The following is a 142,298-nucleotide window of genomic DNA, read 5'->3' on the forward strand; positions in this document are numbered from 1 at the left end:
TAGAACTACACAGTGCCAGCTTACCTATAGCTACATAGCGAGACTCTGTCTCAAGAAGCCAAACAGTAAGGAGTGGCTAACGACTGAGGTGGCAGTGCCTTTGAAGCAGACCATGCCTGCTACATAACACCAAGCACGCGATGTTGATTATATTTGCTGCATGGATAAGGATGAGGGACCAGGAAGAGAAGCCAGAGCTCCAAAGCTGGACCTTATCCTGCCCCGACTCAGTTGTCTCTGAGATGTGACCCCTCTTACCTCAGGCTCCAATTTTGGCATGTACACCCTGAAAGTGGGTGACCCAAACTGGCACCTTGGGGTACCACACCATCATATATGCTCTAGAGGACCGAGCCAAGTCAGTGTGGTTCTTGTTTGCCACTTTCTACCTGCAGAGATGCCGGAAGGGCCATCTGTGAGGAGGTTTCACCGCCTTGTCTCCCCTTTTGTGGGCCAGAAGGTAGTCAAGACAGGAGGCAGCAGTAAGAAGCTGAACCCTGCCTCCTTCCAGTCTTTGTGGTTCCAGGATGTCCAGGTGAGTTTTGCTTTCCCCAGATCTCAAATGTGCTGGCTTACCCCACCTCCCCTGGAGGCATTTAGCCGAAATGTTTTATGACTCCTTTCAGCAGTGGACAGCAATGCTAGGACTGCGTGTGGCCCTGCAGTGTGATGTTTCCTGTCACAGTGGACTGGGGTCTGTAAAGAACATACAGAAAGGACCTGAAGACCCCATGCATAACCTGGAGAACTTTTCTCCTTGTCTTACCTATGTCTCTGTGTGGTGCCGCTGGCCCCCCGCAGGCCAGCCGTGAAGGAAGGAATGCGCATGTTGAAGATCAGGATTCACACCTTCTCATCCTGAATGGGAGTCAGAGTTCCTTCAGGGGCCTCAGGGACTCCATCTGCACTGACCCTCCCTACCCCTCCTGTCTCTCCGGCCTTTCACCCAGCCCCAAGTCATTCTTTGTGTGTGCTAGCTCAGTTAGTTCTTGCCCACAGTGTAGACATGTTTTCCCCTGCTTGGGCACATCCTCCTTTTTTTTTTTTTTCTCAACCGTTTCCATTCCTGCCTCTTCAGTTTACCATGGTAATGTTAGCCTCTCTTCAGATTCCACTTGACCACGCTATCCTGTCTGCTTTGCGTTGGCTGAGAGATGACTCCTCTGTACTTCTGCGATACCCTCGCCTTCCTCCTGGTGCATCCCTCTTGCCACACCTGTCCTTTGTGGTTATGTACAGAGACAGAAACAGGGCAAGGCTGTGCTCTTGTCAAACTTCTTCTTGCTTAGCTACGAGCATCTGCACGTAGGAAGTATGGGGTGAGTTTTGTCCAGTAGCAGTTGGTCCCTGCTGCTCCTGCCAAGCTGGGTGATCAGAAGCAAGTTCTCATTGTCTTTGTTCTCAATTCTTCAATTGTTATATGGGGCGTAAAACCCTTTGTGGTGGTTTGATTGAGAATGGTCCCCATAGGCTCAGATATTTAAATACTTGGTCATCAGAGACTAGAACTCTTGGACTGGAGGCCTTGTTGGAGATGTGGGCTTTGAGATTTCAAAAGCCCATGTCAGGCCCAGTCTCTCTCTCTCTCTCTCTCCTCTCTCTCTCTCTCTCTCTCTCTCTCTCTCTCTCTCTCTCTCTCTCTCTCTTTCTCTCTCTCTCTCTGCCTGCTGCCTCTGCATCAGAGTGTAAAGCTCCCCTATACTGCACCATGCTTGTCTGCTCTCTGCCATGATGATCATGGGCTAACCCTCTAAAACTGAAGCAAGCTATCAGTTCAATGTGTTCTTTTATAAGAGTTGCCTTGGTCAATGTGTCTCTTCACAGTAATAGAACGCAGACTAAGACACACTTGTTTGTTAAAACCCTTGTAAGAATAGACTTTACAGCCCACACAAAATACGTATGTCCCTGCTAGATTGCAAGTTCTCCTCTTCACTTTATATACGTGCACGCACAGGTGTACACACACTCCTCATAGGCTACGGGCTCATCCTTTGAGTGGAAGGTGTCTCATAGCCCCTCCCCTATAGCTCATCACTGGAAACTGAGACTCTGAATTGTCCAGGTTTAAGAGTTCAGGTCCTCCAGGCTTCAGGCTCTTTGTAGAGACTGTCTCATGTTTGGGTCCCATGGCTTTGGTTCTCCAGCACTTATAATGAGAGTTGTCACAGAGCTGGCACTTACATATCACTGAATAGATTTGGAAACAGATAAATATATGGTAGGTGATCTGGAGATACAATGGATCCTGTTTTATAGGAAACAGAGGAGACATTCATGCTGTAGAAACCCTAGGGAGACCTGAGCTTGGGACTGCCAGATGGTGCTTCTAGGGATTTTTCATCCAAGGAATGTAGATTTAGGTAAGGATGGAAGGACCTGTATTTTAATAAGAAAACTGCCCAACAAGACTAAATGGAGAGAATCATAGCTGTAATTAAGGCCCAGTAATGCCTTGATGTGAAGGGGTCCTTCTGTCCCTGAAGGAGATGGGACTTGGGATGGATTAGAGGATGTAAATACACTTCAGGGGAGAAGACTGTGTGAGTGTGTGTGCACAAGTGTGTGTATGCATGTGTGTGAGTGTGTAGAATATAACGTGTACGAGGATGCATGCATGAGTATACCTGTACATGTGGAAGTTATCAGTTGCTGTTGGGGTTTCCCCACAAGAGTTCTCACATTATCTTCTTAAACAGCATCTCTCACTGAGTGTGGCGTGCACCACTTGGCTAGACTAACTGACCAGTGAGTGCCAGGGATTCTCCTGGCTGCACCTCCTAGTGCTGGCATTACAGGCTCAACCTGCTGTACTTAGCCACCAGCCTCAAGCTCTTCTCCCTCAGCCAAGTTCTTGAGGCCTCCCACCCTCGGGCTTGTCTAGGGTCAGAGTGGGTGGGATTCAACAGGGTAGGTCCTATCCCATCACTAACCCAGCTCCTCCAGTTACCTTCAGGCATTTGGAAAGCCATTCACCTCTCTTGACACCACTGGGGCAGGAGAGCAAAGGACAGAGAAATCCTCTGTGCTGGAGCAAGCTTTGGGTGAGGAGAAGGATCCAGACTGTTGGCAGCTATCTGTTTGTGAAGCGTTGGTGCCTGTGTAGGGCTCTAAGGACCAAGACATGTTCACTTTTTTTTATTATTGTTTTGTTTTGATAGGTGCATGGAAAAAGATTATTCCTTCGGTTTGATCCAGAGGAGGAGATGGAGCTACCCAGCAACAGCCCACAGCCTGTACAAGGAGTGTGGCAGAAAGAGGCCCGGGGCCCAGAGCTGATCTTGGGGCCCCATGCTCAGGAAACTTCTGCAGGCCCCTCTGGATCTGGGGAGCCTTTGCCTAGTGGATCCGATGACCCCTGTGGTCCTGGGGGGCACAACCTGTTAGCAGTTGCCCAGAGGTGGCTGGAGGTCAGATTTGGTTTGTTTGGCAGCATCTGGGTGAATGACTTCTCCAGAGCAAAGAAAGCTAACAAGAGAGGTGACTGGAGAGACCCTGTGCCTAGGTAATGATGTGACGTGGACAGGGCTTCTAATAGGGTCTGCAGTGTTCATACGGTCCCCTCTGTGGCAAGGCAGTGGCTGAACAGTCGTACTTGGGGACGGCCAGACCTTGCTATCCAGGAAGCAGAGTGTGTAGGTGGAGTTTTTCTGTCCCACCCACCCGCTCCCACAATAATCTCTCAGCCTTATTATTAATTATAATTAATTGACCAATATCTCAGACTCATTACTAACTAGCTCTTACAACTTAAATTAACTTATTTCTATTCCTCTTTGTGCTACCCCAAGATTCATGGCATTTACCTCTCTGGCATGTCCTGCTTATTCTCTGTCTGACTGGTGACTCCTTTGCCTCTGCCTTTCTTCATCCCAGCTTCCTTAGTTTGGTTGTCCTGTCTATGCTTCCTGCCCGACTATGGCCAGTCAGCTTTTTATTAAACCCATTCAAGTGACAATTTTTTTTACAGTATATGAAAAAGGATTCTTCCATGGCAAGAAAGAGGTATATATTCACCCTTAAGAACTGGGACTGTGGTCTGCACTCCAAAAGATTCTAACTGCCTGGGTCACTGAGAGAACAGAGTGGGTTTCCAGCCAACGTGACACTTGAGGGTGAACTGACTCAGAAGAAAAGTGTGTCTAGACTCTTGATGGGGCATGGTTTTCCCTCTTACTCGGTTTGTGAACACTGAGAACTGTGTTTGTGTATAAAGCTTATGTGTAGGATTATTTCCTTAGAGTCAGTTCCCAGTTGCTTCCGGAAGGGAATGAGCATTCTCTTGGCTGGATTTGCTCAATCAAGCCTTACTGGCATTGGGCTACTTGTATGCATGCTAGCAATAAAAAGTATCTCTTTCATTATTATTGCCTGAGTATGTGTGTACACCCCAGTGTGAAGGTCAGAAGACAGCTTCCAGGAGCTGATTCTCTCCTTTCACTGTGGGTCCTGGAAATCGAACGCAGGTTCAGGTTTCATAGCAAGCCTGCTAGGTCAACCCAGCATCCTCGTGCTGAAATTCTTTAAACTCTAAGATACTAAGTCTGGTAGCCTGTGTTGTCAGGATTGTTTCCAGGCCAGTGTGCAGCCTTTGAGTGCGTTTATAAAGCATCTCAGCGTTCAGGGTTTTTAAGTTTTTATGGTCAATGGTCATGTGTAACTTTGTCTCTTAGCAAAAGATTCCACTTCCAGCGAGTCACACAGGTACTCTAGTTTATGTTTGATGGGTTGTTTTGTGACACTGTGCATTGTTGCTAAGCAAGTCTGCTGAGCCTCACCTCCAATCCTTGAAAGAGTATTTTTTATTATACTTATTCAGTGTGTGTGTGTGTGTGTGTGTGTAAGCGTAAGCGTATGCATACGCCATATTGTGTTGAGATCAGAGGACAACTTGCAGCAGCTGGTTCTGTGGGTGGGTTCTGGAGCATGTGGTCCTGTGGTCCTGGAGATCAAGCTCAAGTCATCAGGGCTGATGGCAAACACCTTTCCCCTCTGAGCCAACTTGTTGGCTCTGACCATTGAAAACAAGAAAGCAAGAAATATTGGCTGGGTTGTTCTATGACAAGAGTCTTCCTATATTGTCTAGGCTAGTCTCGAGTTCATAATCGTCCTGTCTCAGCCTCTCCGAGTGCTGGGATGACAGGCATTACCGCAGTGTCCGCCTCCTAGCTTTCTGAAGTTTCCCCTGCCCCTTCCCAAGAACACTAACTAGGTCAGACGTGGACTCAGGTTCTCCTTCTTCCAGTGTGGAGACGGATCTTTTGGATTAACTGTCCCTACGAAGTATCCCATTATTTCCTTACCAAAGTGTGTGAGGTGTCTTTTCTGTCCTTAACATTCAAAAGGCTCAGGGTGTGTAGGAGACACACACACATACCTAGGTTAAGCCAGGCTGAAACTGGGAGTGGTGCCCTCTTTGCCACCATTTCTTCATCTGGCTCCCTAATGCATCTACCCACCTCAGTTCAGTTTACCACTAACCTGGATTCAGACTTACAGCTTTTCATGTTTCTGTCTGTCAAACACATATTTCTACAACATAATTAGAAAACAATGTATATGCATGTTTTACTTCATCCCATTTGGCCCTGAGATGTTTATGATTCTGACCATGGAGCCTTAACTTTCCAGTTTGATCCAGAATAGTCTAGAAACTCAATGTACAGTCTACCTGACTGCTGTCGAGTAGAAATTGTGTGTATGTGTGATCTGTCCCATGGTAACTGTGTATAAATGTGACCTACATAGTGGTCATTGTACGCACATGTGACATAATTATGCAGGGGTAACTATATAATGATGTACATTAATAGTTGCATGTGTGAGATGGTTATATTATAACTATACATACATGTGAACTGACTCCATAGGGGTCTGTTTATGTATCATGAACTAGCTGTACATTGGTGGTTGTACATTGTAAGTAAGAACACTGTATGTATGATCCCTTCTGTCTTCTCAGGTTGGTACTCCATTTTAATGGCGGTGGCTTCCTGGCATTTTATAGTTGCCAGATGTCGTGGAGTCCTCCCCCAGAGGTTGAGCCCACCTGCGACATCTTGTCTGATAAGTTCCATCGAGGACAAGCCTTGGAAGCTCTGAGACAGGCTCAGCCTGTGTGCTATACGCTATTGGACCAGAGATACTTTTCAGGATTAGGTATGACTCGTGCGATGGGGAGGAACCCCCACAGAGTTGATTAATGGGAAAGTCACACATCTGTAGGGCAGTCAAGACTTGAGGACTCCTATCCCAGTTGTACTGACACTCCTGGTTTTCAGGTTGGCTCAGCATCCCTTGATTTTAGACTCAGAGGTTGGATTAGGTGGCCCTCACTTCTCTGTCTGGCCCAGCACCCACGTGATAGAATTTACTGCTCTAGAGGCAGTGGGACCTGGGTAAATGGAGCCGGTGAATAAGACAGACCAAAGTTTCATGCAATAGCCAAATTTATTCAGAGCATCAGACAGCTTGACTCTAAGGGCTAAGAGGTCACCCGAGTGACGTTCTAATGAGTTCAAGCTGTATACAATCACAAGGACAAGACACAGAGCGTAAAAACATGGTTTTCCACAGAGGCCTAAAAAAATCACAATAGCCGCTTGTAATGAACAATGAAGTAAACACTCCTATCCCCTATACCTGAGGGGAGCACAAACACCATTCCAAGAACTCTGTTTTAAAGAAACTGAGGCCACAAGACTTGTATTTTGTGGGTTTTTTTTTGAGTTTTCTCACAAGTCCTCAGAATTCTCCTCACGTGACTCCATTCTTGAACTGTGCTCTGACCTCTGATGTGACAGGACTGTCAGTTGTGAGTCTCCTGATGGTGTATTAGTATCACCTAACATGGTGATAATGTCTTATACCTGGCTTCCTCTAAAGCCTGGTGACCTACGGAGCATATAGAAGATTCAGGGTCGGGGCTGGAGAGATGGCTCAGAGGTTAAGAGCATTGCCTGCTCTTCCAAAGGTCCTGAGTTCGATTCCCAGCAACCACATGGTGGCTCACAACCATCTCTAATGGGGTCTGGTGCCCTCTTCTGGCGTGCAGGCATACACACAGACAGAATATTGTATACGCAATAAATAAATAAATAAATAATAAATAAATATTTAAAAAAAAGAAGATTCAGGGTCATGACATGCCGTGAATTGTTGTCCTTAAGGCCATCAGAAGAGAGGAAGGTTCCTCTTTTCTACACCTCTTGTTCCTACACCTCTTGGGTGATGGAGCTTCCTGCTGTCAAACCAGAGGCAAACATGAGGTCAGCTCCCAGCACTTAGAAGGCACAAGAAAGAAGCAGGTCTCTGCTCTGCAGAACTGAGTGGTAAAACTGAGCAATTTCCAGTCAAGACAAGGAATGTGCTGTGCTTAGGTCCAGGGAGAGCAGCTTTCTTACTGCCCGCAGGAGAGCAAGCAGTAAGTGCTGCACAGCTGGCTGTTCCAGCAGTTGCTGTTAGCAGAACTACGCCCTTCTACAAAATGTGACTTTGCCTGCCAGGGGTGCGGCTCACTGTAGGAAGGTGGGAAAGCCTTGTGCTTTCATGGGAGAACCAGTTTCTATACCAGAGGAGCAGCAAGGCTTCTAGAAGCAGCTTTTGGAGGTATACGGAGAGCTGACAGCACAACGATACCGGTGACGGCCAGCGTGATTCACGTGACTCCAGCGACCCAGGCTCACGGTCCTGGCCTCGTGCTACTCCATGAGATAACCGCTTGTTAGCTTTCTCCTTTATCCAGATGAGGAAACTGAAGCAAAGGGCACCTTTCTGGTGAGAGGCGGCACAGCTGAGCTGAGTCCAGGGAGCCTGCCACTCAAGTCTGCAGAGAATCTGTAACTAGAAGTGCAGTTGTGAAACTCTTGGGGGGTGGGGTGGGGAGGAACCACAACTGTTACATCCGTTGGCACCACGTGGCATCGGGCTCACTCTCCTCTCCTTAGCAAGGTCATTGCTCGGTGGCTCAGTAAGCTGGCCTCCACTCATCGTAACTTACTTTGCGAGCTAGTGTGCCGGCACGCATCTTTAACTCAACACTCGGAAGATGGAGGAGGCAGGAGGATCAGGAGTTTAGCCTAGGCTCCATAGTGAGTTTGAGATTCTGTAGACAAAGAGTGTTTCCTAACCCCATGTCTCTCTTTGTTTCCAGGGAACATTATAAAGAACGAAGCCTTGTACAGAGCAGGGATACATCCCCTCTCTCTCGGTTCGCTGCTGAGTTCTTCCTCTCTAGAGGCCCTCATGAATCATGTGGTGGAGTTCAGTTCAGATTGGCTTCGGGACAAACTCCAGGGCAAGGAACGGCACACACAGATCTACAATAAGGAACAGTGTCCTTCTGGTCACCAGGTTATGAAGGAGAGCTTTGGGCCTCCTGGTAGACTCCAGAGGCTCACCTGGTGGTGCCCTCAGTGCCAGCCCCGGCTGCCATCAGAGGAGCCGAAGAATCTGCTGTCCTCGTAAAACACTTGGCCGTCTTCATGGAACTTGTAGCCTTGAAGATCCAGATACCATGTGTCCTGAGAGAAAGGTGTAGGCAGGACTCATATGACAGGTTGGAGATGGGGTCCGGAGGGTCAGTAATGTTGACACTCATCTCATTGGATTATGCATCAGCCACAACTTTCAGGGGGATAGATGTTTTCCTTTTCTAGTTAATTCTATATAATCCCACCATGTTGTCAAAATCCTGACAGAGGGATGGAGAAAATGCCTGGAGCAGCAGTGATCCGAAAAAGAATGACTGGGGAACAGCTGGGGACTGGGAACAGCTGGGGTGGGGAACAGCTGGGGACTGGGAACAGCTGGGGACTGGGAACAGCTGGGGACTGGGAACAGCTGGGGACTGGGAACAGCTGGGGGGTGGGAACATCTGGGGGTGGAAATGCCTAGGGGTGATATGGGCAGCTGGGGGTCTGGGGGACTGGGAACAACTGGGGGGGAGTGGGAACAGCTGGGGATGGGAACATCTGGATGGTGGAAACAGCTGGAGCGTGGGGGCAGCTAGGGACTTGGAACAACTGGGGTATGGGGCAGCAGGGGGACTGGGAACAGCTGGAGCATGGGGACAGCTAGGGGGTGGGAACAGCTGGGGACTGGGAACACCTTGGGGTAGAGGGGTACTGGTGAGGACAGCTAGGGGATACTATGCTCCCAGGCCACCTTGCTAATGTTATGTTGTGCTTTAGGAACTGGTTGATTTTGAGTCCCTCCATTTTCTTTCTTCTTTCCCCTGGAGGGGCCAGGGATGAGGGCACAGCTGCGGGCAGGTACTGCTGGTCAGCCTGCCTGGTGCCTTCCCAGTGACCGTAGACCCAGGGTGGATAGGGAGGTGTGCCCAGGGACTGTGAGAAAAACTACTGGTTTAAGATGGGCATTTGTGACAATTCAGGTGCCCAGGGATATAGAGAAACAACCCAACAGGTTGTTAGCGGCAAATTCGTGGAACTGGGGTAGCAATTGAAAATAAAACGGTGTGATGTTTTCTATATTGTCTTCATTAGGCAGAAGTGGTTTTTGTTGTTGGTTTTGTTTTTTGCTTTGCTTTGTTTTGTGGTGCTGAGATGAAACCTGGGGCTTCACTTGTGTCAAGCAATGGCTGTACCACTGAGCTATGTCCAGCTCTCACCCTTCGTGAAGGGGGCTGCCCAGGCTTGTAGGGTTGGCTTGATGCATCCCCTTAGGAGTAGGATGGGAGGGAAGTACACATCTGCCCTTTGCCTTGGAGAACTAGATGGACCTTGGCTTCTGTTGACCTCTGGAGGGTGTGCGTGCATGTGTACTTGTGTGTGTGTGTGTGTGTGTGTGTGTGTAGTATGTGTACATGAATGCAGTGTCCTGGGAAGCCAGAAGGCAGTGTTGGAATCTCCTGGAGCTGGATTCACAGGCAGTTGTGACCTGCTCTGTGTTGGTGCTGGGAATTGTACTTGAGTCCTCTGGAAGAACGAGTATTCCTAGTCACAAAGCTGCATCTCCAGTGCCCAGCACACCCTGTATGCTTACCCACACCAGGCACCCGCCACTTAGGCCTTGTTCAGATCCTTCAGGATGAGCCATGGAGATGGACACTTTGTCATTTAAAAATGCTTTATTTTCTATTCCTTTTAAAGGTTTCATGTTAATGTGTGTCTTGTGTGGGGTTATCTGCACAATACTGCAGGTACCCGAGGAGGTCAGAGCCCCTGAAGCTAGAGTTACAGGGGTTATGAGCCACCTGACTGGGTGCTGGGAACTTGGGTCTTCTAGGAGAACAGTGTGTACTCTTGATCAGTGAGCCACTTCCTCAGTTCTGAGCACTTACTCTTTACTGTCCTTACTTTATGGATGAGTCAACAAAGTCTGGGGAGGTTATGGAATTTAAGACCACACAGTTAAGCTGAGGTGGTGCTGTAATCAGGAGGCTGAGGCAGTAGCACCCAGTGTGTAGGCCAACCTGGTTTTGCCGAGACTCCGCCTCAGAGAGAAAACAAACAATTAACAAGGTCCAAAGCCACTGTCATATGCCTTAGCAAAATACCAGCTCTGCCATCTGTGCCAGAGCTGTCCTAGCTGTGTCCCCAGGATGACTGATGGGAGACAGTCACGAGGGTGGTAACAGAGGCCTCTGACATCAAGTTTTGGGGGACTTGGAGCGCTGGCTATGTGCAGATCAGTGATAGTAACCTGCAGGATTGCACCCCAGCAAAGAAACCCGACAGGCACTGGTGCAGGATGCCTGGTGTTGTGCCAAGTGCTTCTGCAAAGCTCACACCACCCCTTACTGTGGAGCATCTCAGTATAGCCTAGCAATGCACACGTTCATGACTGTGCATCATCAAGCATGCCTTTGACATCCTCCACCTGCTCACTAATGAGTACTCTCTGCGGGGCTTGGTTGTCATTATCAACAGTGGCCTCCCAGAGGACTTAGCATACACTGGGAGAGTGCCACAGTAAGGTGGCAAGCTGTGGGTGTGGCCCCACTACACCCTCTGGCTGCTGCTGGATGTGGGTGCCTGTGAGGCTGCCCCCTAGAACAGTAAGGCCACAGGCAGGTAAGCTCCTAAGTGTTACCAAGGGCTCTTCCAATTCTTGGATGACCTGAAGTGTGGGACCAAGTCTAACTAACTTCCCAGCTGTTTCTAATAAACTGATGTTTTAAATAGAAATTTAAAAAATAAAATCAAAGACTGAGTGATTGGGTAATTTCTCACTTCTCATGAATCTACAAGACGAAAGTCCTAAGATCAAGGCAGATTCAGTTACCTGATGAGATTCCCTCTTCTGGATTACAGATGGCACTTTCTAGAACACTGACCTCACTGTGTGTGTGTGTGTGTGTGTGTGTGTGTGTGTGTGTAGGGGGGGGGCTCTTCTGATATTTTTTTCCTTGCAGAAAAGACACCAATACCATGGGAATCATCTTAAAATCTACCATATGACTTTGGTTATATACTGTTCCTCCCAAACTTCCATCTCTAAAAGTTCCCCCTTCTAGACTAAGGCTTCAACATGGGAGTTTTGGAGGGACACAAGCATTCAGAACCAAATACTTTAGAGTAAGTGTTTTTATTAACATGTTCACCATACATAGTAATGGGCTGCATTAGGACATTTTTATACATGTATATAAAGTATTTTGAGCATATTCACCCCCTACCATTTTCGCTTGCCCCCTTCCATGATCTTCCTCTTTGAAATTGTAGTTTTTCTTCTTGATCACTTAATAGGTTTATTTAGGGGTATTGCATGGGTAACTTACTAGTGGTCATACTAAAGAAAACCTGTCCCGGACTGGAGGGATGGCTCAGGGGTCAAGAGCATTAACTGCTCTTCCACAGGCCCCGAGTTCAATTCCCAGCAACCACATAGTGACTCATAACCATCTGTAATGAGAACTGGTGCCCTCTTCTGACCTGTTGGCATACAGGCAGGCAGAACATTGTATACATAATAAATAAAACAATTTTACTGTATAATTGTACTAAAAAAAAAAAGAAAGAAAGAAAACCTGTCCCTCATTAGGTCACACAAAGGCACCACCAGACCTGATGGCCTGAATTCTATTCCCAGGACTCACATGGAGGAAGAGAGAACTGATCTCCATACCTGGCAATGTGCATGATGACACTTACACTCACATCAAAATATAATAAAAGGATGTAAGTATAAGCGGGTCTATTTGAGAGAATAAAAGGATTGGCAAGTGTGGGAGTTGTATGAGGGTTAAAGGGGAATACGATCAAAAACCATATACATGTGAAGAGTTCATAATAAAACTCGTGTGTCGTTTAGGCTAATAGCTTTTTTAAAAAAGTTATTCCACTAGCAACCATTAACCACCTATAGATCTTCAGGGAGGGAGCCCTTCCCTGACCCTTGCAACCCTTAACTAGAGGGTTGGTTGGCTGTTCCTCCCACGCCAGATGGGGCCCAATCTTGTGCAGATTTTGCAGGCACCACATAAATCCTGTTGCACATTAATCAGAACATGAGAGGTATGTCCATCAAGAGCCCAGTTCTCTTTGTTTTAGTAGCTTTGAAAATACGATCCAAGAATCATCTGCGTGTTGTCTCACAGATGAGGGATGGGGACGTCTGAGAAATACTGTAGGCTGTCCCACTAGAAGCTTCATGGGGATCAGGAAAGCCGCAGGAAACTCCCCTCGGAGGAAAGCGAGACTCTGTTTGCCCTGTTTTCTTTCAAATCACGAAACCTACTTTCTCTTGGAAACCTAAATTCCTTAGGACAAGGTGTAGAGCCCGAGTGACAGGCAGCTCCGGTTACCGTGATCCTCCACGGCGATCTACAAGCGGCCAATCACATTTCCAGTCCCTGCTCTCCTCCCAGTCTGACGCCGCTTTGCTATCGCATCCCTCAGGCGTCTCAAGAGGTAAATGCTAACTAGGGGAGGAGGCGCGCAAGAGCAAGCGAACCTCTCCTCCAGGCACCTGGGAACGCGTGGATCTCCGCACTCCCGAACATCTACCCACGCGCGCTGCTCGCCGCCCACCTCAGACACGCAGCTCGCAAACAAGACCCTCTTCTGGGAACCAATCGCGTTCGCTGGCCTCTTTCTAGCCCTCCAATCAGATTCTAGGGTGTGGTCATCGCGCCAGGCACCTCTGGCCTCCGATTGGCCGGCGTCTTCCTGGTGCGAGAGGCTCTGACCAATCAGCGCCCGTCAGTCCACCGCACTCGCCCTAGGCTGGCGGCGCGAGCGGCGGGGCCGGTTGAGGAGGGCGGGAGGTGGGCGGGGCGTCCGGCGCTGGCCCCGCCTCCTCGTCCTGGCCGATTGCGAGTATCTAGACACCGTTGGGGACTGAGATCCAGACAGGTGAGCCTCGCCTCTAGCAGTCGCCAAGGATGGAGTTCGTGAAGTGTCTCGGCCACCCGGAGGAGTTCTACAACCTGCTGCGATTCCGCATGGGAGGCCAGCGGAAGTTCATACCAAAGATGGACCAGGTAGGCCGAGCATCGCTGTACCCTCGCGGGTCTGTGGCCGCTTCACGCACCGGAGATAACGGAGAATGGCCACGAGCGCCCCGGTCTCCTTGGAAGGGGGGGGGGGGAGTTCCCGGCCTGGGTCCCACACCCCAACTGGACTCTATCCTCTTGACAAGTCCCGCCCTACCCCCTACCTGTTTTTGAATGTTTCTGCTTGTTCAAGCCATACTTTTCCTGCGCACTTTCCCCCCCCCCCCCCCCAAACTTGAAGGTTTATTTTTCACTCCAACGGCTGCGTTCCAAGATTGAGATTAGAGAGAACAGGCTTGAGAAAATTTAACTCCACACCCACCACTCCTTCCAGCTTTCAGACACATCACCTTCCTCATAAGCTCCCTCTCCTTCCTGCATCCCCTATTTCCTTCCCGGGTGCTTCCTATGTTTTCTTGTGTACATAATCTCCAAGTTCTTACCAGCTGTTGGCTGCTGGAAGGCCAGAGCTTGGTTTTTGTTTCTATTTCATCGCATTGTACCCTTTGTTAAATGCATGCGTTTATGAGGATGTTCACTCTTGTAATAAGAGTATGTAACCGTTGCATGAATGCGCATCCAGTTGAATTAATGGTTTACATCAGAAGCCTTAAAATTCTCTGGAAACATCACAGACACTGTATTTTATTTAAAGAGATTCTTCATTGAATCACTTTATTTTGTTCATAATGCAGAATCCTCATTAGCTCTGACAAGTGCCACCTCTCTGCCCTTCAGATGATGCCTATTTACGGGACACCTACAATGTGATAGATAGGTGCTGTTTTGGTTAAGCCATGGATGGCTGTGTAGCATTCACAGATAGGACCCCCAAAGAAATAAATGCAAAGTACGTACGTGTCAGGGGAGAAGCGTGCACAGTTGTCAGGTTCTTACAGGGAGAAATGACCAAAAGCAAAGAATCTCTGCTTTATAATGCAAGTCACTTGGTCTTGTGACCACTCCAGTGACAGGTAGTTCACTTCTGGGGAGGCCAGTTTACTGCCTTCTCCGGTCACTGCTGATTCCATCTTGTCAGGACCCTTCTAAAGTGTCTCCAGAATGTTTTGTAGAAATCTGAGGAAGGCCTTCTGACCTGTGAGGTTCGCTTACCTGCTTTCTCTAGTACTGTTGAACTTCAGAGACCCCGTAGTCTGGTAGTCAGCTCCCAGGCTGACTACCAGGTGTAAGATTCTCTATCACAGGCTTGTTCTGATTTAAAAGTCTCTATTTGATTCTACAGGGTCTTACTGTGGAGCCCTGGCTGCCTCGGAGCTTACTTTCCAGATGAGATCCACTTGCCTCTGGTCGTGCTTGTCTGTGCCTCCTGAGTGCTGGGATTAAATTGCCACCACCCACACCTGGCAATTCTGGATTTTAAGATACTAGAAAATAAGGTTATTTTCTTCACAAGTGTGTCTTTTTGGCTTTCTCTAAAGTAGCTTGTCAACATGTGTGAAGATGAAGTAGAGAACGAAGCTGCCTTGGAGAAGCTTCTAGACTTTTACATCTGGTGCCCTTTCCCGAGTGTGGCGGGATAGTGAAGGTCATAAGGAAATTGACAGGAGGGGAAAAATCAGTTCTTGTTAGGATGTGAGTTTAATCTTTTCAGGGTTACTGAGAGGAAGGAAGAGCTTTCAAATGGTCTGTGACTTTTGTGAGCGAGTATTCATTTGGCTCAGTATTAGTAGTACTCTGAGCGCTGACGTGATGCCATCAGTGCCCGCTGTCACACCTGACTTCACACGTGCAGGTGACAAATCATCTTGAAAATGAAAACACTCTAATGTGTTGAGTGTTGTAAAAAGTTACCTATCAGCTGTGTGCGTGAGAGGCCCAGGTGAAGCATGGAAGGATTGCCAGTTTGGACTTGGGCACCGTTACTGAGATTACATATTCACGGTGCACATTTACAAACCTTCAGAAACCCAAATGCTTCCAGAAGTTATTGCTCAGTTGAGCTCTTAGAGGGGGGAAGCCGCCCCTGTTTGTCAGCTTCTTGCAGTGATCCGGGAGCCTAAGCTTATAGTTCAGGTCCCCTGACGGCTCTGGTGATGGTAGTTCCCCCACTGGGGAGACGTGCTTACTGCCTTCCCTCCTTCCAGGAAGTTCAGGTTTTAGAAAGTCTTGGACTGAACTTCAACCCTTTGTTCTGCTGCTTTTAGAGCCAGTTTTGGAATACAGACCCTGAGGTATTAAAACTCTCATATTCTCTTAAGAATACAGATTCACAGCCGGGTGTGGCGGCACACACGCCTTTAAGCCTACCAAGAGAAGGAGATGGAGGTGAATTTCTAGGAGTTCATGGTCAGGCTGCTCTACAGACTGAGTTCCGTGGCTAGTTGTGAACACATACTGAGACCTTGTTTCGAACAACAGACCAAGAAAGTATTATTGCCACAAAGCTGTGTCCTTTAGTTATTTGCTGTACGACACTTTCCAGACCACGTCCCTGCTCCTCCTTTTCCTTTAAAGTTCAATGTCCATGGTTATATGGTAATTGGGCAATTCTCATCTGGCTACTTCAGAACCTATAACACTCTGGGCGTTATTTTTTGAGACAGGGTATAAGCTTATCTGAAACTCAGGCTGGCTTTGAACTCTGAACCTCCTGAGTGCTGGGATTGCAGGTGTGAGCTTCCAAGCCCAATTAAAAATACATTTTCATTACAAGATATTTCATGCAAGAAAATACCAAAAGTAATACAACAAGCCACTGTACCTGAGGTTAAGCATGTATTCTTTTGGTCACACTTAATTCATTCTCCTCATATATCTTTACTAAGATAAGAGATTAACTATTCAGAAAGCACTAAAGCAGTCGACTGTCCAGATCTACCTCAGAGCCAAACACACTTGTTGCTGGCACGCAGTGGACAGTACTTGCAGGCGAGGCTCTTCTGTGCCATATCTTGACCTGTTTGCCCCTTGCCATTGTTCATCTGCTTTTTCAGGCAGTCTCTTCAGGCTTAGCACTGTGGACATCCCTGATCTGTAAGGACACCTGTGTAGGACTTTTCCTCCATTGTTGTACCTTGCTGAAAGGCTTTTGAAACGGAAGCGTGTGCCCTTTAGAGAGTGCCATGACAGTTAGCTAATGCCTATTAGCTCTTGGTCTGTGCCAAACACTGTTTTACAGAACCTCCCATCTGCCACCCTTTGAGGATCTACTGGTTTTGTGTTTTATAGAAGAGGCTTGGAGAAGTTAGTAAGTTATCTAAGGTCCTTGTAGCTATGGAGTGGAAGCTGAGTTTTGACTTTCAGTCTGAGTAGAGATTGTTCAGTCTCTGTTTTAAAAAAGATTCACTGTTAATGTTGTAATTGTGTGTGTGTGTGTGTGTGTGTGAGTGTCTATTGTGTGGGTTTGTGGAGGTGAGTACAGTACCTGTAAGGTCAGCAGAGGACATCAGATCCTGCCCTGGAGCTAGAGTTAGGGGTGGTCGTGAGCTGTCTGATACCAGTTCTGGGAACTGAACTCTAGTCTTCTGCAAGAGCAGTGCTTGCTCTTAACCACTGAGTCGTCTCTCCAACCCCTCCAGAGCTCTCTCTCACAATACACTGTTCATCCTTAGGATAATGGACCACAGAGGTACATTAAGCAGCCTGCTCAAAGCCTGCTAAGAGGTGGACACACCGGCTTGATGCACACAACTGCCTATCTTAAGTGGTTCGGAGGTTTTGAAAAGTTAAGGTAACTTAGGAACTATCACATAGCCTGATGGGCAAGGTGGCACAGCAGATAAAGGCATCCACCATCAAGACTAACAACGTGAGTTCAATTCCCAGGACCCACATGGTAGAAGTGGAGCACAATTCTGGCGAGTTGTTCTTATGTCCACATACCTGCTGTGGCCCTGGCTGTCCTCCACAAAAATAAACAGTAATAATGTTTTTCTTTTCTTTCTTGTGTTTTGTTTTTTGTTTGTTTGTTTTTGTTTGTTTTTTGGGGGGCATAGTGGCACATGCCTTTAATCTCAGTGCTTGGGAGACAGAGGCAGGTGGATTTCTGTGCGTTCTAGACCAGCCTAGCGTTAGTTTGTGAGTCCCAGGGCAGAAGATGTTGTCTTATAGCCATTTATTATCTAAGCATATTACTTAGATTTTTTAAATTAATTTTTAATCTTTTTAAAGATTTAATTAGTGTACATTGGGATTTTACTTGTATATATGTATGTCTGTGTAAATGTGTAACCAGAGTTACAGGTAGTTACGAGCCACCCTGTGGGTGCTGGGAATTGAACCCAGGTTCTTTGGACGAGCAGGCAGTGCTGCTCTTCACCACTGAGCCATCTCTCCAGCCCCAAAATTAGATTTTTAAGAACGTATTTTTGTGTGTGTGTTTACACGTACACATACACCACTGCACACATGTGGCAGTCATGGGACAACTTTGTGGCATTTATTCTCGCCACCATCTGCCTTTACACGGGTACTAAGAATTGAACTCAGGTCACCAGTCCTGTTCAGCAAGCATCCTAATACTCTGAGACATCTTGCCAGCTTCTCATTTAGCTTTTACTGAGGACAAATCATCCCAAACCTGAGGGCTGGGGTTGGGGAAACGTGTGCTGCTTCCTGAGAGGAGGCAAGGTGGTCAGATCATGCTGTGCGTGTTTATCCTAAGCTTAGGGAACAAAACACAATGGTGTAAGTAACAGCTGCTGCTTAGTTCCCAGTTGTCTGGGACAGCTGGGGCTTCTGGTCCCGGACAGCTGGGTCCATTTCTTCATGGCATGCTCAGCTGACAGGCAAGCTTGTGGCTGGATGAAGGGGTGGTTACAGCCAGTTTAGGGGAGGCACACATCAGCCTGCAGGCTTGTCTTGGGACTCATGGACACTGGAAGGGACCAGACCCCAATACACACACACTTCGGAATTCTGCATGTGTCACATCATTACTGTGCACTTGGACCCAAATGTCACTGGGGAACCAGGTGCGACAGAAGAAAGACTCCTTCATGATGGGAAGAGTCAAGTTAACAGTTTAGTGCACTTCGTCACTCTTAGTAATAGGAAAGAAACAAGTCCTGTTGTTGATGCCACTTTGCAGATTACAGGTGTAGATTACAGATAGTTTGCCCTCACAGGCAAGTGTGCCTCGGGGAGGGCCAGCCAGGCGGGGCCGCACAGGCACCTCTGCTGCTTTCTACCTCGGAGACTGTTCAGCCTCAAACCCTCAGGTGTTGCCAGAACCCAGCTAGCAGGCAAGAACTGGCCTGTGTAATTAAATTACACACACACACACACACACACTAGGCAAAGACCTGGCTTTTATCAAACATGTCCTATTGGGAGATAGAGGTAAGACAAGTACCCAGAGTTTCAGGCAGAACTAATTACCAGAAGCATAGTCGCAGGAGGTCAGAGTGGCAAGGCCAAGGGATGGCAGATCTTAGGGTTGTGATCTACAGCAGGGGACTGTTTTCCTCTTCCTCTATAAAATGAGACTCTTGGAGACTGTGGGTGGCCATAGCAAAGGGCAGAGGAAGTGAGGCTCTGCTGGGGCTGTCCCTTTTTCCTGGAGGGTTTTGATGGCCAGTGTGTTTACTGAGCACTTTGTGAGCTCCTGTAAGACCGCCCCCCCCCCCCCCAGTGTTGGAAGTTGACCCCAAGGCCTCATGCATGCTAACCAGGTCCTACCACTGAGGTACATGGTGTGGTGCATGCTCCTCCAGAAGTTTCAGACCACCCTAAATGCCATGGTAATAGCTCAGGTTGATAAATAAATAAATAGCAATAGTTGAATATACCTTTTACTAGGGGAAACAAACAGGAAAACGAATTTCCCTTCATTTAACATTTCTTTCTTAAGTAACAATAATAAGAAAACACTGAGGGAAATGTACCCTGAACAATATTGAGGGCTGATTATTTCTGTAACAAAGAACAAATGTGGTTCAGGCCAGGAGTAGTGGTGCATGCTTTTAATCTTTGAACGGGCAGGCATTTTGTCATTAACTGGGCATATCAGCACATCTAAATGCATTCCCCCATACGCAAGTTTTGTGACATTACTCAGAGGCCACAAAATAGAAGCGAACCTTTTCTAAAGAGATTTGGCTTTTGTCAAGTGTAACTCTTACTATTTAGACATTCATGTTCTCGTTAGTAATTTAATCTCCATGTTTCTTTATCGTCAGTAAGATAGCAGTACACAGAGGTACAGTGCCTTAGCAACAGCCTGCTTGTTCCACGCTGGGAATGAAAGGGGTTTTGTTTCATTTTTTTATTTGTTATTTTCCTTTATGCCAAGAGGTCTTGGGGTATAGCCCAGATGGCGTCTCCACCCTTCACCTCAGCCTCCTGAGTAATAAGTCACAGCTGTGCTCACCCTGCCTGGGTAACTGAAAGGTTTTTTTCTTAAGACTCAACATTATTGACTGTGCTATGGTTTGTTGTCTAAAACACTAAAAAGTATGACCTCTGCTACCTGTGTGGCATGGATTGTAGCCTGTTACACCTTCCTTGAGCATTTAGGAGGGGTTCAAGGTAATGTTTGTCTTGTGTTTGACATGTAGTGGGTGCCTAATAAGTGGCAATTGTTAATCCTGCTGTTAAATCTGAGGTTAGGTCTGAGGTTCATGGGTTTTTAAGATTTAGATTTTCTTGTCCTAAGCAAACCTGTCTTATTAAAAATGAGGGAAGACAGCCAGGCAGTGCTGGCGCAAGCCTTTAATCCTAGCACTTGGGAGGCAGAGGCAGGAAAATCTCTTGAGTTTGAGGCCAGCCTGGTCTACAGAGTGAGTTCAAGGACAGTCAGGACTGCACAGAGAAACCCTGCCTGAAAAAGGCAAAGGGGGGGGGGTGCTATGGCAGAGGGGAAGTAGGAGTGGTGCTGGTAGCTGTCAGCTGAAGCCTAAGTCTTGGGAATTCAGCCCTCTGTATTCTTCTGTACCCTTGTCCTAAATGCCCTTGAGTCCTGTTTTCCCTGCATTGGAGAGTTCTGGGTATGTACTTAGCCTCAAGCAGCAGTGAAAAAACGTGGGCAACTCCTAAGGACAGTAGTTGTGACATACATACAGGAAGTTCACATATGAAATCTTGCCAACATTCCAAGAACAGTGCAGTTCTTGGTAGTTTATTCTTAGTTGTTTTGGGGGCCTGCTCTTCAGGGTGACATGCTGCAACCAGAAACAAGTGATGTGGAGGGCACAGAGGAAGCGAGTCCCATAGCTTGTCTCCTCGGGGTGATGGGGTGGGGGCTGCTCCCTAAGACTGCTCTCCAAACCCAGTGCCACTGTCCCCTTGCATTTATTGCTTCCCTGTGAGAGCAGCCCCTAGACCATTGTCACTGTAGATGATACTCACGGGGCATGAGTCAGTGAACTGTCAGAGTTGCTCACCCTGGGTGTGGATCACAGCTGTAATTTGAGCAGTGAAGAGATTGAGGCAGAGGGATTTCCATGAGTTCCATGTCTGCCTGGGCTACAAGAGTAACACAGTATCCCAAAAGAGAAGTTACTCAGTTTTTTTTCCTGTGAACTCTTACCTTTCTACGTTCTGAAAGAGTGTATTTTAAAATCCTCCATGAATGTATTGCTTTATTCACTGAAACACTGTGGGTTGTTTTCATGTGCTTGATTGTGAATTTTACTTAAATATGCTGATCAGTAAATATTGGTTTTAACTAGTATATCTTATTGAAAATGACAACAAAATGAAACTTAGGATTATATATCCTTTTTTTAAAAGAAAGCCTTACTCTTTGGACAAAACGATGTGTATTCATATTAGGAAATGTAGGAAATACAAATAAAAAAGGACATAGCTCCCAGGACCCACCAGGGTCCAAGGTTCCCTGCCATTCCAGTGCAGCTGTGGATTGCCTACTTGCAGATATGCTGTATCTCAAAAACGACTCCCCCAGTAGATAATTGTTTCCCTTTTCCTAGAATGAGTGGAAAGATTGTATGCAAGGGGCACGTGGAAATGCTATACCTTCGGCTCAGTTTTCTTGCTCATAAAACGTTCATATAAAACGCACACACAGCATAAAACGGCAGGTTTGTTTTGGCATTTGTAGTAAGACGCCTTCCAAACCTCCAGTTCCTTGCAAAGTGTATTTAGTCCTTCCTTGTTTTCCTACGCGAAGACCAGCTCACTGCACATCGTTGATACCTCTGCTAAGAGCAGTGATTTTAAGGTTTCTGGCAGTCTTAAGCAGGGCTGGGGCCAGCCACGCAGTGCAGCAGTTGTTGAAGCCAGATTCTCTTTAGAAGAAAAAAATCGCAGTGGGGGTAAAGAAGCTTCAGAGTAGAAATGGACTCTGTCCCAATTATTAAGGGAAACTTGAGAGGGTAAGGGGTTATTGTTTAGATGGGACAGTGTGGTCACGTGTTTAGGTTGGGCAATTTCAACTAAAATTGAGCAGTGCAAAGACAGACACGTTGTTGGGTGTGGTGATCCATATGCGTAATCTCAGCACTCCACTCGGCGGAGGTAGAGGTAGAAGAGGGTGCAGGATCAAGTCCGAGGCCACCCTGGTCTACATTCCGATTTCCGAGCCAGCCAGAGCTCGGTAGTAAAACTGACCACAAACACAAACACAGAGCACTTCAGTTTACCAAAGACCAGCCTAGTTGAGAAAGGAGCCTGCATAGTTTCGAGCCAGCTTTTCCTAGCTGCGTCAGTCCGCGTCCCGCTCACCCCTACCATTTGTGGTGGCCGGAGAAAGCGCAGCAGAAGGGTGGGCAAGGGGTTCTTGCTGGTGGGGGCGTGGCCAGAAGCGACAGGGGGCGTGGTCCGGACCTGCACGTGTTGGTGAGTGAGGCTTGCTCCCTCTGCTCTGGCCAGCGCTAGCCCTGTCCGATCTCCGCCCTGAGGTGGGCGCCTATGGAGGAAGGGCTCCAGGCTGCACTCCCCATGGCAGCCGCCAGCAGCACCAAGGCCATGGCCTTGGTTAAGCGCACTTTGGTGCTTAGCCCGGTCGCTGCACCCAGGACTCCTGGCTCGCCCCCACGGTGCTGCGCCTGGCCCCCCACCGCCTGGCCTTGCAAGGATTGGTCCCGGGCTCGGAGCCCAACTGCCAGCTGCCTGCCCCAGCCCCATTCCTGCTCCACGTCTGCCACGGCGGTGTGTCTTCTCTGCCCACAGGACTCGCTCAGCAGCAGCTTGAAGACTTGCTACAAGTATCTGAATCAGACCAGTCGCAGCTTCGCCGCTGTCATCCAGGCGCTGGATGGGGAAATGCGGTTAGTAGAGAGCCCTGACTCGGGGAGGACCGCTTTTCCAGGGGACTTTGAGTCACTGCAGCCACGTTGACTCACCACTTAGAATTATGGGCTCCTTAAAAAAAAAAAAAAGGAATATGGGCTCCTTGTTGTGGCTTAGGCAGGACTAACCCTCCCCCCCCCCTCCACACACACACTGCACCCACGTGTTTACTTGCAAATGCCCTTCCAGACACCTGGCCATCTACCAATGTCTGTCCTCAGGCCAGTCCTTTCAGAGAAGGGGGTGGGGCAGCCATGTTTATTACCTTCTTTTAGGCCTGGCATCCGCACCTGTCAGTGAGCAGGCCTGGCGTTTTTTCTTAGCTCGTTTGTCACCTTACATTTTAAGCATACTGAGTCTTCAGAATGTTCATATTGCACACAAGTTTGCAGTGGTTACCACAACAGCATTCATGCCGAAAAGTTTTGCATCTGCAAAATCCTGGTTCCCTCTAAACATGGGTCTAACCTGTTGGTCCCTGACATGCATTGGTTACTTGTAAAGCATCCTGGGAGTTACGGTGTGGCACCTACCTACTTAGGTTATCACTTCACTTTTTACAAAACTATAGAGTTTATAACTCCCATTAAGACAGGATAACAAATTTAAGATTGATAGTCTTTAATATCACTTCTTAGCTCTGTAGAGTTACTGGGAAGACCACTTAGAAAATGGCCCGGCACAAGGGAAATGACAGTTATTGAAGGAGGGTCTCACTCTGTAGCCCCGTTGTCCTGAACTCCAGATCCTCCTCCTCCTCAGCCTCCCCAAAGCTAAGATTACAGGCATGAAGCACTATTCTGCTTTAAATGTGACTTAAAAATAAATATTTTCAAAAAGAGGCTAATGAAATAGTTTAGCAGGTGAAGATACTTGCTGCCAAGTCTGACGACCTGAGTTCTGTCCCCAGAACCCACGTGGGACAAAGGGAGGACTGATTCCCAGTTGTCCTCTGACCTCTCACATGAGCTGGGGTACAATCATGCTCGCTCACACACACACACACACCTATAACATCAATACACACACAAAATGAATAAATAATTTAATGCTGAAAGGTGCATGCTCCTTGCCATGTTAATAAATAGCCTTTCCTTTTTCACAGCCACGCAGTGTGTGTGTTTTATCTGGTTCTCCGCGCTCTGGACACCGTGGAAGATGACATGACCATCAGTGTGGAGAAGAAGATCCCGATGCTGCGCAACTTTCACACTTTCCTCTATGAACCAGAGTGGCGCTTCATGGAGAGCAAGGAGAAGCACCGCCAAGTGCTGGAGGACTTCCCCACGGTAGTGGACTCTCTTCTGGGTACATATGTTGCTAATTGGCAGTGCTGTTGTCAGTCAGCCCCGGAGCTGAGAGAGCGGTGACAGGAACAGTTTGAGGGCAGCCGGAGACGTGGAGACGAGATGGCTGACAACTCTGGCAGCTCAGAGTCCAGCACCAGATGTCTCTGCTTAGGATCCCAGCTTACTAATCGGTAATGAGGTAGAGACCCCTCCCTACCTCAGTTTCTGACTGTGGTAGAGACGATAACAGCTCCCTGATTCTAGTGTTGTTAATTCTCTCTCTACAGGGCGTTGTTGAGACGTCCTGGTCTGTTTGTACAGAAAGACTTCTGTATGTCGCACAGTTCAGGCTTCTAAAAGATACTCTCCCCCACCCCAATTTTTTTTTTTAAAGTGGATGTCTAGACTGGCTCTCCCAGGACTGTTGACTATAGTGTAGCCTTCAGTGAGGCTGGCTGGCTGGGATTGCTGCTCAGCATGGGTGGAGCTACAAGAGTTGGGTAGTTTCTTAGGTACAAAGTTCTTAGTTCAGTGCCTGGTGCTTACTAAGTGTTGTGTAGGTATTAGCTCTTGAGGTGGATTATAGTTAAAGCCCCAAGCTTTAGGGGGTCCTAAACCTCTTGTACATGGACCTCACTTCATCCTTTTCTAGAATTTGCATGTTTAGCAAAGTCACGTGGTCCCTGATACCCTAAAGAGGGCCTCTGTTTTGTGTGTAGTTTGCTAGCGTTTTGGAGACTAGTCCTCATATGACGTTTACTATGAAGGAATCTTATCTATCCCACATCTGAGTGGGAGGGAGTCAGGTGAACAGAAGGGGAGTACAGCCAGGTTTGAGAAAGACTCCTTTAGGACAAGGGCTGTTTCCACTTGCTGAGATCATGTTTTCAGGGCCAAAGCCCAAAATCTAGTGTACTGTGTTATGGCTCCCAGAAAGTCTGGAGAAATGCCTGAGCTGTTAGAGCTCTGAGCTAGGGGAGAAACTGGTGCATTGGTGTCTTCGAGGTATCTGATGGCCCGTGCAGGTTACCTCTGAAACTCAGCGCTGAGCCTCTGAGCCCTGCCAGTGTCGATGACATGCTGTGAGCCCCCTGGTGTGCCTTTTTAGAAACACATGGATTTTGCTTTTCTCCTCAGTCACTAGGTACTCTTATTTATTATTACTATTCTATATCCTCAGCCTGCCTTTTTCTCAAAGGCTGACCATGAACCCACTTTGTGCTTAAAGCTGTTCTTGAACTTGTAACCCTCCTACCCCAGCCTCCTAAAGAACACCAGACTTGCCTCCCAAAGTCCACTTTGCTGTATGTTTTTGAAGCAGGATTTCAGTATGTTGCCTTGGCTGGCCTGGAGCTGGATGATTTGGAACTCACAGAGATCTACCTGCCTCTGTTTCCCGGGTGCTGGGATGAAAGGTGTATGCTATCACATCTGGCCCAAGCTACTTTTCATACAGGGACATTACAGTCGTTAAATTCTTTCTGGTTGTGGGATAATTTTCTTACATGGATCATAAAAATTTAAGGTAACCTCCAGGCAGTGGTGGCGAATCCCTTTAATCCTAGTACTTAAGAGACAGAGGTAGGTGGATCTCTGTGAGTTCAAGGCCAGCCTGATCTACAGAGTGAGTTCCAGGACAGCTAGGGATGTTACACAGAAAAATCATGTCTCAAAGAACCAAAACAATTAAGTTAGCCCATCTGCCCAACAGAAGGAATATAAAACTGTGAGAATGTTAAAGTAATTTGGGGGAGATAGGTAACTTTCAGATCCACGTCAAATATGTTGGTAAAGCCAGTGTCTTCCTTGATACATGTGGCAGTCCAATGGAAGAGAATGTTTGGCTTTGGAGGGCTTCAAAGCAATAAATCGATCTTTTCCTGTTTGCGCAAGAAGGTTAGGAAACAGCGAACTGTCCTAGCTAGAGAAAAAGGGAACTAAAAATATAGGCCAAAAAAAGAAGCCACTTGTTATTGTTTGCCATTTATTTTCTGATGGAGGTGAAGCATTGAGAAGTCATTTTTTTTTTTTTTTATGAATGGGAGACCCTCTCATTTCTGGGAATCAGCTTAAAAGAGGGAGACATGGAAAAGATGTGTTCAGAAAGCTTGTAGAGGAAGTCTGGCCCTGGGACACCTTTCTTCAGGAGTAAAGGACAGAGCTGCAGCAGGAAGGGAAGGGAGCAGAGGTGTTTGGTTTGAAAAACCTGAACGGTATAGGCGTTTTAACTTCAAACCTAAAAGGTTCAGGTTCTTACACAATATACTTTGGCTTTTTTTTGTTTTTTTTTTTTTTTGTTTGTTTGTTTTCAAGACAGGGTTTCTCTGTGTAGTCCTGGCTGTCCTGGAACTCACTCTATAGACCAGGCTGACCTAAATAACTCAGAGAGATCCGCCAGCCTCTATCTTCCCAGTGCTATGACCTAAAGCGTGTGATCGGGTTTGCCGCAGCCTTTGTAATGTCCCACCACCCCTGGCTTTTACTTACGCCATCTGCAGTGTATCTGTACTTTCTACATTTTTGCATATGAGGGAGCTGAGGTATAGAGAAATTAAAGTCCCTTGCCCAAATGGGGAGTCAGGATTGGAACCCAGGGTGCCGGCCCCAGCAACATGGTGCTTATTTGTGCATCTCTTTTGCTGCCTTTTTATAGCTGGATGAGGTAGGAGGATTTGGAGCTCAAGGCTAGCCTCAGCTACATAGTGAGTTTGAGGACAGGATTTAGGTAAACTTGTCTGAAAAGCAACAAAAAAGCCCAAAGGACAAGAAAAGGTTAAAACATCCAGACACGTCAGCACACATCAGTAAGTCCAGAGAAGCGAAGGCAGGAGGACCAAGAGTTTAAGTCAGTTCTGAATATCACGGTAAGAGCCTGCCTCAGAAGGAGGGTGGGGACTTAGAACAACAGATCAGCCAGTATTTTAATCATAATCTGTCCAAGGCCTTCTATAAGGGGAAAGAGTTTGCCTTTGAAAGTTAATGAAAGTGCCTTGAGCCTCTTGCCCTGTTTGGGATTTGGCCTTTATTGTCTCAGGAGATTTATCACTATAATGTGCCTTCATGTCCTTGGATTGGCCAGCAAGAGATGTAGGGACCTGGGAGTGTGCCATGGTTGTGGCTCAGTCCCCCAAGGGTGGGAGAAGCCCTCCTGGCTTGTGTTCAGTAGCAGAGCTTGAAGAAGAATACAGATCTTTCCTCCAGGTTCCAGGAAGACAGAATTCCTTGTTTTACTAGATTTTTTATTTTCATTTGCTTGAATTAAAGACACTAGCTTTAAGAAGGGAGTACTTGGGGACCCTGACTGAGGAAGGGAAGTGGCTTGTCTGATCGGGGTTGTGCACTTCTGCTTGTAATCTTGTGTTTTGTTTTGTTTGCTCTCCATTTTAGATCTCCTTGGAGTTTAGAAATTTGGCGGAGAAATATCAAACAGTGATTGCTGACATCTGCCAGAAAATGGGATGTGGGATGGCAGAATTTGTGGACAAGCATGTGACTTCCAAACAGGACTGGGACAAGGTCAGTGTCTCTGTAAGCAGGGTCTACATCTGCTAAGTTAGACAGCCAGCTGTCACTGTGGTAAAACTCAGAGCAAGGGCAGCGTAGCCTCCAGATCTGGGTTTTCTGGTTTAACCAACATCTGTTGAAGTTGACTGTGTCCTTAAACCCACTTAGCTTAATGTTGTCAGTGGTAGTCCGTACCCTAGAGGGCTTGCTGCTGCCAAAGTGAGTTTAAGAGTATCCTGAGCTGCAGTGAAATTTCAGGTAAATGGCCAAATCATTTCCTGTAATGCAGAAATGACAGTGCTTTTCAGATTTTAAGAACAATGCTTGTTGTTACTGTTATTATCTTTTCTGTTACGGAATGCTGTTCGTGTGCACGTATTAGTGTGTGAGTCATCAGATGGGTTGTTTCTCTCTTTGCTTTTAGAGTAGCTCAGTGGTAATGAATAATTAGGTGTCTCCAAGTTTTTTTTAATTTTTTTAAATTTTTTTTATTTATTATGTATACAATATTCTGTCTACATGTATGTCTGCAGGTCAGAAGAGGGCACCAGATCTCATTACAGATGGTTGTGAGCCACCATGTGGTTGTTGGGAATTGAACTCAGGACCTTTGGAAGAGCAAGCGGTGCTCTTAACCACTGAGCCATCTCTCCAGCCCTGTCTCCAAGCTTTTCATGCCTTCTTTCTCAAATGTCTGTGGAGTTAAGCCACATCTAGAGAGGACCTTCTTACGGTTTTCACTGTAACGTGTCCGGAGCGATGGCGAGCGCACGAGAGCCAGAGATGGGAGTCCCAGCCTGAAGCTCATTTATAACTTGCACTAATCCACTTAGGCTGGAGCCTTCATGGCCTCCATCTCCCACGAGGCATCTCCACCTCGGCACCGTTGCTCGGGAGACTTGTGCTTTTAGAGAAACTGAATCCATAGCAACCGCTGACGAGTGGAGAGCTGAGCTATCCCTGTGGGCATGGTGCATCTTCCTGAGGAGAGTCAGGAGAGTGGGGATGAAGCAGACACAGTAATAGCTTGTCTGGCTAGACAGAGCTTCCTCCTCACCAGTAGTGTGGACTACAGGTCAGGCTAGGAGTTGGTAGGCTATGATAGATTGCTCATCTGGACAAAGGGAGACTTGACAATGTGTGTGGCTTGTTCACTTATTTGTTGACCTCTCAAATACCTAAAGAGTTTATGTGATTTCTATTTCCAGCAGAGCTTAGGTTCAGATCACAAAATGGACTGACATGCTCATTGAGGTCTTGTGGAGGTTCGTGGATTGAATGCTTGCAGAGTGCTCACATGGTGCCAGGAACACGATGTAGTTACATTTTGATTGTATTCTTTTCATGTGCTTGTGTTTTAATCAGAAGGACAGCTCAGACATTCTGCTCTAGACTCCCTATTTTGTAGCTAAGATGCCTGGCAAGACTTTTCTATGTCATTATTAAAGCACTTTGCACAATAATCTTTTGCAGTATTGTCACTACGTTGCTGGGCTGGTAGGAATTGGCCTTTCTCGTCTGTTCTCGGCCTCAGAGTTTGAAGACCCCTTAGTTGGTGAAGACACAGAATGTGCCAACTCAATGGGTCTGTTCCTGCAGAAAACAAATATCATTCGTGATTACCTGGAAGACCAACAAGAAGGAAGAGAGTTTTGGCCTCGAGAGGTAACTGACATGGGATACTTGTGGGGCAAACAGTATTAGACTCTGAAAAATGAGTCAATTTAACCCAGTGGTAGCAAGTGACTAAATCAAACTACCCTAGGCACCATCAGAAGGTACATCATGCGTTAGTCATTTGCTTTGGCTAGACCGGCTGTGTCCTGGGATTCAGGCTCTGTGCACGGCTTGGGCAGACTTCCTCCAAGTCACAGATAAATCCCAGGCAAACCAACTTAAACTCTGAGAGCTGGGGCTTTTCCCTGAATGTATTCCTGTAGCCACAGCCTGAGTCCTCTGACTGCAGACCTTCATGAGGAGTGCCAACACAGTGGGATGGACTGAATCAGGGCAGTCTCTGACAGTGAGGGACGAAGGTGCCGTAGATGTGGCTCATGACATTGTGCGTGCTAAGGATGTACAAGGATGTGGGTAGAAAAAAAGTACAGAATGGTCAAGACCTGATTTAATTATCAACACTGAACAGAAGCTTGAAAACTGACTGTTGAGATCTCGTCTGGATTTTCTTCCTGCTTTTCATAATATGTTCACCTTAAGCCAAGAGCTTTTGGAATAAAGATAAAAGGATAAGTCGCAAGGTGAGGAAAATGCATTTGCAATGCATGTAACAGTTGTAAAATTCATATTTAATATAAAAGGAACTGTTTTGTTAAAAATCTCAAATTTTAAAGTTTAAGCATTTGCCCGGGCTAGCTTTGAACTCAGGGTTTTCCAGCCCAGCCTTGAAGGTGCTAAAATTCCAACAAAGAGACCAGCCATCTTCCAGAAAAATGAGCACATAGGGTGTTTACACTTCCAGGTGTCTGGGGAGACAGAAGTGAGAAAGGCTTCTACCTGGCTCTCTGCTTTGGCGATGCCTCAAAACCTCAAAAGTCCAGGGATTCAGCTTTAATAGCTGACTAAGTAGAAGTGTTGGAAGGGTGGCACACTAGAGAGGGCAGGGATGCACCCTTCTCCCGCAGCTCATTCTGCATCTTTCGCCTGTCGTCTGCATACTTTATGATGAGCACTCAACAGGTGCCAACTTACTTCTTGGAATAGACATTGGAGCTGAGGAGCATTCTTAGAAGCCTGAACCCCTCAACCTGTTGGATCTGATGCCCTAAGTCAACTTCCTTTTGGAAATCAGACTGTATGAATAAAACAGTAAATCCAGCCCTACTTTAAAATAATCCATGAGTAGGGTGTAGATTGAACAGGTTTGTCTATAATTGTTGAAGCAGGTGGATACATGCATTTATTCCGCACGTTTCCCCCACCCCCAGGGTCTGCAAAACAACCTAGTACCTTCTGTCTAGGCAGATTTGGGTGCATATTAAGAATGGATAACATGGCACTGAAGCAAAGTCTGAACAGTTAAGGTACCTGCTGCTCTCTCACGGGACCTGAGTTTGGTTCCTAGTACCCACACATGTGGTATATACACACATAGATACATAAATTATACATATATATTATATTTATATATTATGTGTGTGTGTGGAGAGAGAGAGAGAGATCTTTAGTAGTCATGCTTAGTGATTTTAAATTAAAAAAAAAATCTTGAAACTAGGCAGGCCAGGTAGGGTGACTACAAACTTACCATCTTGGCATTCCAGAGATTGGGACTGGAGAAAGGGACTTTGAGGTTACTGAGATTTTGCTTCCAAAGAAACAATAACAAACAAAACCACCCACTAAACTCACAGTTTGGAAGTGAGGGGCCGGAGAGTACTACTCTTAAGTTCAAGTTACTGCAGTCTGGGAGGGAGTGGCACTGTGATGCACACCTTACTTCCCTCCATGTTCTGGCTCGGCAACATTCTTAGCAGGATTGGCCATCTTGGGTTTTGGACAGTTTGCTTGTGATGCTGGAGATGATTTGTCTGCACTGGGGGTGTTCAGTAATAGACTCACATCCCTCTGGCTAGCAGGAAGCCTCTGTAGGCTGAGGTCATTATGACATTGGTTGGTGCATGTTACATTAATTATTTACAAGGGCATCTTCCCATATGCCACCCTGCCTCCTTTGTCATCATTGGACCTTGACTAGTTGCTATAAATGGCTGTTACCTGAAGCCTAAGACAGATGGATCTCAGTGAGCAGTCAAGTGATTTCACTGTAAATAGCGCAGCTCTCGTATGGTGCTGAGGATGGAACCCAGCTACATGCTACATGGTCTACACTGAGCCCCCTCCAACCCCTGAAGAAACCTTACAATACACGTAAATTTTCCTCCTATGCACCTGTTGACTATTCTGTACTTTCTTGGCTGCCAGGTGTGGGGCAGATATGTTAAGAAGCTGGAAGACTTTGCTAAGCCAGAAAACATAGATGTGGCCGTGCAGTGCTTGAATGAACTCATAACCAACACCCTCCACCATATCCCTGACGTCATCACCTACCTGTCAAGGCTCCGGAACCAAAGTGTGTTTAACTTCTGTGCTATTCCGCAGGTATGGAATGTCGTGCTTGGGCTGGGTGGAACAGTTTCTGCCTCGCTCTGCCGTGTTCAGGACCGTGGTGTATTAGGAAAGTGGCTCTGGTGTGTTTTCCTTTGCTCAGGAGTAACTAGTGAGCTACAGCATGGTCCTTGTGTCACTTTCAGGAACAAGGTCAACTTTTCCAGAACCTTCCTTCTGGATTTACCCTTTTCCCATCATCCATTCTAAACTAGCTAGATCATTATGCTAATAATTAAAGTGTGGCCTCAGCCTAGATAGCCAGCATGCTGATTAAAACCAATAAGGCTATTACCATGAGGCATCTTGGTAGGTCATGGCTTCTACTAGGTAACCACCTGAGTTAAGATTTCTGGTATCTCACATTGCAAACATATATGAAATGAATAAATATAACATCTTCACTAAATACCTGATTTTTATCCTTTTCTGTACTCAATAGGAATGTAGACCTAGCCTCTATATATATTTTTTAATTTATGTTTTATGTGTGTTGATGTTTTGCCTGTATATATGTATGTGTGAAGGCGCCAAATCCCCTGGAGTTACAGATAGTTGTGAGCTGCCATGTGGGTACTGGGAATATTGAACCCGGGGCCTCTGGAAGAGCACCCAGTGCTCTTAACTGCTGAGCCATCTCTCTAGCCCTGCCTCTATATTCTCACACTTAATTTCCTTTACCAGTTAGTTCTGTAATTAACTCCCTCAGAAGCTTGGTTTTACGGTGTACTGACAGCCCTGAATGGTGCTCAGCTAAATCTGGATACCTAGCTGAAGTTTCCATCCGGGTAATAATCACTTAGTTTTTTTTTAAAAAAAAATATTTATTTATTTATTTATTTATTTATTTATTATGTATACAACATTCTGTCTGTGTGTGTGCCTGCAGGCCAGAAGAGGGCACCAGACCCCATTATAGATGGTTGTGAGCCACCGTGTGGTTGCTGGGAATTGAACTCAAGACCTTTGGAAGAGCAAGCAATGCTCTTAACCTCTGAGCCATCTCTCCAGCCCCATAATCACTTAGTTTTAAGCACGGGTACCCCCTTCCCTTGTTTTCATCTCACACAATTTTTAATGTGTAATAATTATGTTCATAATAGGATAAACTAGAAAATCTTTCCTAGATACTATTTTGAAATATATTTGTTATAATAACTTACCAATCGTGTGGAAAAGTTGGATTTACTTGTGTTTGTAAGTAAGTTGGGATTTTTTACTAAATGGCAGAATAATTTAGCCCTGTTGTTGAGAAAGAAGGGGAGCTGGAAAGGTGTAGACCCTGACTGGCCTACCCTGGGTGGTACTGCTTGGCTGCTACACATTGGCTCTTTAACACTTGGTATTCCACAAAAGACTTGGCTCCCGGGAGTGCGTGCAGTGCTGTGTGTTACATCTTCATGAACTGAGGTTCCTCCTGTTACCTGTAGGTAATGGCCATCGCTACACTGGCGGCCTGTTACAACAACCAGCAGGTTTTCAGAGGGGTAGTGAAGATTCGGAAGGGGCAAGCAGTTACCCTCATGATGGACGCCACCAACATGCCAGCCGTCAAAGCTATCATACAACAGTATATAGAAGAGGTGGGTTTTCAGTTAATATACTGGGTAATTTGTAGCTGTTTTTATGCATGAAGTCATGTCACTGTTTAACCAGACCACGTTTGGATAGTAGTTAGTCCTCACTCCTTAGTGTTATAGCCTAAAGAGAGTGGTTGGTATCTCTTATTAGAAAATACACACACTGGCCGGGCGGTGGCGGCACACGCCTTTAATCCCAGCACTCGGGAGGCAGAGGCAGGCAGATCTCTGTGAGTTTGAGGCCAGCCTGGTCTACAAGAGATAGTTCCAGGACAGGCTCCAAAGCTACAGAGAAACCCTGTCTCGAAAAGAAAAAAAAAAGAAAAAAGAAAAGAAAAGAAAATACACTGAAGGGGAGGGGAGTGGCAGGAAGGGGAGCAGAGAAAAATGTAGAGCTCAATAAAAATCAATAGAAAAAAAGAAGAAAATACACATACACAGAGCCCTGTTGTAGGACCCATGGCGACACAAAAGAAGCAAGGCCATAGACAGAGCCCCCAGGAAGAATCATGTCTCCTGAAGTGTGAGATGAGAGACTGACTTAGCTTCTTTGATGGGTAAAGGATATGAAGTGGAGGCTTTGGGAGCTAAAGCATGGCTGAGTGAATCTCGTGTCCTGACACTCAGTGTGGTGTGTTCTAGCATGTCACAGACCTCAGTTGAAAACTCCAGGAGGGAAAGTAGACAAAGTAAGGCTGTTAAGTCCTGGTCTGTTTGTTTCTGCAACTCATCTCAAATGCCAAAACCACCTTAGAAAGCCAAGCACACCTCCCCCTGCTGGGTGAGCATGCATAGCAAGCAGGTATCTGCTTAGGCTGGCCTTTGAACTCACTGGAATCCTCCCCCCTTGGCTCCCCAAGTGCTGGGACTACAGGCATGATTTGGGGATTACCTGGTTTACTGATCACTAATTTTTGAAAACCTTCATGGGCACAAAAGTTCATTTTTTAATCTTAGTTGTGTGCTTCTTGACTGCTAGAATGAAGTACTGCTGGTGGGTTGAGTCTGAGGCCAAAGGTGGCATGTTGCTTTTGTGAATGCCACTGCTGTAACCCAGCCACTGTGTTACAGCCTTCTTGTCTGACTGCTTGTGCAACTTCAGGGCAGAGTTGAGTAGTTACAACAGAGGAGGCCAGAGAGCTAAAAATAGCTTTGGGTCCTTAAAGAGAACGTGTGCCGACCTCTGACCCAGCGTTTCTAGTTTTCTTTGAGTTACTGCAGTGAAATGCAGAGTAAAGGATATATTAATATTAGGTTGATTCGATGCAGAAAAAATGGAATTACAAAGTTCGGGCAATAAAATCAGAGTTCAATGTCAGCTTTATGGAAGATTTCTCAGTATTGTTTTTATAATGAAGGCTTGCAGCCTGGAAGTATAACTCAGCAGGTAATATTCACCTACGATGCACAAAGTCCTGGGTTTGATTCCCCAGCCCCCATCATATAAACCAGCCATGGTGGAACATGGCTGAAATCCCGATACTGGGGAGGTGGAGGCAGGAGGATCAGGAGTTCAAGGTCATCCTCACCAGCACAGCAGGCTTGAGGCCAGCCTGAGCTACAGAGGCTATCTCACAATGAGTCAAGACTTATATGAGGTCTCCAGGTAGGCTGACCTGCTGGTGTCTAGATGCCAGCTGGAGCCGATCCTGTTCCTCCTCATGGATCACTTCTGCCATTGCAAGAAAAGCGGACATGTCCCTTGTGAAGTCTGTCTACTCAGTTGTACTGAGAATGTACCAGGGAAAGGCTTTCCAGAGGCCACTAATGCCTACAGGGAGGTGCAGTGAAGGCCCCGGTCCTCCTGAGCCGTGGGCAGATTGCTCCACAGTAGCTGGAGAAGCCTAGCTCAGAGCAGCCTGTGAACCTGTCAGCCAGGGAACTCTTCCTGTTATTTTGGGATAGAAGTAATATGTGGGCAAATACCTGGAAATGTCCATCCTCTGCTCTGCCAACTGAAAGCCTTGGCAGGGGCCATTGTTTTCATGTTCCTGTGCCTCCATGTGGCTGGGCTTTGCCAGGCTCTTGGGCCTTTTTAACTGTACAGATTACCACTTGGGTGTATATAACCCAGAAGAGGAAGAAATGTGATGGCCTTTGATGATAAACCCCCAAACCAGTTTGTTTTAAATCACCCCTCCCCCCAAGTCATCTGACGCAGACTCCTTCTCCTTGGAGCCCTTTGCTGCTTTCCTGTCTTCAGCGATGCTTGTCTCCTGCTTATCCTCTCCTCTTCCTGCTCCCGACCTTTCTGCCTCTTCTGCTTAGTCTTTAGATGTTGGGTTGCTTTGCATTCTCTCTTGATTTCATTTCTTTTCCTCTCATGTAGATGTTTCATGGCTGTTACCCAGTTACAGCCTTGGGCATGAACTCTAGTTGTTAATGACATTGCCATCTACCTTAATCATGGAATCCCTGGAACATCCTAGAGCCCTTGCATGGCCAGAGATCCACCACCCTCTTCCCCGGTCTCCATAGGCACTACACACACACGGTACACAGACATGTCTACCAATGCGGTGTCAATAGAAAACGCTACAACCTGCATTCGACCTTCACATGATCTGGCTTCTGTAGAATAAAGTCTTGTATTACCAGGAACTCTGGAACTGGAGTTTCAGATGATTGTGAGCTTCCTCAGGGCTGATGTGAACACATCTCTTAACTACTGAGCCATCTCTCCAGCCCTGGGTCCTGTTTATTTTTAAATGATCTCACTGTATAGCTCAGGCTGTGCTCAACTCACCATCCTCCTTAGTGCTTAATTGATAAACTGTACATACACCATGTGCTTGGCTAAAAGTCTGTAAAATGCTGGCTCTATCCTCTCCACTCATGCTCCAGTTCTGGCTCAGACTGTCATCACTTCCTGCCAGTAACCTGTCAGTTTGATTTATTGGAGATTTGAGGGGTAGGCAGGAGTCTGGTGAAGGTATGGAGACATGCAGTGTGGAAGGTGTAGTGAGAGAGAGAAAGAAGTGGCAATAGCATTGCTTGTATGAAGAGAGGTACCCAGTGGCTTGTGCATTTGGAGAGGGTATGGCCCAAGTCACCTCATGTGCACAGTAAGGAGCTCAGATAGATAGTGTGCAGGTAATGGGGGAGGGCTCAGGGGTTACTGAGAACAGGTTGTCCATCTCATTGACCATGTGAACAGGTGAGTGGATTTGGGGCTCAGATGCGAGTCACTAAGGGCATGGCTCAGGCAGGGTGTTGGCATGGATGTGGAAGGAGAGGTTCCTATAAGGAGCAGCGCTGAGGAGCTCTTGGCAGGACTGCATGGTACTCTCTGCTGTTCCCGCTATTGCAGTCTTCCCCATCCAACACATGCCTTTGGTCAGTCTAACTGCATCATGCCAACATTCACTGGGCACCTGCTCTGTGCCTGCCCCCTGTGAGGTATCTGCAGTGGTGGTACGTTGGCAGCTCTCCAGGTACTTAGTGGCTCCCTGGTGGGATGTGCGCTGCTCTGTGCGTCCTCATCAGCAGGACGTGCCTAGAAGCTACTTCAGCTTTCTGAGTAGCAAGTCACTCTTGTTTTCAGAACTTGAGTTTTCTCTTTGGTGACCAAATCATGGAAGATATAAGTGGCATACTCGACAGTGCTTAGTAGCTGTTCTTTTTCCTTAACAGATTTATCACCGGATCCCCAACTCAGACCCATCTTCCAGCGAAACCAAGCAGGTCATCTCCACCATCAGGACACAGAGCCTTCCCAACTGTCAGCTCATCTCCCGAAGCCACTACTCCCCCATTTACCTGTCGTTTGTCATGCTCTTGGCTGCCCTGAGCTGGCAGTACCTGAGCACCCTGTCCCAGGTCACAGAAGACTATATGCAAACAGGAGAACACTGATATTTTTATTTGGCTGGAAGCTGAAGTTCACATGAAAAGGGTTAAACCTTCCTCTGGTGGATTTTGACTTCCCTTTCGCTTTCCCTACTTTAATCCCTCGGAGAACTATGTGTGGGACCTTTAGAAATGGCGGAGGAAAGGACACCTTGCCCCCAGCAGCCTGGTGCTTGTTGGGTTGTGGTCTGCCTCTTGTAGCCATTGGCAGCATGCTCACTGCTGCACTTTAGATGGGGTGGCCACATGTGACGGTCACAAGACCCTAGTGAACCTGGCTAGAGTAATAATTGAATTTATTTAATTTGAGACAGCCTTTGAATACCTATCATAATAGAAAATGAAGTGACTTTTCCTTCCGTCTTGTTCCTGTTTTTCTCACCAGTTTGACAGTGGAAGGCATTAATCATCATCATTCTAGGTGAGGCTGCCAAGCTTCCCAAGAGTGCAGGTGTGTCTTTCGCACTCAAAGGGCGCTTAAGTGTTCATCGGTGCCATTGGTCACTTGTCAGAAGCGTGGCCTCCAGTAAAAGCTTTTGATCTTGAGATTTTTATAATAGCATGTCAGGGCTGGAATATAACTCAGATGGTAGAACAGTTGCCTAATAATGCACAAGGCTTGTATCAGTTAGGGCTTCTGTTGCTGTGAAGAGAGACCATGACCACGGCAACTCTTAGCATTTAATTGAGGTGGCGGTTTACAGTTCAGGGGTTCAGTCCATTATCATGGCAAGGAATATGGCAGCATGGAGGTAGACATAGTGCTGGCTACATCTTGATCAGAAGGCAACAGGAAGTCGACTGACACATTGGGTGGTATCCTGAGCATATGAAACCTTAAAGCCTGCCCCCCACACTTCCTCCAGCAAGGCCACTCCTAATAGTGCCACTCCCTTTGGGATTAAGGGGCCAATTACATTCAAACTACCACAAGGCCCTACATTTGATCCCCAGCACCACAAAGTAACAAATTAAAAATCCCTTGTAGTGACTGAGTTTGTCAAGTACAGGTTACCTGAAAGACCAGACAGATGATAGTGATCTTAAGGCCCAGTCATCTGTCGCCGCAACAGAGCTAGTAAGGACTGGCAAGGGCTTGATGGCTACCTGGCGTTACTGGTGGAGGAGCAGGAGTAGATCACCTTGCTGCGCCAGCCTGCCACTGTCATCTGCCCTACCAGCCTCCTCCATAGACCTGTGTTTCAGTTTTCCCTCCCATGTTTTTATACTGAAATCTCAAGATAAACGACGGCAGACAGGAAGATACTGCCTATATAAACTCCTATATAAGGTAGTTTTGTTTTGAATTCTAACCTGGTCTGCTCCATTGTATGATGGCTCCTGGCTACCTGTGTATCTGAAAGCCAGTGATACAGGCATTACAGCAGATAGAATCTAGGCAACATGCTAACCTGTTTCCCATTATAACAACCCCCCCCCCCCAGGCCAGCTGCTTTACCAAGAAAAGAGGTTTATTTCCTTTACAGCCTAGGAGGATGAAGATCCAAGATGAGGATAATAGCACCACATTGGTGGGAAGACATGCAGGAGAGGGCACAGGAAGCAAGAGACAGTCAAAGCCCAGGCATGTTGACAGTCTTAAACTAGCTCAGGTTGACCTGGAAATCTGTGTAGCCTTGAGCTTAATGGTGATCCCCTGACTTAGTTTTCTGAATGTAAGGGTTCCAGACATGAGCCATCCCATTCTTAGTCTCAGAACTAACTCTGGAAGACAAGTGTTGACCCCTTTGAGGGCAGTACCTCCAAAACCTAATCACCTTGCACTGTGCCTCAGCCGTCTCACTGCCACGCTGTGGACCCAGCTTCCAGCATATGACCCTTTGGGGGAACCCTCAAACCACACTGAGACGTGTATAGCACACTCTGCTCCCCTGTTCAGCCTACTGGGTATGCTGACTTCACCATTGAGGTACCTCAGCCAGTTTGGTGTAAACACAGATTTCCTTACTGTGAATGGGGCATGGAGACTTTATTTATAAATAGGTTGTTTGCAGTTCAACCTTGGACCAGTATCACACTGTTGAAACTAGTCAAAGTAATGTGTTACATGATTCTTTAACTTCTCTTCAAAAGAAACACAAACAGAAAAGCTCATCCTTTCTTACAGTAATCCCAGTACCCGGGAGGCAGAGGCAGAAGGATTGGGAGTTCAAGGTCATTCTCAGTTGTGGAAGTCAGCCTGGGCTATATAAGACTCCATCTCTAACACAAAACTCAGACTTTTCCCGTGGCAATAAAGCACAGGATGCCACACTCCCCTTGGATTCCAAATAGTTTTGTTTATATCCAGATATTTAGCATAGAACATTTCTATAAAGCCATTTATCTGAAACACATAATAGGTTACATCTGACACACCTTCCTTGCCCCCCCCACCCCAATTTGTTATTTTGTTGTTGCTAGACACTGAACCAAGGGTCACTGAACCAATGAGACAGCCCCAGTCTGCTTTTGACTCTCAATGGAATTTACAGCATCTCCAGCGTAGCCACTTGGTTTCTTACACATTGGAGTGTGTGGTCTTCCTCAGAAGCCCACCCGTGCCCAGCCATTATGGCAGCTGGAAGGGCCTGATCTGCCTTTCAGGAGCCTCTGGTTATCTCCAAATCGTGCCTGGGGCAGCCCCTTAGAGGCTTTCCCCTGCTGAGTCATTTTCTGGGATCTCTGGTACTCTAAGGTTCAGTGTGTATGGGATTGCTCTGGAACCAGACCTAGTCAGGCAGCAAATGACTGACCCTGGCTCAGTTTGAGGATCGCATGCAACGTAGAAAGGGAAGGATGTGTAAAACCTGAGCCATCAAAGGCCCTGTGGGCAGACTGAAAAGGAAATGCTCTTTACCTACTTTTTATCTTTTGAAATAGGGCCTCATTGTAGACCAGGTTGGCCTCAACTCCCAGAGATTCTCCTCCTCTGCTTCCTGAGTGCCCATTTGTCACTTAGTACCCAAGGAACACTGCTACTGACTTGGGCACAGGAGACAACACACAGATACTCTGTTATGGAAGCCATCCAGAGCCGTCCCCAAGCATATAACAGGTTTCTCTTCCGGGCTCCTCTTGGCCCGTCTCCACTGTCTCTAGGGTAGGAGTGGAGCTGCCGGTGGGCATGTGATGAGCCAAGACAGGCAGCAGAGGAGGAACTATTTGATGTAGTTTAGGGACAAGAACTGTCTTGCAGTACTGAAGCGCCAGCACCCAAATCAGGTTAACCTGACTCCCATCTCCAGCACTCAGCAGGCTTTAAGAGCTCAATACAGTTCTGATTCCCAACTTAGGGGAAGGCAAACTTCCTCAGCTTCTGGAAAGAACCAGCCCCTCCCACTTAGCAGGAAAGTAACAGGTCAACAGGATAATAAAGTGAATGCTGATTAGGGGGAAGCCTCCTGTTCTCTATGAACTAAGCTGTGATTTTATAAATGAATTCCTTGACCAGCCATGTAATTCAGTGACCAAGAAAACTTAAAACATGGTGCACAAGCTTTGGCTCCACCCCAAGGAGATGGTGCCCTCTAGGAAGGTAACAGTCTGCTCTCACGTGAAATATACACACCATGCCAGGCATGCCATACATGGTCAATGTGCAGCTCGCCTACCTCTGAGCAGGAAGACTCTCCAAGGCTGAGCACAGCCCTGGGGATGGCTTAGAGAAGGGATTCGGAGGGTGACAGGAAACTAAGGAGAGAGGTACAAACAGCTTGAAAACGCAGCCCAGGACTGCTCACCCTGCCTCCAGGAGGCCATGAAGCAGACATGAGGTAGAGGGAGAACTGGTTTATTGGCACAGTCAATAAACTTGTTAAACTGACAGGGTGAAGTGGTGACTCTACAACATAAAAGAGGGTTCTTGCCAGACTAGCGTCATTGTGGTGTCTGAGGTCAGTAGGTCACCCAGCAAATCAGGACCCCTTGTTTTAAGCCATACAATTAGGAGAGAATCTGTAAAACCAGTACAGCTCTTCAACTAACTAACCTGTTTGTTTCACATACTCAGTTGAGGTGCACAAAAAAAAAAAACAAAAACAAAAACAAAAACTCCTATTGAAAAAGCATTGGCTGAGGCCAAGACCAGGGAGGGCTCACCACATTGCCAATGTGGCGATGGGCACAGGTGTCCTGGAAAAGGTAGCTGACTGACTTAGGAAGTGACTGGCTTCAAGGTGCGGCCGAGAGGTGGCATTTGTCCTCATCATCAAGATGGTGTTCCATTCTTTTGGAAAACTTGCAACCAAAGCCTATCCTGCTCTGGAGAAACTGGGGTGGGGGTGACAGGGGTGGCAGGCAGAGCCACAGCAGTAAGCAGTACAAACAGCACTAGTCTAGGGGGAGGCTAGGATGCAGGCTGTGTCACTGCTGTGGAACAGGCTGGGAGGGAGCCAGCTAAGGACAGAATGAAGAGCTGACAGCTCTGATGGCAGGCCGCTCTGGTCCAGTTGCTCAAGCCTCGATGGAAGCTTTGTGAATCGTAGGTGAATTCAAAGAATCAAAGACTGCCCCGTCTGCCTCATTCCCAGCCTGGGCAGCTAAATTTAGGGGAAATTCCCTAAGGACTGGCCAACCGGGTCACAGCACATTAGAATCTTCCCCAGTACTGGTCAGTGCGAGGGATCCCAGCCACAATTTCTGATTCAATTCCACAGTGGTCTTCTCCTCTGAGGATTTTAAAGAGGCCTGGGGAGGAAAAAAAAAATAATAACGTGCTTTCAAAGTATGCTCTGGGTTTGGTCTAACCCTTGCTTTTAGATGGTGTCCCACTCTGTAACCCAGGCTGGCCGCAAACTCCATCCTTCAGCCTCAGCATCCTTAGTGTTTGCTACAGGAGTGCAGGGATTACAGCCACCATGTCAGGCGGCCTTGGGTCTTGACCCTTGTTGGTATGCTCAGATTCATCCAGACCGAGGGGTGAGTCATGCGGCCCCCAGCATCATCTGAGAGACATCCCTTGGTTCCCTCCACATGCTGCCTGTGCAGTGGAAACTGGATACAGAACCACGAGGAACTGGGGCTCAGAGATGGTTCAAGACCAAAGTATCAGCCGGGCGGTGGTGGCGCACGCATTTAATCCCAGCACTCGGGAGGCAGAGGCAGGCGGATCTCTGTGAGTTCGAGACCAGCCTGGTCTACAAGAGCTAGTTCCAGGACAGGCTCCAAAGCCGCAGAGAAACCCTGTCTCGAAAAACCAAAAAAAAAAAAAAAGACCAAAGTATCTATACACTTAGGTGGTCAGGGCCACGCCACCCTCAGGCCACAGTGGAGCAAAGGGGCTCATTACGTAGTTGGAGGAAGGGGACTGCTACTCACCATTATCACCCCAGTCGACGTTCCAAGAGTTGGCTACCAGCCAGTAGGGGACTCCATTCTCTACTCCCCAGCCCAGGATGCGGATGGCATGGCCGCCCATCATGTCACCGGCCTCGTGCTTGTAAACCCCTGAGGAAGGAAAGGAAAAGGCAGTCCTGACTGCACGCAGGCTACTGCCTGCCCCGAGTCCCCACAGACAACTGGCCACCCAGTCAGAAGCAACAGGCTGACAGGAACCAACTATTCCCCTACACAGAAATCTCTAGAAGACTGGAGAGGGGCTCAGGAAGACCAGTTAGCTTGGCAAGGCCATGGAATCCCAGGGAATGGCACCATCTGAAGGAATTAGAAGGATAAGGGATGTGGTTGTGGTCTTGTGCGTCAGTGGGGGTGGGTGTTGAGGTTTCGAAAGCCAGGCCTAGTTGTCTCTATCCTGTCCCATACTCTCTCCCCACCCCGTCTGCCTGTGGACTAAGATGCAGCTCTCACTGTCCCAGCAAGCGTGTCAGCATGCTCCCTGCCATGATGAGAATGGACTAAGCCTCTAGAGCTGTAAGCCAGTTCCCATTAAATGTTTTCTTTCACAAGGGTTACCTCGCCCATGGTGTCTCATCATAGCAATAGAACGGTGACTATGACAAGGGCTATCCACAGTATTAGGAGATTATAACTGTACACATATGTATGTGCATATATGTATAGAAGGTGTGTGTGTATATGTTTGAGAAAGGGTCTAAGAGGCCCAAGTTGGTCTCAAACTCATACTCCTGCCTCTGCTTCCTGAATGCTGGGATTACACATGGCTGCCAGTATACCTGACTAAGTGTGTGTGTATATTTTGAGAAAGGGTCTTATTAAATAGCCTTAGCTGACTTGAAACTCACTGTGTACACCAAGCTAATCTCAAACTCAGAGGTCTGCCTGCCTCTGCCTTTTGAGTGCTGGAATTATATCCACCATGCCTGGCACTGTAGAAATATTTTGGGAAGCCCAACACACTTAAGTATGCAAATTAATATTAAAATGGGATCCCACAAAAATTATCACTTGGTTGGCTTTAAAATAAAGGTTCTGATAAACTCTTAAGTTATGCAGTAAACTTAAAGCCTGAGATTGTATGTCAGGGTTCATCTGTCAAACTTTACAGGGCTTGCGGAGGTTTCAAGCTGCTCTGGGGTCCCCTAGAGAGGTAAGGGGGAGGTGGACAGCTGCCACTGTTGGCTGATGGCAGGTGTCCAGAGAGCCGGTCAACCAGGCCTTGCACTTGTGTGACTCACTTTTCAAACTGAAATACATCTTTAAGTAAATGGGAACAGGTGCTGAGATGCCTATTCTTGGTTGTCAACTTGACTACATCTAAAACCCAAATGGCTGGGCACACCTATGAGGAATATTTTCTTAATTAAATCATTGGAAGTGGGAAGATACGCCTCTAATTCAGATCTTTTGAGGTTGGAAGATCCACCTTTAAACTGGGTCTGATGTACTGCCAACCTATAGGAAGGACATGGAAGAAGGAATTCTCTCTCTCTCTCTCTCTCTCTCTCTGCTTGTTCTCACTAGCAAGTCCATTCCTTCATGTATTAGACTTCTTTGGGATTCCAGTGTATATTTAAGACCAACTTAGACATCCAGCCTCATGGACTGAACAACTACTGGATTCTTAGACCTTCCATTTATAGGCAGCCATTGTTAGACTATCTGGACCATAGCCTATAAGTCATTCTAATAAATCCTCTTTAGATAGATAGATGGGGGGGAAGAGAGGGAAGGAGACAGAGAGAGGATAGATAAGATAGATACATTCATTCATTCATTCGTTCATTCATTCATTCATTCTGTAAGTTCTGTTCCTCAACCTTCCCAATGCTGCAGCCCTTTAATACAATTCCTCATGTTGTGGTGACCCTCTAACCATACAATTATTTTTTTTGTTTCTACTTCATAACTGTAATTTTGCTACTGTTACAAATCATAATGTAAGAATCTGATTTGCAGGATGTATTTTCATTGTTACAAATTGACCCAAAGGAGTTGGCCGGTTAGCTCAGTTCGTTAGAATGGTGCTAACAAACTGACCCACAGGTTGAGAACCACTGCTCTAGACGACCCTGACTATACAGACGCTATGAGCTGCTAATCACAAGTCACATTTGTGATCCCAGCTACGTGGAAGGCTGAGGTGACCTAGGCCTTGGTAAAGATAAAGAATGACAATGTCAAATGTGGATGAGCCACAAGGACAGGAGTGGCTGCTATGGAAGGACAATCATCCGCAGAGCAGGGGGCTGAGCTGGGTTGCAGGGGTGGAAAGGAGCCCTAGAGAGACCCTGTGGAGACCACGCTCGGAGGGAGCCAGTGAGCACAGCAGTGGGAAACAGTGACCGTCATCAGACAAACACCACAGGCTGACTGACTATCTGCCTGGAAGAGTGGGGAGGGGGGTTGAGTCCCAGTGCTCTGCTCTCCCAAAGCCTCTGCCTACCTCCAGTGAGACCTGCTGGCTCATGTGGACCCTGGGCCCTTGGGCTCTGACCTTCCAACCCTGGCTGCCATTGGAGTTAATAGATACCTGATTTGTAAGTCAAGAAATCTGAGAACACAGTGAAGGCGCCCTCCACTGGGCCATTTTTGTAGATTTCCGCCATGATCTCCTTCTCACTGTTAGACACGCTGTAGGAAGTGTACCCTGCAGAAGGAACAAAGCAGAGTGAGAAGGTGCCTCCAAGAAGACCCTACGGTTTAAAACCAGGTTCTAACCCTTGTGAAACAATGGTCTGCCTAGTCCCCTAGAGCTCAAGTGGGCGGAGGCAGGCAGAGTGTGGACCGGAGTGCCCAGGAACCAGGTGTGAATTACCCGACTTCCCTTCTTCCTGATGCCCCTGGGGTTTCTCTGTGTAGCCTGCTGTCCTGGTACTCTCTCTGTAGACCAGGCTGGCCCTGGACTCAGAAATCTGCCTGCCTGTCTCCCAAGTGCTGGGATTAAAAGCATACATCCCCCACCACCCCCGGTGCTAGATTCTTAACACTCAATGGCATTGGCCTCCCCCCTGACCCCCAGCAGGCCCCGGCTTACCGTAGTGCTTATCTTCTTTGTAGGATGGGGAATAGCCAGCCTCACAACTCTTGGTACACCTGGGAGTGTCTCCTTCTCCAGTGCACTGGGGCCGGGTGCCATTGACATGGTGCTCACAGGGAGGTATGGTATATGGTAAGCAGCCTGAGGGAGGGAGGGGACAAGATGACATCAGCCTACAACCCACAATGCAAGGGTTCCTTCCCCAGGCCAGGTAGAGCTGGGATGCAGTCAGACCATGTCTACTTCCCGTGGGGGCTGCTCCTGTATTGAAGGTGGTCTGGCTAACTATCAATCAGCTGGCCCTCTACCGCTGACCCTCCCTTTACAACAGGAAAGGAAGCCACCAACACCTGCCCATGAAACCCACCTGAGAGACACGGGTTGTAGGCACACACTCACCTACATGGGAATTGTAGAGTCCACCAGAAACCAGGCCTTTTTTGATCCAGAAGTTCCATGCTCCAGAGGGATAGCCACCATTACAGCTGGAAAAGAGCGTCTATCAATGTTGAGCTAGTTCCAGCTTTTCCCACACATCACAGCGAATATCAAGGTCGTCCCTGGGAATACATGGTCCTCACAAGTCTCCTCTCACAGCCTGATATCCCGATTTATCCTCTTGCCACTGTCATTCCACCAGGGACTTGATTCAGCTCCACCTCTGTCCACGGGGACTCTCCAGGACACAGGGACTCCCTTTTTCCCATGTCCATATCAAACTGACCTTCAAAGCTCCCCTTTCTGGAACAGTGGTTCTCAAAACTGCACAAGATGTTGTAAGTCCCTGAGCACAGCAGCCCCCTTCCCCCCCTCTCTCTGAGACAGAATCTCTCTATGAAGTCCTGGCTCTCCTGGCACTTACTCCCAAGTGCTGAGACTAAAGGCACGTCCCACTACACCTGGACAGTTTGATTTCTGAGGTTTTAGTTATATCTTCAACTAAGGCCCAAACATATTAAGTGTAAAATTCCAGAATTTCTCAGTTTTAATTTGTACACTGTTCTGAGTAGCATGATAAAAATCTCACACTCCCTGGTCCATTCAGCATAGAACATCAATCATCTTTGTCTGGAGTATCCATGCTGATAAGCTATTATCTCTAGTCAACTGGAAGCTATCTTGGTTATCAAATCCATAGCTGTGTGTTGTGGAATATTAGTTAAAGATGTATTGCATTCATTTGTGCGTGGAATATTTAATGATGCAAAGATGTGTTGCATTCTTTTGTTACATTTGTTTAACTCTGTAAAGCTTTGTTACTTTGTCTAAAATACCTGTTACTTTGTCTAAAATACCTGACTGGTCTAACAAAGAGCTGAACCGTCAACAGCTAGGCAGAAGAGAAACGATAGGTAGGGCTGCCAGGCAGAGAAAATGATTAGGAGGAGCTAGAAAAGGAGAAGGAGAGGAGGATGCCAGGGGCCAGCCACCTGGCAACACAGCCAGCTATGGAGTAAGAAGGAAAGAAAGAATTAGAATAGAGAAAGGTAAATGCCTAGAGGCAAAAGGTAAATGGGATAATTTAAGTTAGCAAAGCTTACTAGAAACAAGCCAAGCTAAGGCCAGGCATCCGGAAGTAAGAATAAGTCTCCATATATTTATTTGGGAGCTGAGTGGTGGCCCCCAAAGAGCGAAGTGTAAAAAGCCAACAACAGCTCTAAGGCTGTGGTGTGGGTTCAAGTAATCCTTGATGGCCAATTCTAAGAGCGGTGATACTGGCAGCTCAGGCATACCACCCGGAAGCTGTAAATGACTTCTTCATGTGAAAAGGCCCAAGTTCTGAACTTAATGAGGAAAAGTACATCATAAACTGAGGTTGCTAAGATCTACGGTAAGAATGACACTCCTATGCCTTACATCATGAAGAAACAGGGATTCATGTTGGCTTTATTGCCACCCGTTGGGCTCTAAAGAGTTATGGCCGCTGGGTGGTGGTGGTGCACACCTTTAATCCCAGTACTCGGGAGGCAGAAGCAGGCGGATCTCTGTGAGTTTGAGGTCAGCCTGGTCTACAAGAGCTAGTTCCAGGACAGGCGCTAAAGCTACAGGGCAAAAAGAGTTATGGCCACAATAAACATATGTTCAGCTAAAATGGAAACAGGGCAGTAAGGGGAATAGGCAGCAGGCAGATACAGGATTATGCCCCTGGTTTAAGGCATCTACTTGGGGCTGGGGCAGGGGCGGCTAGACCATTTGCAAAAGGAGGTCTGGTGTCCTTTGCAGCTCCAACGCATTAGGCAGAATATGGAAGAACGGGGCTCTGCCTGGGGAGAGGTGGAACTACCTTGCTCCTTCCTGCTGCTCCCACACTATTGGCGTGAGGCCCACACACATTCCTTTTGTAACTTTCAGGAACGTCTAACCTGCACCACTGCTACAAGCTAAGGGCCAGGGGACCCTGGTGAGCACTTGAGTTACAGACTGAGTTTAGTGTGACCCCACTCCCCAACTGGGATCTGTCATCCTTATCGAGTAGACTAGTATACTTCTCTGAGTTGGGGGGTAAGGGAAGTGATGGGGGACAAGTGGGGCAAGAGCCAGACAGGGAACAGAAAGTAAGCAAAACTTTTGGAGATCATATTCTGCCAGGACTCTTTGTCCGGAGAAGCTCAACAGCAGCAGCTATAATAAGTCTGCCTGCAGACTCCCATGTCTCTCCTCTGTCCCTGCCACAAAAACAGCTTTCCCCTCCCCAGGGAGCCCTGAGTTATTTAGTACAAAGGAGGAAGGGGCTAAGGGTCTCCAGGAAGAGGTGCCAATAATTACCCGTCCCCACACTGGATACCACAGCAGGTAAGCAGGTCCTGAGCAGACACCTCCACGTTGACATGGCCATTGGTGTGGATGCAGAGTCGGTCAGACATGGCTTCCACCGCCCCAAATGCCTGTAGGAATAGGAAGTCCCACCTGGTGAGGAGCCCATCTTAACTGAAGGAAGGAGGGTCCTGGGCATGCTCCACCTTCTCCCCTAACTCTCCCTTCCAGCTTGTGCTGGCTGATTCCAGTTTGTTCCAAACCCACTCTCAGCCTCCACTTGGCAGGAGTCTGAATTAAAACAAGCTTCCTTCCACCCTCAGAAACATCCATCCATAAGCCTGGTCAACAGGAATTCCACACTGAGGGTCCCAAGATTGTCACCTGAAGTATATGGAGCCTTCTGAATGGTGAGACCCTTTCGATGTCAGGTGAGGCTTCTGGGCTCACACTTAGCATTAAAGAGACCAACCTAAGCCTGGCTGAGGACTTGGCTCACAAGGAGCAAATTCCAACAGAGAGCAGATGGGAGCCACCATAGGCACAGGAGGGTGACAGGGAGTCATTTGGGGCAGATGAAAGGACCGTGTGTATGGGCAGCAGAGATGGCCACCCAACACTGGGAGCATATTTAATGCCACTGGACTCTATACTTAGTTAAGAGGGTGGCATTTTCTGTCATTCATATTTTGCCACAGTTCAAAAACCACAGAATAGCTCACTGACGGAACACCCATGAAGCTGTGTTGCGTCAGAGCGGCTGTGTTTACTGAGGAACACGGCTCCACAGCCTGTTCCTGGACCTCGATCTCAGGACCCCACTGTATGTCCATCATCCACTTCATCCCTGCAGCAATTCCCAACCACAAGGATCAGAAACCGTAGCGATGGAAAGAAACTGACTCCAACATCTCCTCACTTGCCTCGTCCCAGCTGGTCCCTCCCTAGATACCCCATCACATCCCAACCAGACTGCAGGAAGCCGGCCCCACAACAGCAGGGTCTTACCCAGCAAGAGCCGCAGGAGCCCTGGTCTCTGATCTGTTTGATAGTTGGGCAGTTGGGCCACTGTTCCCGTGCATCGAAGTTTTCAGGTAGATCCATGTCCTCAGCAAACCCAACTCTGGGACAAAGAAGGACTCTGTTACAAAGCACAATTTCCTCCCCTATCCCTGAGAGGACAGGTAAAGCACGGCGGTCCCTGGATGGACTGTCCATCCTAGAGAGGTGGTGAGACACAGGCAGGTGTCCTTTGCCACTTTACCCTGTCCAGCGAGACCCAGCACTGTGTACACACCCCCCTCCTACGCTTATTTAATGGGTGTTTTTCAAACATTCTACCTGTGGGATACAGGTTGCGCTCTCTCTCTCTCCCTCTCCCTCTCAGACAGGGTCTGACTATGTAGCCCAGGCTAGCCTGAAGTCCTTAGTGAATGTTGGAGTTACAAGCATACCCCCCATCATGTCTCATTCAAACCACTTCAGCAACACTAAATCCGTCAGGTTTATTTAGGCTGGTGAACTGGAGGTGCAGGTCCACCTGTGCCTTCGTCTTTTAGATTTATCTATTTAGTGTATGAGTGGTTTGCCTGTATGGATGTCTGTGCACTCCATGTGTGCCTGGTGCCCTCGGGTCAGAAGGTACCAGATCCTCCAGAACTGCAGCCTACGGATGTGTCTGAGCCACCATGTAGGTGCTAGGAACCGAACCCAGGTCCTGTGCAAGAGCAACAAAGTATTCTTAAGCGCCGAGTCACCTCTCCAGCCCTGGGATTCATTTTATTTTATTTTCTTTGTACGCGCATTTAGCAATGCACGAGGGTGTTATGTGCCTACCCTAGATGGTACAGCTGTCTACAGAAACCATTCCAATTTTCTCACTACGTCTGCAGATGCAGCTCAACGGCTGAGTGCCTGTCAAGTCAAGCATGTGTAAGTCCTCAGTTTGATGTCCAGGACTGGGATCGGGGCTGGATGTAGAGGTGCATTGTATGGCAGGAAGATTATAAGTTCAAGGCCATAGCAAGACCCCTCAGGGCACAGTGTATCTGTGGGGCTATAATCAGAAGAGAGAGCCAAGCAAAGTTCTACAGTATGGGCAAATATTGCCCTGATTCTAAATGCTTCTAATCTCTTCCTTTCTAATTTGGAATTTTAAAATATTAAAGTGTGCCTTGCCTACAGCCTGACCTGAGTTAGATAACATCATCACTGTCATGTACCAACACTTGATTACCTCATCCTTGACAGACATCCTAATCCTTGTTAAGAATTCTACATGAGTATGCCCACAAGGTAGTAAATCCAGATTTTGAGGCAGTCTCTGCAGCCCAGAGGGCTTCCTCTACCTCTGCCTACATCCCAACACTAGCACTACTGCTCACAAGCCAGTATGCAGGGGCAGTGTCTACTCTGGGGGTGTCACTCACCTTTCAGGCAGCTTGGGTCCACCCAGGATGGTACCACACAGCTTCTTCAGGTAGCTTATGTCAACATTGTAGAAGTTTCGTCCAGCCTGAAAGAGAGTCATCACACCAAGACAGTCACCCATTGGGGGGGGGGGAGGGGGGGGCGTTTCCCAGGATGGTAGGACAAGGGTCTTGCCCAATCCTGGGAGCTAGGGGAACAGGCAGAGTGATTCAGGGTCAGCACTGTTCTCAGACCATAGTGTCTTCTCTGCTCTGCTGTAGGTTGTTAACAGGAGAACCTGCCCAGACCTGGAGGAAATGATGGTTTGAAGTACAAGGAACCGCCTCACCTTCCATGGTAGTTTTCCTAGGGTCAACCCGATTTTGGAGCTCACTATCCCTCCACACACCTCCATGTACAAGTGTTCACACATGTGCGTACTCCCATGCACACAATGTGGAGCTCAGAGAGGAAGCTTCAACTTCCAGAAAACAATGTCCTATGCCAGTTAGTTAGTCACCTCAGAGGCAGTGTGCACAAGGTGACTCAAAGCAGGACCCCACAGAAACGGACGGGAAATAGCCACAATGCCCACCTGCCATGTCGTATTTCGTTTGTTGATATAGTTGATCAGGTCATCCGACAGTGGGTGGAAGGAAGGCTTGTTGTTGGCACTCGCCAGTGCCAGCAGGCAAGAGAGAGAGACCAGGGACCACCACATTCTGGAAGCTGGATCTGCACCCACCTAAAAAAAATAAAGACATAGGTAGCATCAAAACGATTTCTATACAAGGACACTGCTCAGGCCTCCTGGCTGCCTTTATGGCCCCAATACGAATCCGGGTTTGATGGGATCCTGTAACATAACACATGACAGTATGTATGTCCCCTCCTGGCTATTTTAAAACTGTCTGGACCTGATCAACAACTAAGCTTAAGAGAGTCTTCCAGTGCTGTAGGACAGCTATCCTGGAGCTGGATGTGATGTAAACCCTACACTGAGGAAGTCAGGGGTATGAGAGTTCAGCCTGGGCTATGTAGCTACAACCTGCCTCAAAACAAACAACGAAAACCAGTCAGTCTGTGTGGGTTTGTCCTAAGGGGAACCAATGGGTAAGGAAACTAAAAGAAGTCATGTTCATAGCCTCACTTAAAAACATTTGAAATGATTTTGTTGCCTGTATGTGCGACCGTGTGCAGGTCTGAGGACATGAGGTTCTGGGAACCAGCTCTTTCCTTCTACTTCAGGCCTGAGTCATCTCCCCAGTTCTGCGAGCTCCACTCCTGGCACATTTCAAGCCAACAGAAGCTGGGCTGGTGTTCGTTGCTGAGAACTAAGGACCCATACTGAATACGCCAGGGGCACCAGGCTCTCAGGAGCCCCTCTGGTTTACCCTGTCAACCAAGGGCTTTGCTTCCGGCTCCTGAGAAGGAAAACTTATTACATCAATACCTTGGCCTCTGGACCTTGTGAACTGGTTTCAGAGTCAGGAGACCAGCCATTTCCTGCTCAAACCATGAGTCACCCTCTTGAGCAAGTAGCTTATAAAGGCCAGGTCTTTCCTGGGTATTGACAGCTGGGGCTGGGCCTAGAGGGAGCAACAGCAGGTGTGGGTGGGGCTGGGACCCTGTCTCAACTGTAGGACTCACAGAAGCAAGTGCACTAAGTCAGGGTCACGTGTTGTAAGGACACTGGAACACAGACACTTAAGAGAACTTTTGGTGAGTGGGAAGTTAAGACAGGATCTCACTTAGTCCAGGCTGGTCTCCAACTCCTCCTGCCTCTGCTTTCTGAGTGCTGGATCACAGGCATAAAAGCATACTGAAGGAAAACTAAAAACTCTTATTTAAGTTCAAGCAACAGAGTTGGGTCCTCAATGTGTTAGAATGACGGTAAGTCTGGTGTGTGTGTGTGGGGGGGGGGGTGTTGAGCAACAACTCAGCCATAAGAACAATGTGTATGGACAGAAAGACTATTCTGAAAAAGCTCCCATGAAGGCCCCCTGGACATCATGATATATTATAAAATGCCTGGCGATACTAGCTCAGAAAAGTTCCATTAAAAAAAAAAGTCAGACCATCCAAAACTCATCTTGGGTATGGGGAAAAAGCGTGTGTGGGCCAGGGAGAGAGGAAGTGACAACACACTCCTGCAGATGTGCTTGCACAGCTGGCTGCCCATCCCGGGAAAACAAGGAGAGCCAACCCTGCACACCTGGCTACCCCACGCAAAAGTGTTTCATGGAAGGGAGACATCAAAACATGCAAGCCTGAGCAGGTTTGTGAGGCATGCTTGTAACCCTAGGGCTCCGGAGGCTGAGACATGAGGCGCAAGGATTCAAGGCTAGCCTGGGCTACACTAGTAAGATACACAAAACTAAACAAGCGAAAAGCCCAAACAAAACTAACTCCCTGGAAAGCCTTAAACTAGCATAAAACAAAACCTTGTTAGGCGGCACATTAAAATTAAAAGTCTTATGCTGGTGGGATGGCTCTGCAGGTAAAGGGACTTGCAGCCAAGCCCAGGGACTTGAGTTTAAGTTCCTGCTTGATGAAGGAGAGATCTGACTCTTACAAGCTGTCCTCTGACCCCCACGTGCACACGCACAACAAATAAACAAGTCTTCATAATAAAAACAGCAACCAAGATATATGGGAAAAGCAGTGCTCCCATTAAAGGCTTTGTGTCCTCCATAAAACAAGACTTGAACGTCAGAGGACTTGGGGCTGAAATGCAGCCGAGCAGAACATGGGCTTAGCGTAGATGAGACTCCGGATTCCAACCCCAGCACCACACACTCTCATGTCAGAAACACGGGATAGGAAAATGGATGTAGCAAGTACAGAAAAAGTGCAAATGGCCAAGGCAGATATAAACGTGTTCAGCCTCAGGGAGGCATAGGTGAAATTGAGAAGCTGTCAGTCTCAGAGGCCAAAGCAGGTTGCTTCTTCTCCTGGGGGAAGCAATAAGAGAAGCCAGCCTAGACCCGTCAACTGGAACCTAGACACATGGCGTCTGCATATGGACACTAGACATTTACCCACTACACAGTAACCCCAACACACACCGACACAGGCACACCAATGTCCACTGAACACTTGAACACAAGCCCGTGAGACAAAAGTCCAATAGCATAGTAACTGGGAAATCACTGCACAGAGTTCAAACAGCCACCCAGAATGAGCTAGCTAAGGGAAACCACACTGCAGAAATGAAGTAAAACCACCCCAGCGCCACAGTTAGGTGAGAAAGAAGCAGCAGATGACTGGGGGACACAGGGGCTGTGTCTGCTAGTGGGCAGGTCAGGTGCAGAGACATAGTGTTGTCCTAAGGAAAGCACACACAGGCAGTGACTGCATCCTGAGGGCTCCTTTTCCGTCCTGTATGGCTATGATGCACGAGTGCCTCAAATGTGCAAAAGTTCGTGTGCACAGCCCTTGGTTCTCAGTTAAAATAGGTGGGCTTAAAAGGCTGGGCTTGGTGGGAGGTCTTGGTGTGACCCCCACCTCATTTCTGTTTTCCCTTCTAGCTATGTAGGGGCTCCCGGACACAGGCATTCCTGCCACGGCACTGGCACTATGGTGTGCACCAAAGTAAGGGGCCCTGGACAGATGCCCAACCTGTGAGCTTCAACTTTCAGTCCCCCCGAGCTATATAAACCCCCTTTCTTTACATGCCCGGCTTTGAGTATCTCTATAATAGTGAGAAATGGATTGCCACATGTATATATGTACAACTTACCCAACACTTACTGCCCCCACCTCCAGTGACTCATGGGAAGCCTGTCTCACATGGCCATGTGTCAGCCATCACATGACCTCCAAACCACCCTCTGACTTGTACTTGGCATCTTATCCTTTTTGTGTTTCTGTGTGCATGCATGTTCAAGCATGTGCAAGTATAACATATGTGCATGCCTCTGGAGACCAGGACATTCACGGTGTTGTTGCTCAGAGGCCATCCAGGTTATTTCTAAACAGGGTCTCTCAATGCCTGGACCTTACTAAAGTGGGGCTGGCTGTCCAGTAAGATGATTTCTGCCTTCCCAGTGTTCACACGGGTTGGGGGCATTACTCACTCCTGGGGAATCAAACTCAGACCCTTGTGCAAACTCTTTACCAGCTAAGTCATTTCCAAAGCCCAGCATCTGAACCTTTCTTCCACGACGGGAGGCCTGATAGAAACACTAGCGTATCCACTCCCTAGGGTGGGAGTCTGGACTAATGAAGGAGCTGGTTAAGTATGTCAGACTCTCCTATGTTGAACTGACACCCATGGGTTCTCACCATACTGTGTGTGGCGAGTAACAGTGTCCCGAGATACCCTCTGAGGATGTGGCATCTGTTGAGCTGTTAAATATAAGCCGAGTAGAGAGGCACATTTCCATGGTAACTTGAATGTTACAAAAGATGTCTTTGGTTTCTGTGGTGGCAGGCACTCTCATGCCCCCAAGGACACTTTCTGGAAACTCATTTTCCATTGGTTCTGCAGCCCACCTCTGACTAACAGACTTTATTCTCTCCACCGTCAGGGCTCTGCCCGGTTGCAAACTTACGTACCGGGGCTTCAGTGGCTCAGCTGTCCCCACTCAATGTCTAACCCCACTCACACCAGAATAAACCCCAGGAAAAAGACTTCACCTCCCAAACCGAGATTCTCTGCTCCTCACTTGGCCTCCAGCTGCTGAGGAGGCCAGGTTCTGCTGGAGACTGGACACCAGGGTCTAGATCTTGGTTCTGCCGCTGTCACCCTTGAACGCTGCCTTTCGCTGAGGCTCAGATTCTACACCTCCAAGGTGGGAATAAGCACCACGTTTCCATGAGGAGCAGAGGAGGTGACGAGATCCTGAGTCAGTGCACATGCCCCACCCTCTCCCCACACCTCTCCCTTCCAGCTTGTGCTGGCTGATTCCAGTTTGTTCCAAACCCACTCCTCCACTTGGCAGGAGTCCGAATTAAAACAAGCTTCCATCCTTAGGAAAACCCACAAGCCTAGTCAACAGGAATTCCACACCGAGGGTCCCAACACTGTTGCTTGAAGTATATGTAGCCTTTTGTCCCCACCTAGCACACTGATTCCCCAAGAATGCCAGTCTTCCTAGATATCACACACATAGGACAGGAACTTCGGTGATGCAGCCAGCAGTGACAATAAGCTAAGCTGTCCGTAAACCTGTCACGGGTTCCGTGTCTTTGTCTGAAATAGCCCCGGTTTTCACTTCCCCCTACTTTAGCAAGCACTTCCCTTTATTTCCCAATTCTGTGATTTTTTTTTTAAACAGAAAGTCTTTATTTCACAAAAGAAAGGGGCTGGAACAGACAAGCACATTTACCGCTAACCAGACTCCTCTTCCAGGTGTACAGACGGAGGGCAGTTGTGGGCAGAATTTACTTCTAGCTCAGGTCAGCTGCTCCTGGGTTCCACCCTCTCTCCTTTCTAAATTATACAGCAATCGATGTCTCAATGTCCTGTTATTGCTGTCTGTCTACACGACACAGTCACATGCACAGAATGGCTGGGGAACTGGCGATGCTGTCAACAGCAAAACAATTTCCCAAACTAGCTAAATGCCCTTCCTCGGACAAATATAGCCCCTGGGACTCAAAAAAAAAAAAAAAAAAATGGAAGCTAGTTCCAGGACAGGCTCTAGAAACTACAGAGAAACCCTGTCTAGAAAAACCAAAAAAAAAAAAAAAAGGAATAAATATCCACAGAGAAACAGATGCCATGGTGAAGGAAGCATCATGTAATGGTATCCTAAAAAAGAAAACTGGGGGAAGGGGGCACAAGCTCGACAAAGAAAGCTTTCTTTGACAGGCACAGAGTCTCAGGCTGACTAGAGTCTACATCATATTCTAAAGGCTGTAAGGAGACAGAATATGTAGATCTCAAAGACCCACAGGACACCTGCCGTGTCCTGGCACGGGATCTTCTGCTCTCCCTGACCTCTCCACACCAGCTCTAAACTATCAGAAGCATGAAATGTCTTCATTTGCCAATAGCCACACACTGTGACCATCCGTCACAGATGTGCAGGAAGGTGGGAAAACTGGACGGGGAGACCTGCTGGGACCTCAACAATGCATTTTACGAGTTTCTCTTCCATAAAAGCAAACTTGTCTCAGCTTGGGCACCTGCTCCTCAAGTTCTGACCACTTCAGTCCACCCACAGAACAAGACCATGCAAGCTTCGTTTCCTTTTGACTGGTTTGCTCAGTCGCTCCCCATGCTGGGAACAGACATCCTAATCTCAAAGGTGTGCAGGGCAGACCTGAAGGAGGTCAGAGACTCCCCCTTTTGAGGAGTCTGAATCACAGCCTCGATGTGGACTTGCAGATTTCACATCTTTGCTCCTAGTAGGGAAGTGTGATTGGTTCATGGCTGACCCTTGAGAACAAAAGCCAGGCTGGGGCTATCCACAGCCCAGCTACCTTCTACCCAAGGCACATCTGGAAGGGGACTCTACCGACCTAATTCAGAGGCAGACTGCTTACCAGTTCAATTGAGAAAATGCCCCCATAATAAGATCAGACTGTGGGCAGACCTATAGGGCATTTTCTTAATTAGCGATTGATGGGGGAGGTTCTATGAGAAAGCAGGCTGAGCAAGCCACGAGGAGCAAGCCAGTAAGCAGTTCCCCTCCATGGCCTCCGCATCAGCTCCTGCCTGAGTTCCTGTCCTGATCTCCTTTAATGGAGACTACGATGTGGAAGTGGAAGCCAAGCAAACCCTGTCCTCCCCAGCTTGCTTTCAGTCATGGTGTCTCACCACAGCAATAGCGACCCTGACTAGGCCAGGCCCTCGGAGGAAAAACATGTCATTGTTGGTAGAAAATAAGACAATTTGGACAGTCAACATCCCCAGAAGCTTTTCTTCTCCAGCTCTGTTCAAAACCTGCAAAAACACTCTGCATGGGGGAGTGTGTTCCCCAAGCCTGCGCCTAAAAAAACACACAGTACAAGGCTTTTTAAAGATCTTGAGATGTAAATGAGAATCGTGTTCTATGCTTCTCAGCTTGATCTCTAATTCAACTGCAGGGTAAATTAAGTTCCAGGCTGGTCGCGCGGAGGCCCAAGCGGATGTGTAAACAAGCAACGGAAATGCTCTATCTGTGAGCTGGGTATCGTCTCCTTTCTTGGGGCCCCAGGAAGAAAGAATTCCTCTCCAGGCTAACAGAAGTGATAGACAGAGGTACTCTTTTGGACAGTGTCTCCCTGTACCAGGCTTGGGGCAGCCACCAGCAGGCAGAGCCATCAGGTGCAACATCAGGTCTCTGCTAACTGGCTACATAACTCTATGTATGCAGCAGTCAATGCTCACTGTCCCGGGATAATTATCATCTTAAAAAGAATACAGTTTAAGACCAGGGAAAAGCTCAAGCTGGCAGAGTGCTTGCCTCACTAGCTAGCATCCTGGGTTCAGTCCCCAGCATCACATTAAACCAGAGGTAATGGCATATGCCTAGAACAGCAGCTCAAAGAGGCAGGATATGGCTACACCGTGAACTACACCATGAACTGAGGCCAGCCTCGAATATGAGGCTGTCTCTCAACACCTCTCCTCCCTACCAGGTCTCCTGATTGGGGTAAAAAAGTTATGACCATCATACAATTTGTAATAAAGTCTTCTATGCTAATGTATAGTCTACTATTTGATTATTAAAACAAAGTATAGCCCCAAACCCAGAGGGGAGCAGTAAATTGAGAACAAGTGGCAGGCTGCTTGAATCCTCAAACGCTTTTTCACTGGCACAAGCTGGCCAGCACCACCTGCCTTAGGCAAGCAGGAAGGACATGTGACTCCCGTGGATGAGCACCTCCTGCCTGGGCCAGATCAGCAGGTCAGAGGGTCAGAGAGCAGCCAACTCTGCTGTGAGAGCAGATTGTCTAAGCGTTCTCTATGTTCTGCGGACATTAACTTGGCACCTAGCAGCCCCATTCTCTTCCTCCCTGCCTGCCGGAAAGCTGTATTATCTTGGCTAGACTATAGAGTTACTGGCCCAGTAAAAAACAGGTTACAGTGGAGATTACAGACCACAAGTCCTTCCCAGCCTTCAGCTTTTACAAAACAGTTCTGGAAAGAGCCCTCCAGTCTTGTAGAAGGCTCCTATTTCAGAGGTGAGGGAAACTAAGGCATGAGACGAGACCATGGGCAAGTCCCAAATGGCTATACCTGAGTAGGTATGAATAACCTTCTGGAGATCAAATTCCAGGTCACTTTCCACCATCGTTCACCAAGTGACTCTAACAATGTGACAGACTTGCAGGTGACTTCGCTTATCTGCAAAGTCCCCCAACCTCACATACCTCCTGGATTTTAAAACCTAGGCCGTGGAAGATGGTTCAGCGGGGAAAGTACTGTTGTGCAGTCATGAGGAGCTGGGCTTGACTCCATAATGCCCACGAAAACGCTGAGGACCTGGTGGCCTGCATTTGAAATCCCAGCACTTGGGAGTCAGAGAAAAAGGATCCTTGCGGTAATCTGGCTAGCAAGACTAGCCAAATCAGTGAGCTCTGGGGTACAAGTAGCCCTGCCCCATGAAGTGGAGTGTCAATGCCTGTCCCCTGCTACCCACATACAAACATACATACACACAGACCTCTACCTACATACAAACATACATACACACAGACCTATTTAGAAAACTACAACTAATTGCAGCTAAGCTCAGCTACCCAGGTTTATGACCAAAAGAACTCGGACAAAAAAAAAAAGAACTCGGACAATTGTAGATGGTGGCATCCGTGTGTTAGGCTTAAAATGTGAAAGGCACAGGCAGAAATAAACTTGAGTTCATGGTCATACTTGGCTACATATCAATTTTGAAGCTAACCTGGGCTATATAAGATCCTGCCTCAAAAACAAAAAACAAACAAACAAACAAAACCCAAACTTTTTTTAAATTTTTTGAGACAGGGTCACTATGTAGCCCTGACTGACCTAGAACTTGATACATAGATACAGGTTGGCCTTGAACTCTCAGAGTGTTGGGGTTAAAATAGTGCACTATCACATTGAGTTAAAACCCCAATATTTAAAAACAACAACAACAAAATGAACATTAGCACAAGCGCTACTTGTGACCAACCAAAACACAAGGGAGAGCTTCACTAATCAAGACTTTGACAGCAATGAAGGCACACACTGACAATGAGGGCCTGGTAAGAGCTAACTGGGACATGGGAACGGGAACTCCTGAACTGCAAGGTGGCAGAGCCACAGAAGGGAGGGGATATCATCACTATTCAGCAGAACAAATGTGTGCAGGTCCTCCATCCAGCAATTTATCCAATTTTGCTTTGCCCAAGAGAATTTACTGTGCCACTAGGAACGAGAGTGAAAAGGTAGGAGGAAAAGAAATAGAAGTAGGAAATTTTAACTGTCCTTCAGGTTAACACATTCGAGATCAGGTGTGGTGGCGCACACCTTTAATCCCAGCAGCACTCAGGAGGCAGAGGCCGGTAGATCTCTGTGAGTTCAAGGCCAGCCTGGCTTACAGGACAGTCAGGACTACACAGAAAGACCTCGTCTCAAACAAACAAACAAACAAAAAAATGACTAACAAACTGAATTTCCTGGGCATGACAGGTGGTGTACACCTGGGATCTCAACACGTGGAGGTAGGTAGGAGGAACAATAGGGCGTGGTGGCGCTTGCCTTTAATCCCAGCACGTGGGAGACAGAGGCAGGTGGATCTCTGTGAGTTCAAGGCCAGCCTGGTCTACAGAATGAGTAAAAAACTCCATACTAATCTTCACCTACATACTGAGTCTGAGCTGGGCTACTGCATGAGACCTTTGTCACACTGCCACCCCCTCCCCAACAAATTAAACTAAACATTAAATCTGCAGGCATCAACATTGGCAAATCTCATAAACTGGGTGAAAAAGACACATAGTACAATTAAATTACATAGAACAACTGTGTACATTGTTCGGTACAGACTGGATACATTGTATTTCAAGCACAGAAGCAGAAAAGAATGATAAGAAAAATAACAGCTACCAAAGTCTAGCTTTGAAACAGCTATGAAAGACAAAGCAAGCCTAGGAGCCAAACTGATCACAATGAAACATGTCCCCTCAGAGGGGAGCACCCCACCTCTACCCCAAACCTGAGTCTGGGAGAATCAGGTCTCCAGAAAGGGGAGTTCAGACTTGAAGCTAAAAATGAAGGGCCTTCTAGGAACGGTGGCTTATTCCTTTAATCCCAGCACTGGTGAGAGAGAGACAGGTTTATCACTGAGTTTGTGCACTCGTCGTGCTTGGGCCATCCTGATCTACAAGTCAGTTTCAAGCTAGCCAAGGCTACACAGTGAGTGATAAGATCCATTCTCAAAAAAAAAAAAAAAAAAAAAAAAAAAAAAAAAAAAGACTAAACCAGGAGTGGCATCTCACCGTCTATTACCTAGCATGTGGGAGGGTGAGGCAGGACTGTCCAGTTCAAGGCCTGCTTGAACTACAGGGTAAGACCTGCTTCAAAAAGCTGGGAGGGATGGGGGAGGAGGCCAGCTAAAGCTAGCTAGGTATGGTATAGACCAGGGGCAGAGTGCAGGATGAGCACACAGAAAGCCCTGGGTTGGATTTCAGCACCTCAGACAAACCAGACAGTTCCAGCATGCAGCCAAACTTCCACCACCTCGCTCAATGTAAGGCCGAATACAAACTACAGCCACAAAAGGACTCCAGATGGATCCCCCCACCGTTTCTTAGGCAGCTCCCAGTGAGTACTGAGATGATGGGACCAGGGATTCGGACTGGGAGCTAAGCAAAGACTTCAGACTTTTATATACCTCACCTTTGTCAGCTGGCCCCACCACTGAAGTCCCTGGTTTCCTTTTTGACGTTCAAAAAGTCCCATTGCATACAGTTCAACCTCACGCATACCTAGTATTTTCCTTACAACAGACCATCAAAAGTCAGTTGGCCAACCCGAGACTCTGACACCTAAAGGTTTCCACCCATACATACCACAAAGGGCCTCAGCCTAGACTGCTGAACCAGCTCCTCCATGGGGCAGTTCCAAGAGCCTGACTAGTCTGAAATAGTTAACATCGAGAGAGGTACCGGAAGCCTCCGAGCCCCCCCCCCCCCCCCCCCGGGCTGGTGAAGCACAAACGTGAGCCCACCTTTCGCCTCCAGCCCCCAGCAGTCCCTGCAGGCCCAGGACGCATGCTTTTTAAAGGAGCACAGGTCATTTCCTCCAGGGTGCCTTTTTAAAAACGCGTCCTTCTTTGGGAGGAAGGGGGATTGGGAGGTGATATAGTCTCACTCTGTAGTCAGACAGCCTTGGGATTCATTTTGTAGCCCAGGCTAGACTCCAGTGCACAGCGATCCTCCTGTCTCAGTCTTCCAAGCGTTGTGATCGCCTGGCTCTGGTATGCCTCTGGGAGCTCTGGAGCTTTGGGCCACTATGGCCAGAACCTATGAGGAGCAATTCTCCCACGAGGGCAGCGCAGGACGGTGGGAGCATCTTCGGCAACGTTCTCTACACGCTACCCTTCTGAATCTGTATAGAACTCCTCGGCCCACCCAGAGGAGGCACCTGGGGATCAGTCTTTCTCAGACACCAAGTGTTAAGCGGGCCCCTAGGGGACTAACTCCAATTCACCTATAGCCTGGTCTGCATGCCCAACACCATGCCGGTGCAGACCTACCCCACGCCGCTTCCGGACCAGCAGGGTCCTGACTGATAAAGATTGTCCTGCATGTTCCTGTACCCCTCCACATTCCTATCATCTTGGCCATTCCCCTCCAGAGAAAGGGAGTGCAGCCCCAAGCACCCCTATCCTTTATTCCACTCCGCTTCTCTTCCTATTTCTCGGTTTAACACTTCGTGCAGGTTCCACCCAGCCACCCACCAGGTTCCTGTTCTCCATAGGACCGGTCTTTTAGGGTGCCAGGCACTGCGTGGGCTTGTGTGTAGTAAGTTGCTGGGGCAGATTCTTTAGAAGAAGCCACAAACCTGGACTAGATGCAGGTCAATACCCGCCCCGAGCACCCCTGAGACCCGGAGCCCGCGGGTCTGCAGGAGGGCCAGGGCCGAACCCTTCCCTGCAGGCTCCTCCCTCAGAGCTCCCTGAAGTCCCCAGCTCCGCCCTTGGAGTGCGCCAAGGCCACAGGAGGTACGCCGACCAGCGCGGGGTCACCAGGCCCGGCCCTAAGGGCGTACAGGCCACCAGTGCAGCTGGCCTACAGTGCCCAAATTCGGAATCCTCTCCCCGCCGAGCAAGACCATTCTCGGTGCGCAGCACCCAGGGCCGCGGAGGAACCGCGCCTGCGCCCTGGGCAAACGAGGGCCGTGTCCCAGCCGCCCGCACGCCGCCCGCCCTTCGGCTCCAGCTAAGGTGACTTCTGTCGCGGAGCCACTGCGCCCCGAGCATACTCACCGAGCGCAGCGCTACAGCCCCGGCCTGCAGCCGCCAAGCCGAACCGAGCCGCACCTGGCCTCTCGGGCACCCCACTAAGTACCCGGGCAGCTCCGCCTGCCGCTGGGCTGATTCACCACGTGACCCGTCGGCCGCGTCCCCACCCCCACGCCGTCACCGGCTCCGCCCCTTCGTCCCGGGACTCCAAACTGCTAATCCTAGATCCGCAAGGCGCAGCTGGGGTGATCCCGGAAGAAGCCGACGGACTATCTGATCTCTCCGGGGACCCCTGCGGGAGCTCTGCACCTGGAAGAAGTGACCTCTCCTACTGCATTCATCGGAAAGGCCCGGCGGGATCAGGGACCTGGAAATGACTGGCGTCCCAGTGGAGCCTCCTGGCCTCATATTCTGAAGCTTGGAGCATCCTGGCTTAGCGCTTGGAATACTCAGACCAAGGAAGGTAATTAAAACTAGAACTGGGCTGGCGCAGTAGCCTAGTGGTAGAGCTCTTTCCTACCTAGCGCAGGCTCTAGGTTCAATACCAAGTTTAAAAAACCAACCAAACAAACAAACAAACAAAAAAACACGTGTTATGAAATTCCAAACTCCTGCCAGGCCACTTGTCCCATATAGGAAACCCTCCCCCATCTCCCTGTGTGGTAGGCTAGCCAATAAAGAAAGTGGCCTATTTGGTCTGACAAGTCATAGCATCGCCCCACCCCCACCCCAGAAACGCCTTCAAGCACCCTCAGATCTCTCCAGTCCTTAGATCTACCTTGTAACATGGGAATGGCCCCCATGACATCATGGTGTTTTATAGCCAGGCTGTGTCTATAAGAAAGCTACAGATCTCGTAGATTCCAAGGCTCTGCTGGTGGGCTCCAAGTGAAGGGCAGAAGTGGAAGTATAGTTACTGAACCCCAGTTAGTGGAATGTTCGAGGAATTCAGGAAACTTGCAGGAAAGGCAGGTCCAAGGTAAGCTGTCCCAGCTACTGATAACAGGTGAAAACTGGCTAGGCAGTTTAGTTTTGGTAAAAAGCCCAAATGAGAAGTCTCTTACTTGGCTGAATGCCAAAAAAATGTCCTTGGGCATGCCCAGAGCCTTGTACTTGCCTGAGGCTAGAGATGCTTAAAGTGTCTAAACCAGAGGTGTCCCTGGTTTTACCACAGCCAAAAGCTGGAGATGCCAAGAAGGGGCCCTATGTCTTTTTAGCATACCCCTTTCCTGACCCAAAGAGCAAAGACCTCTGACACCTGGACTGACCAGCTCATCCCCCTCCCTCCCTCCATCCACGAAACCCCCACTAACTCCCAGGCAGTGGTGTTCAACACAATCCCACTTTCTCCCTCGGCCCCCTGCTGCCCAGGAGCTGGTCCCACTCCCTCCCTCCGGCCCTCTGCTGCCCAGAAGCTGGTTTTTTTTTCTCCCTCAGCTCCCTACTGCATCTACCTCTCCTATAAAACTCACTTTCTGTGGTCCATGAATCTCATTCTTCAAAACTGAGAGACAAGAACCCGAAAGCCTCTGGCTTGGGTAACCTTGATAGAGCCGGAAAAGGCTCCATCGAAGCCAGAACGTTAAGATATTCCCATATTATTGCCTACTCTCGTGGAACTGTCCTGAGAGCTGAGGATGCCAGACTGCAAGCCGATGTTTTGATATGTCATCCTCCACGTGGGCACAAATGGGAGGACACAGAGTAAACCCTTCCTCTGTAATAGTACCTCAGATTTGCCGAGGGCTGTACATGCGTTATCACAGTGTGTTAGTAGAGAAGTTACTTTTGAAGCAAAACAATGATAAATGGTCAAATATGGTGTGAGCGTGTAGGTCCAGTACTTGGGAAGTTGGGAGACTGGCCTGAGCTACCTGAGACCCTGTCTCAAATGACCAATATCTCAGGTGGTAGAGTGTTTGACTAATATGTGTGAAGTCCTGGGCTCCATCCCTGGCCCCACACAAATCTGACATAGTGGCCCACACACTCCTGAGGTGGAAGCAGAAAGATCAGAAGTTGAAGGCCACAGCACCAGTTAGCCGGCTGAGATGGTAAAAGTGCTGGTGACCTTTGTTTGACCCCTGGAACCTACCTACAGAAGGAGAGAACACATTCCAAAAAGTTGTCCTCTGACCTCCACAGTCATGCCATCACACACCACATAGTTTAATAATAATAATAATTTCACAAGTTCGAAGCTGCTGGGCAGTGGTGGTAAATCCCTTTAATCCCAGCAATGGGGGGGGGGGGGAAGAGGCAAACAGATCTCTGTGAGTTTGAGGCTAGCCTGGTCTATAAGAGCTAGTTTCCAAGACAGGCTCCAAAAGCTACAGAGAAGCTCTGTCTCAAAAAAAAAAAAAAAAAAAAAAAAAAAAAAAAAAAAAAAAAAAAAAAAAAAAAGGAGGAGGAGGAGGAGGGGAGAGAGGTTGTTCAAAGCTATACTGAGCTCCATAATGATTTGTAGTCAGAATGGGTTGCAAGAGACCCTGTGTTTCAAACAAATAACCAAATAAATAAATGAATACCAGAGTAGAGTTTAGCCTTTCTTGGGAAGCTGTGGGAAGCTTCAGGGAGGAAGTTATACCAGCATATTTAATTCCTTATTGCCCACATTGAATCTTCAGCCTTCAAATGATGAGAATGTTCTGTGTTGTTCCCTGTTATTTACAACACAGTGCCTGAAAACAGGTAGAGAACACATACATAGACAATGAGTGTTCACAACAATGAAGTAATGAAGTAGACCAGTCGATGGTGACGCACACCTTTAATCCCGGGACTCAGGAGGCAGAAGTAGGCAGATCTCTGTGAGTATGAGGCCAGCCTGGTCTACAGAGCTGGTTCCAAGACAGGCTCTAAAGCAGAGGCAGATGGATCTCTGTGAATTTGAAGCTAGCCTCGTGTACATAGTAAGTTCCAGGCAGGCCACTGCTACATAGTAAGATCCTGTCTTAAAATAAAGTTTGTTTTGTCTCGAAAAACAAAAACAAACAAAAAAAATTGAAGTGGGCCTTAAAGGCAGAGTACAGTTTATAGTTTCAGTGTCTCTGTTTTGTTCCCTGAATGTTCAGAGGGATCTTGGCCTGAGTGTGTAGAAGTATCTTCCTGCTGAACATGCGGACAGAAAACTGGGCACACACCCTGGAGAAATGAAAACAGAGGTGCTCATAGAGATGTCACCAAACATGCACAGCAGCGTTGCTCACAGGAGCCTAGAGGTGGAAGCAACTCCTGGCCATCAACTGAGGCCTGGATAAACAAATGGTGTGTAATGGCAAAGCAGGGTGTTACTCAGCCGTAAAAAATGAAGTGTTACTACATCCACTGCGGATAAACCAACCTTCAGAAGTCTCTGCGAAGTGAGGGCAGGACCACATGTCGTATGTTGTACTTACAGCAAGTGGCCAGAGAAAGCCAATATTAGCTGTAATGCCTCAGCCTTGGGAGAAGAAACCTATAGGGTGTGCCGTTAGATGAATTCTGAGACCCCAGGAGGGCTGCGCAGCCTTGTGAAAGTGCTGGGAACTATAGACTCATACACTTCATTTTATTTCTAGAATTTTGGGGATTTTTTTTCGTGGGGGGGAGCGTTGGGGGAGGTTGTTTGTTTTCTGAGACAAGGCTCTCTATGTAGTCCCGGCTATCCCAGAACTCACTGTGTACGTAGACCAGGTTAGCCTTCACAGAGATCCACCTGCTCCTACCTCCCCAGTGCTGGGATTAAAGGCATGTGCCAGCACACCCAACTGAACTGTGCGCATGCCTTCAGTGCCAGCACCTGGGAAGCAGAGGCAGATGGATCTCTGTGTATTTGAAGCTAGCCTAGTGTACATAGTAAGTTCCAGACAGGCCACTGCTACATAGTAAGATCCTGTCTTAAAACAAACAAAAGCAAACAAAAAGGATATTCCGTGGGTTGACAGTGGCATCTGATGGCTTTAGTTTTGGCCAGTTCTGTCTCACAGGGATAAACTCCACAGAGTGATTCCTTATGATAAGAGGAATCCCAGCACCCAGGAGACTGAGGCAGGAGGATCTCCGACTTGGGGCCAGCATGATCGCAACAGAAAAAATAGCTAGTTGCAGTGGTATGTGCTTGTAATCTCAGCACTGAGGAGTCTGAGGCAGAAATTCAGGGCCAGCCTCGGTTACATAGTGAATTCAAAGCCAGCCTGGACTAATATGAGACCCTGCCTCTATTTAAAGAAGAGGGAGGAGGAGGAGGGAAGGAAGAGGCAGCTCCAAGCATAAGGTTATAGATCTTTGAAGGAACATTTGCCCAGTCTGTATGAGGTCCTGGGTTCGACCCCCAACACAACAACACATAATAATCACAATAGCAATAATCATTTCTCTGCCTTTTACCAAGGATCAGGTGTAATGGTGAAGATAATATATATGATAATATATATGATCATAATGGTGAGATGACAGCAACAGGACAGGTGACAGGGAAACACTATCACCATTCCCCAAGAGATGACAGCATTAGCACAACAGAACAAGTCAGCTTGCTTTTACACAACCTACTTGGCCCAAGGCAGGAGGGAAAGAAAAGCACAAAGAATCTTTCTTGGTCATCTCCTCTGTAAGACATTATGGCTTCCCCACCCCTCAATGCTGGGTTGAGCCCATCGTCTCATTCTCTGTGTAGCCCTGGCTGTCCTGGAAGTCACTCTGTGTAGATCTGGCTAGACTGGAACTCAGAGGCCTATCTGCTTCTGCTTCCCAAATGCTGGGATTAAAAGTGTACGCTCTCACCAGCTCCAACACCCCAGCCGCAGATACATCCTTAAAGAAGCTTCTCCCCTATCCTGTGTAAGAAAGACTCTTCACTGTTCCGCAAAGGAGAGAGAAGGCGCCCAGTGAAACCCTGAGTCCCCACTGAGCATTCATCGGTAGGGAAACCGAGGCCTTGTAGCCCTCCTGTCCCTGTCCTAATCATCTCTTCTGTCTTCCCTCATTCTGTAGATGTCCGGGCTCAGGCAAACAGAGAACTCAGAACAGACCAACTGCCTCTTGTGTGGGATGGTCCATTTTACAGTGTGGAGTACTCGTGTATCTTTATAACACAGAATCTGAAGTGACCCCTCTCTGTCCCTCCTGCGCTAAAGAGAGAAGTCAAGGCCAGCCTGAGACATAGTGGAACCCAACCGCAAAATAAAAAGTAAATTGAGGGGTGGAAATACGGCTTAGTAGTGAAGAATGTCTCAGCTTGCCTGAGGTTCTGGGTTGATCCGCAGTACCACAAGAAAACGGATGAACAACTGTTGTGGGATATCCACAGAGAAGACTGCTTAGACATGGGTTTAAGCCAATAGAAAGTCTTTGTTAACTGGTTGGTGACTACACTGGGTGTTTAGGATCCCAGTATAACACCAAGCCTTTCTCAGGACGATTTTTTTTGAGCCAATAACTCATGATCTAAGCTGACATACTTCAGTCAACAAGAACAGTGAGCCAGAAGCAGAACAACAGAAGTCAAAAAGGCAAGGTTAGTCCATTAGAGACTTTCCCAGAACCACAGACTTTGATGGATTAGGTCTCTGTTTTCATTCTGGCAGGTGATGCTGTCTACATGCTGATTTTTATGGTCTGACTGGTATTTCCACCATGGAGTCGGTTGTGCTAGGGTCTGGGGGCCTATACAGAAAAATGCAAGCAAATAGCCTAGGAAATAGCATAGGGTCCCACTGTCACACTCCTGCTAAGAATTTATTTGTCCCTTTGCTTGGGGCTCTTTTGTTCTGTGTCCTCTTCAGGCGCTCTGCCCTAGGACAGCTTCAAAGATTCCAACCAGACCCATGGATGTCCACATCCCGCCTTAGAAGAGGTCTGTGGTGTAAAGCGACCTCTTCTTTACACTATTGAAACTATAGCTGTGTCTGGATTCTCATAGGACAGTACCCTGTGAGATGAAAAGTTCTGAGTTCCAGGCTCCAGGTAACCCCATAGTCCTGGGTCAGTTTTTCCCATCATGAGCCAGTAATGCTTAGAGCCCTGGCTGGCCTGGAACTCACTGTGTATACTGGGCTGGCCTCGAACTTCCAGGGATCTGCCTCCTGCTACCACCAAGCCTGACCCTTCACACGTCTTCCTTTTATTGTTTGGCCTTGAACTTTTGATCCTCCTGACTCGACTTCCAAGTGCTGGGATTATAGGCACTCACTTGGTTTATGTGATGCTGGAGACTGAACCCAGGATTTCCTGACTACTAGGCAGGCACTCTGCCAACCGAGCTAGCACCAGGCTTTTTTATTTCTTATGCTGCATTGGTCCTCATGTTAGGACGAAAGCAATGGATGCTCCACTCACCGTTCCTTCTCCATATCCCAAACCATGGCAGCACTGAGTATAATCTCCTAAACAGAGGCTGGTGCTCATGGAGGAACAACAGCCCATCTGGGGACATGATTGAGGCTACCAGAACTGTAATGGCAATGAGTGTGACCAGCACACTAGCTCTGGAAGTGACTGTCCTTGGAAGCTTAGGCAGAAGGATGACCTGAGACTGCCATCAGAGGACAGAGTATGTCCTAGACAATGGGTCTCTGCCTCCTGATATGTTACAAGCTACCTCACCATCCTATTGCTGTAGCTTCCCAACCATGATTGCCTATAAGTTCAAACTGTGAGCTGAAATAAATCTGCTATTTCTAAAACAAAACAAAACCAAAAACCAAAAACCTGGAGAGATGGGTGTGGTAACATATCCCTATGATACCAGTACTTGGGAGGTGGAAGCAGTAGGATCCATAAGTCAAGGTGATCTTCATCCATGTAGTGAGTTCAAGTCTAGTCTGGGCTAGAAAAGACTGCCTTAGAAGAACACGAAAAAAAAGAAAGGAAAATTATAGGAAGATCCGGGTCTGGTGTGTACACCTGTAATCCCAGGATTCCTGAGACTGAAGCAAGAGGATCGCTATTATACCAAGGAAAGTCATGTCTTGTAAAAAAAAAAAAAAAAAAAAAAAAAAAAAAAAAGAGGAAGATGAGAAAGGAAGGAAAAAAAGAAGGAAGGAAGGGTGAGCAAAACTGGCAGGACAGGGGAAGTCACTGTTTTGAACCAAACTCCAGAACTAGGTACCAATAGAAAGGCTAAAAATCAAAACAGAGTCAATCACATTGTATCAGGCCCCAGAGCTTAGCACAGCTGACTCCATGATGGAAGTACCATTCAGGTCATAAAACTCGGGAGGTAGTCAGCACCCCCTGCCAAAGTGAAAATAGAGACCTAATCCATCAAAGCTCAGAGTTCTGCACAAGTCTCTGAATGTATTAACCTCACCTTCTGACTTCTGTAGTTCTGCTTCTGGTTCTCTGTTCCTGTTGACTGCTCACTGTTCTTGTTGACCAAGTGTGCCAACCCAGGACATGACTTTGTGCTTTAAAGCCCACTTACCCTGAGAAAAGCTCAGAGCTACCCTGGAATCCCAAACACCCAGGGTAGTCACCGGCCGGCTAATGAAGACTTCTTATTGGTTTAAACCCATGCCTGAGCAGCCTTCTCTAGTGGATACCCCACAACAAAACTAATGTTCCATATCACCAAGCTGAAACAAAGCTGATGAACTGACCCGAGACGTTTCTCAAAGGGTCAGTTTAATTGACCTAATAATGAGTTGACCCTGCCTTAACCCTTCCACAGAAAGGTGACCCGAACTGGCCAGCTCCCAACCCACCAGTGTTGACCTGTTGTTCAATTTTCCTGATGGTCTTATCAGGAGTCACCTTTTTTGGTTTCTGCCCAGTTTATTGGAATGGACTCCATTTTGTGAGATGAAGGGCTGCCCCATTGTAGAATTATAGAATAATGTCAATTAAGATATCCTCTGCCTGTAATCTCAACCAGAGACTGAGGCAGGAAGATCAGCTGTTCGAGGCTTGCTTGGACGACAAAGAGACACCCTGTCCCAAAACAAAACAACCAAACAAAGGCAAAGACAGAAAAATAAATACATTTTAAAAGTTCCAATATTTTTGGTCTGTGACTTTTTTTTCTGTTTTTCTTTCTTATCTTTGGCAGGCCTTTACCTCATCTCATAACTCATTCAAACCCACTGCCAAAAACTCCAGCTCTTGTATGAATCACCATCTCCATAGCCCTGCTCTCTGAGGACCATTCTGCACCACTCCCTCACGCAGGGGTCTCCCTTCCCAATATTCTTCAAATTGGGTAGGAGGGAAAAATCCTCACAGCAATCGACCACCCCAAAAAAGCATGGAGCCAGAAAAACTGACTTTGAATCCTACATCTGCAGTTACTCCTCCCAGCATCTGAACAGGGCATGTAAGGAAAACCCTCGAACAGACAGCTAATGGCAGGCATGAAGCAGAACCCCACACGAAGAAGAGCAAAGCCCCTCTGGGTTTCTAAGGCCCAGAGACAGAGGCACCGGGAGTTCTGGCCAAGGCACCAGGAGTTCTGGAGAGAGACTGATGGTTAAGAGCACCTGATGCTCTTGAAGAGGCCAGGGGTTCAGTTCTCAGCACTCGGGTCTGGTGGGTCATAACTGCTTGTAACTCTAGCTCCAGAGGATCTGACACCTCTCCTGGCCTCCAAGGGTGCTCACACATGTGTTTACACATACATGCAGACACATATGTACATACAAATAAAGACTAGTGGTTGGCCAAGATGGGGAGCAACGAGGGCTCATGCAGATTGTTGTTGGGACAGTCACTGTGACCTAAGAAACAGCATCCTTAGCTGGGGGGGCCTATTGGCTGCTGGTGGACAGCCAATGGAAGGAGGGTCACTTTGGGAGTGTGTGGCTGCTGGTAGGTTTTCCAGGCCCCAGTAGATAGAGCGACCTCATCCACACATGGTCAGCTTTAACTAAACTCCAAATCCTATTAACAACATTGACAACAAGAGAATATGAGTGGGGAGGGAGGGAGTTGGTAGGTTTTGAGTAGAGTTGGAGGTTGTGAGGACAGATGGATAAGTCAAAATACACAGTACACATGCACACACTTCCTAAGAATAAATACAAGTGTTGTTTTTAAGAAGATGACATAGGCATGTCTCCTTCCCTCAGAGACACCATAATCTAATAATGAAAATTAGTCTCTTTTCTAAGAACTATTGTTAAAAAAAAAAAAGGAAAGAAATACTCTGCCAAGCCAGGCAGTGGTGACACACACCACCCAGCACTCAGGAGGCAGAGGCAGGCAGCCAACCTGGTCTACAAGAGCTAGTTCCAGGACAGGCTTCAAAGCTACAGAGAAACCCTGTCTTGAAAAACCATAAATTTAGAACACACACACACACACACACACACACACACCTGCCCACACACACCCGCAAGCATGCATGCACACACGCACTATTGCTGAGTTACTCTAGACCCAGAAATTCTGCTTTTATCTACTTAGGCAAGAAAAGGAAAGTAGAGAACAGTCACAAAGTGACCTGTGAGAGAATGCTCTGCAGTTTTCTTCAAAATAGCTACAAATTGATACAATACCAATGGTCAGAAGGCTGAGGTAAGAGGCCCATGATTCAAGGCCAGCCTGGACTACATAGTGAGATCTTGACAGAAAACAACAACAAGAACAACAACAACAAAACTACAGCCCAAATTTCCAAAGATCAGGTGTTCTTCCATAGGAGACCCGATCAACAGGAGATGGTACCTTCTTATCACTTCCCAGTTACAGAAATGGGTCACTTTTTGACTGTCAGACACACTGGGGAGATGGGTTTCCAAGCAAGGCATTATGCTGAGTGAGAGACTATTGGGGAACATTGTTTTAACTAGGCAAAGGCGTGTTACTTTTATTTATGCTGCAGAATTTTACTTTAGCTATGTTAGGGTGTGTTACATTTGTTTCTACCACCTTTGTTTAATTATGTAAAGATGGGTTTCATTTGTTTCACCTTGCCTGCCTAAGTCACCTAATTGGTCTAATAAAGAGCAGAATGGCTAACAGCTAGGCAGAAGAAGGATAGGGAGGGCTGGCATGCAGAGAGAATAAACAGAAGGAGAAATCTAGGCTCGAGAAGGAGAGGAGAAAAGAGGAATGAAGAGACCTCCTCTAAAGGAGTGCACATTGGGCCTGTAGGTGTTTGTCTCAGCAGATAAAGCCACTTGCCATCAAGCCTGACAACGGAGTTCAATATCTAGGTCCACACACTAACTCCCATAAGTTGTCCTCTGATCTCCATATGCACTCTATGGCATGAGTCCACATACAACCCACATATACAAATATATTAAAGCAAAGCAAAGCAACAACAACATTTAAAAAAACACAGATACTTATTGGGCTGACAAAATAGTAAAAAGCACTTGCCGCCAAGCATATAACCTGAGCTCAATCCCAGGAGAATTGACTCACGCAAGCTGTCCTCTGCTCTTCTTATATGTGTGCGTGTGCACATGCGCGCGCATGCGCCTGGGCCCCCCCCCCCCCACACACACACACACTTTTTAAACTTTTTTAAAACTTTTTAAAATACAAATGGGGAGGGGAAGAAGGAGAGAAAAAGTGCGATATAATTCCTTTCAAATGAATTTCCAGAACAGGCAGCACTCACTGAGGGTGCAGCAGGTATCCTAGCCCTGATACTTCTGAGGAGGGTGCTAAGAATGGACAAATGGCAGCAGACTCGAGAGAGATTCCCAGCACGATGCTTGTGTGCCGAATCTCAATAGGGTTTGGCTTCTGTGAGGGTTGTCTTGGTAGGTGTTTTCTTTTTTTTCTCAGTCGTGTGTTTTACAGCATTTCTGTTGCGGTTCAAGCTGGTCTCAAACTCATGACCTTCCTGCCTCAGCCTTCCAAGTGCTGAGCGAACAGGTGTGTACTACACCTGGCCCGAGGTGTACACGTGTACATGTGGAATACATACTTGTCACAGATGCATCAGGTCAGCTAATGTGGAGCACCCAGCAAGAGCAAAAGAAGTGAGACTCTGCCTCAGCAAGGTGGAAGGAGAGAACTGACTCATGGGAGTTGCCCTCTGAGTTCCCCAGGAACGCTGTGGCACCTGCATGCTCACACTCACACACACAACACACCACACCACATCACCACACACACACCATAATAACACCAAAAGATGTGTCTGGTGCTAGGGAGATGAAGCAGTGGGCGTGTGCCAGCACAAACCCCTGAGTTTGAATCCCTAGCCTCCACATAAGAAGCTGGGCTTGGCTGCAAGGTTGCACGGAATCACTGCTCTGCAGGGGGTGGAGACAGGAGGATTGCTGAGGCCTGCTGGACCCCAGCCTGACGCCAGGTTTAGTTAGAGATTCTGTCTCAGGAGATTAAGGAGAAGATTAGGAGAAAAAGAGAGAACCAACCTCCTCCTCTGACTTCTACATGGGTACACACCACACACACACACACACACAGACACACACACACACACACACACAGACACACACACACACACACACTACACACTTGTGTCTGGGCTGAACACATACAGAACAGTTTCATGTCAGTGTTCTGATACCAATGCAATATGACAAATGAGCACATAGCATTACATCATTAGGTTCAGTTCAGAGATGATTTATCACATACAGGAGGAAGTATGAAGGCTCTAAGAAAATACTACATTGTTTGTTTCACGTGAGGGACTTGCACATTGGAGGATTCATGTATCCTTGGGGAGGATAGTATCTTGGAACCAACTTTACATGAACACAGAGGGACATTATTGGAAGACTTGCATAATAACATATCGAAACAATGGTCTCATCTTACAAGCATGTAACACAAAAACACGATCTAAAATAAAACCTGGGTGTGGATGTGGCTCAGCTGATAGAGTGCTTGCTTAGCATGCATGAGACCCCGGGATTGACCCCCAGCACCACATAAATAAGACATGGCGGCGTGCATGTAATCCCAGCATCTGGGAGATAGAGGCAGGAGGATCAGGACAAGGCCATTTTGGGCTATATAATGAGTTCCAGTCCTACAGAAGATCCTGTTTAAAAAACAACAAAAAAGTAATAAAATACTCATGGAACCCCCCTGCCTCAGCCTTCCAAATACTGGGGTCATGGACATGAACGACTGTTATTTGGCATGTTTGTTTTTTCCATCTATTGGTGCCCCACCCCCACACTTTCTCCCCTCGTTACATGGCTGGAAATTGAACTCAGAGCCCGCTATGTATGTACGTGTGTTACTACAAAGACTACTCCTGAGAGGTGGGCTTCAATTTCTCTTTTTCCAAAAACATGACCTGTCGAGTTATCTAATAGAAAATAGTTATTCCTGCCCCTGCACTTCCAATGAACTAGTCTTCCAATTACTCAGTGACAGGCACTTGTTAGGGACCTGTGACATGTTTGTCATCTAGACTGTCATGATTACTAGGATTTATTACATCCTCCGTCCTGTTCCTCTTTACCCTATAAGACGTTTGAGAGCAGGGCCCTTCCTCCTCAGTGCCTCCTCCCAGGGTGCGGTTCTCATTTCTGTGGCAGAGCGGCAACCCTGTCATTTGTAGATAAGCCATAGCAGCACAAAGTGGTTCTTCTCGTGTAAGCATGGACCCACTGCTGGCAAGGCCCAGTACCTTGCCTTTCCTCCCGCTGGGGCATGGTCACTTCCTGTTTCCATTTGCCTGTATGGCTATATTTCTATATTATTTACTATATTTAAGGCTATATTTCTGCCTTATAAAATGTGCTTGCTCTCCACCATGTTCTTTGAACTAGCTGCAATGCTTTCCGGTTTTCCCATGAATAATTTTGGGGAGGATGAGACAGGGTATTGTGTAGTCCATTCTTAAATTCACTATAGGTCTTTCAAAGGATGATTTCAAACTCCGGATCCTCCTGCCTCAGCTTCCCAAGCCCTGGGATTACACATATACACTGCTGTGCGTGGCTTTAAAAATTTCTATTTTTGAGACCGTTATCTAGACTGGTCTTAGCCTTCTGGACTCAAGAAACCCTCCTGCTTCAGCAGCCCCAGTACTGGGACTACAGGCAAATGCTGCCACGCCCATCTTACACACTGATGGATTAAAACATTTCATACTTGCACATGAGAAATAAGATTTTTTTTGACAGATTCTCAATATTCAACCCAGGATGACCCAAAACTTGTCATGTACACTAGCCTGAAACTCCTGGCCGCCTTCTCACCTCTGCCTCTCAAATGGTGAGACTATAGACCCAAACTGCTATGCAGGTATTATCTTTTTTTTCCTTCAAAGATCTGTTGATTTCCTGCTCCCCCACTTGTCCTCTCCCCTATAGCACTGGATATTGAACACAGGGTCTCTGCATGCCAGGCATGTATGTGACAAAGGAGGTGTGTTGTGGAATATTAGTTGAAGATGTGGTACATTCATGTACACTGTGGAATGTTTGTTTAATGATGCAAAGCTGTGTTGTATTCTTTTATGCTGTATTCATCTAATTTTGTGAAGCTGTGTTACTTTGCCTGCCTAAAACACCTGATTGGTCTAATTAAGATCTGAATGGCCAATAAATAGTTAGGCAGGAGAGGGCTAGGCGGGGCTGGCAGGAAGAGAGAATAAATAGGAGAAAGAGAAAAGAGAGGGAACAAAAAAGGAGGAGAGGATGCTAGGGGACAGCCACCTGGCAATGCAGCTAGCCATGGAGTAAAAAGGAAAAAACAGATATATAGAAATAGAAAAGGGTAAAAACCCAGAGGCAAAAGGTAGATGGGGGGGTGGGGATTTAGCTCAGTGGTAGAGCACTTGCCTAGCAAGCACAAGGCCCTGGGTTCGGTCCTCAGCTTCAGGAAAAAAAAAAGGTAGATAGGATAATTTAAGAAAAACTAGCTAGAAATAAGCCAAACTAAGGCTAGGCATTTATAAGTAATAATAAGTCTCTGTGTGTTTATTTGGGAGCTGGATGGCAGGCCCCCAAAAAGTGTAAAGGAATGAAGAATCAGCTACAGATGTGACTCTATGAACTCCCTTTCTCTGTGAAAGATTATATTTGAACATACTATCCAGACTTAACCATAATATTTAACTAATTTGAGTATTTACTTTTATTTTACGTGTATGAGTGTTTTGTCTGCATGTATGTCTGTATACCACAGACGGCTGGAACTGGAGTTATAGATGCTTTAGAACTCTCATGGGAGCTTTGAGAACCAAACCATTGCTCCCTCCTGGGTGTGGTATGTGTATGAGAGCCTTTACTTCTTGAATACCTTCAATAGGACAATAGGTACACAGGACCACACCCAGCCTGGTCTACACAGGAAGCTCCAGGCTAACCAGGGCTCCCTAAGGAGACTCCGTGCTAAACAAACAGGACAAGACAATAAGAAACAGCACATCTTTGGGTGACTCGGGAGATCTGCTGACTTTTACAATTTTCTAGCTTGTAAGTGAGATTATGTAGTTCTGAAGTCACAAGTTTAGGCTTCTGATTGGACAGGAGGTCACCCAAGGCCTCTGAACTGAACACAGAGGAGGCTGCTCTTGAAGGGTTAGCCACCAGCCCTCTCCACTGAGAAGACAGGCTGTGGTGATATGTGGTGTACATCTTAAAGTCCACCCAGCCCCAGAGTCAGCTCCCTGTGATCCTGAGTGTCCTCAATCTGATGAGTCCATCTCTGGGGAGCTCTTTCCAGAGGCTATGAACTGGCCCAATAAAGGATACGCTAAACACAGAAAAGCAGAGTAAGGATCGAGCCATCAGGGGAAGGCTTGGGGCCTCTGGCTTTGTTTTTTTTTTGTTTTTGTTTTTTTTTGGTTTTTCGAGACAGGGTTTCTCTGTGGCTTTCGAGCCTGTCCTGGAACTAGCTCTTGTAGTCCAGGCTGGTCTCGAACTCACAGAGATCCGCCTGCCTCTGCCTCCCGAGTGCTGGGATTAAAGGCGTGCGCCACCATCGCCCGGCTCTGGCTTTGTTTTTAAAGGATGGGCACATCACTCTGGCAAGTCCATTACCCTGGATGACTGGCTGCCATTTCAGCAGTGGCAATAGGACGGTCACTGAAGAACACCAAATGACCAATGAGAGCCATGTCATCAGTTGAGATGCGGTCTGCTGGAGCAACGAGGGACAGGGTTTCCAAATCTCTTCTTGTTGAACCTATTAAAACCAGATACTGCCCTGAAGTTGGCCTGGAGCACAAGCTTGTAATTCCAGATACTTTGGAGGCTGAGGTAGGAGGATCACAAGTTCAAGACCTGCTTGGGTTGCATCATAAGTTCAGGACCAGTCTAAGCAACTTAGCGAAACTGTCTCAAAATGAAGTAAAAAGTGGGCCGGCATGAAGCTTCGCTGGTAGAGCACTTGTCCAGCATGCCCAGCAGGCCCCAGGTTCAGTCACCAGCACTGCAGAAAAGGGGGGGCAGCTATAAAGACAGCAAGTGGGTAAAGTGCTTGCTCTATAAGCATTTGGATCCCCAAAACTCACATCAAGGCTGGGTGTGGTGGTATACACTTGTAACTCCAGCACCAGGTGGTGGAGACAGGTGCATGTCAGGACTCACTAGCCAGTCAATCTGACTGAAACAGCAAGTTTCTGGGTCAGTGAAAAGATCCTGTCAAAGAGATAGATGGGGAGACAGACAGAAAGAGAGAGAGAGAGAGAGAGAGAGAGAGAGAGAGAGAGAGAGAAGAGAGGAGCGATAGAAAGAAGAAGAAGAAGAAATAAGAAGACGCAGGAACGAAGAATGAAGAAGAAGAAGAAGAAGAAGACGAATACATAAGAGCATGGATACTTGATAAGGGTAGGAATGGAGAGAGGGAGGGAAGGAGGGAGGGAGGGAGGGAGAGAGAGAGAGAGAGAGGGAGAGAGGGAGGGAAGACATTCCAATATCAACCTCCGGCCTCCAAGCCCCCTTCCCTCCCCTTAGCACTGAGGAGCACACACACAAGCACACATGTGCATAACATGCACTCCCACGCACCTACCCATCCACGCCAAGGATGCATGCACGCATGCTGTGTTGTGTTTTGCTATCTCAGCATCTCAGCTCTTTTCTCTACAAACTGGAGTCAGTGGCATACTTCTCCTGGCTAGTCACAGCATAAGCAATCATGCAGCCAAGATTCTTGGGGCTCTGGGTGAGTCTTCCTTCCACACTCAGGTTCTTTGGGGACAGTTTAAGTTTGGAAAGATACTTCCCTAGGAAGCATCAAGGGGACATAGTTGCTCATGAGGGCTTGCAGAGGGTCAACTGGACCCCCAGGTAAGCTGCGAAGCAAGTCTGCCTGTGTTAGTCCGCTGGGGCTGTCACAGCAAGATAGCATACACTGCAGTGAAGAAACAACCAAATTCATTTTGTCAAAATTCAGAAGGCCAGAAGGACCAGAATTAGGTCCTGGGAGTGGTAACATCTCCCAAGGGAGACCTCTCCCCTTGCTTGTGGTGGGGCCTTTTCTACTTGTGGATCTCTAGGGTGTCATAACATCTGGTTGCTTCCCCACTTCTTCTATGGTTACTGGGTTAAAACCTAGGGTTTTGTACATGCTAAGCAAGCCTTCTACCTAGGCTGGCCTTGAATTTGTTCTGCAGACCAGACAGCCATTGTATTTGCTGTCTTCTTGCCTCAGGATCTGGAGGAGCTAATATTATAGATTAGTGCCACCAGGCCTAGCTTGAATTTCCTCTCTGTATTAAGACAGCAGCCAGGGGCTGGGGATCCAGCTCAGTTGGTAGAATGCTTGCCTCGCATGCACAAAGCCATGTAAACTGGGCATGGTGGTTCCCATTTGTAATCCTTGCACCCGAAAGACAAATGCAAGAGGATCAGAAATTCAAGCTCATTCTCAGATACACAAGAAGTCTGAGGCTGAACTGGGCTAAGCGAGACATTGTCTCAAAATAGTAAAATAAAATAAGATAAAATAGGAGAAAGGACGGCTGTCACATCAGATCGGAGCCCACTGGACTGACCTCATTTCAATTTAATCACCGCTTCAGAGCTCCCATCTTCAAGTAAAGTCACATTCTGGGGTGCTAGAGGCTGGGCTTTGACATTTGAATTTGACAGGAGTCATAGTTGAGTCTATAACACCGACCTAGAAAAATTGGCTGCCTCAGACTTTGGAGAGCCCAGAGAGAAAACGACGTAGGGGGTGCTCCTGGCTGTAAAAGTCTTACTACGATAGGGAGCGGAACAAATGGGGCAAAGGCCTGCCGCTATGCCTTCAACAAATATTTACTGAGCGTCCACCATGTGACACTCGATACCCTGGGCACCGGCAGTCAGGAGAGAACTTTGCTACAGCTCACACGTGATTAGGTGTTAGACATCAAGGGCCAGACTCCTGGAAGAAAACAGCGATCGCCAGTGATCTTTCCCGCATTCACTACAGATACAGCTAAATTGTTTCTGGGTTTATAATTAGAGACCGTGAGCAGGTTTTTAGAGCAAGAATACTTTTTTGGCTCCCTGCTTGATGCTGACGTCTACAGATGACTTTATACTCCTGAGACACCTCAGTACGTGATGCCCGTGAGACACCCCAGAACGTAATGCCCATGAGACACCCCAATACGTGATGCCTGTGGCTCTTGTCAAGAGAGGGCTCAATACTCCCTGTTAAGGGTGATGAGCATTTGTAACAAACCAGCCCAACAGAGTGTGCGTGCTGTGTGTGCATGTGTGCATGTGTATGTGCATGCATGTGTGTGTGTTTGTGTGTGTGTGTGTGTGTGTGTGTCTGGAATATAAACTCAGGGCCATTTACACACAAGGCAAATTCTCTACCACTGAGATACCTTGTAAGTCTCTCCCGCCTCTCTCTCCTGTCTCTCTGTCTCTGTCTGTCCTGGAGTCAGGACCTTGCACGTCCTAGTCAAGCTCTCTAACACTGACCCATATCCTTAGCTGCTTCTTCTCTCATTTTCACTTTTTCTTTGGAGACAGGGTCTCACTAAGTTTCCTGGGCTGGCCTTGAACTTGTGATCCTTCTGCAATAACCTTTCTAGCAGCTGCGATGACAGGCCAGCTCCCTCCCTCTCTCTTCCTTCCTTCCTTCCTTCCTTCTCTGCTGTCTCCGCTACAGACAAACTCTAGTGCCTCTCACCCGCAGGGTAAGTCCTGCCATGCCACTGTGCCACGTCCTCAACATCACAACAGCTAATTACTCGTTCACCTGAAGACCTATTAGCCGTAGAAGCTCTGCTGTGCTGTGTCAGTGAGGGACTCGGGCTGCTTTCCCAGTTCTTGCCGTACGTCCGGCTACACAATCTAAGCCAGTTGCAGAGGGTGGCTAGGATAACATCCTGCCCTATAATTGGCTCCTGGCTGCAGGTGGAGTTGCAAAGCCTCTACTACATTCCACTGATGAAATCTGTTTAGATGTTACAGGGCAGGGAAGCATGGCTTAGATGCAGGCCTAGGAAAAGGACAGGACTTCAGGATCCCTAACTGACCTGTCCCTCAGGCTTAGGATCCGGATCACACCACTTTCCAGTAGATGCCTTAGACAATCGTGAAATCCAGGCCCATGCTTTTCATTGGCAGCATGATAATGGTGATGGGGCTAGCCTCTTAGGGGTGTCGTCAGCTTTTTTTCCCTTAAAATTTTGAGATTTATTTACTTACTTACTTATGACGTGTTTTGCTCACATGTATGTTTGTGCACCACAGGGTACACAGTGCCTGAAAAGGCCAGACAAGGGCCTTGGGTCCCCTGAAACTGGTGTTACAGACAGTTGTGAACTGCCATGTGGGTGCTGAGAATTGAACTCTGGTCCTTTGGAAGAGCAGCCTGTGGTCTTCACCCCCCCCACACACACCTTTTTTTTCTGTTCTTGAGACAGGGTCTCCTACAGCCCACAACTAGCCAGGAACTAATTAATTACCTCTCCCCCCCCCCCCCCCCCCCCCCGTGACTCTCAAGGCTGCAGTCACAAGCGTGTACTACGAAGATCAATGGGGCATTGTTGGTTTAGAGGAAGTTTTGGGGTTGCACAGAGAGACTTGCGAATGCGGTCAAACACTCAAGCACCAAGTTACAGTCTAGACTCAGGACTGGATGCCCATAAAGCACTTGGTGCCTCTGTCTGGCACAGCCCGAGCACAGCCACTGTGAGCCTCCTCCCTTGTTTTTCCATAACAGGAACTGAACTCGGGGGGCTTGTGGTTGGAAGGCAAATGCTCTGTCACTGAGACATGTCCCCAGCTCCTTCCAGAGACTTTCAACCATCTCTAGATTACTGAAGTGCTCTGTACATGGTATCAGTAATCACTATTCTGTATTGTCCAGGGATAGACCTGGGTTTATGTGATTTTCCTCCTTCCTTCCTTCCTTCCTTCCTTCCTTCCTTCCTTCCTTCCTTCCTTCGTTTGTTTCTTTTTTCCGTCCTTCCTTCCTTTCTCCTTTTCCTCCTTCTCCCCTTCCTTCTCTCCCTTCTTTTCTTTTTTTGGTCCCATAGCTGAGGCTAGCCTTGAACGATCTCACTGTCTCCACCTCCCAAGTGCTGGGATCATAGGTGTATACTGCAGTGCTTGACTTACAGTATATACCTCCCGCCCTATCCCTCTTCTCCTTTCTTCTCTCCCTCCCTCCTTCCTTCTTTCTTTTAAAGACAGGACCATAGGAAGTCTAGGCTGGCCTTGAACATGAGATCCTACTGTTCTAGCTTGCAAGTGTTGAGGCACACACACTCCACTTTTTAAAATGTTTCCATCTGTGGTGAGTGGAATCTGCAGATTTGGAGCCTGTGGGTACCGAGGGCTGCCCATCCTGACAGCTCCATGAGAGAATGTTTACATTCAGGTGACTCCGTGATGTTTACAACACATTGTCATCCACAGGATCAGTTTAATTTGCACTCCTTAGCGGCCCCGAGGGGTGGGCCCTTTACAGATGAGAAAACCTCAGAGAGGCCAAGAGGCTGCCAAAGTCATGAGGCCCTTAGCAATCAGGCCTGCTGATTCAGCCTGGTTGTTCTGCCTTCTGCTGAGGTCACCGTCAGCACCTTAGCATGATGTACTCTTTGGATGCTCTCCAGGCCCTCGGAGAAGCTGGCAGGGAAGTTCTGAGTTACAGGAATTGAGCTGGTTTCTTTGGTCTTCTTTCTGGCTTTTATAGAATGTTCCAGAGTGTTTTTGTCCTGGGTTGTAATTTCCCCTGGGGACAGATCTATTGACTTAGCTCTCTGAAAAACAGCTTTGTACTTTCAATTTCTGTGACCAGAGAGGGGACTACCCACTGTAATTTCTCTGTCATTTCGACCCAGCTCACAGGCTGGATAAGGGAGAGGTTTCTGGGTTGTGGGCCAGCAGAAAGAGTTTGACTGAGGTTCACCTTGTTAAGGGAAGATGAGACATTCACTGTCCCGTTTCAAAACCTGGCTATGGCGGTGTACCCAGACAGTGCCAGCATTGGGGAGGTGGAGGCAGGAGGATTAGAAGTTCAAGATCATAGTCAACTACTTGGCAAGTTTGAGACCAGCCAAGGATACATGAGATCTCAAAACAAAACTGAAACAATAAAAAAAAAGTAGTCCCCACTTTATTATGTAGAATTTCTTCTGACTCACGCTGGCACCTGCACCGTTGGCCTCGAAGAATGCACTCAGTACTATACCCATTTTAGAAGCACAGGCAGGCATGCCGAAGATGGCCAATAAATACTTTTAAATAATTTATTGGTTTTAGGGAAATGGGTTTGCAGACCATCGGTAAAGCTCTTGCCCCGAGTTCTATTCCCAGGACAACAAGAGCAAAAACCAAATTATTTTACTGGTCCTTTATTATTCATGAACTGTGGCATTCGGATATCTTTGGATTTTAAAAGTCCATGTCAAGACATGAAATCATTTGTTTCGCCAGCTGTTTGCCTGCTGGGGGCTTTCCATCCTTGTTTGTTTATTTAAGGCGCTGTGTGGGCAAGATGATTTCCGCTAATTGCGATGTCTGTGACTGCATATAAAGTATTTTTCTGTTGTGAACCATCTCGCTCGTGTCTTTGTAGGGCGTAGTGGATCAGTCATTGGGACACGTCAGAAACTGGTGGATTTCACAACAGGAGCTGGGCGGGGCTTGGCCGGCAGACAGGTGCAGGGACTGTCCTTCACTTCCTGTTCCGTTCTACTTGTCAGTCACCTAGGAGTGCTCTCCGGAGCCCACAAGAGTACATGGAAGGTTGGCAGGGGTTGCAAGCGAGTACATCCTTCAAAGATGTCTCCGATAACGGGGGCAAGGTGCTCTGGAAAGGGAAGGTTCCTGCGTGCCTCGGTGTGGAGTCCCAGTTAGTGGAGCTGGACTGTAGGGTTGGAAGTCGAGGCAGGAGGCTGACTGGGCAGGTACACACACCCTTGGTACTCGGCTAAAGACAAGGCCTTCTTCTAGGTGCTTTGGGGAAGGTTCAAGCCCCCTTCCCCAACTCTATCTAGGCTGAGCAAGGTATCCATCTAAAGGGAATAGGTTCCCAAAACGCCAGTACAAGCAGTAGGGATAAATCCTGGAGCCACTATCAGTGGCCCTGCAGGCTGCTCCAGCCATACAACTATCACCCACATTTGGAGGGACTAGTTTGGACCTATGCTGTTTCCTTCCCTGTCCAGCTGGAGTTGGTGAGCTCCCATTAGCTCAGATAAATTGTCTCAGTGGGTGAACCCATCATGGTCTTGACCTCTTTGCTCATATTCTCACTCCTCCCACTCTTCAGCTGGACTTTGGGAGCTCAGTCCAGTGCTCTGATGCAGGTCTCTGCCTCTGCTTCCATCAGTTGCTGGATGAAGGTTCTATGGTGATATTTAAGATATTCATCAATCTGACTACAGGGGAAGGCCAGTTTAGGCACTCTCTCCTCTATTGCTTAGGGTCTTAGCTGGAGTCATCCTTGTGGATTCCCGGCAATTTCTCTAGTGCCAGGTTTCTTGCTAGCCCCATAATGGCTCCCTCAATCAAAATATCTCTTTCCTTGTTCTCATCTCTGTCCTTCCTCTATCTCAACTATCTCCTTCCCTCAAGTTCTCCTCCCTGATTTTCTTCTCCTCTCATCTTCCCCTTCCGCCCTCCCTACTCCCTTCACCCCCATGCTCCCAGTTTTGTCAGACGATCTTGCCTATTTCCCCTTTCCAGGTGGATCTATGTATGTTTTTCTTAGGGTTCACTTTGTTTCTTAGCTTCGCTAGGATCATGGACTATAGGCTCAATATCTTTGCTTTACATCTAATATCCACTTAATGAGTGAGTCCATACCATGTTAATCTTTCTGGATCTGGGTTACCTCGCTCAGGATTGTTTTTTCTAGCTCCATCCATTTGCATGCAAATTTCAAGATGTCATTGTTTTTTACTGCCAAGTAGTACTCTAATGTGTAGATGTGCATGTGTGTGTGTGTATGCGTGTATGTATGTGTATGTGTGTGTATTTGTGTTCGAGTACATGCATGCAATGTTTGGATGGGTGCCCTCTGAGGCCAGAAGAGGGCCACAGATCCCCTGGAGTTGGAGTTACAGGTAGTTATAAGCCAGCTCATGTGGGTGGGAGCTAAACTTTGAAGGAGCATGAAATGCTTTTAACTGCTGAGCCATTTCTCTAGACCATTTTTATTATTTAAAATCATCATCGTCACCCTCACCATTAACAAAGTCTTATATACCCCAGGCTAGCCTTGAATTTTCTTTATTATCTATGGATTATCGGGTATACACCACTACACTCATCTTGCCTTTGATTTCTTTCTTTTTTTTTTTTTTTTTTTTTTTTTTGGTTTTTCGAGACAGGGTTTCCCTGTAGTTTCTAGAGCCTGTCCTGGAACTAGGTCTTGTAGACCAGGCTGGCCTCGAACTCAGAGATCCGCCTGCCTCTGCCTCCCGAGTGCTGGGATTAAAGGTGTGTGCCACCACCGCCCGGCCTGCCTTTGATTTCTTAATTTAAGTTTTAAAGGCCATGCTTTATGTACAGCAGTACAATCTACATATTAAAAAAGACTATGACAGAATGTTTTGATACAGTTTTAGACAGAGAGAAAGAGGAAACATTTCAGGTTATAGAGCCCTCCCCCTCAGAAACCCTAATTGCCTTCTTAATCCCATTTCCAAAGTGGCTCAATGGGACAGATGTGAGCAGTGACTGCCACAGCTGGTTCCCATTGCTCCAGTGCGCACTGGAATTCAGAAGAAAGCCTGTCTGTCACAGCAGCGAACGCAAAAGGAAGGATGCAGCATTGCTCTTGCTACTTCAGTGCTCAGATGTTGACTTCCCAGATCCACCACACACAAACCATGATGGAGCCAAAACTAGGAAAAATGAGCTTTACATCCTCCTTCATGGGGCTGAAGAGGTGGCCTAGCAGGCAAAGGTGCCAACCCTGAGGGCAATCAACAGGTGGAAAGAGGGAACTGGCTCCTGAAAGCTGTTCTCTGACCTCTACATGTGCACTGGGACAGGAGTTCACACACACACACACACACACACACACAAACATGCTCACACGCAAAATCAATTAAAATTAATTTTAAAAGTTGTAAAGATAGGAATCATGAAAGAGGAAAGAAAGCTATTTTTCTAGCAATCTGTCTGCCTATCTGTCTGCCTGTCTGTCTGTCTGCCTATCTATCTATCTATCTATCTATCTATCTATCTATCTATCTATCTATCTATCTATCTATCTATCATCTTCCTATATATCTGTTTGTCTGCTTATCTATCTATCTGTCTATCTATTTATCTATCTATCTTTCTACCTATCTAGTAATTTTAGTTTTCTAGAGATAGTCTCACATAGCCTAAGCTGGTCTTAATTCTTGGTCTTCCACATTGGTCGGATGGAGCAAGCCGTGGGTGTCTTTGAGCTATCTATGAACTCTGGCTTCTGAGCTTTGGTCACACTTTAATCCATAAGACGTGACTCCCTGCTTCTTGATTTCCACACACAGCTGAATCATGGCAAGCTAAGTAAACTGTGGAGTTTGTAGGTAGAAATGTCCATGTAATGGAGCAGAAATAAATATATCCATAACATAGGTCTCTATCTCTCTCTAGCTGTCTCTCTGAGAGGTTCTCACTCTGGAGCCCAGGTTGGCCTTGAGCTCATGGCAATTCCCCTGCCTCAGCTTCCTAAGCACGGGTTGCAGGTGTGCACCGCCACCCCCAGGTCCACCTGGGTTTTACTAAACCCTGATCCCTCCGTGTTTTTATCTTCCCATGTTCACAGATCTCCCTTTCTGTTCCACACAGTTATTCCTTCCCTGTCCCTGCACCAGGTAGACCCCTCATTCTCTGAAGGTTGCCTGTCGGGGACCAGCCTTGACAAAAATACCTCTTGCCAGAGTAGAGGTGTGGAGATTTAGAAATATAGTAAAGAGTATAAACACAGGAATGAAATTAATAAAATGGAGAAACATATAGGATAGTATTGGGAGGGAATTCCAGTGAGCACTGAAATTTGCCTGTAGTTAATTCCCAATTGCTTTAATTCCTGACCCCGAGAGGTAGGAGTAAGACAAAAAAAACTGCTTTAACATGGCACAAGGAAATGAACAGACCAATTGAAGGTCTCAGGCTATGTCCACAGTTAAACATTCTGTTGCTAGACCAAAACATTCTGTGGGCAAACCACTCTCGGGGTGGAACCCAAAGTTATCTCCATAAAGGAACTGAAGCCTTAGTTAGATCCTTGGAGTTTTGTTTGAGGTTGAAACATACCTACTTCTGTATTCCTGAAATATATGTCTGGCTATTAACCAAACCACACCAGTTGACAATAACCTTGAGACAATTCTCTGACCTAAGCCTAGGTGGAACCTTTGTTTGAGGTGCTGGGCGGTGGAGCTTAATCTCAGCACTCAGGAGGCAGAGGCAGGTGGATCTCTGTGAGTTTGAGGTCAGCCTGGTCTACAGAGCTAGTTCCAGGACAGGCTCCAAAGCTACAGAAAAACCCTGTCTCGAAAAACTAAAATTAATTAATTAATTAAAAAATAAAAAAAGAAACACAATAACCTTGAAGCACTAGAGGTAAGTTCCAACTCTCTGATCTTTGGTCAACCTAGAAATAGGCTCATGTTTTCAGGCCACCACGCTCGCCCTGCAAGACCCTAAGGCACAAGACATCCTATCCTAAGATCACGTTCTCAGTACAAAGGAGATTTATTTGTATCAGAGAGACAAAAGGAATGGAATAAGAGATAAAAACAGAGACAGGAAGAGGGAGAAGGGAAAGGAACAAGGGAGGGGGCAGGGGTATTTGTTCTGGAGGGACAAGGGGTGGCCTCTGGATAGAGGGAGACAGACATGGCCCATGGTAAAATGGCAGTTTAAAAGGGGAAAAGGGAAAACCCCATGTTAGGACGAATTGGTTAATTCTGATTAGGTATGTTAATTAGGCGGGTGAATCAAAGGGGGCTTTTAATTGCTGGACTTCAATACTTTGATAACTTGAACCTTGTGGTCAGCCTTAGGAGGAAGAAGTAGCCAAATAAGGGAATAGACTTTAGAGGCTAGTTTTAAGAATGTAATCAAATGTTTTGTTTTTGTTTTAAGCAAGGAAGGGGGTGTAGGGGAAGGGCAAGGCCTGTCAGAGCCATGATTGCCTTGCTTGGGCCTACTAGAGTTCCTTCACAGACCTTTTGGACTTTAACCCACAACCGCCGGTTCATCTACCCCAACCTAGTCTGTCTGGTTAAACAGAGTTCCCTTACACGAGAGTTCTAGGGTCAGTAGGACTCATTATTTTCACTTACTTGGTTCAACTAAGGAGGTCAGATAGGATGGGGCATGGGGTTGTCTGTGCTAGAGAATTGAGCTGTGTCCCTGCTCACCAAGCCTCGCAGCTGGTAAGGGACAGGCAGGATATTCCAGCTACCCAGCCACCATCCGAGGGCAGCCGTATCCAAAAGAAGCATCTACCTGAAGAGCACACTTGCCGGGCAGATTTCATCTTAAAAATCGTAAGGTAGAAGAGGGCATGAGGTAATGGGGGGGGGGGGGAACCAGAGGGAGAAGTCTGGGGAAAGTGGAGGGAGAGATTCTGCCTATGTACGGTTAAGAAACATTGTGTACAAGTATGAGGTTCTCAAAGGAAAAAAAAATAAACACATCCTTAAACAAGTACAACTTAAACACTGGGATGTGGCTTGGAACAGTGCCTGCCTGGTAGGCATAAAGCCCTGGGTTCAGCGTTACATAAGCAGCTCCTGGGTCAAATTAAAGGTGCACACCTTTAATTCCAGCACTCAGGAGACAGAAGGCTGGTTCAAGGCCAGCCAGGACTGTGTAGAAAGACAATGACATTCTTGAGTTCTCTAGGCTTGCAATGTTTATGTCTTCCTCTGGTCTGTTCCTTGCCAGGCACCATTCTGGGCAGTGGGGGACTGAGTGGCAAGTCTGTCCGAATTGGAATCTAGGGTCTAGTGGGAAGGCAGATTCTCATCCAATGGGCAATGGCCAAGTCAACCATGGTGGCTTTAAACATTTTTATTATTGTTGAGTTATGTGTATCTTTATGGGTACGTATGTGCACATGAGTATGGGTGCCTGTAAAGGAGGGCATCCCTTAGAGCTGGAATTATAAGAGTTTGTGAGTGCCTGCTGTGGGTGCTAGGACTGAACTTGGGTCCTCTACAAGAGCAGTACACACTCTTGCTGGCTGAGCCACCTCTCCAGTCTTTTTATTTATTTTTAAATATAATCTAGTGAGACAATATTAATGGCTGTCAGCCAAGGTTAAAGAATATTCTGGGATTAAAACCTACCGCAGGACTGACAGGAAGGGGTAATTAGTGTTCCTTTCTCTCTTTCATGCCCTCAGCCATATGCCAGTGAAGAAGGCATTGAGTCAACTTGTGGTCCATGCTAGACCAGCCTTCAGAAATGGCTGTGGTGTAGTACAGCACACACACAGTGAGCTGAACCTTGGCTTGGTCTCTACGGGGTTCCACAGTGGGAAGCTGGTGATTAACACCAGCCTTGAAGCTAGCAGGACACTAGTCCACAAACCAAGTATTGTGCTTGGATACGATGGTGGCAGCAGCAGCAATGACTTCGTTGGGAACCCCATCACCAAGGTACGGGTAGGCAGCAAGCTGTGTCTTTACTACGGTGAGGGTCATATTTCACCCAGGCTGACCAGCTCAAAGGAGTCATTGGTACCTCTGCTACAGAGAGATGCTCATAGCAAACTGTAGTGAATCATTTTTTTTTTCCTGACAATGTCTCTTAGCTTCAAAGAGACTGAGTCTTTGCTGGACCTTGGGGCTAAGTTAATAATATGCCTTGAGACCATTTAAGATTGTATTCTCAACGTGATGTCCTACCTTGTGCTCAGCCTGTTGTCCTACTGTGTACTCAGCCTGTTTAAGTTTAACTTGCCTTTAAGAGAACAATGAAACCAGCCTTACCATGCCCTGGATTTCCCATGCAATCAACTTTACAACCTAAGCTAAACCCATACAGCTTTAATCTTAAACTATGTACTCTTCCAGCTCCTGACCCAGAATTATGTAATGTGTACATTGTAATCATTTGCGGGAAGCATTCAACAAGTTGAGAGCAACCTTAAACAAGACAAATAGCCCATAAAGGTTGGAAGTAACATGTGGATACAGGTTGCTAATGTCTGTTTGCGGTTTTGAGTGCTACTGTGGGTCAGTTGGAGTCAGTAGGGTAACTTTCTCCCCTTGTAAAACTTTGTTAAAGATTTCTGTAAAAAAAAAAAAAAATTCCCTGTTGCTTCCCCATTTCCCTGTAATGTGCTGTTCAGTAAACACATAACAGAGCCCTTTGTCGGGGACAGGCACAACACAACAGACAACAAGGACAGCTCTCAGACACACACAGTAGACAGACTACGGACAGGCCAGTATTCATAGACTACAGATGGAAAACACACAAAAGGAAGTGGTGAGTTCAAATGTGGGCCTTTCTTTGGTCAAACACACCAGTGAAGTTTCTGTTTCCATTCCTTAGTTTGACACTGGTACACTTCGGTGTCCCCTCTGAGGTTTCTTTGATCTCTTGACATGGTAAGCTTTCTCAGCAGAGATGCAGGGGCCTTTGTGGCCACATGGAAGTAGATGTTAGGGTAGGGTTTCGGGCTGATATGGAATCTTCCAGATGAACATTCAGGCGTCCCTAAAATCTGAGGGGAGCAATGATGGAAAATATGATCTGGCTGACAAGGAAGTTGAGGTTAGTAGAGTTTGGGCCTTTGGCATCCTGGTCCTCTTTGTCTACCATGAAGGCACCGTCTGAGTGCTCCAAGGGTGTGGGCCATGAGGATGGCCTCAGCAATACCTGTGGGAACCTGAAGATGGCAAACGGAGAACTCCAGCTGGCTTCTTGCTGTAATCACCAGCAGGTGGGTGAACCAGAGACAGTTTCCCCACAAAGCTGTGGGAAACCAAGAAGCCCTGAGGACCCATGCACTGGTCAGCCAGCTTGTGCACTTGGTCTGAGATGCGGTTAGTGACCTTTTTACTGATGGTGTAGTGCTACAGGCCTAGCTATTGGCCTCATCCTTGCTGTGATGAGCTTCCCTGAGTGGAAGAGCTAGGTAGCACAGGTGTCAGCATGAACTCCATCACTGGCCTCGGCACAGGTTTGCCGGCACTCATCTCACTGGAGAAGATGCTAAGGGAGTCATCTCCATGACGGCCCAGTCCTTCTAGGCAGTAGAGCTCCCAACAAGTATTGCCAGTCTGGACACTAGCCTGGGGCTGAGGTATTCGCCCACACCAGTTCTGTGATGTTAGCCTTGTTGACTCTGTCCTAAGTGACACAGCAGATGATCCCTATCAGGTGGATGCCTGTGTCACAGACATATGGGTGTGCCTCGCGGGACAGGCAGCCTGGGGCTGGGGGATCAGAGCCACACCCTTATTTAGTCAGAGGTCTGGGTTCTATTTTGTTCTTATTCAAGTGACCTGTACGTGTCATGTAATGTAAAACAATATTGAATTACTTATGTGTGTGCATGTTTGTGTGCACGTCCCATGGCGCACATGTGGAGGTTAGAAAACAATCTTTGGAAATTGGTTCTTTCCTTCCACTATGTGGGCTCAGGCCATTAGGTTTGGCAGCAAGTGCCTTTACCCTCTGAACCATCTCTCTAGCCCTCAATGTAAAATTTTTAGCCTAATTCCTTTCAACTCTCCCGTACGGGTTGGGTCTAACTGATTCTGAAGAATGCTGTAGCACACATGGTATTGGAATCCATTTTATGAATTTTAAAGCTTACTAGAGTGGGTCTACCAAGCCCCTACCTGAGAAGTGTGTTTGGATGTCATAAATCTCTTATTTACTCTACTTTCAGTCACTTGACCAATGGTTATTGCTGTTGTGAGCTAAATATTGAAATAGCTGCAGAAAGTCCTTGAATACAAGTAAGACAGCGCCTGACAGGGGCATGGGCCCAGAGTGAAGCTGAGGCACAGCAGAGAACTGGGTACACATGGTAGGCACAGGCACAGCAGAGAACTGGGTACACATGGTAGGCACATGAGGCACAGCAGAGAACTGGGTACACATGGTAGGCACACATCTTTGGTCTTTGTTCTGGATGGGTGACTTCTGCAGTTGCTTTGTTTTGTTTGAGACAGTATCTTCCTATGTAGTCCTGGAGGTTCTGGAACTCACTATGTATGCCAGAAGCTGTCCTTCAGGTTCATAGGAATCCCCCCTGCCTCTGGGATTAAAGGCATGGGGAGTTGAGGCTCTTCGTGATGTGAGCACATCTGGGCCTCTCTATGGCGTTAGAGAGAAAATGTCTTTTCTGGGGATATCCTTCAGTGAGTGATCCAGGACTGTCTGGGTCCCATAGTATTTTCATTTAGGCAGTCACTTTACCGGCAACAAAAAGAAGGACCACAACAATTCTCTCCAAAGGTTTGAAATGGAGGCCGACAGGGTGACGCCATGGGTAGAGGTGTTTGCCATCAAGTCTGACAATCTGAGTTTGATCCCCAGGACCTGCATGGTAGAAGGAAAGAATTAACTCTACAAATTGTTCTCTGACTGCTACAAGCATGTATTGGCACTCAACTGCCCTTGCCTAATATATTAAACATAATATAATATAATATAATATAACATAGACCTTAATTAGCTTTATCTTTTCATTCTAGCACTGAGCAACACTTTGCTGAATAAATTAAAGCGTTCCTGGAAGCCAGACCGGGGGGGGGGGGTTGGTTTCAAGGAAAAGACTTGAAGAAGCCAGGAGCAAAACCACAATTTGCTTTCTTTGCACTGTTGGGTCTGGAGGTGGGACAATGAGTTGTTTGGTTGTTAAGGGTGACTCCAGGTGATTGCCTTCCTGGTTTAATGATTAAGGTAGTGGGAACTGATTAAACTGGACTCTTAGAGAAAGCCAGCCTTCGTTTCTCTTACTTTGGAGCAAGTGGCACGGAACATCATAGATGACTCTGTTTAAGTTGTTAGCATGGGTTGATACGCCCCAAACAGTAGAAACGTTCTGAGGTTTATTTAACACAGACACTTTCCCCCCTTTCTGTCCTTCCTTCCTTTTCCTTTGGCAGCACCTCATGTAACACAGACTACTCTTGAACTTTATACATAGCAGAGGATGACTTTGAACTTTGGTCCTTATGCCTGCATCTCCCAAATGCTGGTATTGCAGGTGTGCGTTTATGCAGTGCAAGGGATTGAACCTAGGGCCTCAGGCACGCTGGGAAAGCTCTCTACTAACATCCAACAGGTCTCCTGTTGTCCGGGATGTGTACACACATGGTACTACATGCATGTAGAGCTCAGAGGACAGCCTTGTAGAGCTGGTTCTCTCCTTCCAACATTACATGGGATTTAGTGATTGAACTCAAGCTGCCAGATTTGCTGAGGCCTTTTGCTGGCCCAATTCTCTTCTCTTTCCTCATGTCTCCTCTCCTCCTCCCCTCCTCTCCTTTCTCCTCTCTTATTTTTTTCACCTGACACAGGGCCTCACACTATAGCCCAGGTTGGCCAGTAGTTTACTATATAGCCCAGGCTGGCATTGAACTCATGGCAATCCTCCTGAATTTTGGAATTACAAGCATGTGCCATCATACTTAGTTCTGGAATATTTTTTTGAGTCAGTATTCCTGAGAACTTGTTTCCTGGTTTTGAAATGAGCAAAAAATCTGTTGCAACGGAGTAAAACCGTGGTTACAACTCAGATTCTATGTCTTTTGTATCGATCTGTTTGCTGTGCCAGTGAAGAAAGGCTCTTCTTCCCTCACGATAGGGAGAGAACCAATGGATTGTCATTGTCTTCCACTGTGCTCTTAGCGCTGAAAGCAGTTGGGCCCAGCATCCCTAGGCTGGGGATGAGCTAGCTGTCCACCTAACTCAGTTATGGGGAAGAAAAGAATCACAAACACCCCAAGAGTAAAAAAAAAAAAAACCACTGTAAACCATTTCCAAGAGAGGTTAGTATTCTTTATGCCATTATATGAAAGTGTCTACCATGGAAGGAAAAGCTAGCTAGAAGCTCAGCCAGAGACACTCAGCCATGAGAAGAAAAAAATTCAGTTGGAAATACCAGTTGACTGTCAGTCAATTTTAAATAAATGTTCTTGGTGCTCAATTTGATGATGTTTATCTATTTATCTATCATCTATCTATCTATCTATCTATCTATCTATCTATCTATCTATCTATCTATCTATCTATATTTCTTTCTTGCTACTTATTCTTTTTTTTTTGAGACAGGGTTTTGCTGTAGCTTTGGAGTCTGTCCTGGAATTCGCTCTGTAGACCAGGCTGGCCTCGAACTCACAGAGATCTGCCTGCCTCTGCCTCCTGAGTGCTGGGATTAAAGGCGTGTCCCACCACCACCTGGCTTATTCTTTTACTTTAACTTGGTATATCCTTAATAAACCCACTCATCCAAAGTCAAAAGTATGGCTATTGTAAATCATTCTCTGGACCATATAAAGCATGATCATATACCTGGAGTTATTAACAACTCATAGGTAGAAGGCTCAGTTCCCATTGTTGTCCACTCCCTTTTAGATGTCAACTTTGAGTCCCAGTTTGCAATCTGTGCTTCTGACAAGCCTGCTATAAATAAGGGCTCCCATGGCACCTTCCTGAGCTCAAGAGTTTGCTAGTGTGACCGACAGAACTTGGGAAATGTTTCTTACTCTAACTGGTTCCTTAGAAAGGCTATTACAGCGGATAAGAATTGACAGTCCTCCTCCTCCTTCCTCTTCTTCCTCTTCTCCTTCTTGATTTTTTGAGATAGGGTTTCTCTGTGTCACAGCCCCAGCTGTCCTGGAACTCGCTCTGTAGACCAGGTTGGTTTCGAACTCACAGAGATCCACCTGTGTCTGCCTCCCAAGTGTTGGGGCTAAAGGTGTGTGCCACCACGCCCGGCCAGAGATATTTTCTGAATTGATATTCCCTCCTCTCAGATGACTTTAGTTTGTGTCCAGCTGACATAAAACAAGCACACTAGGGCACTGCATTATCATGAAGATACCCATCCCCCGTCTCTGCTATCTCTCACTCTATTATTGATCATCTATCCACTATGTGCCAGCTTACTATCTATCAATCATTATGTGTCTATCATCTGTCTACCATATCTGCAATCAACCTATTATCTACACACACACACACACACACACATACACACACACACACACACACACACACACACAGAGAGAGAGAGAGAGAGAGAGAGAGAGAGAGAGAGAGAGAGAGAGAGAGAATAAAATGCTGAGAGTAATTGGCCATACAGCTCAGTAGCAAGTGTTGTGTGAGGCTCCAGTTTCAATCTCCAACACAAACACAAACAAAACGTGTTGGGCCCGGTGCTACACGCCTTTAACTCCAGTACTCTGGAGGCAGAGACGGGTGGATCTCTAAGAGTTTGAGGCCAACCTGATCTGCATAGTGTGTTCAAGGCTAGCCAAGGCTAGTAGTGAGACCCTGTCTAAACAAACAACCCCAAACAATAAACAAAACAACAACAACAACAAAACCTCAGAAAACAAAACAACCCTAAACGTGATGAAGCATAGACAGACAAGCGTGCAAGCTTGTATCATAGTCTGTTCTGATGTCAAGTCTCAGGTACTGTGTACAACTGTGCACTGCATTTTGCTTCTACCAGGGCACTGCAGGTGTGTCTTGGAGCACACTGGTAAGACACCTCAGTGTGGAATTTGCTTCTTTATAATCTTACTGAAACAGTTCACCAGGTTCATCACTGACTGAGTCTTAGAATTAGAGTTTCTCTGGTAAGAAGTTTTCCCTTAGCAACTTCGTTTAGTTATTTGGCTTTTTTGAGGCAGGGTCTCACGTAGTTCAGGCTGGTCTTGAACTCACTGTGTAGCTGAAGTTGGCCTTGAACTCCCGATCTTCCTGCTCTCACCTCCCAAGTGCCAGGCTCACAGACGTGAGCCGCCACACCGACATTATTGTTTAGCCGTTATAGTCCTTGAAAGACCCAATCATCGTAAGATTGAAAGGCACCCTGAGCATGCTTTTACATGCTGGCACTCTCCCAGATGCCGAGGACAGAGAGTCTGATGGCTTCCCTGTCTCCAAGAAGCTGAGCCTCTAAAACCTTTTAATGTAATACATTCCCAAAGGCTTACAGCTCAGCAATGCTTTCTTGTATAATTCAAACTCTGACCACTGGGCACTTAACTTTGGGGTGCTCAGTACTTCCCAAGGCCTTTCTGACTTCTGACTTTCCTGATATGGAGTCCATTTCAGCCCTTTGCCATCAGCCCCCTTCTGGCTTCCACTCTCCGGCCAGATGGAGCCGAAAGGCTTAGATCCGTTCTCTCATGCTCTCAGGGTCAGTGCCTAGATTTCACATCATCCTGGCTACTTAGCACGTAACGATGCCTTCCTGAAAGCATGGCCTCGGGAGTGGATCGAGTCTGGACTGAGGAGAGCAGGCTGTGAGCACACTTAGGTACTGATCCCTGGAGAATGACCGGAGCTCATCAATGCTAGCAAGAAAAGAATCTTTTCCTCCAATTTCGGGTGTTCACATCCATCCATAAGCTGTCCACCGTTTCTCTGTCCACATCTGGTAGCAGGCTATAGTACTCCACTCATTAGAGTCTTCTGCTTCACAGTATAGTCTTCTCTCTCTCATTCACTCGCTGTCACACACACACACACACACACACACACACACACACACACACACACACACAGTCTCATGAAACCTAGACTGACCCCAGCCTTACTACGTAGCCCAAGATGACCTTAAACTTAAACTTCTTCTGCTTCTGTTTCCATAGTGCTGGGATTACAAGTGTTCACCCCACATCTGGTTTCATACAGTGCTAGGCAAGCAAGTGTTCTACCCACCCTACATCCCCAGCGCTCATCTCTGTCTCTAGGTGCCCAGAAACTCTCTATATAGTAGAATGAATCAAGATGGGGTCTTGTCCAGAGAACAGTTAAACCCATGTCTGGAGACTTCCAAAACCCCCAGGCTAGGTAATACAGATTGTAGAAGGGTGCCCAGAGGCCTCCTGTGTTCACTCTGCCCATTTATTGTAAGATGAAAGCAGATGAGGGTTAAATACATTTTTTTCTTCTGTGTTCTGCCACTGCAACCCAACCTCACTTCCGTTTCCTTCTTTCTTCAGGGAAGTTGGCCCGAGCCTGCCCACCCTATTCACCCAGGTCTGGGCCACATGCACTCTTTCTTGGGCCTGTAGAAAGCCCTGCTCAGCAGTGGAAATTGCTTATTGTGCTACCCTTGGGGACACCGTTCACATAGGCAACGGAGTGAGTTTCACGGGATAGCCCCTCCCACAGCTCATTAGAATTCATCAGAGGCTCCCCTGGGTGGTCCGCACTGGGCTCCTTCTCCCCCACTTGAGAGTCGAAGACACAGACTTTCTGTTGTAAGAGAAGAAGTAAGGGATTGTGACGCGTGGTATTAGCCGGCTTCATAGTTGGGGAGAAACGAAGGGAGTGGGGGGAAGCGACAAAGCATGAAGCCCTTACACAGAGGGGCTGACTGATTTCCCCAGGTTATGCTGGGAAGCACTTGTCTGGCATGCATTAGGCTCTGGAATCACTCCAGGCACCACCAAGAAAACAAAGAGAAACAAAACAAGACTTCCACTCAGGCAAATCCCTATTCCAGAAAGCCAAAAGAATGGCGTTGTCTTTTGGGTTATTGGATAGTAAGGGAAATCTCCACTTGAGTGATTGATTGTCAAAAAGAACCATTGTTCCTTTCTTTTTGAAAAATGCTGTCTTTGAGATAGCATCTTAGGTATCCGGAAGAGCCTGCACTATAGATCCTCGGGCTTCCACGTCCCAAGGCTGGGACCACAGCCAGCACATCTTGGCAACCTCTGCTCTTTTTTGTGATCTCCTCTTCCGCTTTTGTGCCAGCTGCCTCTGGAGCAGGTGCTTTCTGGGCTGGAGTCTTCTGACCTTAGAAGGAAGCTATGCTTTCTGGCCTGTGGCCTTTTTGGGCCACAGTTATCTTGCCTGCCTGCAGTGACTGCTTTTTTTTTTTTTTTTTGGCTTGGATTTTTAGCTTCAGCAGTCACAAAAGCCAACCACAGCCTCAGGAACAGGTGCATTGTGGGAGAAGCCTTCAGGGCAGCTGCTTTTTTAGTGTATTTATTTATTTATTTATTTATTTATTTATTTATTGAGCTAGGATTTGTGTAGCTCTGGATGACCTTGAATTTTCTACGTGTCACTGGAAGGCTGAATGCTCCACCTCCCAAGTGCTAAAATTTCAGGCCTGTGTTGCCACACCTCGTGCACATTAGACAAGGACTCTACCAAGTGAGCTACATCCTTGACCCTGCCCCTAAACCTCCTTTTTGTTTACTCCTGCCCTTTGTTCTCTCCGCTTTCATGACTTCGAAAGGGTCAAACTTTGTCATCGTGGTTGTATTTGTTAGTTCTCGGTTGCAGTGCCAAGCCCACAGCAGAGGGCAACTTCTGAGTTTATTTTGGCTTGGGGTTCTAGAGGGAGAGCCCATAATAGCATGGGGTTGGCTTGGCAGCAGGCTACCAAAGCTGGATCACTTCTTCAACTTCAGTCACAAAGCAGAGAGCAGACAGGGAGACCTGGAAGTTCCGTGAGGACAGAGCTCACAAAGCCTGGCCCCTGATACACTTCCTCCTTCGAGGTGGACGACCCCCTAAGCAGAGCCACCATCTTCAGACCAAGTGTTCCAACACCTGGGCCTATGGGGGACATTGCTCAGTCCAGGGTTGCCAAATCACTGACGGCAGCCGTGACGTAGAACAAGGTGATTAATTTTATTTTACTCTTCCTATACTGGGGATGCAATCCAAAGCCTTTAGCTCTTTACTTTTATTTTGAGCCAGGGTATAGCCAAGTTACCCAGGTTGGCCTTGAGATCCTCCTGTCTCAGCTTCCCAGGAAGCTGGAATTAAAGGTCCAGCTTATTTGTTTCTTCCAGGCAAGTTTTTGTTCTGTAGTCCAGGCTGGCCTTGAACTCGCAATCCTTCCATCGTAGCCCTCCCAGTGCTGGTTTTTGTTTATTTGCTGTTGTTGTTTGCTTTTTGGATAATTACAGATTTTTTTTAGACAGTCCATAATTTTGTTATACATTCACAAGTTTAAAAAATATTGTCAAGGTCACAGTAAATCGCAATTCAGAACTGATTTGCTTGCTGCGCTTCTGGAAGCCGGGGATGTATTTAGAGCAGAAATGAATCTCAGATCCACGGAGCTTAGAGAGCTTAGTCAGAAATCAAAAAACCTAACAGGTAAACAATAGTCTGTACGTCGGATGATGCTAAGCAGTGGAGAAAATGGAAGCCGAGGAGTGGGGGGGGGGGTAGGACCGAGAAGGGATGAAGGAGGCTTATACCTCTGCTCTTTCGCTTTTTCCTAACAGCTTTAGTATGCGTGGAAGGTTTCCTAGGTGAGGAGGTGGGCAGCTGAGCCATCCAGTTCAGAGGAAGAGCGTTTTAGGTTGGGCACTAGTAAGAGGAAGAGAGCAGAAGCCCCGAAGGTCTGCTGCATTGGAAGAACAGCGTGGAGGCTGTATGGCTGCCCACAATGGCAGGGCTGAGGGAGGCTGGAAGAATGTGGCATCAGGAAAAGAAGAGGGTTCCTGTGCTGAGATGTCTGGATGCTCAGGAGGCTGTGCTGAGATGTCTGGATGCTCAGGAGGCTGTGCTGAGATGTCTGGATGCTCAGGAGGCTGTGCTGAGATGTCTGGATGCTCAGGAGGCTGCCTGCTTGACTATGATGCTCTGGGCAGTCTCCTGAGTGTCCAGACATCTCAACAAGGAGCTCGAGGTGGCTTTTGTATCAAAGCCATCCAAGAACTGAGACCCTCGGTCCAGCTGCCTAAAAGGATGTGACTGACAGCAGCCACATAGGAGAACGTGGAGGCAGATCCCTTCACTGTGGTCAGCACCATAATGGGGCCTTGTGAAGGATGGAGGGGCAGAGAGGGCCCCACTGGTCCTGGTCCAGATCTCTGACACAGGCTTGTGTTGTATCCAGGTACTAAGCTTTTCCCCGACTGTGGCCCAGCAGCAGATAAACAGCACTCCAAATCCTGGAGATGTCGCATTCTCCAAATCCCAACGAGCCTTGGCCACAGTTCCCCGTGCAATGCCTCACTGCTGAAGCAAGAAGAACAGACAACTCTCCACCATCTTTCAGTGGGGTGTCCCTGCCCACTCCCTTCCACTTGGAACTGAACCTACAGTCTCATACATGCTAGGCCAAGTGCTCTATCTTTGAACTGTACTCTCAGCCCATGATGTGAATTTCCGGCAATATGGCCAGGAGCCACAGCCGGTCCACCTGAATTGCTTGCCTGTGGCAGCCCATCCATGTCTCATTTTAAAAACTAGCTTTTGGTACTTCCAATAGTTGTATCAAAGTTGTGGGTTCCATGGAGTAGCCCGCGGTCTGTGTCTCCCGCAGCTTCCGCGTGTGACCGCGACCACAGTGGGTTAGGGTGGACCCTGAATCTAGCCAGTGTGTCCTTAGCAGCAGATGAGAGAACACTGAGGTAGATGAAGGGTGAGACCGTTCAAACATGGGCAGCCCCGCCCACCAGGAGTTCCACCAGAAGGAGCGGGGCGAGCAAGGGTTCTGTTTGGGAGTCTTTGAAGGGAGCGTGACATTTTGATGCCACACGCACTTCCAGCTTTCAGAACCGACAGGAAAATGTTTCTGTGGGCTTACCCATCCAGTTAGTGGGAGCGTGTTCCGGCACCCTGGGGAAGCAGCACAATAGCTCAGTTTTTTTTTTCTTTTAAAATGATGTACATGGTGAAGATTCACCGGACCCTCGGGCTGATGTCCCGTCTCCATCTTCCCTCTCTCCTCTTCCTGCTTCCCCTCCCTCTTCTTTCCTTTTATTATTATTATTATTACCATTATTATTTATTATTATTTGTTGTTGTTGACAGAGTCTTATGTCCAGCCTCGTCTATTCTCAAACCACTGATGGGCCTGTCTCAGCCTTTTGAGGCCAGGGTTACAGGTTTGTGTCCATGAATTCCAGTTAAAATCCCTTTTATAGGTTGGTTTTTCCTTCAGAAGATCATGTTATGTAGCCCACGCTGGCCTCAGACTCACAATCCTCCTGCCCCTAAGTGCTAGGATCACAAATATACGCAGACAGTGGTTTTCTCTTTAAAATATGATATAAAGACCTTATTTTTGTGGTGTGCATTAGGCTTGTGTTCTACCCCAGAGCTGTGTCTTCACTTCCTGTTTTTATCTTTTTTGATTTCTTTGGTTTTTTTTGTTTTGTTTTTCGAGACAGGGTTTCTCTTTGTAACAGCTTCGGCTGTCCTAGAACTCAGGATTTGTAGACCAGGCTGGCCTCAAACTCATAGAGCTCCGCCTACCTCTGCCTCCCAAGTGCTGGGATTAAAGGCATGCGCCAATCACTGCCTGCTTGAAAATTTTTAATGGAGATATTGTAGGAAAACTGAATTTAAAAATTCAGATTTTGAAGTAGAATTTTACAGACCAAAGCTTATGTTAACAGCAGTTTCCAGGCCTCTTTGACAAGGGCCCAGTTATTTTCTCTCCCCCCTCTGTCCCCAGTTTGCATTATTGGACATCAGGGAGTGGTTTCGGAGGGTCACTTGCTTAATCGGAGGGGATTGACTTGACCTCACAAGTCAATCCCCAAGCCACAGGGACTCTGGGGCAGAGGAAGGGGAAAGACAAATAAGCATGGGACTGTGGACTCAGGGCTGCCCTGCCCACAGCCCCGCCAGGAGGGGGCGGATTTCCCAGCACAGCAGAGCTCAGCGTATTTCTCCAAGCGTCAAGCGTCATCACTAACAACCTTTTCCTTCCTTCTAGGACTCCTCCGGCGAGCTCAGCATCTCCTGACCGCTGGATCACATGCCTTATCTTCTCTGGAGTTTCAGTTTTCAGTAGCCCGGCTCTGTGGCTACAGACGGTCCTTGGGGTGGGGAGCTGGCTTCCTGCTGCCTTTCTCCCACAGCCCTGTGATACCAGGGGCAAAACAAAACCCTAGTGAACCCTGCTGTTCACCTCCAACAGAGGAAGTCACGCCGGCTGAGTTCCCGGCATGGGCCCTCAGACGCTAACTCCAGCAGGCTTACAGAGTCCGTCAGAGTCGACAGGCCTGCTGACTGCTGACACAGATTTCTGTGAGACTCTCACAGCAGCCCTGAAGGCAGAGAGATAGACCTGTCCCACAGGGAGGGAGGGAGAGCAGGAAGTGTGTGCAGAACAGGACCAGTGCTTTCCCTTCCCTGGCCCTGGCTAGGTTTGTGCTCGTTTGGTCTTTCAAATGTATGTGTGAGGCAAACAGCATGTTCATGCTTTGGCCACACACACTAAGTGTGTGGTTTATTGCTGAGCTACATCCCCAGCTGTTTGTTGTTGGGTTTTTTTTTTGTTTGTTTGTTTGTTTGTTTTTCAAGACAAAGTTTCTCTGTAGCTTTGGAGCCTGACCTGGAACTGGCTTTTATAGACCAGGCTGGTCTCGAACTCACAGAGATCCGCCTGCCTCCGCCTCCCAAGTGCTGGGATTCAAGGCATGCACCACCACCCGCCTGGCCTGTTTTGTTTTTTAAAGGCAATCATGGTTCAAAGATAGAAAATGACACAGCAGTGATGGTGGAGCAGGAACAGAAGCTCAGCTCCTCTGCTTGTGTCTGCTCTGTGTGTGTGTTTGTGTGTGTATGTGTGTGTGTGTGTGTGTGTAGAGGGCACACGCACGCTAGTGCGTGTATGTGGAGACCTAAGGTCAATGCTGAATGTCCTCCTTGATCTCTCTCTGAATTGTACATTTAGTCAGGGTTTTTTGATGAACCCGGAGGTCACCCTTTAGGTGACCTAACTAGTTGATTGTCTCGAGAGATCCTGTCTTTGCTAACCAGGCACTGGGATGGCAGCTGCTCATTTGGGGTTTGATTTTTGTTTTGTTTTGGCTTTGGTTTTTTTGAGACAGAGTCTCTCTATATAGCCCTGGCTGCCCCAAAACTCACTGTATAGACCAAGCTGACCTTGGACTCACAGAGCTCTGCCTGCCTCTGTTATCTGAATGCAGGGATCCATCAAAGGTGTGCACCTACCAGGTGCCCACCTGGCTTTTCCTTGGATTCTGGGGAATCAGAACTTTGGTCCTCAGGCTGCACGGCAAACACTTCATCTGCTGGATTATGTTTTGCTGAGCAACAACTTACTCCCAGACACAGCTTCGACTATCGATAATCATTTAAGATGGCATTCGTTGAATGACCCACAGAAGCAAATCAAAGGTCACGGTTTAGGGGACCAGGGTCTATCGTGATGGTCAAAACACGACAGCTAAAGAGGATGGAGCCTATGGCCGAGCTTCCCTGGTGGCTGAACCAGGAAGCAGGGACCATATGGTGTAAGTGAGACTAGGCCCCAGAGGCCACAGATGTTTTCACCCAAGTTTTCAAATCCACGTGCCTGCGGAGGCCATTCTCTGTCCAATCTGGAGCAGTGATTGCGTAGTTCTGGGGAGTCTGGAGTCTGGGAGCAGAAGGGCAAGTTGCTGTGGCTCAGGGTCTCCAGGAATCCCAGCATCCTCCTGCCTGTTCTGTGGTAGCATTCGTGCCTAAAAGGCCCAACTGGAGCTGGAGACCTGCTTCCAAGGTGGCTCGCAGCATGGCTGGCAAGTTGGTGCTGGCTGAGGACAGGCACCCTCAGCTTCTCCCTCACTGGGCTGCTGGAGTGTCCACCACAACGAGGTGGCTGACTTCCCCACAGCGAGTAACCTAAGAGAAAGCAATGCAGTGTCTTTAGGACCTTGTCTGAGAAATCACGCCAGCGTTTCTGTGGTCGGTTTCGTGCGCAGTCATGTGCAACAGAGGCTACTGCATAACTGTGACTTCAGGAGGCGGGGACCACTGAAGGCTATCTTGCATGTGATAAGACATTGTTCATGCTGCTCAGCAGAAAAGCATTCCGCAGAGAGCTAGCTTTTCCACAATGTCAGCTAGAGTTGAGCAACATGAAGCTCTTAGTCTTTCTCCCATGAAATCCCCATTTCTTCCCCCTAATCTTCTTTTCTTCGTTTGTGGTGCCAGGGATCAAATGAAGGACTTCCCAATGATAAGCAACCTCTACTCTTGATCTACAAGCCCTCAACCTCCCAGATTTTTGTTTGTTTGTTTGTTTCTGTTTTTGCTTGGTTACTTGTTTCTTTATGAGCAAAAGCAGCCACAGTGCAAACTCCTGATCTTCCTGCTTCTGCTTCTCCACTGCTGAGCTTAGGGGCAGGCACCACCACACCGAAGTTGTCATAAAAGTTGTACTCGGTGATTTTTGCCGTCAATAGGGTAACACTGGAGAGGGTTAGTGTAAACATAGATAATTGTGGTTTGTTTTAGGGGGGTGTCTTAGGATAAATTAAAAAGAATACTTTTTGAGCCGGGCGGTGTTGGCATACGCCTTAATCCCAGCACTTGGGAGGCAGAGGCAGGCAGATCTCTGTGAGTTCGAGGCCAGCCTGGTCTACAAAAGACAGTTCCAGGTCAGGCTCCAAAGCTAGAGGGAAACCCAGTCTCGAAAAAAACAAAAAAAATACTTTTTGAGAAAATAGACGCTTAATGTGATTTAAACATTATAGGATGTATATATGCGTCAAAACATCACCCAGTACTACCTTAATACGTACTATTATGTCTTTATGTATCAGTTCAAATTTTTAACCGGAGCTGGGGAGATAGGTCAGTTGGCAAAGTGATGGTGTTACCCAAAATGAAGACCTGAGTTTGATCTTCAGAGCTCAAATAGAAAAGCTGAGTGTGATGATGGTGATTATAATCCCAGCCCTGGGAAGGTGGAAGTTAAGATTTGCTGGGTGTTGCCAAAGAGAATCCTTGCCTCAAAATAACAAGGTGGGTGTCTCCTGAGAACACACACACACAGAGAGAGACACACACACACACTTAGCAATCTTAGAAAAATACTTATTTTTATGTTACACCTCCGTCAGTGCAGTGCCTAAGGAGGCCAGAAGAGGGCATCAGTGCTCCTGGAGCTGGAGTGGCTGTGAGCACCTGACTGGGTGCTGATGACAAATCAGATCCCGTGCCTGAGCGGTGAGTACTCTCAGCCCCTGGGCTATCTCTCTAGCTCCTCCTGTTTTCTCAATGTGCTGGGCGAGTGACCTACCACAGGTTTAAGACGTCAGCCCTTTGGCCGCTGTGGCAGTTAGAATGTAACTGACCCCCATAAGGTCATAGGGAGTGGTGTTATTGGAAGGTGTGGCCATGTTGAAGTAGGATGCATAGTCTTGTTGAAGGAAGTATGTCACCGCGAGGTCTCTTTTGCTTAAGTTTTGCTCAGTGTCACAGTCCACTTGCTGTTGCCTTCTGATCAAGATGTAGCCAGCGCAGTGTCTGCCTGCACGCCGCCATGCTCCCCACCATGGTGACAAAGGACTGAGGCCCTGAAACTGTAAGCCAGCTCCCTCGATGAAATCTTTATACCATGGCCATGGTGTCTCTCCATAGCAATACAAACCCTAACTAAGGCAGGTGGGCACGGTGATGTACACCTCTAACCCCAAAACTCGGGAGGCAGAAACAGTCAAATCTCTATGAGTTCGAGGCCAGCCTGGTCTACAGAGTGAGTTCCAGGGCTACATAGAGAGACCCTGTCTCAAAAACAAATGGACAGATTTCAGTTCTCATGTTTTGAAATCTATAGTCTACTACGGTCTACAGTCACCCTACCGTGCCAGAGTACACATTTAACAGGCGCGTGCCTCTGAGAGGTTGGAGAACGGCCATGCCTCAGTCAGGGCCTTGATTCTGAGCCATCTCTAACAATTCCTTTTTCACTTTTTTGAACTGTAGGTTTTTTTATGAGGTCACTTAGCATGTCTTCCTCTTCCTCACTACCGGAGGTCTGTTGGGGACAGCTGAGTTCACCAGTTCCCTGAAGGCTCCCGCCCTACCCCCCCATCCCCCCGTTGTCCACAGCACACGTTTCTCTTTCCTGATCAAACCGCAGTAAGTCAAGGAAAGTGGAGGAGGTTCCGTAACCTCAGGAGCCTAGTTTCCTGGCCATTAGACAGACAGTCATCATTCCTGCTCTGTCTGCTTCCTGGTGTCTCGCAGGACATCTCCAGGTCAGTATTTGTTTCTAGCTGGAGCCTGGATGTAGGCTGGGCTCCTAAAGTTGCCGCTAAGCTCTTTCCCCAAGTCATGTCTCCCGTCTTCGCAAAGGGCTTGTTGACTGCAGAGCTCGCCTTTCGTGCTCACAGCGCCACCAAGCGTCAGATCTGGGAGGAGCAGTCAATGGTCTGAGTGAATGGACCCATCCCGGTGCCGGCTGATTTCTTCTCACATGGATGCCGATGTTCCTACTGTCCTGACTTCTTGTGCCATGACTTTGGTGTTCCTCCTTTCCTGCTTCTGAGGGAAGGGGGTCTGTAGACTGGGCTGTGTTTGGGGAGCTGAGAAACCATCTCATAAAGTCAGCCTAATGACCCTCTCGTTCATATGGGCCTGCAGCACGTCCGTGGCACAAGTCTACCTTCCTCTCCACCGCAGTCTCCTGCATCAGCGCTTCCATGCCACATGCACTCCACAGCCCTGTCCACATACCAGCTCTAGAACCTGTGCCTCTCCAAACTCGAGGTGTCTGGACCCCTAGGTCCTTTAGGCCCCGACTGAAGCAGGGTCAAGTGACTTTGAGCTAGACTCCACTGCATTTGTCCTGAATATCTCGCTGCCAATGATATCAGTGGTATCAGTCCTGCAAGCAGAGCCTCCTTGCTCAAGCACTGCTCCAAAGCCCCCAAGCCTGCAGATTATGGGCCCAAAGCTTCATCTGCCTTGCGATTTCAGGGCCAAGAATCTCCCAGTCTTAATTCAAGCTGCTCTGTACTCTCAGACTCTCCCTGTCCCCCAAACAATCCCATGCTTCCCCACCTCCACACTGCGGGCTGGAAACATTTTCATCAGCTACTCATCCTGAAATCCACATGCTCTTCTGTGGGTGTGGGGATGAAACCTGTTTGTCCCCTCCACAGTTTCTAACAGTAAAGATGAAGTGGATCTGCTTCCATATAAAACGGCTTCCAGAAAAAGGAAGGATCACTTGATCGCACTACTCTGGAGACACTTGATTTTTAATAAATAGATCCTTCTAGATTAAAGGTTTTTTTGTTTTGTTTTTTTGAGACAGGGTTTCTCTGAGCTTTGGAGCCTGTCCAAACCTGTCCTGGAACTAGCTTTTATAGACCAGTCTTGAACTCACAGATATCCACCTGCCTCTGCCTCCCAAGTGCTGGGATTAAAGGTGTGCGCCACCACTACCCAGCTTATAGTTTTTTTTACTGTGAAAACACACATACACACACATATAAAACACACACACATACCACATAAAAATGGAGAAAAGGAAGGAAAGAGTCAATTGCTCTGGATGTCAAGGGTCATATATATTGATGATCTTTGAAGATGGAGCATTTTCTATCTCTAAACCCTGAGCTTCTGGAAGCACAAAGTCCACCCAGCCATATGCAATGTATTTTGATCATACCCACTTCCAACCCTCACTTCACAACTCCCTGAAACATGTGCAACACATCCTCCTCCCTCCCTCCCTCCCTCCCCCTCCCTCCCCTCCCCCTCCCCCCCCTCTGTCTCTCTCGCTGCCAAGCTATCTTACTGGCTTGATTGTGTGCCACTAATCACACCTGCAGTGAATCCAAGTGTAACCGTCTCACACCCGGAAGACAGCAGCCCACGGAACTCATCCCGGTCCTTCAGCTCTCATGTTCTTTCCACCTTGTCTCCCGAGCCTTGGGGTGAGGAGTTGATACAGACGACCCATTTAGGGCTGAGAACTCAACAGGCTCTTGTTCTCAGCCCTTTGATCAGTGAGTCTCGGCGTTGCTACCCACTGCAGAAAAACGGGTTCTCTGGCCAAGGGTGAGGGCTGCACTAAGCTGAGGATGTAAAGGGAAGCATTTAGCAGGCAGTTTGACAATATTCGTTCGTGCTTTTGATGCCCTCCTTGTGGTCTTGTATTTGCTTATTGATTTATGCATCCGAGTTCCTCCCTGATTGGAACTCTGAAGTCGGGGATCCTGTCTAATTGAGCTTTGTGTTCCTGTTAAAGAGAAGCTGTTCTGACAATTGCCTAAACATCAGGAAACGATAGTCTCAACTCTACTACCACAAGGCCGAGAGGGAGCATTTATAGGCAAGAACAGGGTGAACAAGCCAGTGGGCTGAATATTATTAAAGAGTCTCTAGGGCAGAGGGATTCTGTCTGAAGGCAGGCCAAAGATTTAGAAAGAATGAAGAATAGGGAACTTGATCACATGCAGGGGTGGAGGCAGATATCAAGACACAGGACTGTTATCAAACAGACCTGATGGAATTCTTGGCCAAGACAAGGTAGGCAAAGCTGAGACAGACAGAGCAGGAGGGCTGAGGAGCCTGGCTGAAGCTGAGTCACCACACATAGTGGCTATACATATATGCGGACGTGAGCATTGTACGTGGGGCTGCAAAACACCAGCGTGCCATCCTCACCGTCTTCCCCGGAGCAGAGCTCAGGGCGTCCTTGATGGGTTTTGCCCATTCAGAAGGAGCTTTGCCTTACTCGCCTTGTGACCTTCCTGTCAGAGCTCTGGAGCTTGCTTACGCACACACATCTTCCCTTCCCCTGGCTTTCTCCCCTGGGACCTGGAAACTACCAAGTCTGTCATCCCTTCTCCAAGTATTTGTTGAGCCCCAGCTGTCTGCCAGATTCTGTTATGAGCGTAAATAACCTAAGAACGTAAACAAAGCTCAGGCTCCTCTTCTGCATGGGGTCGTGCAGTACGCTCTTTTTTTGAGGCCAGCAAACTTTATACGCAGCTCTAAGCTCACAGGGCAGGTAGAGGGAGTTAGGGAACTTTGAAAGGTGGTGGTGTGGTGTGGTGTGGGGTGAGCTGGGCGGGGGTTAGGGGGGCGTACAATTCTGGTTAGCACGATGATGTAATGCATGGGTGCAAAGGTGGCGAACGCAGAAGCATAACTCCAGGCAGAGGAACAAAACCGAATGCAAAGACTGCAACAGTGCACCTGGAATGTTCAGGAAATATAAGGCCCCAGGGACAGGCCAGACTTGCATGGGTACAAAACATGTAGAGACAGTCCCTTGACAAAGGCCTTACTGCATGAGTGAAGGACCAGCCTCTTGGAGGAACCAGAGCAGCACACAGACACATCTTCCTCTGGGATCCTGTGAATGACAGCGTTTTCGGGACAGCTCTGCTCTGAGCCAGATGACCGGGAACCTAGGACTTCCCCAAACCTCACTGTTTTTAAAAATAGGATCCCCCCCTTATCACCTTCACCTTCCTGTTTTCATCACCCCGTCTCCTTCTGCAGCCGCCATCACCCCACAGTCTTCCCAGGAGGCTGCCTGCATGTCCATTAACCCTGGCCTGGGAGTTCCTCAGAGGCACCAGTACGGATGTGGCAGCAGACGCTGAGCCCAGGCAGTCAGCTAACTGGCTGTGGGGATGGGACTGGAGAGGCAGGGAGCTCAGGCCCGAGGAAGAAGGATTCCGGGGTCAGCTGAGGGGAAGGTGGGGTTTACAGAGATAAGAAGGAAGAACCCTCTGGAAAGGAACCCTGACTCAGAGCAGAGGGGGTTCTGGGCTGCTGCTCTGAGCACATCTGGATGCCGGTGTTGCTGTGGCTCCTGTGTTAGCCTGCAATTGTCTGTAATGGTGGAGACAAAACGGAGCAGGAGCTAAGGCATGTGGAGGCATCACACAGCCAGGCAGCAGAGGGTAATGAATGTGAACGCTCACCTCAACGCTTTGGCCCTTTTATGCCGCTGGGGATCCCGACCCATTGAATAGTGCTGCCCCAGTTATGGGGGGGCAGTCTCCCCACCTCAGTTAACCCAGTCTAGAAACCCCCTCACAGACACGCCCAGAGGTTTGTCTCCTTGGTGAATCTAGGTTCTCTCAACTTGACAATCAATACTAACCACTCCTCCGTCACAACTATGGAGACGGCTCTGCTCTTTCCGACCTGCCTCTTGCGCAGACAGCTCCTCTCTCATGCCCACCCTTCCCTCTGCAGCCACAGCATCACGTGTGCGTGTCTGGACCTCAGCCTAGGTGTCTCCTTCGCTGGGAAGCCTGCAGCGAGGTTCACAGGGCATCCTGACCCAGTTTTTCCAGACCCCCCACTTTTTTGATTTGAGTTTTGTTGCCCTGGGTAACTCCTGGCTCCCGAGCCGGCTTTCCTCCCTTGGTGGCATAGGCCAAGAGCCCAGCACAGGGTGACCTGCAGAGCAGGTCGCTGACAACATATGGATGAGGAGCTTGTGAAATAGAAGCTCTGGGAATTCAGTATATTCTAGTAGGCGTCCAGCAATAGAGGGGACGCTTTCCTACATGGGAAAGGACAATCACTGAGGCGACGTTGGGACAGGATTTAGATTTGAGTGGCATCTCCTAGATAGACTCTGGGAGCCAAGGATGGTCTCATGCCCTCTGCTTTGGTGGGCAGGGAGGGGCCCAGAGACAGGCAAGGGAACGGGGAGAGTGAATCCAAGTTTGGAAATGCTTTAGGAAGCACCCTTTCAAATTTGCCACCTGTTAGGACTACCAGTTGGTTTACCAGTAGGTAGGGGAGGCAGGGAAAGGGAGAAATGTCTACCAGACGTGAAGGAACAGAGTCAGACACCTGACTTGGCCCAGCTAAGTCGGTCAATATCAAACTCTAGGTCGGGATGGGCCAGGCTCATTCGTCCTTAGCCAGGGTACTGTCGCACCCTCTCTGGGCGTCTTACCTGTCTATCTAGCCTCCTCTAATGTGGGGCATGGGGTTGTGTGTCAACCAGCTTCCTCAAACATTGTGTGTGGCTTCTATGTGACTGGAAGTAACTCGCTCCTCCTGTTGTGCCAGACGCTCTTGCCGAAGGAGAGGTTTGGGTCAGGTACTGCCTGGGGCTTCTTATTGCTCAGAGGAGAAAGCCTCCTGCTCTGGAAGCATCTTTATGAGAGTGTGTCCCACAGGAGGGTCCCATCCGAGGGTGGCTGAGACAGGTGATAGAGTGGGGACCTCACCTCATCCTTTGTTTTGGATCTGTCTGTGAATGCTAGTCCCAAGTAGCTCTTCAATCTTATACCTGGATGGTTGCTATGGAACGCTGCACCCCAGACACATACAGACATTGCAACCTTCATCAGGGTGGCTGTGGTCACTCACAAGAGACCCTCCATATCAGGCCTGACGTCCCCTTGTAGAAGGAGGCAGTGAGGAGAATCATAAGCTCTTCACCCGAGATTCTAGCAACTCCATATGGCTCAGCGGTTAAGAGCCCCGGCTGCTGTTCCAGAGGGCTTGAGTTCTATTCCCAGCGCTCACAGCTCACAACTTTCTGTAACCCCAGTTTAAGTGATTTTGCGACCCTCTTCTAGCTTCCATAGGCACCAGGCTTGCCCCTGGCTTGCAGATGTACATGCAGACAAAATACCCACACGTGTAAAATAAAATTAAAATAAAAAATATTTCAAAATAAGAGCTTGTGTCTGTTGACTATTTGCATGTGGCAAACGAATGTCTCTCTACACACAAAGTCTCTTGATCTCTACACACACACAGATGAGGAATTGGGGCCAAAAGAGGCCAGAGCGGAGAGGAGACCTATGTGGGATTCAGGCCAGCGAGAGACTCTAGCGTCTAGGGACCGTCTAGAGTCTAGACTGTCTTTGTAGTCAGAGGAATCTGCACGGGGAGAAGTTGGAAAGCCTGGGCCCAGTTGCATAGTTCATTGCTGCTGAGTGGGGAGAATCCAGGTGGGCAGGCACAGCACCTTAGGGTGGTGGGGGAACACCTGGGTGCAGACTCTCTTCCACAGCAAACGCAAACCGGTCTCAATCCCCTGTGCCACATGCCACTCTAATAACCAGACTGCATGGTATTGAAAGTGGGTGTCGTGGTGGCTCATGCTTGGAAAGAGGCGCTCTCCGAGCAATGATTTGACCTGCCTTGGTCCACGGCTATCTAGAACTGAAGAGCCCAGATCAGCTCCTTCTGGGCTTCTGTTAACCAAGTCACATGGTGAGAAGACTTGGGGACATCCTGTCCATCTTTTTTTTTTTCTCAAAATTGTTTGTGGTGATACTTGTAGTTTTAACACTGGGAAGGTGGATAATGAGTTATAGGCCATCCCCAACTAAGCAGCAAATTATAGCCCAGCCTGGGGGTATGGTGTGTGGTATGGTGTGCGCTCAGTCAGTGCAGGACCCTGAGTTCAATGCCAGCAAACATCACACACACACACACACACACACACACACACACACACACACACACGCACACACTTTTATATTTTTAGAGTGTAATCAGCAAAGTGAATTTGCCATATAATAAATGTTGTCTTGGATGCTTGAATATTTATGCTCAACACTCCACTCAGTGATGTTATTCAAAACATTCAGGATGAACTTTGTGGAACTGGTGCCAGGCAGTGTGACTCAGAAGCCTTTCTCTCCCTTCTCAGACCTTCAGGGGAGCCCCTGCCCCAGCTGACAGTTCGTCACTTGGTGGGAGACTCCAAGTAGAGGATCCAGCTTGTTACTCCTGGATTCCTAACCCACAGAAATGGTGACAGTAAATACGTGTCATTTGTAGCATTTTGTTAGGTAAACTTGCCAGTGTGCCAGTTTGGGACATTATTCCCACAGTTACTGGAGGACGTGGAGTTCATGGGGATCCTGAGGTAAGGATTAAGACCCAGATGGACAAGAAACATCCAGGAGGCTGGAGTACCTGGGATTTTGCCAGGTATTACTGCTGATACTGTAATATCATAAAGCTGTGATGGTGTGCAAGCTTTGGGGAGGGCGGGCATCGTTCATATTCTAGTTTAAAGACCAGATTACAAAGGTTCAGGGAGGCGATTTGCTGAAGGTAAATCAATGGTTGAGCAAGAAAGTCAAGACTCTTGTGCATAAAGGCAGACTCTGAAGCCTTGGCTTTGAAAAGCTGTGTCCTCCAGGCAGAGAGGACACCTTCCCACGTGTCCCACGGAACACCTTCAGGTCTAGGTGGATGTCCACACCTGGGAACCTCTCTGGGGATGGCTGTGCCCCCGGTTTTCGAGTGTCTCTGGGGGTCCCAGCTGTCTGGTATTCTCACCCCGTGAATTCCCACGATCGCTTGCTTCTGGTGAATTTAGTAACTGCCACAAGAGGGATGTCACTTGTGCGATTAGACCACAGGAGTCTGACTTTGGTCTTGTTGTCACACTGTCCCTTGCTGGTTTTGACAAGATAAGGTTTGAGGACCACATGGCAAGCTCAGGAGAGCCACTGGCCCCTGGCCAACTGGAAGCTGAACAGTCATTTTGCCCTCCCAAAAGGAACCCCTCCCCCAACACAGCAGTGCTGGTGACTCCCGGTGCAGGTCCCACCCTAACCAAGCCCCAGAGGAGACCCTTGTGGGAGAGTCTGAGCATGAATTTTAGACTAAGAACATTTTCTCAAATATTTGATTATAGTCATGAACAAGGACCAAAATTAGGCCCAAACCCCAGTCTCAACAGGTCCCTAGAGATACCAGAAGAGTCTAGAAGCCACTTTTGCCTGGGAGACATTTGTCATCTCTAGCCAATTGGGTTTTTGTTTTGAAAGCCTCACGGAGAGTGGGAGGCAGAAATAAATCTGAGATCAAGTCAGTCAAGAAGCTGAACAGAAAAATTTCCCCAGACTCTGCAGGTGTCCTGAAGAGTTCCACCCTCCGGTCAGGTTAACCAGGGGTGTGCCAGTTTCCCAGGGGTGGGAGTCCAAGGAGCCTTACGTTTTGAACTTGGTTTAAGGCAGTTCTGGAGAGGCACACGCGAACAGAATTCTCTCTGAAGGAAAGTGGTTTTCATCTTGGGTCTGAAAGAATTTCGGTAAGTAGGTTTTCACTTGACACAGGAATGGTAACTTTGGACCCCAAAAGATGAAACTGCCACAAAGAATGGCTTTACAGTTGTTTTGGGTGCTGGGGTGCTTACACAGGGGATGAACCACCTCCCACTCCGGGGCTCTGTTTACCTCACCAATCCAGGCAAGATCCGTCTTATCAGCACCTTTAGTGCGTGGGGGGAGGGGGGTTGGCATCCAGGGGCATTATTTTCCCGCATGAGAAGAAGAGTGTTTTAGCCTGGGTTCTGCAGGGCTGTGGTCGTACAGTCTTCATGGGACTATACAAGGAATGGACGCGGCCTGTGTGCTCATGCCCGCCCATCCCGGGAGGGAGGACTGCACCAAGGCAGAGGGAGGAGGGAGCAGTGCTTTTCTGAATGGAGATTCGTCAATGTACTTCTGTCTGCTGCGGTTATCAGTGTTGCTATTTCAGGGAGGAACGGTGGAGCCTTTACCAGGCTCGTGTCAGACGCCGGGAGTGGGGGGGGGGGGCGGCGAGGTGGGGGAGGGCGTCTGGGCAGTGATAGGGTAGGGACCCTCTCTGTCGTCAGAAAGCATGAGCTCATGCCAAGGTTTCCGTAGGTCGCTGAGATAGGGCCCCGGCTCTCTGGAGACAGGAATGACCTCGGGTGGGCCCCTCGTCATTGAACTAAGAGGGCTCCGTGTCAGCCTGAACTTACTGGTGATAAGGGCCAGATAATGGTAGCCAAACTCCCACGGCCTCTCCAGGCCTTCTCAGGCCCGGAGGCCGGAGACAGGGCAGGTCAGGGAGGGGCCAGGAGAGGAGGTAGTGTGGGACAGCCAGGTCTCTAAACCTCTGGCATAAATGTTGGGAACCCGAGATTTCCAGAAACCCCAGGATCTGCGTGTGAGTCCACACTCAGGCCCGGACACCAGGACCGGGGGGCTATACAATGGCCACCAGGCGTTCTGGAGGGTGGGTCACCAGAGTGACTGTTCCATTTCCTCCATTTTACCCTATCAGGCTATTTTTGGGGGTAGGGCTAGGAGTCGATGCCTGTGTCCTGGCTACTGTGAACTTGGGGGCGGGGGTGGGGGGTGGGCTAATCTTCAGGAGAAGCCGAACTTGATCACAACCCACACAGCTCTGGGAGTTCTCCGACTGAGTCTCCGGCCTCATGTGTCACCTTACTACACCTTCCCTTTGTAACCCTCAGATCTGTGTGGACCCAGAGGGACTGAATCTCCAAGTCTCCGGCTTGTGTGTTTATCCCTTTGCTGCTCATCAAGAGGGCAGGGGTTGGATTCCAAACTAGAGACTTTCTGAAATATCTCCTGCTTGACTGTTCGGAACAGTCGGGAGGGCACCGCTATTGTGTGACGGGAGTCAGAGGTACTGTGAGAGGATGCGTCGTCCCTGAGCCAGCCTGTCCTTGGAGAAGGGCCTCAAGGTCACACCTTGACTTCAGCAACTTGAACCTCGGTCTGTGTCCCTGTCCACCGAGCCTTCTGCCTAGGGAAAGAATCGGAAGAAAATGATTCCAGGTAATCATACCAGAACGAAAAACAGAACTCCTTATGTTCTTCAGGTTGCCTTCAATCTGCAAAACACAGCTAACTGCTAACGAAAAATAAATAAATTTAAAAATTCCTCGCTAATAGAAACTCTAGTGCCATCTAATGGAGTGTTCAGGTACTGCACAGGTGCTTGTACCATTCCAATGCCATCTAACTTATGTGAAAAATGTGAGCTTGTGTGGCTCTGTCTGCTATTTATAAATATATGTGCGGAAATAGCTCTCGACGTCACTTTTAAATGATGAACACAGCTTCCAGATGGCAGGCTCGTCTGTCTGGGTTGGAATAGAGGTTTCGACAAAGGTTCTGCGGTACCGTAATGATTTGCTGTTTCTCTGCAGGTGTCTAAAGCCAGCGTGGCGAAATAGTCACATCTATTAAAACTTACAGGTGCTCATATTGGGACCTGGTTTTATGTGCTTGTCTTTGTGTTTAAAATAACCTGTCATGTTAGCAGTAGTGATCAGATTATATAGCATAACTCTCTTTATTATGCTATATGAGATTCTGCATCATCACATGTTATATACCTATTTCCATATAAGGGTAACCAATAGCAACAATGTAGAGGGCTGGAGAGATGACTCAGCAGTTTAAAAGTGCTTTCTGCTCTTGCAGAAGAGCTTGGTTCTTTTCCCAGACCTTACATGATAGCTCACAACTGTCTATAACTCTAGTTCCAGGGGATCAGACAACTTCTGACGGCTCTAGGCATCAGGTACACACATGATACACAAACATACACAGAGATGCTCACATATACACATAAAAATAAAATAAATCTAAAAACCAACACCACTCACAAAAATGTACAATGTGCTGTCTGGGCTCCTGCAGCAACTGGGTTAATAGCAGAAGTACTTTATGCTTACAGGCAACGGATGTCATTCTCAGGCTTTCTGGAGCGGATCTGAGTAACTGAGCAGCCATCAGACTCCTGTGTGGCCTGAAGAAGAATGGTGTCCTTCAGCCGAGGTGAAAATAGGAAGACATATGTGACAGATTCATTTATCTGCTGTTGCGAACCACAGTCCTTTTCCCTGGGAAGATTTGGCAGGAACCGTCAGAACATCGACAGCATGGAATCTGGACTGTGCAAGGAAGAACTCACAGCAGACAGAGGAGGTTGCAGAGAGGATCACGTTAGGTCAAGGTTACAACTGCAGACATGGTCATGCACCTCACTCTCTCATTGTGTGGTTCAGAGACACCTTGCAAAGCCATTCTGGTACAGGTTCAGAATATCTTAGAAAAAAGATTTCCAGGCACACCCTGCACTTTTATTAACATTACATGTGTATTTCATTTACACATGTTGTTTCTGTACATTTTTTTTTTTGGTTTTTCGAGACAGGGTTTCTCTGTAGCTTTAGAGCCTGTCCTGGAGCTAGCTCTTGTAGACCAGGCTGGTCTCGAACTCACAGAGATCCGCCTGCCTCTGCCTCCCGAGTGCTGGGATTAAAGGCGTGCGCCACCACCGCCCGGCTGTTTCTATACATTTTAAAAGTATAGCTGGGTGGTGGTGGCGCATGCCTTTAATCCGAGCACTTGGGGGGCAGAGACAGGGATAGATCTCTGTGAGTTGAAAGCCAGTGTGGTCTACAGAACGAGTTCCAGGACAGCCAAGGTTATGTCTGTCTCAAAACCCCAAACAACAACAACAAACAAACAAACAAACAAACAAACCAACAACAACAATAAAAAACCTGTGTTATAGGTTTGAAAGTGATTGTTTTGGGTTGTCTCTTGGGATTAAAAAAAAAGCCTTCAATTGCTGACTTCAAAGCAAGATGAGAACCCTGAGGTTCCAGGCATAGAGAGAGAATTAAAAGACAGTTGATGGAGGACTCTCATTGGTTAATAAAGAAACTGCCTTGGCTTTTTGATAAGGCAGGATTTAGATAGGTGGAGCAGACAGAACAGAATGCTGGGAAGAAGGGAAGTGGGTCAGATGCCATGCCTCTCCTCTCTGAGACAGACGCCATGGAGCCAGCCGCCAGGTCAGACATGCTGAATCTTTCCCAGTAAGACACCACCTCATGGTGCTACACACATTACTAAATATGGGTTAAAGCAAGATGTGAGAATTAACCAATAAGAGGCTGAAACTAATGGGCCAGGCAGTGTTTAAATGAATACAGTTTGTGTGTTGTTATTTCGGGCTTTAAGCTAGCCACGCGGAAGCCAGGCAGGACGAAAAGCAGGCTTGCTCACCTCCTCACTACAGACAGTGTTAAGTATGAGCTGGTTTCAGTGGCTGGAGTTTGGGCTGGACAGGTTTTGAGCACCAGGAAGTAGATCCTGTTGTCCAGAAGATATTGCATCTCACAGTGTGTATAGTGGGGTGATGAGTTCGGGAGCCTGTAGAAGATAGCTGGGTCCAAGGACCCTCATAAGTTAGTGTCCATGAAAGGTGGAATGCTCAGTGGATGGAGCTTCCTTGAAAAAACCCGCTGCTGAGGGAGGCTTTGTTTAGGGCTTTAAATGGGAGTTAAATGCTGATCTCGAGCAACTCAGAAGTCCATCCAGGGATGAACTCACAGACAACAAGTTTATATACATAAACTTAAGTATTGCTTTGCCTTAAAAGGGGGGAAATTGGGGCTGAGGAGATGGCTAGACAAGTAAAAGCCCTGGTTGTACAAGCGTGAGGACCAGAGTTCAAATCCCCAGAACCCACTTAAAAAGCCAGTCATGTCCATGTATCTGTGGCCTCAGTGTTGCGGTGGGCAGAGGAGGGAGGGTTGGAGTTTGCTGGCCACGGGCCTAGCTTCAGCCTCAACAGAGACCCTGCCTCAGGTAAATAGAGTGGAGAAAATTACCAATAAAAAGGCTAGCCCTAACTCAACTCTTTTCTGGATTTAACTCTGCTGGGGCTATTGCTTTTCAGTAAACCCCTCTCTACCATGTGTGCTAGGTAGACCTGGTATCACATGGCTCAAAGTCTTGACCCCCTCATCTCCGTGCTTGCCTCCTTTCTCACCTCTAACACATTTGCTAATAATAACATAATAAATATGTTAACCTCTAACATATTTGCTACCAGAAGTAAGACCTCTCAGAAACATTTTTGATTGTGTTTGAATCATCAGCTCTAAAGCTAATGAATTACAATACTGTGATTTCTTTTTATAATTCCACAAGTAATAGAGAAACTTACTTCCATTACAGAACAACTCAGGTCGTGTGTCTAATGCAAAAGATACTTTTTTTTTCTTAAAATTTATTTGTTTATTTATTTATTGTGTATACAACATTCTGCCTCCATGTATGCCCACATGCCAGAAGAGGGCGCCAGATCTCATTACAGATGGCTGTGAGCCACCACGTGGTTGCTGGGAATTGAACTCAGGACCTTTAGAAGAGCAGGCAATGCTCTTAACTGCTGAGCCATCTCTCCAGCCCCAAAAGACACTTCCTTCACCTTCATTCCAGTCCTGCAATTTTGCCATGAGAGCCTTCCAGAGCTCTATGTTCCCTGACACTTTGGGGTCTGTATATGGTGTTAGAGTTGTCTTTAATTATCACCTTGACACAACCAGGAGTCATCTGAGAAGAGAAAGTCAACTGATGTTCTGCTTAGCTCAGATTGACCTGTAGGTAGACAAGCTGTGGGAGAGGGTATTGATTGTTAATTGATGTGAGACAGTCCAGCCCACTGTGGGCAGCACCATTCCTTTAGCAAGTCATCCTGGGCTACATAAGAAAGCTAACTAAATGTGAGCCCAAATAAATCCATAAGAAGCCTTCCTTTGTGGTTTCTGCTTCCTGTTCCTGTTTGAGTTCCTGTCCTAACTTCCTTCCACAGTGGCCTTTGACCTGGAAGTATAAGCCGGATAAATTCCTTCTTTCCCCAGGTTGCTTTTGATCCAAATGTTTTACCACAGCAGCAGACCAGGAACTAAATGATTTGCATAATCCATAATGATATGCATAATCCATAATGATATGCATAATCCATATAAAAAGATATTTTTTATTTCTGACTGATATACAGCAGCACAGAGACCTGGTTTATTATACTCTGGTATATTTAACCACTCTGCCAAGTGACATTAGCTTGTTTGTAGTTTTTGTTACTATGAATAATTCTGTAATGAAACTTCTCAGGTTTATCTCTTGTGTGTAGACAAAGGTTTTTCTCTTGGGGAAACAGGTAAGGTAGAAGTGAAGAGAAGACACATTTGGCCTTTTTATGCTTGTGTCTCGAATTGGCCTTTCCAGAGGACTAGGCTAATATACTCTTTATGACCAATGAATGAAATGACCCGGCTTTTTATCCTCTCAACCAGAATTAGTTAGCTCTTTTGAAAGGTTCACCCTCTGATTGCTCTTTTCTTTCTTTAGTGTGGTCCAGACATGGACTCAAGCATGCCCCCCTCCCCCAGCCATCCGTTTACCCCTCTTCACCTCCCTGCTTCCCATCTACTTCTCTGCAATGCATCACCCAGACATACTTCATATGTTCACACTCCGTGTCCAAGTTACATAGCGTCTCGGATACCCATCCTTATGGTCAGAAGTCAGAGGATGGAGAGAGAGACCCGGGGGTTTGTAAGCTCACACCCACATGTCACTACACACAAACAGCATCCTTTCCAGTGGAGATAAGACTATTAATGGGAAAAGTGATGTTGGACTATCTCATTTCCCCATGTGGGCGGCCCAGATAAGTGGCAGCCGAGATCTGGACAATAACACCCAGCCTGACAGCCTCGGGGCAGCTTCCTCCATCTTGGGACTTCCACATCAGGGACACAGCTTGGAGTAGGCCAGAGGAGTGGACAGGGACAGTCAAGGTGGAGGACCTAAACCCACAGGTGGGGGAACCTTAGAGCTCACAGCTGCTCTGAACCACCAAGAGGGGACAGCAGGAGATCAGAGTCTCAAGAGCAATGGTTCTCAATCTTCCTAATGCTGAGACCCTTTAATACAGTTTCCCATGTTGTGGTGACCCCCAAACATAAAATTCTTTAATTGCTTCATAACTGTAATTTTGCTACTGTTATAAATCGTAATGTAAATATCTGTGTTTTCCGATGATGGTCTTAGGTGATCCCTGTGAAAGGGTTGCGTGATCCCTAAAGGGGTTGCCACCCATAGGTTGAGAACTGTGGTTCCCGTGTGGCAGTGGAGGATCTAAGGCATCACATCAGGGAGGGAAGATGGAAAGCGGCTCAAATCAGAGAATACGGGGCGCAGATTCACAAGCCCCCTTCCTTTCTCTGTCCCATCCCCCAAAATGTGAAGGATGAAGCCTGCTCCTTCCACCCTTGCACCCTCTTTCCCTTACCTCACTGACTGTATGATCTGTATCCTTTCATAGTTCAGCGAGAGCTGCATCTGATACCATGGTCCGAATCCCACATATGTAGGCTCCTCTTGATAGACACTTTAAGTCACCCCTTCTGCGTGTCAGCTGAAGGTGAGGGGAAGGTGCCCTGGAGACCAGCAGTTGTGAGCGGGGCTCTGCCTTCTGAAGCTGGCAGGTAGCCAGTTTCACCCTGCACGGAGGCTCCATGAGGAGCCTACTTCTCATCTCTCCAGTAGGGCTAGAGAGATGGTCAGAGTGTATGGGACTCCTCGTACACAGGAAGCTGAAGGCTCAAGCATGGCCCGGAATGGAAGAACTCAGGCACTTCCACTTGAGGGATGGTGGGATGGCTAATCTTGGCTGTCAACTTGACATACTCGGGTAGAGGGAACCTCAACTGAGAAATTGACTCCATCAAGCTGGCCAAGGAGCATGTCTGTGCTGGCCTTGTCCTGACTGCCAATTGACATAGAAGGGCACCGTGTTCTGTGGACAGTACCATCTCTAGGACCAGGTTGGGCTAGAAAGCTAGCTGATCATGAGTGGGAGCGAGTCAGTGAGTGACGTCCTCCACGGTCCTCGCTTCTGCCCTGCTTGAGTTCCTTCCCTGACTTCTCTCCGTGGTGGGCTGGGACAGGTAAGAGGTAATAAACCTTTTCCTCCCGAAATTGTTTTTGATCCTGGTATTTATCACCACAACAGAGCAAACTAGAACAGCTGGTGTCCTGGTCACAGGTCACAACCGTGGAAACTTGTCACGAGTAGTGTTCTGGGTGGAGACCAGGTGCTTGAGAGTGTGTGTGTGTACATGTGTGTGTCGATGCATGTGGTGGTGGTGGTGGGGGTGTGTTTGTGTAAGTGTGTGTGTGGTGCGTGTGTGTATGCATATGGTGTGATGTGTTTGTGTGTGTGTGTGTGTGTGTGTGTGTATAGCTGGTGTCATGGCAACCAGATTCTGGGATACACTCCTACACTCCTAGAGAGGCATGGACAGAGAGAGTTGCATTCCTGTAACCCCTATGCTCTCTGCTCCCTTTCTCTGGGAACACTATGAACTTTCTGCTCTCCAGTCCAATGGAGACCTCAGACCAGTTTTGCTTTCTTACTGAAAACTGGCTTCCCTAAAGAAGTGACAGCCTGGTCCCTGTCGCTTGTGCTCAGACATCAGGAGCTGGACCCAAAGAGTTTCCATCCCATCAGCACCTGTCGGGACTAGAACAAGTCAGAGGTGTCTAGCCAAAAAGTTTGTAAAAGTAATTTAAGGTTAAACGTCAGGAAGACCAAATGTAGCTGGTGGATCTGATAACCGGAGTGGGGCAGAGACGCCGAGCTACCGATGTGGAGCTGGGTGAGGAAGTCAGAGTAGATAGAAGGTTATAAGTTGGAGGGGAGAGTCAAGGAAAGCTGGGAGCATTTTTGGAACGCAGTTCTCAAGTGTTTTGAACCACAGTATCTCAGTGCCTTCCAACAACACCTTCACCTTTCTCTACAGCCTGCAAAGTGTGGCCGTCCCTCTGGAGCAGCTCCATCGGCACTTCACACATCTATATCCTTAAAACACGCGACTGGGAAATGACAAAGACCGTGACACGGGTTGGAGAATTTGCCGTGGAGTACGAGGAGCTGAGTTTGGATCCCGGCATCTCTGTAATAAGCCAGGGGCAGGAACATCCAAGCTTATACCTCTGCACTAAGGAGAGCCGAGACAGGAGGATTGCTAGAGCTCACTGGCTCCCAGCTTAGTTGGGGTGGGGGGCTGGGAGAGGGAGAAAGGGGCTGGGGGGGCAGGGAGCGAGCTCTACATACCTCAAAAGAATAAAGTCAGGAGTGGTAGAGGACGACACAATTTGCTCTCTTCTGGCCTACATGTGCACACACACACACACCACACACATATACACCATATTCACACACAAACACACACCAGAAAGTGTGCATCTTCCCAACACTAAGAACAATGGTGGGTGTTTGAGGTGATAGATGTGTCAGTTGCTCATATCTGATCATTGTGCATCATATATCTTATCAAAGGTTACCCTGTATCCCAGAAATGTGTACAGCTGCTTTGTGTCATTAATTAAAAAAAAAGATTTGTTTTTATTTTGTGTGTCTGTATGAGTGTATGTGCACCCGTGTGTTAGATACATGTGCCTATGTGCACATAGAGATCAGGTCAGGAAGTCAGGAGAGGCCATCATCGGATGTGTTCTATTACTGTTTACCTGTTCCTGTGAGGCAGAGGCAGGGTGTGTCCCTCAACCTGGGGGTCCTGTTTTGTTTTGTTTTGCTGGGATAGAAGTCAGCAAACTCTGGTCCTCCTTTCTCTGCTCATGTCTGAGTTGGTGTTCCAGGTATGTGTTGGATGCCTGACTTATCATGTGGGTACTAGGATTCAAACTATGGTCCTCAGGATTTCAAAGCAAGGACTTTTAACTATTTTTCCAGTCCCACTTTGGGTTATCGTTTAAAGCAGGGCTTTGAAACTTTCTCCACTTTTGGTCTGAGAAATTTTTATGTACTCTCAGGCATAGAGATATATAAACACACAGGCACAGGTCAAACATTTACTCATAAGAGTTCATAAAGAAATTTATTTTAATTTATTTTATCATGTATGCGTATTGCGTGTGTCTAGGCACTTGCATGCATGTGCCCATAGAAGCTAGAAAGATTAGGACCCTGTGGAACTGGAGTTACAGGAGATGACGACATGTCTGGCACGGGCTCCGGGAGCTGAACCACAGTCCTGGAGAAGAGCAGAGCAGTTCTCAGCCTTGATCATTGGGGAGCTGAATCACAGTCCTGGAGAAGAACAGTTCTCAGCCTTGATCAATGGAGCAGTCTCTCCAGCCCTATGCAATTTATTTAAAACACTTCTCTGGTATGCATAGGTTGTTTTTATTTACTCAAAGCAAATTTGCATACTAATGACATCAATGTGCTTGTTGATTCTTACATAAAGAACTGAAGTTTGGCTGGATATTTGGTCCTGCAGGATGTAGAACATCAGTAGCTTTCAGAGTTGATCTAGAGTTTGAATTTATAGTGTGCTGTGGTGGTTGCAGAGTGTAATGGTTAGCACTCTGGATTCTGAATTTCTAATTGCCTGTTCTGAGACTGTTTCACCTAAGTACATAGTACAAAGTGGCAGAAAAATGTGTTTAGGGCTGTTTCAGAGACCGGGAGAAATTCTGTTCTAACCTGGAGACAAAATTCACTTGGTACTCTGTTTCAATTTCATTTTATTTTTATTTATTCATTTATTCATTTATATTGCCAACAGATTTACTCTTTAAAATAAATGGCCTAAGGGGTTGGGGGGGGCACAGAAGTATGGACTAGAAAATAAATACAAATGGATGTGACCTTGCTAATTCTAACTACAAACTCATATAGAGGATGATGCCCTGTTAAAACACAACAGATTCAAAATGAGATGTTCCCTTAGCAAGGCTGGAGATTCAGTCACAGGTGTTTAGAATTTAGGATGCAGTCCTTGCTTTTTGGTGTGGATCACTGGTTGTTTGGCACAGTCCGTGCTTTTAACCAGATTTGAGCGGAACAGTGACCACCCAGGTAGAAAGAGATAAAAAAAAAAAAAAATCTGGTGTCCTGTGTCTTGAATCCTGTTGCATCTCTTCTGAAGTGTCTGCATTTTTAAATCCCTGTCTTCCAGTCACATTTACTTGCTTTGGAGCAGAAGCCTGCCAGTCAGTTGCTGGGGGCCTCCTGGGTCAGGAGCTGGAGCTGCTCAAGCAGCAGGAGGGCTGGTCTACAGAAGCTGTGGCACAGCTGTCGTGTGTGTGTGTGTGTGTGTGTGTGTGTGTGTATGTGTGTGCGCGCGAGCGCACGCGTGAGCACTACGGCATGTGTGCTAGGACTACTTGCTGGAGTCTGTTCTCTCTTCTTCTACCTTGTGGGAGGGACCTAGGATTCAAACTCAGGCTATCAGTCTTGTTTGCAAATGCCTTTACTCACTGAACCATCTTGTTCGCCCAGTGTGGTAGCTTGAAAGAAAATGATCCCATAGGCCTATAAGCACTATTTAAAAAGATTAGGGAGGTATGACCTTGTTTGCGTGGGTGTTGTCTTGTTGGAGGAAGTGTTCTCAGTGTCTTTCTCTGTGTATCCTATGTAGAACTCTCAGTTCCTCCAGCACCACGTCTGCCTGCAGGGTGGCATGTTTATGCCATGCTGATAATAGATGAAGCCTCTAAGGCTGTGAGCCACCCCAACTAAATGTTTGCCTTCCTAAGAGTTGCCCTGGTCATGGTGTCTCTTCACGGCAATAGAATGCTGATTAAGACACCCACTTTTTTTTTTTTTTAACGAAACCCAAGTCAGCAATTTAAATAGCAATTTTGAAAATCTGGCATTCTAACAGAGTGCACTCCCAAGATACATACTGATGAGTAACGGGGGAATATTAAGGGTCTTTTTTTTTCAAAATCAAACCATTGTGTTTCTTTTTTTTTTTTTTGGTTTTTTGAGACAGGGTTTCTCTGTAGCTTTAGAGCCTGTCCTGGAACTAGCTCTTGTAGACCAGGCTGGCCTCGAACTCACAGAGATCCGCCTGCCTCTGCCTCCCGAGTGCTGGGATTAAAGGCGTGCGCCACCGCCGCCCGGCCCCATTGTGTTTCTATATGAGCAGAAAATTTAGTTTGTGTGGTAGTCGTGTGTCCTTGGAGGATCACTGACCCTCCTTTCTCAGTGTTCTCAGCCAGAATCTTTCCCACAGGAGTGTGTGGTGGAAGGTGCACCTGCTGAAGTCAGGATATGGAAAGAGAGAAGTCTAACAAAATCCCAGAAAGCTCCTGCAGGCATTCGGGAGCACGGTGGGAATGTGGGGTCTGGGGGAGACAGTGAGCCTCCAAGGCCCTTCTGTCTCAGGTTAGTGTCTGACCATCTGTCCAATAGTGCAGAGGCCAACCCATGGTGACACTTGTTGAGAAGAGGCATCACTGGGGACTGGCTGAAAGACTGGCCGGAAACACTGTTTACTTGGGGGAGTTTCCAAGGTACTTTCTTCACCTGCTTTCCTCCGGGGGAAGGGGTGACCTAACAGGTGTTTTTCGATGCTGAACAAAATCCACTCCTTGCCCAATGATTGCTTCCTCTCCTCTTCCTCCTCCTCTTCTCTTCTTTTCCCATGTTCCCCTCCTCCCACCTTGAGGTAAAGTCTCCTGTCTCCCAGGCTGGTTTTGAACTCACTACATGGCTAAGGAGAATCTGGCTGTTTTGATGCTCCATCTCCTGAGTGCTGGGATTACGAAAGCTGAGCACCACTGTAGTTGGTTTATGCTCTGTTGGGAATGGAGCCCCAGGCTTCACGCCTGCAAGGCAAGCACTCTACCAACCGAGCTACGATCCCGGCCCTCAGCTAATCATTCTGAAGGCAGGTGCTTGCAGCGCACACATAATCACAATGTGTGCTGTCCTGGGTAGGCGTAGAAAGGCCAGTGGGTGTCCTGCGATCCAGCATATGGGAACTCCAGCTGCCTTTGGGAAGGTCACTGAGCCCCTGTCCACACACTCTACAGGTGGTACATTCAGACTGATGGGGATAGAGAGCCAGGTGGAGCTGACCTCCTTCCCAGGTCGCCACCAGAGGGACCCTGGTAACAAACATGTTGCACATTTGTGGACTGCTTCCTTCATGCGGAGCATGAGCACTGATCAAGTTGTTCACTTGATTCTTACAAGGGCTTGGAGAGGAGAACGGCTGCACCCCCCTTGGTAGATTCCACACCAAGATCTAGAAAGGTGATACAACTTAAGGTCACATACTGTGGAAGGCTCCAGAGCCTGCACCTGTGTGAACAACGTCACACACACCTTCCTGTTTATTTTTTTAAATTGATTTTTTGAGCTCTACATTTTTCTCTGCTTCCCTCCCTGCCTCTCCCCTCCCCTTCAACCCTCTCCCATGGTTCTCATGCTCTCAAGTTACTCAGGAGATCCTGTCTTTTTCTACTTCCCATGTAGATTAGATCTATGTAAGTCTCTCTTAGGGTCCTCATTGTTGTCTAAGTTCTCTGGGATTGTGATTTGTAGGCTGGCTTTCTTTGCTTTATGTTTAAAAACCACTTATGAATGAGTACATATGATAATTGTCTTTCTGGGTCTGGTTACCTCACTCAAAATGATGTTTTCTAGCTCCACCCATTTGCCTGAAAATTTCAAGATGTTGTTATTTTTTTCTGCTGTGTAGTACCCCATTGTCTAAATATACCACATTTTCCTTATCCATTCTTCAGTCAGCGGGCATTTAGGTTGTTTCCCAGGTTCTGGTGTGACAAACAATGCTGCTATGAACATAGTTGAGCACATGTCCTTGTGGCACAATTGAGCATCCTTTGGGTATATACCCAAAAGTGGTATTGCTGGGTCTTGAGGAAGGTTTTTTCCTAATTTTCTGAGCAATCGCCACACTGACATACAAAGGGGCTGTACCAGCTTGCATTCCCACCAGCAATGCAGAAGTGTTCCCTTTGCCCCACATCCTCTCCAGCATAAGTTGTCATCAGTGTTTTTGATCTTGGCCATTCTTACAGGTGTAAGATGGAATCTCAGAATTGTTTTGATTTGCATTTCTCTGATGACTAAGGATGTTGAACATTTCTTTAAGTGTCTTTCATCCATTTTAGATTCCTCTGTGGAGATTTCTCTGTTTAGGTCTGTACTCCATTTTTTATTGGATTATTTGTTCTTTTGATGATTAATTTCTTGAGTTCTTTGTATATTTTGGAGATCAGACCTCTGTCTCATGTGGGGTTGGTGAAGAGATTTTCCAATTCTGTAGACTGTCATTTTGTTGACCGTGTCCTTTGCTTTACAGAAGCTTTTCAGTTTCAGGAGGTCCCATTTATTTATTGTTTCTCTCAGTCTGTGCTACTGGGCTTATATTTAGGAAGTGATCTCCTGTGCCAATGCATTCAAATGTACTTCCCACTTTGTTTTCTATGAGGCTCAGCATGGTTGACTTTATGTTGAGGTCTTTGATCCATTTGAACTTGAGTTTTGTGCATGGTGATAGATATGGGTCTATTTTCATTCTTCTACATGTTGATATCCAGTTATGCCAGCATCATTTGTTAAATATTTTTTCTTTTTTTCCATTTGATATTTTTTGTTTCTTTGTCAAAAATCAGATGTTCAAAGGTGTGTGGATTAATATCCGGGTCTTCGATTTGGTTCCATAGGTCCTCCTGTCTGGTTTGTTGCCAATGCCAGGCTGTTTTCAATACATGAACACCATCCTTAAATGCTAGACCTGATGGGAAAAAGACACCAGCATTGCCACCAGGGTAGTCACAACATCTGATGGAATGAAGTGGCCTCCCCAGCACTTGCAGGAGGCTTCTCCCACACCACTGAAGTGCCAGTGTGGGCCACGGGGTAATGGGACCGTGGAACAGTTTGAGTCCTAGACTTCACTTTCTAGACTGGGTAAAATGACTCAGGACAGTGAAGGCATTGTGGCTTTGGTACCTGTGGCTGAGGTACCTGTAGTATCTTTAAGTAGCAGAGGCTGTTTAAAGGAATCCTCCTGGGGTTAGGGAGGTGGCTCAGTCAATAAAGTACTTGCTTTGTAAGCTGCAGGACCTGAATCGGATCCACAGTATCCATAAAAAAAAAAATCAAAACCCAAACCACAATAACAACAACATGTCAGAGTCATGAGTGTGTGTATAATATCTCTCTCTCTCTCTCTCTCTCTCTCTCTCTCTCTCTCTCTCTCTCTCTCTCTCACACACACACACACACACACACACACACACACACACACACGGATCCTCCTCTGTCCTTCTGTGGCTATGTGTGGTGGCTGTCCTTTGTAATCCTACCACCTGGGCAGCGCGCGCACACACACACACACACACACACACACACACACACACCCTCCTCTATCTTTCTATGGCTATGTGTGTGGTGGCTGTCCTTTGTAATCCTAGCACCTGGACGGCACACACACACACACACACACACACACACACACAGCCTCCTCTGTCCTGTGGCTATTTGTGTGGTGGCTTTTCTTTGTGTCTGTGTGTACCCAAGGCTAGCACAAAGGAAGGTGGCTGAGAGAGCTCTGCGTGCAGGAGTTGAGCTCCCCATGAACAAGACCCATGAACAAGACTGAGGCGCCTCTGATTTGAAGACTGCAGCTGACGTTGGGCAGAAGCAGATTTGTGCCAAGTAACCAGAGCCCAGTGCCGTCTCTGCTCCTCCCGATGCTCCCTCTGCTGGCCTGGAGCGACATGGCTGATAGGAACCGGATCCTCAGATGAGGTCATTTGTTATGGCGGCAGGGGACGGGAGGTGGTGGGAGCAGGGATCATGCCGTCTGCTGTCCCCTTGCTGGCGCCACAGGGTGGACAGCCTGGGTCTCGTCTGGACAGTGCCTCATGCGGGGGGCGGGGGTGATGAGAGGGTACGGGGACTCCCGAGGTCAGGGAACGCCAGGCAGCCTGTGCTTTGTTGGGAAGTCTGGAAGAGAAAGGGGAGCACAGTTGAGGGGCTGAGCCCTCCTCTTCTGTTGTTCCCTCAGGGAATTATGGGGGGTGTCTAGTTGGTCCCTTGTGGACCCTGAACTAGCCTACAACACTCAGAGGGGACCATCATCCCCCGCCCCAGACATCTGAGGCCTACTTTATTCTGCAACACTTCTGGTGTTTGCCGTTATCCTAAAAGGCCTCTTCAGCATCTCCGGTTTTCAGAGGCCGCCACCCAGGAAAGCTTGGATATTAGAGCCATTTTTTTTTTTTCTGGAGCGATGTGACCCACTTCCTAGTGCTACTTACAGATGTCAGCATGTGCCAGCCTACGCCCATGTCCACACACCTGTTCCCAGAGTGTTCTCAGAATTCTTCATCCCCCTCATCACCCACCAGAGACAGCTACTCCCTTACTTCTGACAATGTTGTGCTCCTAAAGTCTAAGTGAGTGGCAGCCAGTGGGGTCCCTGTCCTGTCTAACTTCTCTTCCTCACTATTTCGTCTGGGAGGTTGCCTGCAAGGCTGTGCTGTTGTGAGTAGCAGAAGCCGTTCTCAGCTTGGGTGTGTGCCAGTATAATAACATATAATATAATATATTATCTATATAATATAATAATATTGGGCTGCTGAGATGGCTCAGGGGTCACCTCTGTTCCACCCCCAGAACCTATGAGCACAAAGAGATAGAATGGGAAAAAAAGATGTACAAAACTGACTTCTGACCTCCACACATGGGCTGTGACATGTACACGTGCACACACACACACACACACACACACACACACACATACCATATCTTTGTAGAAGGAATCTCAAGGGTTTTTATTAGCATTTGAAAGGTTTTACTTGAAACTATCAATCCAACTTCTAAAAATTTATTATCTGTTTTTTTCCTGATTATTTTTCTTTTTGACTTTCCCGTGAAGAAATGATTCCTTTGATGTCATCTATGATTATTTTTAATGACATTTGTATTTTATTTCAGGTGGGACAGTGATTGATAAAGTAACCCTCTGGCTCCCTCTTTGTAACTCCCTACCGCTGCTTCATTTTGAGTTTAGTCCAGGGCAATGTGTGCAATGAACCTCCAGCCTTACGTGCAGAGAGCTGTCAAGTGTCCCTGGCCCTAATTACAGGGCGATCCTTGACTTTCCTTTCCCATTTGACAATGTTTCGGGTCATCTGCTGCTATAGGCTCCCTTTGTTAAGTCTGGATAACGGGCTCTGATGTCTAGAAGGGGCTCAGGCTCACTCCTCCTCGTCAGACATTCTATGTGGTTCGAAGGTGTAGTGGGATTACATGCAATTGCTAAATTGACAGGAAGTGGCGGCACGGCTGCTTCATTCCTATGTCTTTGCCTTTCCATGTGAACATCCTTTTCGGATTCCTTCTCCAAAGGTTTCTTTGCTTTGCTTTGTTTTGTTTTGCTTGTTTTTGTTTTTGAGACAGGGTTTCTCCTTACAACAGCCCTAGCTGTCCTGGAACTCACTCTTTAGACCAGGCTGGCCTCGAACTCACAGAGATCCTCTGCCTCCCGAGTGCTGGGATTAAAGGCGTGCGCCACCACGGTGACAGTTGTGGTGGCGCACGCCAGTAGGATTTGCTGAAGGAGGCAGAGGCAGGAGGATCACGAGATCGAAGCCAGCCTGGGCTCTAGTAATTCTTATTAGTGGACACATTCGGTCTCACTCAATGCCTCTGGGTCATCAACTTACGTGTGTCTGTTCCGTGGCTATTGTTTCCCATCTACAGACGGGCAGCTAGGGTTTGGTAAGCACCTTTTCTAATGTCACTCAACAAAGAGCGACAAGGAATTGAGTCCAGACAGATGGCTTTCAAGTCTACATTCGTGTGCAATTAAAATAAAACTCCAATCAAAGCATTACTTTTGCTAAGGGTCTTCATGGCCATGTACAGCTGGAAAAGGATTCTGTCCTCACAACCAGTATTAGTAAACCCCCTCCCACCATCCCTATCCCCATTCCTCTCCTCCCTTTATTGCTGTGAAGTTTGTATCCAAGCTCATACTATTTTAGCTCTGTTTGGATCTTACAAACTTCAGATTGGAAGTGCAATGAAGCCCGAAGCCTGTGCTTGCGCCTCCTGCTGACAGAAACAAAAACTAGCGGTTGGCCTTCCTACCCTGGTAGTTTCCATTGTTCAAACCTCCAGGACTGAGGGAACCCCAGAACTTTCAAAGACCAGCTCTGCCTCAGGGGGGAAGGGGTCAACGGCGGATTGTGTTGACGTTTTATCTACGTTCTTTTTAGTCTTACCCAAGCTGGCAAGTGTCCATTTTCCCAAACAACAAAGATCGGAAGAGATAAAATAATTCTTTGGGCCTGTGCAGAACAGAATAGAACTAGACAGGGAAAACTAAACTGAATGCTGGGAGAAAGAAGGCAGAGTCAGGAGACGCCATGGAGCCATCAGAGGGGAAAGACGCGAGCTGCCAGTTGGAACCTTGCCAGTAGGCCACGAGCCTCGTGGTAACATATAAAATAATGGAAATGGATTAATTCCAGATGTAAGAGCTAACTAGAAATATCCTTAAGCTATTGGCCAAACAGTATTGCAAATAATACAGCTTTTGTGTAACTATTTCGGGTCAGGACGGCCGGGAAACAAACAAGCAGCCTCCTACTACACTGGAATACAGGGAGATCAGCTGAAATCAAGCAGAAAGAGAATTTCATTTCTGTAAATATATTTGCAAATTCAGATGTAGTGTATGTCCTATAAACCAGCAAGCAGACAATGTCATAAAACTGACAGCTTAGGACTTGGGGATGCAAGCCCAGCTTTGAATCTGCATGTGTTGAACCGCCCCTGCACCTTTGGAAGGTGGCAGTTAAATACTCCATCTGTTTCTTTCTTTCTTTTTTTAAATACTTATTTATTTACTTATTATGTATACAATATTCTGTCTGCGTGTATGCCTGCAGGCCAGAAGAGGGCACCAGACCTCATTACAGATGGTTGTGAGCCACCATGTGGTTGCTGGGAATAGAACTCAGGACCTTTGGAAGAGCAGGCAATGCTCTTAACCTCTGAGCCATCTCTCCAGCCCCCTCTATCTGTTTCTTATTTAGACTTTCAGAGTTTTTGTGGTCCTGACATTGAACCCGGGCCCTTGTCCTTGTCAGACAAGTGCTCTGACACCCAAACACTCTCTGAAGATCATCATTTTGAAGATCTAAGTCCTCTTTGTATTCTGCTGGGGAGAATTCCATATCCTTTGTTTGTACCTAACCAGTAAAGTTAGAGAAGCACCTTTGTATTATTGGCCAGCATTATTATGGCCGTGGGGATCATAAGGAAAATGTGAAATCAGATGAAAGAATTTTTTTTACCTATTTTTCATTTTTATTTAATATTTTTGTTTGTTTTCAGACAGGATGTCATATAACCCCGGTGGTCCTTGGACTTCTGGTTGCACTGTCTCTGCTAGAATGCAGGTGTGATCCACTACGTCTGACTTGATTTTCTATTTATACGTTCATCTTGTCAACTATTTTATAAGCGTTAGTACCGCTCCTGTCCTGTCTTTTGGTAAGGAGACAGGCTTTAAGGTGCCAATACAGGTTGCCACACATTGTAACTGCTTCCGGAGGGGGTTCCAAAGGGCTAACCAGGGCACCATGTCATCAGAGCCTAGCTGCGTGAACCCACTATGGCCTTTAGGTTGTATTTTTTTTTTTTTTGCTGGAAGTTTGAGGGCTAGAAGCTGAAGGCCTCTGGACAGGTGGGTTTTCCCTGTAGTACCAATAGAACATTCCTATGGCCACAGCTTTGGGGAAGACCACTCCTGAGACGAGGCAGCCAACCATTCTCATGGCTCTGCAGTGAATCACAAGGATCTTGATGGAGTCCCGTGGTTCCATCCCCCTTGGGGAGGGGCACACAGGAATGGATGGTAAGAAAGCACCCTGGCACAACCCAGCTGTGTAGACCACTTCATCCTGAACATGCTTGTGACGATACACAGGCAAAAGTGGTGTTGTCGGGTGTGTGGGAACTTCAGGTCAAGGGCCTGTGTGGAGAGCCAGCAATGGAACTTAGTTTATGGCTTTGAGCCTTAAAAGGAGTTCTGAGGGGTTAGTATTTCAGGGACCTGGGTGGATACACAACCCCTCATTGAAACTACAGCCCAGCCAATTCCTTATACTTCCCAAGTGAGAAGCAGCTCAGTGTAAACAAAAGCAGACTTGATCAAGATAGACTGCATAGTGTGTGGTGTGTGTTCCCAAATATGTAATTACACCTGTTAAGTTTGTATATTACTTGTATGTATTTGTTTTTCAGGCCTGACCATTTGGTATTGGATAACCAATTGGGGTGCTCTTTCTTGGAGAAATAAATGATGATGATGATGATGATGATGATGATGACAAGAAAAAGAAGCAAGTTAAAATGGGCTGGGTTCAAATGCAGGACAAACTAATTTACTGCTTGTGTGATCTTGGGGGGGAAATTATCATTTGAAGAAATCAGAATTTTGTTTTGAGGGGTAAGAAGTTTGATATATGCAAAAACAGCTTAAAGACCGATAGCATTGTGGCAGCTATTGCTTCCACAGAGAATGTCCTTTCCTTGTGTCTGTGGACTTGTATGGACTTTATTATTTTTGTTTAAGTTTAATCAAACTTTATGTTTGTGGTAGCTATCTGCGTACCATGTATATGAAGCACCTGCAAAGGCCAGAAAAGAGCATCAGATCCCCTGGGACTGGAGTTACAGATGGTTGTGAGCTACCATGTGGGTGCTGGAAATTGAACCCGAGTCCTCTGGAAGAGCAGCTGGTGCACTGAGCCATATCTCCAGTCCCAAGTAGGGATTTATGGTTTAAGACAAGAAAGAAAGACCAGGAAGTGCCATTCACTGCAATGTTTCTTTGCCAGGAACATTTGGAATCTAGTAAATAGCAGATCTGCCAGTGTGATTCCCATTTGCCACTCACAACCTCTCTTAATGAGCTCTGGGACCTTGAAGACAGATTGGGAACTCTTTATCATTCACACAGCTTTTTAATTGGTATATCCATAGGTCATATACCTTTGGTTTGAGGAAGTACAAATTCATTGTCCCTTTTACAGCAGGACATTAGGTTGTTACAGAAGGCGACCCATATCCATCCTGGCCGACAGCCAAAGAAACAAACGCCGTTGACTGCGGTACATGTTTGAAATTCTACACCTTTATTCCCGACTGCACAGTGACCTGAAGGAATAGAGAAAAAGGCAAATCAGTGTTCGGGAGGTGAGGAGCAAAGGCAGTCTCATTTTTTTTCCTGCTGGTGGAGGGTTTGGTATCTGTTGATTCTCCTTTTCAGACTCCCCTCATATTTCGGACAGACGGCTGTAGAGTCTAGGTCAACAACAAGCGGGCATGGTTTCACACACCTTTAGTCTCAGCACCCTAGAAGCAGAGGCAGGTGGATTTCTGGGAGTTCAAGGCCAGCCTGGTCTACAGAGTGAGTTCCAGAAAAACCAGGGCTACGTAGAGAGATCCTGTCTCAACAAACAAAAGCACAATTTAGAGGAAATAGGAATTTGGTGACTGAATAGGGATGCCCATGAAATGAGCTCTCCTCTTTAAAGATCCCGGGGGGGGGGGTCTTCAGGAAATAGTGCAACATAACTAGTATAGAGAATGACACCCTGATACTCCTTACCCACATCCCAGCCCTACCCAACCAGCTCATCTCCTATGGGTGGAACTTTCCGTGCTGGGTTTATGTTATTTATTTGATTTTTTGCTTGCTTGCTAATTTATTTGCATTTAAGGATCTGAGCCCTTAGGAGACCTTTACCTATTCAGACCGACAGTTCACCTCCTACCTGCAGGCAGTGAGATCACCAGGAAGAAGAGTAACCCTGAAAGATGCAGGTGCATGGCTGTGGAGTGTGCAGAGCCGAAACTTCCCAGCTAGCTGTCAGGGAGCCTCCTGTATAGAGATGTTCTGGGTTAGGTGGGGCTGGATTCTGGCTCCCTCTTCCGGGAAGGTCACAGTTCCTACAGGGTTCAGAAGAAGAGGAGAACCCTGTGCCATTCAGCGCTACTTTTATTTCTGCAAACCACATGACGTGAACGCACTCAGTGAAGGGCAGAGTGTCTCCACCAGCAGAGCGGGACACCCCACGTCAGACCTAAGTGCCTTCCCTCTCACCTCTTGAAAATTCAGGGGAAAAATGGCTGCATCATTTGCCTTCAAGTCACACCGAAAGCCCAGGGTCCCAGAAACACTATTCCTGAGTACAGGTAATTCAAGACTGGGTAGAATAAAGGTAAGGAGAGCTCACAGTGTTCCAAGAAACAAAAGGGTCTTAACATGTCAACAGGGCTTGACCAGGAGTAGAAGGATTGATTAATTACTCATGCAGTAGAGAAGGGAAGGGTCCTCACTTACTCTCAGGTCCAGAGACCGATGTAGATGAAGCAAAGTTCCCAGGTGCACTTCCTTTTCCAAATGGTTGGCTTGAGATACCAATCACGGTGTGAGGACCTCAGGGGTCAGGGTATAAGCTCCCATTTAGGAATGACCAAGTTGGAAATCTTGCTGCTTTCTCACGGGAGGGCCAGTTCTGTGCTGTGTTCACGGTTGGATGCCTAGACTCAGAAGAGGAACTGGACAATACGTCCCTGGACCTAAAAATGTGGCCCTTGACATGAGTCATTAGGTTTGCACTGCTCGGGGCCAGTGATGGATGACTGACAGTAACTTTGATTTTATTCTGCCCTTGGAGATAGGCTTGTGGCCAAGTGGCCCACACATTTCAGTCTGTAAGATGTCAGCAGAGTGGAGTTTTATGGGTTACACTCTGTTTTTAAGGACTACTCACTTGAAGACTTTATTTAGCATCTCAGCTCCAGCTGCATCTTCTCCAGAACCAGGTGCATTGTGGCAAGGATTTCCTCCTTTTGAGGATATGGGAATAAAATGAAAAATGTATTCATGCTGGTATGCTTTATTTTAAAAAATATGAGTGCACATATTTAAAAAATATGAGTGTTCCCGTGGTGTGTGTGTGTGTGTGTGTGTGTGTGTGTGTGTGTGTGTGTGTGTTTGTGTGCATGTGGAGGTCAAAGAACAACGTTGTGGAGCTGTCTCCTTTTATGTTTACATGAGTTCTAGGGATGGAACTCTAGTGGTGAGCCCAGCTCAGCCATCTTGCTGGCACGCATGCTGGTATACTGTAAGTACTCATTATTATTAAATAATCCACCATAGGAGCCATTTTTTCTTTCTCCTTCAGAGACCTCCAAATGTCTTCTCGGTAATGGAAAACTGCTGAGAGAATCTTTCTTTGGTCTCTACTTGGAGTTAAGCTCGGGGTGAGACCATGACAGTGGGCTTTGCATTGACGTGCTTTGGTGGCCAGTGGTGAGATTGTCTCTTCCAAGGATTCTTTGCCACGAGAGCATCTTTCACTGGACTTCTGGTCTCACCGAGTTTCAGCCTCATCCCAAACATCTGCTATCCACGACTACAGGAAAGAGGCTTGGCCATTCTTTTAGAGATGGAAAATCAAGGCTCAGAGGGATTGAAGGGGCTTGCCTGGAGCGAGCAAAGGCTGCTGGAGCTGTGTTCTACATGTGCACTTGTTAGTTAACAAACCTAAAACCATGTCTTTGTTTTGAATTCACATGCTAGACCATCTTCCCAAGAATGATGGATAGCAGTTTAACAGAAAGAAAAGATGCCTTTTATAAAAACAGTCCTTCTCAGCGTCACTAATTACCTAGAAATACTAATGAAAACTGGAGGTGCCTATCTGGTTCCGATAAGAATGGCTGCTACAGAAAGACTAAAGATAGCAAGTGCTGGGGAGGGTAAGGAAAAAGGGGTACACTGTTAGCTGGAATGTAAATTGGTAGAGCCATCATGGACAGTAGCATAGAGGGTCTTTCAGAAATTGAGAGAGAATGACCTTGTGATCCAGAAATGTTACTAGTGGGGATTTATTAAAAGGAAGTGAAGTCAGCATGCCAAGAGACAACCGAACCTCTATATTAATTGTGAAAATGCTTCACAATATCTAAGACATTGAAACGACCTGTATGTCTATCAACTGATGACTGGACAAAGAAAACGGGGTGCCTATATTTAATATTTATCACCCCCGACATGAGTGAAACTGGAGATCTTGTAAAGTGAATTAAGAAAGAGGAGTACCATGTGATCTTGCGTCAGAAACATTGACCTCACACAGGTTGAGAGCAGAATGGTAGTTCCCAGAGGAGGCGGAGAGGCAGAGAGGGCCGTGGGACAGCCACTCCCTGGGAACTGGGTTACAGTTAGACACAAGAAGTTCTGGTGTGCTATTGCATGCTACATTGGCTAGAGATAACAATAACGCACTGTACATTTTCTTAAAAAGCTAGGAAAAGGGTTTTAAATGTTTCACCAGCTGGGCAGGATGGGCCACGCCTCTAATCCCAGCATTCAGGCAATGAGGAAGGAGGATCAAGAGTTTGAGGCCGGTCTCAGTGAATCAAACAAAGTGAAACAAAGTTTTCACTGGAAAAAAAAGACGATAAATGCTTGTGAATTTGAATATTTAATCTGACTTAAACATTGCACAATGTCTGTGTGTCCTGTTAATATGCAAGATTTTAGTTCATTTTGGGGGACCAGGTTTTGCAATGTGCCTAGGCTGGCCTTGAACTCCCCAATATTCTGCTTTGGTGTTTTTGGTGTTAGTATTACAGATATTCACTACTGCATGTGGAGATTTTTATGAATTTATCAGTTAACAAGAGTAATGAACTACCTCGACCAGCCACTGCCTAGTGAAGTGGTTCTCAACATGTGAGTTGAGACCCCTTTGGGGGGCATTGAATGGCCCTTTCACAAGGGTCACCTAAGACCATCGGCAAACACAGATATTTACGTTACGAGTCATAACAGTAGCAAAATTACAGTTATGAAGGAGCAATAGAAACAAGAGTGGCAGCGTTAGGAAGGCTGAGAACTGCTGTCCTAGAGGATCTTTGTTGACACACTCCCTCAATCCTTTGGAATCCTGGGAGATGTTAGGTGTGAGGAAGAGCTGATATGTGGTCCCCATGTCTCTGCTTGACTTGTACCTATTAGCAAGAACACACATGTATCAGAAGGGAGATTATACATGAAAGTTGCTACCTTCTCATATCTGGTGAGGAGATTCCAGAGCTTAGATTATCTGGAAGGTGTAGGGGAACCTCCCTGACCGAGCTGGGTAGGTCACTGAATGGGGCTGCTCTAGGGTTCCGCTCGGTCCTAAAGAGTACCAGGTTGGGGGTGTCTGTGAAGAAGAGAAGAAATGACTTCCATCATTGCTTCTGGCTTCTTCAGAATGCTGAATTTTTAACTCATAGGAATTGAGGACCTTACATAGCCTTTCCTTTGGTTATGATAAAACTGAACATATGTCCTGCCTTTAGGCCTTATCTAGAACATTCCATTCTCTAGTTACGTTCCTGCAGACCTGTGTATTAGGATAAGCCTTGGAATCGTGCTGCATCCAAGATTGCAGGCAAAAGATTTGCACACAATTAAGCCCGTCAAAAGTCTAGCATGGACGTGAGAAGGGATCACACAGCTCTACCCTACCCAGGGAACTACTAGGGATTACTGCTGGAGGTGCAGTCATTTTCTCTGGGGAGGTGACCCCTGGTAGGTTGCCCATGCTACATTGGATAGCCCTCCACCCATGCACATGCTGGCAGCACTAAATGCACTCAGGAGGTTAAAAGAAGACAGTGCCTGAAGTTAGGAGAAGGATGAGTAGCATGGTTCTGGTGGGAGCTGGAGGAGATGAAGTAAGGGATGCATTTGGACAAATGGTAAACATGTATGAAGTTCTCAAAGAGTAAATAAAAGTATATTTTAAAAAGACTTGGTTCAGAGCACAGTTTCAGGATCCTTGAGAACCTACGATCACAGAGGGGTGACTTCAGACCGAAAACCCAAGCCCAAGCTGAAGAATCTAACTGGCCACACAGAACGTTGCTCAGGTACAAGGCAAACCAACTAATCAACCAACCAACCAACCAACCAACCAACCAACCAATCACCAATCACATTCTGTATCAGGGCAAGTTCAGTAAAGGTTATAAGATCTGGTTGTCCAAGTGTCCAGGAAGCATAGCTGCCTTAAGGGATTGTGTAGCCAGATGAAACCAATATTGCCTTTGATAAGAAAAAAAAAGTCCCTGGTGTTTGCTTTCAAGACTTCATGCGCTCATACCCTGGGACAGCTGCCCAGAAGTCCCCAGGGCTCAGGGCTGCTTTTCTTGGCTCCTGCCAAGTGTCCGCAGTGCCTTATTCTTCCCATGGACATCTTAACATCTCCCTTAGCTCAGAGCTCTTAGCTCAAGCGTATCAAGCAAGGCTGTGCTTATTCCTTGGATTTGGGGAATGACAAGGGGCTGCAAGGAGGGGCAGCTCCACCGTGCCGGATGGAAATCTGGTTTGAGTTGTCAGCCTTAGTTACTTACATGTCTGAAGGGACCCCTGGCCCATTCTTCTTAGACCCAGCCTCTGCAATAAATGAGACACAGAGCTGATGTAGAAAAACTTCAGAGGATGTGGTTCATTATAGATGTGTCTCCTGCAAGTGAGAGACAGAGCTCAGATGCTCCTACTTACATCAGTCCCATTTAGGGTCTTTTCATGATTGGGTCCCTACTAAATCCCAATGATTGCCCTAAGTGAATTATTATATACAGCAGGAAGCTAGAGAAGCTTAATGAATACAGAAAAAAAGAGGAATCTGAACACAAAAAGTTTATGAATTTTGGAGAAAACCACTACATTTTGTTAATTATTCCTGAATATTTTGTAGTTCATTTTTCCTCTTCCTTTGTAGCCTGTTTTTTTTTCAAATTAATTAATTAATTAATTTGTTGGTGGTGGTAATCATATGCCTTGATTGTTTCCTGTTTATGTTTTCTGTTTGTCCCAGATGCTTAATGTTTTTGGTTATGACAAGACTTACTTAAAGCATTATATATATATATATATATATATATATATATATATATATATATACATATATAAAATTTTATTTTAAATGAATGGCACCTCCCCTCCCCAGTGCTAGGAGGAGGAGATGGGAGGGGCCTGGCCAGTCGTCTAGCTAATTTATGAGCTCTCGGTTCAGTGCCTCAAACAAACAAACAAACAAGGGGTGGAGAGTGATAGAGGAAGATTCTAGATGTGGCCCTCTGGCCTCCAGGAGAGCTGCACAAGCATCCCCCTGCCTCCCCCTCCAACCCACGAGCATGCTCCTGCCTCCCCCTCCAACCCACGAGCATGCCCCTGCCTCCCCCTCTAATCCACGAGCATCCCCCTGCCTCCCCCTCCAACCCACGAGCATGCCCCTGCCTCCCCCTCCAACCCACGAGCATGCCCCTGCCTCCCCCTCCAACCCACGAGCATGCCCCTGCCTCCCCCTCCAACCCACGAGCATGCCCCTGCCTCCCCCTCTAATCCACGAGCATCCCCCTGCCTCCCCCTCCAACCCACGAGCATGCCCCTGCCTCCCCCTCCAACCCACGAGCATGCCCCTGCTTCCTCCTCCAACCCACGAGCATGCCCCTGCCTCTTCCTCCAACCTAAAGAGCAGCCTGGCTGCCTGTTATCACAGACAGAAACTCTTTATTTTTGCTTATCTTAAGCGTTCGATGAAGTTCTGTATTTGGATACACAGTGGCCATGTCCAGTGTAAGAAATTGGGGCAATTCTTTAACACACAGTTAGTCCCAAGAGGCTGAGTCTCGGTGGAGTGCTTTAATATTGGTAGCTGGGTGTATCAGGACATAAAATTGTTCTTCTCTGACAAAAGGAACCATTTAACCATTTACTGGGCAAGTTTTCCTTGTTGTGCCGGACAGTGTGTTTCTTAATGATTCTTCTCTGACCGCAGGTGCCTCTGTTTCCGGCTCTGCGGCTAATGCCTGCTGTCTGGGTTTTTTTCATTGGATCCTTTTCACTCCGGGACTTCTGTTGTTTCAAAGCAATTATAATCTCTACTAAATTTCTAGTTTGGGTCATTCTATTCCTTTATTTTGCTGATTTCCTCAAATTGTTTTTACTGTGTTTCCTTCAGGCTCAATGAGCTTCCAACGAACAATTAATTAGGGATTATCACAGAGAAGCTGATACATCTCCATTTCCTTGAGGCCAGCTATCGGAAGGCGCGCACGTGTGTGTGTGTGTGTGTGTGTGTGTGTGTGTGTGTGTGTGTGTGTGTGGTGTTTTCTCTCCTTGGTTTATCATGTTTGTTGTATGCATTATGCTAAGCATCTGAACATGTGAAGTGGAACTTATTCTTGTCTTTGGCCAACAGTTCTGCCGGTGAGAGGGCTCCTACAAGGCCACACCTCCTAATAGTGCTACTTCCTTTGGGGGCCATTTTCTTTCAAGCCACCATCATCTCTGCACATCTGCTATGGGAGACAAAACATAGGGCAAAGCCATAGCAATTTACTTGTTTGTTTGTTTTTCCACTGTTCTGGTTACTCCAGGCTAGCTGGCCTCTGGGTGTCTAGGGAATTCACCTATCTCTACCTATCATCTTGCCAGGAATGCTGGGATGAGAGATACATGCCACTACACTGGGCTTGTGCATGAGCTCTGAGGCTGTAAACTCGGGTCATCAGGCTTGCACAATGAGCCATCCATTTCCCCGGTCTCTGATATAGAAATGAGCTCATGTAATAGTCACCACAACCACACGAGGGC

At 47.3% G+C, this 142,298-nt stretch overlaps 4 protein-coding genes across 7 annotated transcripts; 2 read left to right on the top strand and 2 right to left on the bottom strand.

Annotated features, from left to right (window-relative positions):
* The first annotated feature begins 397 nt into the window (after positions 1-397).
* Positions 398-12,684, top strand: Neil2 (nei like DNA glycosylase 2). Of its 3 annotated transcripts, XM_038309614.1 has the most exons (5): positions 398-535; positions 3,162-3,505; positions 5,963-6,159; positions 8,153-8,492; positions 12,055-12,684. In XM_038309614.1, exons 1-4 carry the CDS (start codon positions 398-400, stop codon positions 8,464-8,466), a joined length of 993 nt encoding a protein of 330 aa, XP_038165542.1. In that variant the 3' UTR covers positions 8,467-8,492; positions 12,055-12,684. The 3 variants fall into 3 exon arrangements, with proteins under 3 accessions (XP_038165542.1, XP_038165541.1, XP_038165543.1); XM_038309613.1 differs by lacking the exon at positions 12,055-12,684 and having other exon boundaries at positions 8,153-8,823; XM_038309615.1 differs by lacking the exons at positions 3,162-3,505; positions 12,055-12,684 and having other exon boundaries at positions 398-536; positions 5,959-6,159; positions 8,153-8,823.
* A 601-nt stretch (positions 12,685-13,285) lies between these two features.
* Fdft1 (farnesyl-diphosphate farnesyltransferase 1) lies at positions 13,286-37,375 on the top strand. Its single transcript, XM_038309616.1, has 8 exons — positions 13,286-13,447; positions 22,553-22,650; positions 23,778-23,961; positions 27,349-27,477; positions 28,939-29,130; positions 31,405-31,581; positions 33,018-33,170; positions 36,801-37,375. Exons 1-8 carry the CDS (start codon positions 13,349-13,351, stop codon positions 37,020-37,022), a joined length of 1,254 nt encoding a protein of 417 aa, XP_038165544.1. The 5' UTR covers positions 13,286-13,348; the 3' UTR covers positions 37,023-37,375.
* Positions 37,376-40,793: 3,418 nt separating this feature from the next.
* On the bottom strand, positions 40,794-63,098 carry Ctsb (cathepsin B). 2 transcript variants are annotated; one of them, XM_038309618.2, is made up of 10 exons: positions 62,967-63,098; positions 51,173-51,322; positions 50,598-50,683; positions 49,177-49,291; positions 48,181-48,299; positions 45,814-45,899; positions 45,412-45,555; positions 44,908-45,024; positions 42,336-42,464; positions 40,794-41,705 (listed from the first exon to the last, which is right to left on the bottom strand). In XM_038309618.2, exons 2-10 carry the CDS (start codon positions 51,296-51,298, stop codon positions 41,608-41,610), a joined length of 1,020 nt encoding a protein of 339 aa, XP_038165546.1. In that variant the 5' UTR covers positions 51,299-51,322; positions 62,967-63,098; the 3' UTR covers positions 40,794-41,607. The 2 variants fall into 2 exon arrangements, with proteins under 2 accessions (XP_038165546.1, XP_038165547.1); XM_038309619.2 differs by lacking the exons at positions 48,181-48,299; positions 50,598-50,683; positions 51,173-51,322; positions 62,967-63,098 and having other exon boundaries at positions 49,177-49,250.
* Positions 63,099-134,615: 71,517 nt separating this feature from the next.
* Defb136 (defensin beta 136) lies at positions 134,616-135,463 on the bottom strand. Its single transcript, XM_038309621.1, has 2 exons — positions 135,409-135,463; positions 134,616-134,788 (listed from the first exon to the last, which is right to left on the bottom strand). The coding sequence occupies exons 1-2, from the start codon at positions 135,461-135,463 to the stop codon at positions 134,616-134,618; spliced, it is 228 nt and encodes a 75-aa protein (XP_038165549.1).
* Positions 135,464-142,298: the final 6,835 nt, after the last annotated feature.

Source organism: Arvicola amphibius, chromosome 13 (assembly GCF_903992535.2).
Source record: "Arvicola amphibius chromosome 13, mArvAmp1.2, whole genome shotgun sequence".
In the NCBI taxonomy this organism is placed as follows: Eukaryota; Metazoa; Chordata; class Mammalia; order Rodentia; family Cricetidae; genus Arvicola; species Arvicola amphibius.

Excerpts from the sequence above, each read along its gene's own strand:
- Neil2 (XM_038309614.1), top strand. The coding sequence starts at position 398 with ATGCCGGAAGGGCCATCTGTGAGGAGGTTTCACCGCCTTGTCTCCCCT. Across the intron at positions 536-3,161 it reads TGTGGTTCCAGGATGTCCAG|GTGCATGGAAAAAGATTATT; the intron begins GTGAGTTTTGCT and ends TTGTTTTGATAG. Across the intron at positions 6,160-8,152 it reads GAGATACTTTTCAGGATTAG|GGAACATTATAAAGAACGAA; the intron begins GTATGACTCGTG and ends CTTTGTTTCCAG.
- Fdft1 (XM_038309616.1), top strand. The coding sequence starts at position 13,349 with ATGGAGTTCGTGAAGTGTCTCGGCCACCCGGAGGAGTTCTACAACCTG. Across the intron at positions 22,651-23,777 it reads GCGCTGGATGGGGAAATGCG|CCACGCAGTGTGTGTGTTTT; the intron begins GTTAGTAGAGAG and ends CCTTTTTCACAG. Across the intron at positions 33,171-36,800 it reads TACAACAGTATATAGAAGAG|ATTTATCACCGGATCCCCAA; the intron begins GTGGGTTTTCAG and ends TTTCCTTAACAG.
- Ctsb (XM_038309618.2), bottom strand. The coding sequence starts at position 51,298 with ATGTGGTGGTCCCTGGTCTCTCTCTCTTGCCTGCTGGCACTGGCGAGT. Across the intron at positions 45,556-45,813 it reads ACTCTACAATTCCCATGTAG|GCTGCTTACCATATACCATA; the intron begins GTGAGTGTGTGC and ends TCCCTCCCTCAG. Across the intron at positions 45,025-45,411 it reads CAAAGAAGATAAGCACTACG|GGTACACTTCCTACAGCGTG; the intron begins GTAAGCCGGGGC and ends TTCCTTCTGCAG.
- Defb136 (XM_038309621.1), bottom strand. The coding sequence starts at position 135,463 with ATGCACCTGCATCTTTCAGGGTTACTCTTCTTCCTGGTGATCTCACTG. Across the intron at positions 134,789-135,408 it reads GGTGATCTCACTGCCTGCAG|GTCACTGTGCAGTCGGGAAT; the intron begins GTAGGAGGTGAA and ends CTATTCCTTCAG.